At 37.8% G+C, this 121896-nt stretch overlaps 4 protein-coding genes and 1 long non-coding RNA gene across 14 annotated transcripts in view; 4 read left to right on the top strand and 1 right to left on the bottom strand.

Annotated features, from left to right (window-relative positions):
- Nucleotides 1–576, bottom strand: part of LOC121244532 — a 3706-nt gene extending 3130 nt beyond the window's left edge. The window contains exon 1 of the long non-coding RNA XR_005936447.1: nucleotides 382–576. This is a non-coding gene — a long non-coding RNA (uncharacterized LOC121244532). The remainder of the gene's footprint in view (nucleotides 1–381) is intronic.
- Nucleotides 577–25424: 24848 nt separating this feature from the next.
- LOC121244308 (class V chitinase-like) lies at nucleotides 25425–26145 on the top strand. Its single transcript, XM_041142317.1, has 2 exons — nucleotides 25425–25983; nucleotides 26075–26145. Exons 1-2 carry the CDS (start codon nucleotides 25425–25427, stop codon nucleotides 26143–26145), a joined length of 630 nt encoding a protein of 209 aa, XP_040998251.1.
- Nucleotides 26146–26167: 22 nt separating this feature from the next.
- Nucleotides 26168–29750, top strand: LOC121244335 (class V chitinase-like). Of its 3 annotated transcripts, none has more exons than XM_041142359.1 (4): nucleotides 26168–26520; nucleotides 28859–29002; nucleotides 29122–29303; nucleotides 29431–29750. In XM_041142359.1, the coding sequence occupies exons 1-3, from the start codon at nucleotides 26259–26261 to the stop codon at nucleotides 29211–29213; spliced, it is 498 nt and encodes a 165-aa protein (XP_040998293.1). In that variant the 5' UTR covers nucleotides 26168–26258; the 3' UTR covers nucleotides 29214–29303; nucleotides 29431–29750. The 3 variants fall into 3 exon arrangements, 2 of the variants coding, with proteins under 2 accessions (XP_040998293.1, XP_040998294.1); XM_041142360.1 differs by having other exon boundaries at nucleotides 26169–26520; nucleotides 28862–29002; nucleotides 29431–29749; XR_005936394.1 differs by lacking the exon at nucleotides 26168–26520 and adding an exon at nucleotides 28135–28617 and having other exon boundaries at nucleotides 29431–29736.
- A 14706-nt stretch (nucleotides 29751–44456) lies between these two features.
- Nucleotides 44457–99131, top strand: LOC121244332 (putative cysteine-rich receptor-like protein kinase 35). 8 transcript variants are annotated; one of them, XR_005936393.1, is made up of 8 exons: nucleotides 44457–45628; nucleotides 87959–88102; nucleotides 88223–88404; nucleotides 88529–88739; nucleotides 91983–92220; nucleotides 92304–92454; nucleotides 92532–92912; nucleotides 99003–99131. XR_005936393.1 is itself a non-coding variant. In XM_041142351.1 (7 exons), the coding sequence occupies exons 1-7, from the start codon at nucleotides 44533–44535 to the stop codon at nucleotides 92838–92840; spliced, it is 2331 nt and encodes a 776-aa protein (XP_040998285.1). In that variant the 5' UTR covers nucleotides 44457–44532; the 3' UTR covers nucleotides 92841–93001. The 8 variants fall into 8 exon arrangements, 7 of the variants coding, with proteins under 7 accessions (XP_040998285.1, XP_040998286.1, XP_040998287.1 ...); XM_041142351.1 differs by lacking the exons at nucleotides 87959–88102; nucleotides 99003–99131 and adding an exon at nucleotides 61068–61211 and having other exon boundaries at nucleotides 92532–93001; XM_041142352.1 differs by lacking the exons at nucleotides 87959–88102; nucleotides 99003–99131 and adding an exon at nucleotides 61071–61211 and having other exon boundaries at nucleotides 92532–93001.
- Nucleotides 99132–111060: 11929 nt separating this feature from the next.
- On the top strand, nucleotides 111061–121694 carry LOC121244309 (cysteine-rich receptor-like protein kinase 4). Its single transcript, XM_041142318.1, has 7 exons — nucleotides 111061–112295; nucleotides 119644–119787; nucleotides 119894–120075; nucleotides 120202–120412; nucleotides 120761–120998; nucleotides 121083–121233; nucleotides 121343–121694. The coding sequence occupies exons 1-7, from the start codon at nucleotides 111200–111202 to the stop codon at nucleotides 121649–121651; spliced, it is 2331 nt and encodes a 776-aa protein (XP_040998252.1). The 5' UTR covers nucleotides 111061–111199; the 3' UTR covers nucleotides 121652–121694.
- The last annotated feature ends 202 nt before the right edge of the window (nucleotides 121695–121896 follow it).

Raw genomic sequence — 121896 nt, forward strand, 5'->3', positions numbered from 1 at the left:
TTCTGGAAGAATTTGCAGACAGCATTGGGCACCAAGTTGAAATTTAGCAGTGCTTATCATCCTCAAACTGACGGTCAATCAGAGCACACTATTCAGACCCTTGAGGATATGTTGCGAGCTTGTGTTTTAGATTTTAAGGGAAGTTGAGAAAATCATCTGCCACTTATAGAGTTTGCTTATAATAACAGTTTTCGAGCGACTATTCAAATGGCCCCTTATAAAGCTCTTTATGGGAGGAAGTGTAGATCTCCCTTGTTTTGGGATGAAGTTGGCAAAGGGAACCTACTTGGACCGAAAATTGTTCAGGAGATGAGAAATCATGTTAAAGTTATAAGAGACAAGATGGCAGCTGCGCAGAGTCGTCAGAAAAGCTATTCGGACACGAGGAGAAGAGATCTATTATTTGAGGAAGGTGATTGGGTATACCTCAAAGTTTCTCCAATGAAAGGCTTTAAACGTTTTGGTAAGAAAGGGAAACTTAGCCCGAGGTATGTAGGTCCTTTTAAGATTCTAGAAAAGGTTGGACCTGTTGCTTACCGTATTGCCTTGCCAGAATATTTTGGAGAGATTCATGATGTTTTCCACATGTCGTCATTGAAGAAGAGTTTTGGACAACAAGAGCCATGCATCGTTGACCCAGGAAGCATTCAACTCTGGCCTGATCTCACGCATGAAGTTGTGCCGACTCAGATCATGTATAGAAAAGAGTAACAATTGAGATCCAAGACGATACCTTTAGTTATGGTATCATGGGGAGATCCTTTGGCTCAGGATTTCTTGTGGGAGAGAGAGTTAAGCATGAGGAAGTTTTACCCTTACTTGTTCGGGTAGTTTTGAATGTTTGTTTTCTTTCTCAAGCTTGTTTTGAGCTTTGTATTGTATCTTGTCTTGGAATCAATGAAGGAACTTGGCAATTTCGAGGACGAAATTTCTTTTAAGGGGGGAGGTTGTGAGATCTCTAATTTTACTTGTGATTATATTTCCGTATATTTTAAATGTGTTATTTATTTTAATTATGTTATTTGTGATATTTTATATATGTTGTTATTTTATTTTATAATTGTTGGTTGGGTTTGTGTGTAGTTGTGGTAATTTATTTTAATTGGGCTGTGTGTGTGTGTTTTAAAGATTTAGTCCAACCCTTATGAGTTTAACCCAACCCAATAACCCAGCCCGTGCATTTATTGAACCCAGCCCGTGTAGCATCTGAAGCCCAGCCTTGTGATTAGAGGGCCCAGTCCGTGCAGAAGTTAGGAACCCAGCTCCTTTTTGTCAAACGGCACCGTTTTGGAGGATGACCTCTAGGGCTTCATCACTTTTCTTCTTGCGCCTTGCAGCAGCTTTTCTTCTTCCTTCTTCTTTTCTTCCAACTTCTTTTCTACCTTCTGATTTTTTCTTCTCCTAGCATTCTGCCGAAGCCTTTTCCTCCTCCAATTAGATCATTCCCAAGTATTGCAACCCATGCCTTTGCCACCACCTCCTTTCCTCCACCTCATGGCAACTCTGTGTCGTTTGGTGGAGGCTCCGAAGCCTTGCTGTTGAGCTGCTGCTCCTCACGGCCACCACCACCTTCTACCTTTTCCGTGAGCAGCTCCGTGTTGACTGGTGGTGCACTCCGTGTTGCGCTGTCCAGCTGCCGTGCCACACGTCCGCGCCTTAGCCTTCCTCTCCTCCACGGCTTGTGTTGCCGTTTTTGCTCATCTTCTACCCGTGCGACACACAGCTCTTGAAGTCGCCACATTCGGTCTATTTATAGTCCACAGATTCCTCAATTTAATTCTTCCGAGTTCCTCTTCCTCCTTCACTTGTATAAGCTATTTTCATTTCAAAGCTTTTAGATTATTGTGTGGTGAATTTTGGTTGTTAATCCGTGTGCTTGTGAAGTTTTGCCGAGCACTGTTTGGTTCTAAAACTGTGAATTTCACTCGGTTCTTGGTTAAATTATTGGTCTGTAGTGAGTTAAGTTTTCTATCCACTTGTAATTTAGCCAACCCGTGAGTTGAGGGCTCTTTTTGGGCTCTGAACCGCCGTGTGCTGCCGTTGTGCCGCCACCTTGAGCAACGCCCCTTTCGCTTGATCTTCCAGATTTATTCCCTTTCCTTGTATGTAATTTTTCATCGCAACTCAAAGTGATTTAAATTGGCTTTATAACTGTTATTTAATTGTAAACTGTTGGTTTGTTTGAAATCGGGCCTTGGGCTTTTGAAGTGTTGGGTTGTGATTGCAGTTGGTTTTGGTGTTGGGCCTTGGGCCAGATTGGAGGACAGAATTACACGTGTTGTTGTGAAACTGTGTAGTTGTAAATGGAGGGCTATTTTATGTAAATGAGTTATTTAATATTTCATCCAATAAATTGTTGTCATGCACATTTATCGTCTTAAATAAATTATGCTTTGAGGTCACGTTGTCTGTTTTGGAAAATGAGACTGAATTATGTGGGTGCTTGTGTATCACGAACCCCAAGCCGAGATGGGGCATTATCTCAGTGGAGCTCCTCTGGTCACTCTGGAGGGTAACAGACTGACGTGACGTCCCCTGAGTTGTCGTAGGGTGACGACTGGAATGGACGAGACGGTAACGCTCTCGTAACGATTCCGTGACCTTTTAGGTGGCAAGGTTAGAGGATGCTTGGCCATGTACGCATTGGGCGCGGAACTGGGCATCGCTCGTTATGAAGTCTCATGCACGGACGTTACCCGTGATGTGACGATGAGAGCCAGGGTGTGCGGACGGTCCATAGGGGAGACTGTGGTGCATGCGTAATTTTGTAATAATGATTATGATTGGGCCAAAAATAAGATTTTTGGCGTGTGTACTAAAAGTGTATTTTTGGAAAAAAGAATGTGGTTTGTTTTTCTGCATATTTATCCGTATGGGGATGTGTGATTATATTAATATGTTTTAAATCTTTTGGATGTTGTTTTGATTAATTACTTGCTGAGATGTCATAATCTCATTGTGGTGTTTTACTCTACGGTTCCTTCTTATGGTGCCATAGAGTCTGATGCAGAGTCTGAGTATGAACCCGATGGATCAGCTCCGCCGGAGGTTTGAGTTGTTGATATGTTGATTAGCATTTTGAGATTAGTTTCCCTTATGTTTTTTCTTGTCTTTATTTTATCTGTCGGATGACTGTATAAATCTTGTAATAATATTTTACTGTTTTTGATCAATTCTGGTACTTAATAAAGGAAGACCCTTTTTATTTCTCCGCTACGAATATTATTTTGTACACGTATTGCATATTGTACCCACTCTGAGCATTGGTCGTTGTGGTGCATGATCCGTGTGGTCATCATTCCGGTGTCACGAACTCTACAAAAATAACACGTGGGGGTCGAAGGCGCCACACTCAGCCTGTGTTTGGCGTTCACCCAGCCCGTGGTCGACTTTCAACTAGCCTGGTGTTCACCCAAGTAAGTCCCTCTCTCTTGTCCTGATCCCCGTCGCCTATCTCTCCCTCTTCTCCCGTCGCCTCTTAACTCTCTCTCTCTCTCTTTCTTGTTTTGAAGTTTTATTTTCTCTGAAATGTTATAGGGTTTCGAAGCTACAAGGGTCTCTTGGAATCTTGAATTGTGTCCCCGTCACCTCTCTCTGTCTCTTGGAAGAGTTACTTTTTTTTTTTTTCAACTTATGCATTCTTTTGAATATTTTGACTAATCTATTGGTTGTGTTTATATGAATCTGATGATTGATCTAATTCGTATGGATCTAATGTGAATGGATCTGATTTGTACCCCTGAAACTGATCTATTTTTTCGGTTGTCTTGGGCAATGCTTATGTCATACTATTATTTATGAAGCTAATCTATTGTTTATGTCATGGAAAATCAATGGATGATCAATGGGCTCCCATTGAGTTGTGTTGTTTTGAAATCAATGGATTATCAATGGTTTTTCATGTCATTGAGTTGTGCTGGTTTGTTTGAACTTCAGTGAAGTAGTCACCCTTTCACATACAATTTAATTAATTGATTGTTATTTACTTTTTGAAGCTGGTTGTAATTTACAATCTGGTTGTTATTTACAATGTTTACAATTTGGTTGTTATTTACAATGTTTACAATCTGGTCGTTATTTTTTGTTAAGAAGAGGATGGTACTCTAAGTTTATTGATAGCCCTCACTTTTGACAGTAGAAAACTGTGTTTACAATCAGACACTTGGATGTTACAAATAAGCATACAGACCAAAAACCAAAAGACCCAACCACAATCTAAGAAAGCCAAAAAATTATAAACCAAATAGAAAGAAAAACCCTAATAAACCAACCTGCAAAAAAAGGAACAGATCACACATATAAGAAAATAACAAAGAAACGATCTAGTCGTTATTTACAATATGTGTGGTGCTAATTACTTTTGAATCTGGTTGTTATTTACAATTTGGGTGTTATTTAGTTTTGTTATATATATCTTGATTTGTCATTTTTTTATGCTAATTTCTTATATTTTAACATCTTAATGTAGAATTGACTACCAGTATGACGACTTTACTACATGAAGAAGATTGAGGTTTGAGGTGCATTTGTGCTTTGTAACCTGGTCATGAATCTATATAACTTACTAGCATGATGAAATGATGTGTAACTTACTAACATGATGAAATGATGAACTTTGTAATTTGGTCATGAATCTGTGTAACTTACTAGTTTAGTTTCAGAGTACAAAATGATGAATCTGTTCATACTGTTGTGTAACTTGTGTTTTTGAGGCTACGTTGTTGTGGTTTGGAGCTATTTTTCTTATTAATATGATGCAAAAGTTGGAGCTGTTTTGAATGATTAAACTTTGATTATAAAGTAAAGTTAGGGCTATTTTCCTTACTAATATGATGCAAAAGTTGGGGTTGTTTTTCCTTACTAATATTTTCATATTTTTTCAAGCACAACTTCAAAGTTTGGGACATTTAATTTATTTTGGTTTATTTGTTGGACATTTAGAAGTTTGTAATTTAATTTATTTTGGTGCATTTGAAAGTTTGTAATATGTTGTTGTTGGAAACATTTAATTTGGTTGGCACTTAGAAAATGTTGAGTTCCTTTTGTTGTCAAAATGGAAACTTAAAAAATGTTTGTTGTAGAATTTGTAAGTAAATACTATTATGATTGATGTGGATGATGGGTGTGGATGATGGATGGCGGTGTGGATGTTTATTGTAGTGATTAGTTGAATATGGATGATGGGAGTATTTGTAACAATAGGACTTTCTCTTTAATTTTTATTTTTATTTTTTGGAAGCATGTTAGTATGTTACTTGTTTTTATTTAGTTGTATTTTTTGTTATAATCAAAAGTGAATTATTTTGTTTAGATTGTAATTTTTGAAAAAATTGAGATATGAAAGCCACACAATTTTTTTTTTTTTTAAAGGGGCCAAATATGAAGTTATAAATGCCCAAAAGAAAGCATAAAATCCGACTCCACTCCGACAAGTTTGTGTCAGAGTTGGAGTTGGAGTCGGGTCGGAGGATGTAAATCTCAGAGTAGGAGTCAAACGCCAGATCAGAATAGAAGATTATTCTGACGGCTAGTTAAACAACGGAAGCTAGAGATTAAGATTGAGAAAAATCGCATACAGAGATAAACTTTGAGATTAAGGTTTTACTATAAAATAAATCAATCATCCCTCTGAAACCCACAAGCCGAGCTTAAATAGTTAACGAAAAAATGGAAAAACTATAATTAAGGCCAAACAATAGAATTCAAAATAATATAACTATGACTAAAATCTAGCGTAAGAATATGGAATAAAATCGTTATTAAAGATAAACATTACCATAAAATAAAATTAACCAAAAATGAAAGAGTTGACTAAAATTGATGCTTCGGAGGTAAAAATGGCTAATTTTGGGGTCGACAGGTGCCCACCAGGCAAAGCATGGTGACCATAATGTGCGTGCCGAAGAGATCTTTCCGTGTTGGGGTCATATGCACGACTTTGATATCTATAGTCAAAATTATAGTTAAAGGATGTCGCCATTTCTCCTCGCCTAACTCAGAGATAAGTCTCCTTGCCCAACTAAGGGATAAGTCTCCTCGCCCATCTGAGAGATGAGATTCATCGTCCAAATCTGCCGCTCCTAGCCTAAATCATTATTTCTTCCCGCCTACTTTGCACTGGTCTACCTTCTCTAAGTAGTCTAGTGCTTTTAATGTCGCATTTGTAAGCTGAGCCTCATCGGACTCAGATTCAGACTTGGATCCCTTGCATCAGAGTCGGATGAAGAAAATGTCAGAGTCAGAGTCGGAGGTTGGGCCCTCCGACTTCGACTTTGTCGGTTCTCAGCCCTACCTGGAGCTTTCTAGTTCTCTCATTCCCTCTAAATCTCAAAATGAAGCCTTTCTCTTCTCTATTGCCTCTCTCCCTTTTTGAGTCCTTTCTCATTGCTTTATGTCCTGTCTCCTCCCAATTTATATCCTCCATTCCTCACTTCTGTCCTAACATAATGGATTTCGGCTTAAGCTTTATACAAGCGCTCATTTTACCCCAATATCCCCAACCAAGAATGAAAATTATAATCCCAAACATGAAAGATAACAACATTTTGATATTTTACTAGATGAATAGATGAAGAGCAAGACATAAGCAGAAGCAGCAACAAATTATATACCTGCGGAAAGAGGGATTGTATAAGATAAAGAGGGGGGTAGATGACTCCGAGGACTTCTTCTTCAGCTTCTTCAACCTAGCGACGAGAGCTCCAACGAGAATATCTCCTCCAACAAATAGATCTCTGACTTCTATTGTGCAATGAGAAACGAGAGACTATGAGAGACTGTAAAATACTTATGTTATAGTGGACTTTCCCCTCCCCAAACACTCGTGGACGTTGGCGTTATCCCGAACTACGTAAATCTGTGTGTCTCAATCTCTTTATTTTCCTTGCATTTACTTCTTATTCACTACCATGGATGTATGTATAGATGTCAAACAGCGGATCAGACTATCGCCAGGTGCTCCAAACTACACCGATCGAGGTCCGAATCGTCAACAACAGGTCAATAATGACTATTTCTCCTATTCCGGCCTGTTGTGCAAATTTTTCGACGTTAACATAGTAAACAAATTTATGGCTTTTATTACCAAATAATTAATTATTTGAAAGAAAATAACTTTTCCTGATCCTCTATTAAAGATGATATAGTTCAATTGTATTTAACCGTCCATAATAACACAACACGTGTAAATTATAAGGACAACTATTAATCATGCAGAAAATCAGCACTAGAATTTGTAACTGCATCAGACACTTTAATTGGTTTTGATAAGCTAGATAAGGAAATCTGTACAGCTCATACTTTCCTACATTTACACATAAGTTGTTATATGTTAGCATAAGTTTAGGAGTAATTTAAGTTTTTCAAATATGCATTTATAACTCTTCTTCTAATGGAAAAGTATGGAATCATTTTCTTCATTCTTGTCCAAGACTCTATATGGTATCAGATTAAAGCCTCCAAACTCCAACGAGTATTTCCTATCTTTATTGCTTCCGCCATGGCCACTTCTTCCTCTAAAAGTGTTCCAATAGCCATCAATGCCACCTAGCAAATTATTGCACGTCTCACACCAACAAACATCCCTTCATGGCATGTTCAATTTGAGTCTCTCTTTCTCGGCTATAACCTCTTTTGTTATGTCGACAACACTCATACCTGCCCACCCCTATTGAAGTCGACTGATGCAGCTGCCACTGCAGCTCATCACCTTTGGTTCCATCAAGATAAACTTATCCTGAGTGTTATTCTGACTTCAGTGTCCCCAGTTGTGATACCATTCATAGCAACCTGGATCAAACTAACAAAACTTTGTGCTAGTCGATCTAGGACTCGCGTCATGCAACTCAAAGAGGATCTCACCCTCATGCAGTGTGGAACTCGCAGCATCACAGAGTACCTTCACTTTGTTAAAACCATTGCCGATGAGCTTGCCCTCATTGATGCACTGTTATCTCAAGATGACATCACACTGTATGTTCTCCATGGCCTAAGATCTAATTTTCGTGACATTGTTGCTCCTATTCGTGCCCGAGAGTATTCTCTCTCATTTGAATAAGTACATGATCTGCTACTTGGTCATGAGGCCTATCTCCGATGACTTGAATCCACTGCCCAATCCTTGGTCCTTATTGCCAAGATCACTCAATGCTAGGACTCACGCTCTTTGAAGAATCAGTCTTCACCAAATTATCAACCATAAAAAATTGACTCCAAATCAAGGCCTCGACATTCCAAACAATACAAGTACACTCCAAAGTGTCAATACTCTGATCAACAGGGTCACATTGCAAAATACTGCCCGAAATTGAAGCACTTTGAAGCCAATATGAACTGAACAATTGCCACTCCTAGTCTGGATAAATGCTGGCTCATTGATTCAACGGCTTCTTATGTTTCCAATTTACAATTTCATTCTGAATATGATGGTACTGTTGAGGTTATTATTGAAGATGGATCAGGTTTGCCCATTACTCATTCTGGTTCACTTCCTTGCCTACTGCTACTTTGATTGCTTTGTCCATGAATAAACATTAGTAGCTGGTTGGCATCAACGCCTTGGTCATCCATCATCCAAAGTTGTCACTCGTCTCATTAGTTCTTTTTCTCTTCCCACCAATTCATGTTCTTCTAGTTCTAATAATTGTCATTCGTGTGCTATCAATAAAGCTCATCAGTTACCCTTTCACAAACATGGTCTAACAAGCATGTCACCATTTGATTTAATTTATACTGGTGTATGGGGACCTTCTCCCACTCCTAGTCTCAATGGTCACAGATATTATGTTATTTTCGTTGATCACTTACAAAGTATGTGTGGTTCTTTCCCTTGCATCATAAATCAGATGTTAAAATAATATTTCCTCATTTCTACAAAATGATAGAAACTCGTTTTGACATAAAAATCAAAGGAGTATATTCTGACAATGGAGGTGAGTTTACTGTCCTTCGACCATTTTTCACCAACCATGGCATTAGTCACTATACGATTGCTCCTTATACACTCCAACAAAATGGAGTGTCTGAGTGTTGTCATAGACATATTGTGGAGACAAGTCAAACTCTTCTAAGTCATGCCTTCCTTCCATCAGAATATTGGACTTATGCATTTGCAACAGCCACATATATGATAAATCGACTTCCATCACCTGTTCTCAATCATAAATTACTTCTTCAAGTAGCAACCTTGATGTGAAAAACTACATTCCTTTGGATGTCTATGCTTTCCTTTGATGAAGCCGTATAACACCAACAAATTTCAAAAGAAATCTGTGTTTTTGTTGGCTACTCTACTAGCCAAAGTGCTTATCTATGTCTTCATAGTCAAAGTCAACGCCTATACATCTCCAAGCATGTCAGATTTGATGAGTCTGTATATCCCTCCAAGCAATCTCCTCCTGACTCATCCACACCAGAAAATTCTTCTCACTCTGGACCAACTTTACGGCTCGCTTCTAGGGAACTTCTAGAAAGCACAAGGTCTCAAGGAGATCTCCCTCTTGCTTCTTTGACTCCAACTGAAGATCCAACTCTTGTGGAACCTCCCGAGGCACCAACATCTATTTCAACTTAGGTACTTCCTACATCCTCTGCCCTTCTTTACTTACTTCTGTCACCCAACTATAAAATTCAATTCCATCCTCTCAAACACCACATCCAAGAACCATCATCACCCCCATGAACAACATTTTTCGGCCGAAACAACTTCACAACACCACCAAGCACCCATTACCTGAACCACCCGAACCCTCTTGTGTCAGTCAAGCCCTCAAAGACCCTCAATGGCGCAAAGCAATGTTAGAAGAAGTTACAACCCTCCTTCATCATGGGACGTGGGAACTGGTTCCTCCTACTCCAGGCCAGAACCTTGTTGGGTGTAAATTTGTGTTTTGGAAGAAATGAAATCCAGATGGCACAATCAATCGATATAAAGCTCGACTTGTCGCTAAAGGATTTCATCAATGGCTAGGTATTGGCTACTCTCAAATATTCATTCCCGTGGTAAAACTAGCAACAATTAGGCTTCTTTTAACCATTACGGTATGAATGGATGGTCCCTTCGTCAACTAGACGTCAATAATGCATTCTTGCATGGTACTCTTGAAGAAACTGTTTTTATGCATCAACCTCCAGGGTTTGAAGATCCATCTAAACCTGAGCATGTTTGCAAGCTCAAAAAGAGTATCTATGGTCTTAAACAAGCACCACGATAGTGGTACAAGGCCCTTCGGGATGCACTCCTCAGCTTTGGTTTTGTTCACTTAGCCACTGACACTTCTTTGTTCATTTATAAGTCTCATGCTATCTTGTGCTATTGCCTTGTTTATGTTGATGATATAATTGTCACAGGCAATACACTAAGCTTTGGTAATGAGATTATAAGAAAGCTTGGCTCTACATTCTTAGTCAAAGACATGGGCTCCTTGCTTTTTTTCTTGGGAATAGAAGTGATTCCAACTTTACAAGGGCTCTTTCTGTCTCAACATAAGTATATTCGGGATCTCCTTTCACGAACCTCGATGGAAAATGCAAAAGAAACACTCACTCCAATGTCCACCACAGCTAAGCTTATGATTCAAGCTAATTTAGAGCATGTCGACAGCGCTGAGTACTGCAAGACCATTGGAGCACTTCAATATTTGGGACTCACTCGCCCAGACATTGCGTCAACATATTATCCTAGTTCATGCAAAAGCCAACAACAAACCATTGGGCTGCAGTAAAAAGGCTCCTCAGGTATCTCAAACAGACAATGTTTCATGGCCTTCTACTACAAAAGCATGATCAATTCCAACTCTGGACATACATTGATGCAGATTGGGCATCAAATATGGACACTCAGGTTTCAACCACTGCCTTCATCACCTTCATTGGTCCTAATCCAATCTCATGGTCCCCAAACAAGCAAAGGGCAATCTCAAGATCATCAACAGAAGCAGAATTTTGGGCACTAGCAACTGCCACATTAGAAATAGTTTGGCTTCATTCCCTTATCAAGGAACTTGGTCTCAATCTCAGAGAAGCAACTCAAATGTTTTGTGATAATATTGGCGCCAATCACTTCAGTTTAAATCTAGTCCAACACACACAAATGAAACATATTGAAATCGATCTCCACTTTGTTCGAGATCTCGTCAAGAAGGGAACTATTCATGTGCATCACATCCATACCATAGATCAACAAGCTGATCTCCTTACAAAATCACTACCACATCAACATTTTCAAATATTAAGATCCAAGGTTGACGGTGCAGATAGCACCTCCATCTTGAGGGGCATATAAGGACATCTATTAATCATGCAGAAAATCAGCACCAGAATTTGTAACTGCATCAGACACTTTAATTGTTTTTGATAAGCTAGTTAATTAAGGAAATCTGTACCGCTCATACTTTCCTGCATCTACACATAAGTTGTTATACGTTAGCATAAGTTTAGGAGTATTTTAAGTTTTTCAAATTTGTATTTATAACTCTTCTTCTAATGGAAAAGTGTGGAATCATTTTCTTCATTCCTATCTAAGACTCTATATAAATAACCCAACTATATATATATATATATTAATTTGTAGTAATGTGTAATTGTACAGAAAACAAGACAAGTAATACACGATATTCAATGGCTTTGGCATCCCGGAAGAGTCTCCTCTCTGGTTCTCTCTAGAGAATAGAGGTGGTGTCCCGAGTTTGACGATCATGGAGAAAATCCATGAGATGTGGGAGAACTTTCAGTTGAATGAAGAGGAGGGCGAGGCCATAGACATTGAAGGGGAGGGTATTCCAGAAGTCCTACGTAAAGGAGATCGGAGTTTGATCAGTAAGATCTGGTCGGATAGGCAAATTGGGAAGAACATAGTTGAGTCTACTATAGCAAAAGTGTGGAGGCTGAGCAAGCCTGCTACTTTCACCGAAATGGGGAGAAACATTTTTGTTATTACTTTTGCTAATCATGCTGATAAGAATCGCGTGGAGAGGGGGAGGCCATGGTTTTTTGATGGCCATATGTTTGTGATGAAAGCTTTTGATCCCCACTAAATAGAATGTCCTTTGATGTTGCTGCCTATGGGTCCAGTTACACAATTTACCATTGATTGGTATGTCACGGGAGTGTGGAGAGAAGATGGGAAGGTCATTAGGAGTGGTGGAAGAGGTAGAAGTGGATGGGGATGATGTGGGATGGGGCATGTTCCTGCAAGTCAAGATTCTGTTGGATCTGAAAAAACCTTTGGCTAGGGGGCGTACTATCACGGTACAATGTGTGAAAACTTGGTTTCCCATCAAGTATGAGAAATTGCCGTGCTTCTGCATGCAGTGTGGAAGAATTATTCATGAGGAAGAAGGATGTCCAGTTTCTGCTTCCATGGAGACGAGCAACAGGCAGTTTGGAAGTTGGCTTTGTGCAGATTCTGGAGGTCGGAGATCTCGTGTTTCTAGTCAAACATGGAATAGTTCGGAGGCAAAGAGAAGCCCGACAGGAAAAGGGAAGGCCATGGAGAGGAAGGCGGTGCAGAGATTGTAGTTAATGAGATGCAGCGAAGAGAAGATTCTGATGATCATTTTGTTATGGGTAGCGGATTTCGTGGCATTAATGTAGGAGGAGATCAACAGAATCCTGTGCACGAGCCAGCAGAAGATCACTGCAATCAGTTGCAAGGATTATCCCAAAAAGATTTGGATCCGTTATTTAAGGAAGGTGATGAGCATGAAAATATAGTAACGGATAAATTGGAGGGAAGTGTTTTTAACGGTAATTCGAATAATAATGGAACCGTTAATTTCGGGGTGGGCCAGGAGAATGAGAGGGCCTCCTTAGCCCAGGAAGAAATGTTTACTGAAGCCCAGCAAAGGCATAAGATGATGACAAGAAGGTCCACTCGAAACACTTGGAAAAAACGTGCTCGACAGTTGGGCAGTTTAACTATAAATCAGATTATGTCGGCATGGAAGAAACGTTCTCTTGAGGAAGGAAGCTATGTGTCAATACCAAATGACGGAAGAAAGAGGAGTCGGTTGATGGTGTTGACCCAAGGAGAGTCTGCAAAGTGTCAAGAAGTTGAACATGATATTTCCATATCGGCAGAGGCTGTTGAACAACCCTGCCAAACCCAATGAGTCTCCTCAGTTGGAACTCCCGTCGGCTTGGGAACCCACGGGGAGTTCGAGTTCTGGCTGATCTAGTCAGAGCGGAAGCTCCCAAGGTCTTGTTTCTATGAGAGACCAAATTACATGGTAAAGTAATGGAAAGACTTAAATATAGACTGGGTTTTGAGAATTGTTTGGCAGTGGGTTGTGAGGGGAGAAGTGGTGGGATGGCCCTATACTGGGAAAAAGAGATTGATGTGGTTGTTAAGAACTTTTCACGAAGCCATATTCATGCCTCTATTCATGACACCAAGGATGCAGGGGAGACATGGTTTTTTACTGGGATATATGGGCAACCTGAGGCTCATAGGAGGCATGAAACTTGGGATCTCATTAGATCTTTGAAGATGCCAAGTGATCAAGGATGGCTTCTGATGGGTGATTTCAATGAGGTTTTGAGTAACCAAGAGAAAAGTGGGGGGTGGGATAGATCAGACAAGCAAATGCAAGATTTTCGAGCTGTAGTTGATGAGTGTGAGCTATTAGATCTGGGGTTCCAGGGTACTCCATTTACGTGGTGCAATAATAGAGAAACTGATCACAGTATCAGTGAGAGACTTGATAGATGCTTGGCTAATCTTAAGTGGAAGGCGTTATTTCCTATGGCTAAAGTCATTCATGGCAATGTAGCTTATTCAGATCATATTCCAATTAAGTTACAGTTGCAGTCTAATGAGTTTTTGAGGAAAGGAAGAAAACCATTTCGCTTTGAGGCAATGTGGGTGGAGGACAAGAATTGTCAAGAGATTATTAAGACTGCTTGGGTGGACAGTGCTGGAGAAAGAACAATGGAGGGGGTGATGAAACAGATTAGTAGGTGTGGTGAAAAGCTAGAGAGGTGGAACAAAAATAGTTTTGGGCATGTGCAGAAAAATCTAAGAAAGGCTAAGAAGAAACTCCAAATGGTACAAGATGCAGATCCTAAGGGCCTTAATCGTGAAGCTATCAAAGATGCAAGATCAGAGGTGCATAAGTGGTTGGAAAAGGGTGAAATCATGTGGAGACAGAGGTCGAGAGTGTTATGGTTAACTGAAGGGGATAGAAATACGAAATTTTTCCATCAGAAGGCTTCACAAAGAAAAGCAAAAAACATGATTAAGGGTGTTAGAGACTCTAATGGGACTTGGCATGTGGATGATGCAAGAGATGCAGTGATTTTGAATTATTTTCAAGGTCTGTTTACAACATCTACTGAGAGGGGTAGTGCTGATTTCTTGGAGAATCTATTTGGCAGGGTCACTGATGATCTGAGACAGAAGCTTGACAGGCCATTTGCAGCAGCAGAAGTGGGAGTTGCTCTTAAGGAAATGAATCCCACAAAGGCCCCTGGCCCTGATGGCATGGCCCCTCTATTTTATAAAAAATATTGGCATATTGTGGGTAGAGATGTTACTCATGCTGCGTTACATGCCCTCAATTCTGGTATTTTTCCTTCCATGTTGAACCATACTTTTGTCACTTTGATCCCAAAAAAGAATAAGGCTGAACTAGTTTCTGACTTTCGGCCTATTAGTCTTTGTAATGTCATATACAAGTTGGTATCAAAGGTGATTGCAAACAGACTGAAAGGAATTTTACCCAACCTGATTTCATCTTCACAGTGTGCTTTTGTCCCAGGGAGGTTAATCTCAGATAATGTTCTAATAGCTTATGAACTAGTCCATTTTATTCGAAGGAAGATGCAAGGAAAGAAGGGGTTCATGTCCATCAAACTTGATATGAATAAAGCTTATGACCATATAGAGTGGAGTTTCCTTGAACTAGTGATGCAGAAAATGGGTTTTGGAGCAAATTGGATTGGTTTGGTTATGCATTGTGTAAAGTCTGTTTCCTTCTCAATATTGGTAAATGGGGAGCCCAAAGGTCCAATTTATCCTACTAGAGGTGTAAGGCAAGGGGATCCTATCTCCCCTTACCTTTTCCTTTTGTGCACTGAAGGCCGTATTTCTATTCTAAAGCAAGCTGAGTTAAATGGGGCAGTAGAAGGGATTCGGATATGCAGGAATGCTCCTATTGTTAATCACTTAATGTTTGCAGATGACAGTGTATTGTTTTGCAGGGCTACTTTACAAACCAACTTGAACATAATGCACCTACTAAACATATATGAGAAGGCCTCTGGGTAGAAGGTGAATAAGGAGAAGACTGCCATGGTGTTCAGTAAAAATGTTATTCCTACTCAGCAAGCCGAGATCATGCAGGTGTGAGGAGTGCAGCAATGCCAAAACTATGACAAGTATCTAGGGCTCCCTTCCATGGTGGGGAGAGGGAAATACCAAGCTTTTTCTCAGCTTAAGCATAAAGTATGGCAAAAGCTTCAAGGGTGGAAGGAGAAGATTCTGTCTCAAGGGGGGAAAGAAGTACTTATCAAGGCTGTAGCTATGTCTATACCCACCTACACAATGAGTTGCTTTAAGCTTCCTTCATCTCTATGTACTGAATTGAAGAGTCTGATTGCTAAGTTCTGGTGGGGTCAAAAGGGAGAGGAGAATAAAATTAGGTGGGTTAGCTAGAGAAAAATGTGTGAATCAAAGGAAAATGGTGGTATGGGTTTTAAAGATTTAAAAATTTTCAATTTAGCACTCTTAGCAAAGCAGGGATGGAGGATTCTGAAAGAGGAGGATTCGCTACTTCATAGGCTTTTTAAGGCTAAGTACTTCCCCTCTTCAAAGTTTAAAGACTCTAAGCTAGGAGCAGATCCTTCTTATGTGTGGAGGGGTATTTGGGAAGCAAAGAGTTTGCTATTAAAAGGGTGCAGATGGAGAGTAGGAGATGGAAAGGCTATTAATATATGGTCTGATTATTGGTTGCCAAAGCACAAGTTAATCCCAGTTTTAGACTCTATTACTCCAACTTAGTTGAACTGGACAGTCTCAGATCTGATAAATGAACAGACAAGGTGGTGGGATTTGGGAAGGGTACGAAGACTCTTACCTCAAAGAGAAGCTCATGAGGTCCTAAACATCTTGCTACCTACTGATAACAGATCTAATAGTATGGTGTGGGACCATGAGTCTAATGGAATGTTTAGTGTCAGGAGTGCTTACAGACTATTCATGGACCTGGGTGAAGAAAGATAGCTTGGCGAGGTTTCATATAGGGAGGAGCAAAGGAGATGGTGGAGGAAGATTTGGAAGATGAGAGTTCCTAACAGAATAAAGATTTTTGCTTGGAGGGTGTGTAGGAATGGGCTACCAACTCTGAAAAATCTGCAAGCAAAAAAGGTAGTGGATGATGCCAAATGCAGATGGTGCAATGTGGAAGAGGAGGACATTAATCATGCTTTACTATATTGTTCTAGTTTCAAAGATGTTTTGCAAGCACAACTCAGTTTTTTGCAAGACTTTCAAGTTCAGACTAATTTTATGCAGATTTTGTCTCATTTGATTAGAAGGAATCAACAAGGTGAAGTTGAGAAACTATTCCTATGTGCGTGGGGTCTGTGGTATAGAAGAAATAAGCTAATTTATGAAAATAAAAGTTTAATTACAGAAGAAGCTTTGGACCATGCACTAACAGGTTTCAATGAATTCATATCTATTGCAGAGGAGAAGAGTAAAGGATGCAGACCTCAATATGGTTGGGAGCCCCCACCTTCGGGTGTTTTGAAGTTGAACACAGATAGTGCTATCTTCCATGATCATTGTAGATCAGGTGCTGGTATGGTCCTTCGAGATGAGGGTGGCAGGGTGATTTTTACAGCAAGCAAAGTTGAACATGAGGTCGATGATCCTATGGAGATTGAGTTACTGGCTGTGCTGAGGAGGCTTCAGATTTGTCTTCCTTTGGGTATTGCTGATCTTCAAGTTGAATGTGATTCCATGTTGGTAGTTCTAGAACTAAACAAAGAGCAAGAATCTGTCTTTGTGGGGGACTTTGATTCAGGAGATAAGGAGGATGGTTCTTAGATTTCCAAAAGTTACAATAATCCATAGAGGCCGAATGGCCAATAATCTAGCCCATTGTTTGGCAAGAAATTCATGGCATGTAGATGACCTAATGGTTTGGTGGGACTTCTTCCCAGATTTTGTTTTCCAAGCCATTTGGCATGATGCAATGATGTAATCTCTACTTGAGGAATAAAACAGTTAAGCTTTGTTTATCAAAAAAAAAAAAAAAAAGAAAATAAGAAAAATACACGATATTCAAACTTCTTCCTACAGTTTCTGTTTCCGTCTTCTCCGTTTTACATCCTCCTTTCAAGATGATGATATTTTCTTGATTTTAAGGGAATAAACGTACTAAAACCAACCTGTAAACATAAAAATAATAATAATGGTTCATTTTGTTGTTCTTTTTTAGATTGAGTAACAGCTAGGTATATACGTAAGACACTTTTGAAAGTTTCGTGGAAGTTTCAAAAATAGGTTGGTCGTATATGAATGAGTACTAGCGCCATCTGCATGCGCCGACTGTATTGAATTGTTATTTGACTCATGAATTAAATGGGCAAAAGATAGAAAGGTCATAGAGATCCAAAAAATCTGTATACGTACAAGACCTTTTGGTTCATGCATGCACCTGCCCCTCTAGCTATCAATGCCTTGCAGTAGTGTGGTCCGGTGTGCGACTACGTCAAATAACGTGTCATACATCAATTACTAATTTGGCATAACATCTCTGTTAAATATTGTAACATCAACATTAGTATTTGAATCTTTAATTTTTTTTATTATTCACGATAATAAATAATAGTAGTTAAAAAATGTATCTCCTCCATTACAGTTTAATAAATAATCTGACCTGATTATGAGAGAATGATTACCTTAACAATTTCACCTCCAAGTGTCTCCCGATTAGAAGTGTGGGACCAAACCATTAGCTATTGGTCTGGTTGGTCCATGTATATTTTTTTTCTTCTTTTCTTTTTTTTTGACAGAAAAATTAATACAAAAAATTAATTAAATTAGTAAAATTGATATTAAGTAATCTCTTTAACATTTTATATATGGTTAATAAATATTAAATAATTTCATTATATATATGGTCAATGGTGATCCCTTAGATAAAAATTACATAATTAACTTATATAACTATTATATAAAACAATATAAAAAATATTTATATATGTATATACATTCGTTCAGTCTCTGTCCAATCTCATTAAAAAAAAAAAAAAAACCATGCCTCGAGACTGACCAATAAAAATATCGGTCCAGTCCGAACCGATAGTCTTACACCCTTACTCCTGATGGCTAAATGCACAATTATGTTATAGATACCCTTAAACCCTCAGTGCTATTTATAGACTTTTGGCCATCATAAAATCTAAAGATATTCGTGTCCCACTATGATTAAATCTAGAGGTATTTGTGTCCCATTATGACTCATTAATTAAGTGATAATATTTGAACTAGTCTCAATCCATTAGGATATAGGTGTGTGAGACATAGAGTTTTAATAAAACTCTTACAATGTCACCACCAAGATTTTTTAATATAAGAAAAATAAACAAAAATAAATAATATTACATAATAAATAATACAAAATGATAAAATTCGGAGATAAATTATACGAGTAATAATAAATATAAGTTTCAAATAAACAAACTCACACACATTTATTGTAAAAAAATAAGGGGGTGTTTGGAAAAAATTTTCATCTCATTTCATCTAATTTCCTTTTCAAATATTACTTAAATACAAACATGACTTTCAAACTAATCATTACAATTTTTTCAAACTGATCATTACAACTTTCCCAAACTTTTAACTAAAACATAAAAAATAATTCAACATTTTCAAATCTCAAAACAAAAATAATATTTAGACCACTGTATATTTAGGCCCATGGATGTAAATCACGGCGCACCTTCTACATAATTTTCCTTCAAGCAAACTTGCCACCGCCTCAAAGCCCAAGGTCAGTAGTATCTCCACGCCTTCCACGTCCAACACCCAATAGGCACGTCCCTACGAGTCCAGAAAACATCACGCAACTTTCCACCACTTTGATTTTTGTTTCAGTGAAACAAATCTTCCACATTGTTACTAAGTGAAAACTGAAAACCATCTTAATGTTTATTTCTCCCTCATAAACCGCAGCCACTCATGCACCACCTTAAGGTAACCTCACCAAAGCCAAGCCTTTTTCACTGCCCAACCCACGACATGTTCATCCCTCATTCGCCATCTCAATTGACGAAGCCATTACACCACTTGAATCATCGTGCCCAAACCACTACTCAACCCTCGTCACCCCGAAGCCAAACAGAAACCAACCACCGCACCGTTGCCACCTTGCACCAAAGAACCACCGAGCAGCGCCAGCTTTTTGGCAAACTGTGAACCCATCCACCCCACATTGTCACTCCTGCACAACTAGCACACACATACGACCTCCACCTCACGGCACACCAGCCTGAGCAATGTGACGAGACCTCCCTCACAGGATAGAAATCGCCTTTCCACTACCTAACTCCATGCTTATGTCCCTCCATTGACAACCAAAATAGTTTGCTTAGCCACCGTATGCATCTTTGTTTTACTTTTAAAAAATAGAGCATCGTTGGAGGTCACCGTGGGCTTCCAATTAGCCACCTTACATTGCTAGCCTCCTCCATGTCATCGCCACCGTATTGCACTGCCGTCGCCTCAAGTCACTGCCCTCCCTCTCGGTAACATTTTTCCTTCACACCACGGTGCTCTCTCTTTCTCACCCTCCGTTCTCTCATCTCTCTCTCTCTCTCTCTCTCTCATCAAATCTCTCTCTCTCTCAGTTCTGTGCTGCCGTGCCTACCACCTTTCATCTCCGCCCACCTCATCAGTCGTCGCGACTCTCCCCCTCTCTTGGTGAGTTTGGACACCCCTCTGTCGCCTGGTTTTGGTCCGGTAGTTTTCATAATCTAAGATTCCTTTTGTTTCCATGCTTTTCCCAAAAGCCCATGCATGTTTATAAGTTATTTTCCAAAACACCCTTGTCATTAGGATGGTTCCATATTGGACATGATTTTAAGATGGGCTTCAAGATGATTACAGAAAATTTGTATGTTATTTTATGTGAGTTTCGGCTCACTTTATTTAGTCCAAAAGTTTGTTTGGCAGAAAATAGTTATGGTTTTTAAATGACAGTTGGTATTAAGGTCTAAAGAATTTAGAGTTTGTCTTCGTTGGAAATTGAATGAAAATCGATACATTCGAGATTTGATGATATTTTATGGTTTCGAGAAATTTAGATTTTTAGGAAAATAGGTTACTTAGCATTTCAAATTCAAGTATTGAAAAAGTGTTAATTTCGAATATTTATGGAAATTACGTAATTATTTTTATAGTTGATGATTGATTTTCATTTAGTACTGTTGTGGAGAAATTCTAAAAATGCTACAAGTCCAGGTAAGCGGGGTTCCTATACTAGAATTTACGCGAGTTGTCTACATTGAGGTTGACTTTATGAAAATTTTGCATGTTTTGTTATGAAATGAGAAATTAGAAAAATAACCTCGGTCGTTTCTTTGCATTACTCATAAAATCAATATGAAAAAGAGAAAATATTTCTGACATGCATTGTGTAGACATAAGTTATATTTAGTTATGCTGTCTCTGAAATCTGAAAAAGTGCAATATTGAAAATCTAAAAAATTGTGCAATGATTTAGAAAGATGCTCCGATTTTTGTTTTCAATGATTTAGAAAAATTGTGCAATGAAAAATTGTGAAAATGATATGAATATATTTCGATACATTGTTTTGTTTTGATATGGCATCTGAAAACCTTTGGCATGGTGTATTGATTTTGAATATGACTTTGTCTCTGCTATGCTCTGTTATACTCTGCTTAGCTCTGTTTGGGTTGGTACTAACTTCTCTGTCTCTGAGTGTACCCATTTTGGAAACAAAGTGATTTTATGTGGTATTTCCTGTGTCCACACTTCGGGCTCCGAGAAGAATAAGGGAAAGATTTCACCTCTATCTTTTCCTGGTTTGGCCACCAAGGTTAGCACAACCCTACCACGGGGGTGAAATATGGTCTCTGCTCTATACGATGCTCTGTTTTGATGTGATGATGATGCTCATGTTATGTTATGCCAAAGTACTATGGGTTTCATGTGACTTAAAATCCATCGTTTTGTTAGGTTTGAAAATATGTTTTGTTCTGTATGATAACTCTGGAAAATATTTTGTTCTGCATACTGTACTTTGTAAGTGCTCATGTTTGCATGTTAGCATATGTCCCAAGCTTACTGAGTTGTTGATAACTCACTTTTTATCTTCACAACATTTTTAAGATATTTTGGATACTTCAACGAAAATTCAAGAATATGAAACATGGGTAAGGGTATGTAAGCATAGTGTATTAAATACGGAGAGGGTAGGGGTGGGCAGCGGGGCCCCTCACCCCACTGCCCCTCCCAGTTCGCCCCGCCCCCGCCCATGCGGGCGGGGGTTCCTGCCATCTCGAGTAGGGTGCGGGGGCCCTGCCTGCTCCTTAGGAATACTACGGAGGCGGGGACGGAGGGGCAAAGCCTGCTCTGTTTTTCCCCCGCCCCGCTTAATATATATATATATATATATAAAAAATTAAAATTATATATATAGGAGTAATGAAAGAAGAGTCCAATATTAAGATCCTTACTGGAGAAGAGTTAATCTAGACTAGAAATTGGAATAAAAAAAATGGCAGATAGGAGTAGTGGGGGTCCAACGTTGAAGGGGTATACGAAGTATAATGCTGATGAGTGTAGAATGAAGTTAGCTCGTATGGTTATCATTGACGAGCTACCTTTTCAGTTTGTGGATGAGAGAGGGTTCCAAGAATTTGTCCAAGAATTGGAACCAAGATTTATGCTTCATTCTTTCCATACTGTGGCAAAGGATATTAAAAAGAAGTAATGGAAAGATAAAGATGTTTTGAGGGGCCAATTGGCGGGTTTGGTAGTTTGCTTCACTACCGATACTTGGACATCTGTCCAAAATTTCAACTATACGTCTTTGACTGTTCATTTCATTAATTCTAATTGAATTCTTCATAAAAATATTATTAAGTTTTGTCAAATAACTGATCACAAGAGTGAGACGATTGGGAAGGCCTTGGAGGCCTCAATAAAGGAGTGGGGGTTATCACAGGTTTTGACAGTTTCGGTTGACAATGCCTCGTCTAATGATGTCGCCTTGGGATATCTAAAAACTTATCTTAAAGAGGCAAATAAGATATTCTTGGGTGGTGAATATTTGCGTGTTAGATGTTCTGCACATATCTTGAAACTAATTGTGACTGAGGGGTTGAAAGATGTTGATGACTTGGTTGCACGAGTTAGACTAGCTGTGAAATTTGTGAGGTCTTCTCCTATTATTGGAGAAATTCAAGATTGCTACGAACACTGTGGACATAAAATCAAAGAAGGGTCTTTGTACTGATGTTCCTACTAAATGGACCTCATCCTTCTTGATGTTGGAGGCGGCTAAAAAATATAAGGTAGCCTTTCAATTATTGGGTGATGAAGACATTCAATATGTCAAATACTTTTATGAGCATGAGGGTTTAGGAAAGCCTAATGATGATAATTGAGAGGTAGTTTGTACTTTTGTTGATTTCCTCGGGCTTTTTTACGATGTCACATTGAAGTTATCTGATCTTTGCACCCTACATCCCATGAATTTTGTCAACAAATATGTAGGATGAAAGAAGAATTAGAAGACATGTGCAGGAGATCCAATCCAAGGATGAGGGGGATGACATTGACTATGAGGGTCAAATATGACAAATATTGAGGAGATTTGACTAGACTAAATATTTTGTTATATGTAGCTCTTATTCTTGATCCCCGTTTGAAAATTTCAGGCATGTTATATGGTTTGAGACTTGCACACGATCAGGCATGGACTGATCTTATTGATGAGATGGCCTGAGATACTATTTATAAATTATATGATGAGCTTAATTCAATTAAGGGTGGTACTGCATCTACTACACCTACACCTACCCCAACACGTCCTCCAAACACTGGGGTAACAAAGAAGCGTAGATTGGCATGTACTAAGACTCTCGCACATAATCCCACACTAGTCTGTCAATCTACAGAGGTGGTTTCAGAGTTGGACAATTATTTGTCAAGAGATCTTATTCAAGATGATAATGATTTTGACATATTAGGATGGTGGAAGACAGCATCAAAGAAATATCCTATCTTTTTTCAGATTGTTTGTTGTATGTTGGCCATTCCTATTAGCAACATTGCCTTGGAATCTGCCCTTAGTACTGGAGGTCATATATCGAATCCTTTCCATAATTTATTGTCTCCTACAACTATGGAGACGTTGATATGCACACAGAGTTGGACGATAGGAAATGATATTTATGTTCCGGATGTTTTAGATTTTAAAGAGATCGACGAAGAGGGTGGTGATCAGTTTGGGTCTGGACTATCTGATAATTATTATTTTTATTTTATTATTTTGATTTATCTATATTCATTTCAATTTCATCAGTATTAATTTTAGTATTAATTGTTGTAACAACATATGAGACAACTCAGACGATGTCTACCTCCACTGCAATATGAATCTGTGCTCAAACTTTAAAAGACTATCCATCCGGTTGCCCCAAATGTAACAGTCAAAGATCCAAACAACTCGGCTCTATTTTTAGATTCTTAATTTCTTATAATATTGAAATTTGAATCAGTTGTATGTATTATGTATTTGATTTGTAATTTTGTAATGTTGATACAATGTCTATTGGACATTTTTTCCTTTATAATTTTGTAATTGTTTAAACTTTCCATTTTATTTTTGTAAATTTGTAATAGCTTAGTTAGTATTATTATTTATTAGTTTATTAAGCAGTAGACTTGTTGTCTATAGTAGTACTTCATTAGAGTCTTAATTATATAAATTTGTGTTATGTATATATTATTTTTATTTATGTAACTTTTTTTCTTTTTTTAACTCTCTTTTTAAAAAGAAAAAAAAAACTCCTATTTTTATGGATCCAAAATGGCCCAGAAGCTGGCTATTTTAGGCCTATTTCAGTAGTTTCTAGGCCAGAAATCGCATCTGGGCCTTTGGGAAGGGGGGGCAGATGGATCACCCTCCACCCGCACCCCATCATTTGGGACGGGATCCCCCGTCCCAGCACTCTGGGGGCGGGGGACTGGGAAGAAACTTGCCCCCTGCCCATGCGGGGGCGAGTAGAACTCCTAAAAGAGGGTACTTGTTGTTGGAGAATTTTATTTAATAGCTTCGTTTTACTCTGTTGACTTAGTACTTTAGGAAAGTTGGCATTTTTTTTTGAGACTGTCGTATTCTTAGTTAATTATTTTGGAGTAAATTGTTTAAAATAATGATCTCTTTCTGGCACAAGTACTCCGATTGTCCTGCATATTATATTGTTAATGTTTATATTGATATTTTTAAGATTTAGAATATAATTTATATATATAATTTATTTATATAACCACTATCTCAAAACTGTACACTAAAATATACTATTACCAAAATATTCCGTTTCAATATCTTAACAGGAATGATCACATGAACTGAATTCAAAACTTTGATATTTAGTCCAACTTCGTCCAATTTGCTTAACCAATCATCACATATATGTCAAGTAAAAAAAACACACACTTTCAAGCCAACCGACTCCTTTTGAAAGGAGTCAGTTGCAGCCAAAAGTCATAATAGAGTATTGGTAGAGGTATTGCTTAGTCAAATTCAAAATTTTTCAAAATTAGTTGCATTGGTCTTTCCATATCATTTCAAGTTATGTTATGAGTTACAGTAAATAAAAACAAAAATGATATTTGGTAAGTTACTATTCATCAAATAAAAGAATATTTTATTAAAAATATTGTCTTTCTCTTCTTTTCTTCTCCTTTTCTCTTCCCTTCTTTTTTATATTAAATAATTTGTTTGGACAGTAAAAATTAAATTATTAATTAATATATAGAGTGCATTTGTAAAATATTAAAAAAATTAAAAAAATATTAAAACATATATATAATATTGTATTTGTACAATACAAAAAACATTAAACAATATTATTAAAATATATAATATTATATTATTATTTTGATTTTAAAATAACAAATTTAATGTAAATTAACCTCTTCAAAAATTTTAATTTTAGCGAAACCTCAAGTTTTAATCAAAATTTATACTTGATAATTGCCAATGCTGTTAAAAAAGAACAGTTCCGTATTTTGAAGCATAAAACTGAACAGTGCTATTAATCACATGCTTTGCTGTTTGCACTACTTTTCTTCTGCAGAATTCTGCTGGAACATCTCTTCTTTAAGTGCTGGATTTCCCTGCACATGCCTTTGTGTTATATGTGTTGACAACATTCTTCCATGACGTCCAAACTGGTTGCCCTCTTCGTCCTCATCCTCCTATATCTCGCTCTCCAATGCCACTGTTCAACCCCACAATCACGGGTCAAAGCCAGTTACTATTATATGGGTATCGGAAATGGCATTTCCGATATAAGTTCTAATCTTTTCACGCACCTTATATGCGCTTTCACTTATGTTAACTCCTCCAATTACCACCTCTCCATCAACTCCTCCACCGAACAACAATTCTCTACCTTCGCCCACACCGTAAAAACCAAGAACCCGTCCGTTACAACGCTTTTGTCGATATGGGTTGGCAGAGAGTCTTTGCTAAACTTCTTCTCAATGATAAACCAGTCCTCTTATAGAAATTCTTTCGTTCAGTCTTCCATAGAAACAGCTAGGCTTTATGGGTTTCAAGGTTTAGATCTTTGTGGGCTTGTGCCAACAGGAAGTAGCTCGGATATGGCCAATTTCGGTACCCTTTTGGACATGTGGCGAGTTGCTGTAAATTCTGAGGCAAAAAATTCAAGCAATCCAGAGTTACTCCTGGTCATGGCCGGCAATCGTCTGCCAGGTTTGGGTTCCGTGATTTATCCAATTGATTCCATGAGTAGGAACTTGGATTGGGTACATGTATCAGCGTACGATTACTATTTGCCTGATAGGGACAGAGTCACATACTTTCATGCAGCTCTGTATGGCCCTTCGAACATGGCTAATACGGATGATGGCATAAATGAGTGGAAGAGAAGAGGTTTTTCGCCGAAAAAGTTGGTCTTGGGGTTAGCTTACCACGGCTATGCGTGGAGAGTTTTGAGCCCCCAAAAGAATCCAATTGGTGCAGCCTCTATGGGTCCGGCTACCACCATCGACGGTTTCATGGGCTATAATTACTTTAAATGGTTCATTAGACACTATGTTCAGGAAGCAGTTTCCGGGCATAATGCTACTTCAGCGGTGAATTACTGCACGTTTGGGTTAACTTGGTATAATTACGACGATGTGGAGGCTATTAGAGCTAAAGTTTCTTATGTAAAGCAAAAGGGTCTGCTTGGTTACAACGCGTTTCATGTCGTCAATGACGACAACTGGGTGCTTTCTACAGCAGCAGGTTGGTACATATTATTTGTTAAGAAAATCTATTTATAAGTCTTATTTTTTACATAAGATGTATTGAATTCCACGTGATCTGTTTCTTTTATTCCTTTGGATTAATGAACTAAAACGAACATCGTCACAATCGGTCAATATTTTCTCAAATTATTATTGCAATGGCGCATCATTTTTTTTTTTACTTTTTATTACCAAGTAATTACCGGACAGAAAATAACTTTTCCTGACTTTGTGGGAATAAAAGTAAAACCAACCTGTAAATTCAGGTAGGACTCTTTTGACTTATCAAATAAAAGCTGGTAGGACTCTTTTTCAAAATTCAGGAATTTAGAATGAATGTGCAAAAGGTTTTGTGGAAGAGTTTTGCTATGTACAAATAAATTTGTATACCAATCTGTGTGTTAATGTTATTGTCTTCTGTATTCTAAATTCAAATTAGTATCATTTTTAATAAAATCTACTTTCTGACCAATCTTATTAAATGGGTGTGCATTTTAATGTACAGAATCACTTACAATTAAATTTTTCTTTTGAGATTTCAAAAATGGATTGGTTGGATATGAATGACTAGCGCCATCAGCATGCGCCGACAGTATTGAATTGATCTTTACTTTGGAATAAATAGGCAAGATAGACATGAGATAATAGAGAATCAGAGATCCAAAAGACCTTTAAATTCATGCAGCTGCCCCGCTTGCTATCAATGGCTTGTGGTAGTCTGGTCCATGCACAATGAACAAAAGGGTGGGACTACAATGCGCATACACCACTTCCATATCTGGTCTACTTTATAAACTTCAAATAACGTGTCATAAGTCAATTACTTTAGCATAACATTTCATCACCGCCAATAAATAAAATATCTTACACGGGATGTGGCTCTCATGATTCAGAGGCGTTGACCATATGTTGTACGTAACAGCGATTACCGCCGTGCAAATACAGTCATTGACATTGTCTGCACTTTCGGTTCACATGAGGTGGAAGGAAATTACTAACACCTAATCATTCCTGCTTTTGATCTTTTCCTTTGTCTGCACAGATGCATGCATATTTTCATGTTGTTTATGAGTCTGCTAATTTCATCTTCATTACACCTTGCTGGCTAATATCTGCTTCTGAATGACCCTTCCTCAATGCTTTCTAAAACTTTTATCGCCCTGTTCTGTGTTTTCCTATCTCTAGTAGCACTTCACCCTTCGGAAGCACAGACTTGGGTAAATGCCGGTTACTGGTTATCCAGCACAAATTTCCTGTTTTCTGACATAAACTCCGCACTGTTTACCCACCTTTGTTGTGCTTTTGCTGTTATTAACTCTTCAAGTTACGAGCTATCCATCCCGTCCGGTGATGAGAAAAACTTTCCCGTCTTTACGGACACTGTCAAACATCGAAACCCATCAATCACCACCCTGGATTTCAGGGCCGAGACCTGAACTGGATTTCTCCTTGCACAAGCTCCGATGTCACCAACATGGGCAACCTCTTTGAAGAGTGGCGAGTAGCTGCAGAGTCCGAGGCTAAAAATTCTAGCCAACAACTGCTCTTGACTGCTGCAGTTCATTAGTCGCCATATTTAGGATCAGTTTTTTTTTTCCCCCGTAGATTGAATTGGTTAAATATTATGGCTTATGACTACCATGCACCAAAGCGGGATAACGTCAGGCTGCTCATGCGGCTTTGTATGATCCAGCGAGCCAGCTCAATACACATTATGGTATCCGCACCTGGATCTCTAGGAGCTTATCTGCAGGCAAGTTGGTTTTGGGGTTGCCTTTCTATGGCTATGCGTGGAATCTTGTCGATTCCCAGGACAACGCCATAGGTGCACCAGCCACAGGTCCAACCAACACAACTGAAGCAGCTATGATCGATAAGCCAATCAAAGATCATATTTGGATGTATGGGGCTGCTGTAATGTACAATTCCACTTATGTGGAAAATTATTGCATTGCTGAATCATTTTCGATTGGTTTTGATGATGTGGAGGCTGTCAGAACTAAGGTTTCTTATGCCATGGAAATGACGTTGCTTAGTTGCTATGTCTAGCAAGTACCCAACCATGATGACAATTGGGTGCTTTCTCTAGCTGCAGGTAGGAATTAGAACATAGTAGTGTCTCTTCAGAATGTATTCCTGATACATAATTTGTAGATATCATTCTAGTTAAGTATGTAATTGGTGACATTAATTAAACCATTTATGTTTACCCTGGTTTAGTTGCTTTTGCTAATACATCACCAACGACTTTTACAAATGGTAAATGATAAGGTTCAAATTGATTAATTTTACGATATGCTTCTGCATCTCTGATTGTGAAATGATTTGACCATCAGCAGAGGAGCTTGATGATGAAAATCTGATCCAAAAGGGGGGATTGTTAGTGATTGTTTTGGTTTCGAGTAGTGCTACGATTGTTCTCCTCCTAGGCTCAATGTGGGTGATGTGTTATTTGAGGAAGAGAGAGATCAAATTTACAGGTAATTTCTTTTGTCCTAGTTGTAACTCGGAATTAAGATAATACTCCGCTTAATTCCACATATATTGAAAATTGATATCTTTAAATATTTTTTCGCTTATTTGTCCTTTTCGGTTACAGGGACTGTACTGAAGGCAAGGAAAGGACAAGAAGCCAAAGTAAATGGTATAGCAACTACTGATAACTTAAACACCAATGTTTCGGATCTTTAAGTCTATAGTTATGCTGATATTGAGATGGCTACGAATAAATTTCCATTTGAAAATAAGCTAGGAGAGGGTGGATATGGTCTTGTTTACAAGGTAAACTTTTTTTGTGCTTGGTAATCTATAATTAGACAATGCATAGTTATCAGATATTGGGCTGCTGCTTATATGCTATATGTTCTACCTTTATAACACTAACCATGGATTGGTGTGTATGTTATAGGGTGTACTAGCAAACAAACAGGAAATAGCAGTGAAAAAACTTTCAAAAGCTTCAACACAGGGGTTTGAGGAGTTCAAGAATGAGGTTACACTAACAGCAAAACTACAACATGTTAATCTTGTGAGAGTATTGGGATTTTGCATCGAAAGGAATGAACAAATGTTGATCTACGAGTACATGCCAAACAAAAGCTTGGACTTCTACCTCTTTGGTAGGAATCCTATCTGTTCATAATTAGCATAATGTAATTTGTTTTGCAATGTTTCTTAAATTTTTAGTGTTGAAAGTAGAAACAAATATTCATGCCCCACATGTTCCCTAGTTTAGCATATATGAAAGTGGTGGCAATTGTGCAGTATGAGCAAAGAAATATTTTGTATTCTTGGTGGCTGGTGCCATGCAGAGTTAAGCTTAAATATAAATCAAGGAGAACTTAACTTTATCTTAAGCTCTAGAGGGGTTTGACACTTAATTTTCTGGTTCTGAAAATACATGTGAACTCATTAGCATTTTGCTCCTTTGTTTAAGTCATTGCTCTGGAAACTGGTATTTCATTATTGAATTGATGCAGACAGTGCTAGGCGATTTTTTTGGATTGGAAAAAGCGTGTTCATATAATCGAGGGGATTACTCAAGGACTTCTATATCTCCAAGAATACTCCAGATTGACTATAATTCATCGAGACCTGAAAGCTAGCAACATTTTACTTGACAATGAAATGAAGCCTAAGATCTCAGATTTTGGTATGGCAAAGATTTTCAGTAAAGATGAACATGAAGCAAACACTGGCCGAATTGTGGGAACATAGTGAGTATTCTTTCTGTTAAAGTTGAATAATTTAAGCATTCTTTTCATCCAAGACTAATTGTTGTATACAATTTACCAATGCAGTGGTTATGTTTCGCCGGAATATGTTAAAAAAGGTTTATACTCTACTAAATCATTCTCTAATGTGGCATCAAATGATTGACAAATAAGTAAAAATAATTAGTTTTTCAATTATTTGATGATACATCTTGAGATGTAAATAACGTTACTATATTTACAGCTCTTTAGGCACTTTGGTGGGGGAGGAAAAACAACAGTTTTGGTCAGGACAAGCATAAACTTGAAGTAGAGTGGGGAGGATGAAGAGGATTTACAAGAGGTTTACGCCTTAACATAACCTTGATTTTGTAACAAAAGATCAAAACATGTCTTAAAATTTAATCCAAAGTCACGAGAGAGAGGAGCAAAGGTCATCAAAAACTAATCCTTCAAAATTATAAATTAGAAGAATAGATGATAGGATCGGAGGTCTAAATTCTAGCAGAGTCCAATCTTATATGTCTTCAGCCTATATATGCAGACTTATTTAAAACGATTGCACTATGAGGTACTATCATGAAAGAGATTTCAAAAATCAGACCAAAAAATGCATGCTTATTTTTTTTAATAAGCAAAATGAATGCCCACTGACTAATACTTTACACATCTTTGATTTTGCTGAGAAAATAAAAATTTTATTCATAAAAAGTATGTTAAGATATAAATTAATTAATAAAATCTATTTATTTTTCATAAGTTTAAACTTTTGGGATAAGTGATGACTTTACATGATATTTGAACAGAAGTCCTGAGTCTGAATCTTGACTCTACACTTTACCTCCATTTGATTAAATATTTCACATGTTGAACCCACTCATTGATGAGGAGTGTTAATATATAAATTAAATAATAAAATCTACTACTTCCTATAAGCCTAAACTTTTAGGATAAATGATGATTTCAAATGACAAAATTCCTGATTACTCCCTCCTACAAGTCTTTGGCTGTGTTTTTTTTGTTACTCTTCCTCCCCACGAACATACCAAAATTGAACCTTGTTCTTGGCTCTGTTGATTTCTTGGTTATAGCTTAACCCAAAAAGGTTAACACTGCTATGACCCCATAACCAAATGTTTGTGCGTCTCTCTCATGTAGAGTTTTGGTAACATAGACTCTTTACGAGCCTCTCCATATTCTCATCCTCTTCCTCCTCCTCACATTCACATATTTTCACTGACCTCTTAATTGCCTTATTTTCTGACTTCTTTGCAGAGACTACAAGCTCCTTAGACAGTCCTTACTATGGTTACTCTCCCTCCATCTACTGTGTCTGAAGGTCCTCCTGCACCAACACAGAGTCCTCTCAGCGACCTCCACTTCTTTGATCTAGTTGGGTAAATGTTCTTCCCTCTCATCTTCGGCATTATCATTGCTTTTTTGCTGTAGCTACCATTCATGAACCTCACAATTATCGCAAGGCTAGTACAGACCCCCTTTGGCGTAAAACTATGTCTAATGAATTAGATGCTCTCACCAAAATCCACACTTGGGACCTAGTGGACCTGCCTCCTGGCAAAACATCAATTGTTCGTAAGTGGATGTAACACCTCGTACCTGGAGGGTCAAGGCTTACTTCCTGTCACCTAATAATCATCTCTCACATTACATATATAATAAATGTGTATATATATATATATATATATATTCGAAAGACTCCATAAACATAAATTCATCTATTTCATACAAATATATGTATTCATCTACAAGGTCATCAATGCAATATTCCAAATAAATAAATCAACATCTCCACAAATGCTCAATAACAATGTCAATCTCTCAAAATACCCAATTAAATAACATAGGGCTACGCAGGAACTGTCCACCCCAGCCAGAAACTAATCAGACCTGCTGTCGGAGCACGGAACTGGCCGAAATCGGTGGAGAATCGATCGACATGCAGCAATAAATAGAGAAAATCCCTGAATCGGCTGATTAAAGAAAATATTATATATATATATTGTACTCAAAACGACACCCTTCTACTTAAGTTTAAGTAGAACAATGTCGTTTTAAGTCAGTAATTATGTTTTAAACACAACTGAAACGACATTGTTTGGTATAAATGTCGTCATTTTATTGATAACAATAAAAAAATTTAAGTAGAACAATGTTTCTAAATTAGATCGTCTCTTCCTTCCTTCCTTTCTTCTTCCTCGATTCACATCTCATTTCTCTCATCCTCTCTCTCTCTCTCTCTCTCTCTCTCTCTCTCCCCTCTACAGCACTCTCTCTCTTAGACGCCGCTAGGGGAACCATGAACCACTAGAGAACCGCCGGAGTCAATATGGCTGGTGTTTCTCCTTCCCATTGACCAGTTACACTCGGTAGCTACTCATTTTCTTCTCTCATCAGTTGGCGTCGGTTTTGCTCATAACCTGCGCTAAAGGGGTTGGTTTTTACCCCTAAAATAACATGACAATTCTACTAGTAAGGCTGTTCAATAATAAATACCCTTTTGTACTCAATCCTCTAAACTAAATTAAATCATGCATGTGTTTCTTATCCTTCATTCCCAGCCAAACTATCCAAATCATCTGAAAATATAGTGAAGATAAGGGGTGAATAATCAACAGCTCAATAAGTAGTGAACATAAACTAGTGTGTAAACATGATCCATTTACAGAGTAAAGAATGCAGAACAAAACATTTTTAGTTTCAGAATGCAAAACAAAACATGTTATCAAAATATCAAAGCGACAATTTCAGAAGCATTCATATGCAAAAGTCATTTGGCATAGCATAGTTGAATTTCATCATATCATAACAAAAACATAATATAAGATAGAGATTATGTTTAACCCTTGTTGTACGATTGTGCTACACCTGATGGCAAAACCGGGCAGAAACTGAAGTGAATCTTCCCCTTATGATTTTTAAAGCCCCGAGTGTGCATACATGAAAGACCACACAGTAAAACAACTTTGTTTCCAACGTGGGTGCACTCAAAAACAGAAACGCTTCTACCAACACAATAACAGAATCAGAACTATCAGACCAGAACTAGAAATATAATCAGAATGTCATGCCTAAAGTTTTCAGATGTCACATCATATCATAGAAGTTTTGAATATATTCATATCATTTTCATATATTCAAAACAGATACAGAGTATCTTCACATAACCATGCACAAATTTTCAAATTTCATACTTTGCTCTTTTTACACAGTTCAGAAACAGAATGCCAAACTCATGTCTACACTAGTCATGGAAAAAAATATATTTCTCTTTTCTTATTTAGACACAATGAGTAATGTAAAACAAAATGATCGACGTTGTTTCCAATGTTTCATAACAAAAGCATGCACGTTTTTCATAAAATCACCTTTGGTCCATTCTTTTTATGTAAAGTCTAGCATAAAAATTCCGCTTACATGACTCTTGCAGAGAGTTACCTAAGTTTTGAACTCGAGCTCTATCAATGTCACAACCTAACCAGAAAATATCCACAAAATTGTTAGTAACCCGAACAAGCGCAAAGGTAATTTTTCCAACAGACCTCAAACAAGTACAATACCTGTAACACCTGAGCCCAAGCCCTGGCCCAAGTTGTGGAAAATCCATCATGTTGAAGTAAACGACATTATTTTGGTAATGAGTCATTCCCCACTTAGTATCCCTCTCCACCCCGTCACTCTCCTCCCGATTCCCTCTCCCTCTCTGTTACTTTCTTTGCCAATTTTTTTCACTCACAAATTTTCTCAACCTCTACATCTGCTCTCTCTCTCTCTCTCTCTCTCTGTGTGACTCCTGTGACCAAACCCAAACACACATATCCCCACCCACATTCTCTGGTTTCCCTCTTTCTCGCCACATTATCTTCTATTTTCTCTTTCGGTGATGTGCCTTTCGTCGTTGCCGCCAACCACCACGTCGTTCACACCATTTCCATCCCTCAATCTCTACTCTTTTGCTGCTATCCTTCACGCCGTGAGTTTCATCCCCTATGATAGAACGCACAATAGCTCATCCACATCAATCCCAAAACTTTCTGTGGCCAAACACACACAACCCCACCCAGATTCTCTGGTTTCCCTCTCTCTCGCCACTTTCTCTTCTAGTTTCTCTTTCGATGATGTGCCTTTCGTCGCTGCCGCCAACCACCACATTGCTCACACCATTTCCATCCCTCAATCTCTACTCCTTTGTTGCCATCCTCCACATCGTGAGCTTCATCCTCCATGATAGAACCCACAATAGCTCCTTCACGTCAATCCCAAAATTGCAAGCCACTACACACATACACACACAAAAAGAGAGAGACCTATGCACTACGCTTAGCCGCCTTTAACCTACCCTAGCAACAACCACCATCATCGAAGCCCAAAGCCCCACTATGTGCCAACACCCCCATCTCATGAAAAAATGTAGCGGAAACATCACATGAGATGTGGAGCACAAGCAACCATTGCTCTTGCACAATGAAAGCCGCTAAGCCCCCAACCTCAAGCTGCTGCCTTACACCATCGTTATAATGCCCTGGTCTCGCAGGGATCGAAGAGTTACTCCCTGTAACTTAAAACTCACAATTTCTCAATACATTTACAGACTCCAAAAATATAAAGTCATCAGAATACTACAAAAATGTCCTAATAAAATCCACCGATTCTCAGAAGTCCTCTACGAGTAATCAACCATGCTTAAATAATCATCTCACCGATGCTCCATAATCTTGATCCTTAGCTGAACTATTCAAAATCATTTGAAAAATATATGGAGAGAAAGGGTAAGTTATCAACAACTCAGTAAGCAGAAGACATATAGTAGCGTGTAAACATGAGCGTTTTCACAAAGTTCAGAATGCGGAAACAAAACCTTTCAGTATCAACATGGAAATCTCAAAGATACATATTATCAGAAAATTAGGGCAACTTTTCAAACATTTTATATTCAGAAACCAACTTTTCATATTCAAAGACTCCTTTGGCACAACATGACTGAACATCTTCATCTTATCATATCATATCAGAGCATCATATCAGAACAGAGTCCATGTTTAACCCCTGTGGTAGGGTTGTGTATCTTGCGGAAAGCCAAGCAGAACATAAATCACCATGTTACCAAGGCAATTGCACTCAGAACAGAAAACTACTATTATATCTCGTGGCGGGCCAGAGGTCACTATTATCTCATGTGACAAGGCCAGAGGTCACTATTGTATCCCGTGACAGGGCCAGAGGTCACTATTGTATCCCGTGATAGGGCCAGAAGTAACTATTGTATCCCGTGACAGGGCCACATGTCAGAGCAAAACAAAATTAGAATCACCATATCAGAATCAGAGTCAAAACAGAATCAGAAAGTCATGCCAAGGGTTTTTCATATGCCACATCATTTCAAAACAGAGTACTGATATTCAGATCATTTTACATTTTCCAAAACAAATTCAGAACATCTTTACGTCACATGCAAAATTTATCAAATTTTCATATTCCCTCATTTTTCTCAGTTCAATAGCAGAATGTCAAAAATAAGCTTATATTTACACCAGTCATGACAGAAAATACTTTCTTCTTAAACAAAATCTCATGAGTAATGCAGAACAAATATCTGAGGTTGTTTTCAGATTTCTTTTCATAACAAAACATGCACATTTTTCAAAAAGGACCTCAGTTCATTTTATTTTAAGCAAAGTCTAGCATAGGAACCTCGCTTACCTGGACTTCTTAACCCTTTCAGAATTTTTCTGAAAAATGTCGAACAATTAACAATCGTCACCTATAAAATAATCAAGTAATTCCTGTAAATTTCCAATCAACCACTTATTTTGATATTTAAACCTAAATACTAAAAGAACCTATTTTAAATCCACAAAATCTAAAATCCTCATAACCTTAAGATACCATCACTTTCTAAGACCATCAATATCCACTTAATTGAATTCATATTGAAGAAGAAAATTTATCGAATAAGTATTATGATAATTATATAACTCAATAAAAATTAATATTCAAAATATCTAAAATACCAACAATATTTTAAAAATAAAAAGAATACATTGGTTACTAAAATTTCCATAAAATAAATCATGAAAAACTCATATCTTTAAAAAAATAGCTTTACTTCCTTTAGTTACAATATTATTAAAATATAATTAACACAAAAATAATATTTTATGAGTCTTAAGGCAAAACCCATTTAAAGATAAACCCCAAAAAGACCACTCATCCGAAATAATACATCTGAAACATACACCGGTAATAATACTTAAATATTAGGTTAACAATTTACATATATATATATATATATATATACACACTCTTAAGAGAAAACTAGTAGTGAAACGGAAACAAAAACATAGAAAATAACCGAGGTAGCGACGATAGGGACTTACACCAGGAGAAGTTAGGGCCGCGTGCGACGGTTGGGTTGGAATAACATGGTGGCGCGACTGTCGAGCTGGGAAGGGAGTGCGGTGGCGAAGCTGCCTACGCTGGGCGGCAAGAGCGAGAGAGGTAGAGAGAGATGAGCGGGAGGGAGAGCGAGTGAGGCAGAGAGAGAAATTATGGTGTGAGGTGGCGACGGGGTTGCGTGCAATGGCTTCCGTTGTGTAACATGACTAAAAACCGAGGGGCACGGGGAGAGTGAGAGGCCGGCAGAGGGAAACTTAGTGGAGGACTTGAGCAAGAACTTGCTCTATTTTTGGATGGATAAAATAGAGTATGGGGCTTGTGGGGTTGGTTGGAAGGTGGCGTCCAGTGGAGGTTGGGCTTTGGTGTTGCTCGTATACGGTGGAGAGAGGGGCTACGGTGCAACTGGGTGGTCTGGTTCAGTAGTGTCACGGAACGTGACAATGGTTTCCTTTTCGAGCTGTGGCTGGGGGCTGCATGGCTTTTCCACAGTAGTCCCATGGTTGCCACTAGGATAAGGGGAACAAGCAAGCGATGCTTGAGATGTGGTGGTCGGTATCCGTGAAGTGCTGCAGGTCTTGGTTGCCCACAGAGCAGCGGCGTGGAAAAAAAGGCTTGAGTGGAGGTTTGTGGCCATGCTATTGCTTGGTTGACACCGTTTATATATAGTGATGGGACAAACCCTAGGGAAACTAGAGAGACGTGTGTGCGGATGAAAGGCTGTGTCGTGTGTGTGCATGGAGTGGACGAAAGGATGACCTAGGGGGAAAAAGAAAAAAAAGACGGAAAGAAAAGAAAACAAAATAAAAGTTGTGGGAAAAATAAACGTGTGAAGAAAATATAATAAAATAAAATGAACTAAAAATAAATAAATAAATAAAAAATAGAGCTTGATTGGGTCCGAGTGTTACAATCGTAGAGCCACGTCCCCAACCACCGTAAACCGGCAACGATCAAGCCTTGTTTTAGACAACCCAAAACAGGGTAGCAAGCATGCACCACGGAAAACCACCCCTCCTCCACATGCATTGTGAGTTTCATCCTCCATGATAAATCTCCACGCCGCACCACCGTGCACCTAGTCCAACCGTGAACCACCGTAACCCTCACCTCTACGCTTTTCTCTCAGTAGCCACACGGTATGCCTCTCGATCTCCTCATTAACTCTCTCTCTCTCTCTCTCTCTCTCTCTCTCTCATGTTCTGCTGCCCTGGACATCCACTGTTGCTCACCCATGCCGAAAGTTTCTTGGTGAAGCCAAGACCCTAGTCTCGCGGTAAGGCTACCCACCCATTTACAATAGAAAAGAATACATGAAATTCATATAACAAGTGTCGTGTGTCTAAAGCGAGATTACAAATACCCATTTTTTAGGTCAGTATTGATCACAAAACAATTTAGTTTTTATGATGATTTCCTTTAATAAATCAAGAAAAATAGATGGTTGGGGTGGAGAATATTTGGGAGAGATGATTTTTAGGTTATGATTATAGGTAAATGAAGTCTAGGTTATTTAGGCATATCGGGTTTTAATTTGCAAGCGTGTGCTTAATTAAATAGTTACGTACAATTGGATATTTACGCAGGTTATATGATTATTTTATAGGTGACGATTGATATCCCTTTGGCACTGTTGTAAGAAAATTCAAAGAAATTTAGAAATTCAGGTAAGCGGGATTTCTATGCTAGAGTTTGCATAAAATGAATGGATTGAGGTTGACTCTATGAAAAATATGCATATTTTGTGATGAAAAGAAAACTTGAAACAACCCCAGTCATTTTATCTGCATCACTCATGGAATTTGTATAGGGGAAAAGTATTTTTGTCATGACTGGTGTAGACATGAGCTGATTGTGGCATTTTATTTCTGAACTGTGCAAAAGGAGTGAATAAAAAATTTGAGTGTTTTTGCATGATTAAGTGAAGATGCTTTGAATATATTTTTGATTATGTGAAAATAATATGAATCTGTTCAATACTCTGTTTTGATATGATGTGATATCTAAAAAAATCTTTGGCATGACTTTCTGATTCTGTATCTGATTTTGTTTATGATCTGTTTCGTTAAGGCCCTGCCATGGGTATAATAGTGGCATATGGCTTTGCCGCGGATTTAATAGTGATATACGACACTGTCACACGTATATTAATGCTATACGGCACTGCCACATGTATAATAGTGGTATATGTCCCTACCACGGGTATAATAGTGGTATACGGCCTAGCTACGGGTATAATAGTAGTATACAACCCTGCCATGGGTATAATGGTGGTATATAACCCCACCACGAGTATAATGGTGGTGTACAACCATACCACTGAGGTTAAACATGACATGTATACTGATGTGATGCTCCAATATAATATGAAGTTGATGTCTCAGATTATGATATGCAAAAGGACTTTTGAACAAGGATATTTCAGAAAGTTTTGCTTAGATATTTTGATAATATGTGTTGATTCTACATTATGAAAGTAAATGTTTTACTATATATTTTGAACTCTGTAAATACTCATGTTTACGTACTAGTATATGTTCTATGCTTACTAAGTCATTGATAACTCACAATGTAACGCCCTGTACCTGGAAGGGTCGGAGAATTACTACCTGTCACTTACAAACTTGTCTCTCCAGGCATTTAAATTTCCAGGGACTTCATAAATAGTACATAATCTCATATTTTCTAAAATAACCATAATACAAACTTCATAAGTTATCGTTACAGAATAACATAAACAAAACGGGGTTCGGAATCTCCCAATAATCTCAACGAAATAAAACGATACATCTTTAGGTCTCAATAGGTCCAAACAACATAAAGTACTTCAAATACTCAAGTTAAATCCTTTTACTAACAATGGTACTCTTAGGTACTCGACCTTCCATCCATATCTAGCCAATCTCAAATTTCTATTCCTTACCCCCAGCTGGGTAATCAATGTCATCTGAAAATATATGAAGATAAGAGGGTGAGTTATCTACAACTCAGTAAGCAAAGAACATATACTATTATGTAAACATGAGCCATTTTTAGAAAGTTTGGTATGCAGAAAGAAAACATTTCGTTTTCATATGCACATCTCAAAACATGTTATCAGAGAAATCAGAGTGACTTTTAAATCTTTTCATACTCATAAACCATTTTCATATTCAAAAACCGCTTTGGCATAACGTAACTGCACATCTTCTTCTTATTTTATCATATCATGTCATATACCATGTTTAACCCCCTGTAGTAGGGTTGTGCTATCTTCGGTGGCCAAACCAGGTAGTATCGTGTTGTGAAACTTTCCCTTTTTCAATCTCGGAGCCCCGAGTATGCACACAAGAAAGAACACGTAAAAGACCACTTTATTTCCAAAGTGGGTGCACTCATATCATATCATATCATGTTGGTACCAACCATATCACGTGAACCAGTATCATCATATCAGAACCATATTCAGAATCAGATTCAGAACATATAAGTATGCCAAAGGTTTATCATATCCATATCATATCAAAACACTTGCAAAACATATTCATATCATTTTCGCATAATCAATAACGATTTCAAAATATTTCATATTACATGTACAAAAATTCACAGATATTGTATTCGCTCTTTTGCACAATTCAGAAACATGTCAAATATTGCTCATGTCTACACATTCATATCAAAAACATTTATTTCCTCTTTCATACGTATCTCATGAGTGAATGCAAAACATATACTGAGGTTATTTTTCACCTTTTCTTTTTAAAACAACATGCACATTTTTACAAACCAAGCTCAGTTCATTTCTTTTTATGCAAATCTAGCATAGGAACACTGCTTACCTGGATGACTTAGTTTTTCCAGAATTTGTCTCAAAAATGTCGAGTGGACTTTAAATCGTCACCTATAAAAATAATCACGTAATTTCCGTAAGTTTCCAATCAATCACACATTTCGATATTTAAGCCTAAACTTCTAAAATGACCTATTTTAATTCCTCAAAACTTAAAACTCTTATAATCCCAAAATATATCATCACTTTCTAAAATCATCAATATCCACCGTAACCAACATCAAATTCAAAACACCATTATTTAAACCCGAAATCGCCAATAAATCTTACATCATAAACCAATCATACAAACAACTTCATCCTCCAATCCATCCGACCTCCGTACTCCTCGGACTGAGTCCGGCATAACCAACCAGTTCTCAGATAAAATAAGTTAGTGCAAAAATACATTTAAATCATAAAAGTTCTTTGGAAAAATACTTACAGTGCTATATAGTAATTTTCGAAAAATCACAGAGCTGCAAGAAGTGACAACATAGCTGCAGAACAGTGCAAAATGCACTGTGGCCGTGGGTCTCAAAAACTCACTTTTGAAGGGGACAAATCAAGACCCGAAATTGATAAGGTAGGGCTTAGGGATGTTGGTGAAGCCAATGGTGGTAGTGGATGGCCGTGGGTGGCGGCGTAGATGGCGGTTTAAGGCCAAAATGCCCAAAATAGAAAATGTTGATGGTGGAGCTTCACTGGTGGCAGATCGGAGCTGGGGATGGGTGGGTTAGGTTGCTAGGAGGTCGATGATGAAGTGGTGAAGAGATGGTGGCCGGAGGTGGCGTGACGGCAGTGCGCGAGCTCAAGATGTGCCGCGGCTATGAGGGGTTCGTGGGGGCAAACAGCGGCGCGAAAGGGGCTGATAATGGAGGGGGTGGTCGCCGGAGGGAGGGGAAAAAGGTGGGCTGGGCGGTGAGGTGCACGACGGAGCTACGGCAGCGGGCTGGGGAGAAGAAAAATCACACGGGGGAGAGAGGGAGAGCAGCGCGCAAGAGAGGAGAGAGAGAGAAGAAATGAAGAAGAAAGAAAAAAAAGGAAGGGAAAAGACAAGGAAAAGAAAAAATGGAGGGAAAGAAATGAGGTCCAATCCTCACATCTTGGGTCACAAAAATGATCCAACGAAAAAGATTTTAAAACAGCAAGTCAATTAAAATAATTTAAACGTAATGATAAAATGAAGATAAAATTATTAAATCCCACAATAAATTAATTTAAACAAAAATAAAGAACAATTTAAAAGCATAACAACAATTAATATTAAGGAAACATATCAAATTTAATTTTTCACAAATTAAAAATCATAAAAATAAACCCACTAAAAATCCGACAATTTTAAAACAAGAGAATAAATTTTTAAATTATTAAAAATAATCATTCAATAAAAATACACTAAAATACAGGGTGTTACACACCATTTCTTTCTACAATATCTTTATGATGTTTTGATGTTTTAGCTAAGGATCAAGAACAAGGAGCATGGGTGAGATGATTTAAGCATGGTGGGAAAATTTTATTTAGTAGATTTGTTTTGTTTTGTTTTGTTGACTTGGATTATTGGGGAGTTTTGAGACATTTTGGTATCTTAGATTGATTACACTAAAGTAATCAATCTAAAAACACCCCTGAATTCACACCCAACTTCCTTTGATGCTAAAAACATGGCCACCTACAAAAAAGCACAATCACCTCTCTCTCTCTCTCTCTCTCTCTCTCACTTAACTTTATCTCAAAAAAGAATTTTCTCTTTCTCTCTTAGCTTTCTGGAGCAACGAGAAATTTGAGACCCAAGCCCGTGAACAAGGCCCAGCCTTATTGGAGAACCAAACGATGTCGTTTGGTAAGCATCCCTTCTATCAGTTTTTCTTTCCCGATTTTTGCTCATGTTGGTTACTTCTTCCCCTGCTTTTCTCTCCCCATATACCTTATTCTTCACACGTTGTTTCAATTTTGACTTCATGTCTCTCTGCACTCTTAATCCCTTGCATATTATTGTGCCTCTCTCTATCTCTCTCTCTCTCTCTCTCTCTCTCTCGCACCCTTCTATTGTCCAATAATTGTTGGTGTTGCAATTTTGGGTAAAACAAAATTCAGACTTGGTGTTGCCGAGAGTCCCTTTTGTTGGTAAACTTTCTCTTTTCTCTTTCCCTCTTTAAGAATTCACATCTATCTTCCTCTCACTTCTTTCTTGCAAGTCTTGTTGGGTGCTGATTTAAATTTAGAAGTATTGGACAGTTTTGTGGAGTTGTGAACAGAGAAAAGTTGGATTTGTATTACGGTTTTCATGGAGTTGTTGGTGATTGTTTTGGGTTTATATATTGACTATTGAATTGATGTGGTTTCCTTGTGGGTTATAAATTGCAATCTGAGTTGTTATCAGCGGTCAAGACTGTTTTTATGGCTAGTTGCGTGTGACAAAGCTTGTTTGAAATTAGTTTGGTGGATGTATCGGTCATTATTGAAATTGGAATACGGTATTTTTGGATTGAAGTGTGAGCTGTCTGGTTTATTTTGTGGATGTTTTGAGTAGTGTTAATTTGTTGAAATGTGGTTTGGAATTATGAGTTTTAATTATTTGGATCGAAGTTGTGTCGTAGGTCTTTTAACACCTATTGCATGTTTTTTTTTTATAAATAGGTGACGAGGCTATTAGAGGTCAAATTCAAGCTTTAGATAATACGTTGTAGGAGTCAGGTAAGCGGGGTTCCTATGCTAGGCTTTACTCAAATTATTTAGATTGAGGTTGACTTTCTGAAAATTTTGCATATTTTATTATGAAATGAGAACTTGAGAAAAACAACTTCAGTTGCTTATTTGTATTACTCATGAAATCTATACGAAAGAGGGAAAATGTTTTCTAACATGCATTGTATAGACATGAACTTTATTTTATTATGCTATCTTTAAAATGTGGAAAAGAGCGATATCGAAAATCTGAAAAATTATGCATTGATCTAGAGAGATGCTGCGACTTTTGTTTTCAGTATGTGAAAATGATCTGAATATGTTTTAGTACTCTGTTTTGTTTTGATATGGCATCTGAAAACCTTTGGCTGGTGTACTGATTTTGTATATGACTTTGTCTCTGCTCTGCTCTGTTACGCTCTGTTCTGCTCGGTTTGGGTTGGTACCAACTTCTCTATCTCTGACTGCACCCACTTTGGAAATAAAGTGGTTTTATATGGTCTTTCTTGTGTGCACATTTGGTGCTCCGAGAAGAATAAGAGAAATATTTCACATCTATATCTGCCCGGTTTGGTCACTGGAGATAGCACAACCCTACCACGGGAGTGAAACATGCTCTCTGCTCTGTGAAATGCTTTATTTTGATGTGATGATGATGTTCAGGTTATGTTATGCCAAAGTACTCTGAGTTTTATGTGATTTAAAACCATCGCTCTGTTACGTTAATTTAATTACTATCAATGAGACCTTGAAATGTCTGTGAATTTGAACACCAGTACTTATTCCTCCTACTAACACTGTCAACTTTGGTGACTGGTGATGTCGACACCATATTGATCAGGAAAGACTTTTGCCATTCCTTATAGCAAAACGTAGAAGGACTTTATCACCATAAAATATCTAGAAATTTTTTTCTTATTAGTCACTATTCACACTCCATACCCTATGAAAAACACTCATATCCTATGAAAAATACCTCAACACTCAATGAAAAAATTATAAGTATGAGTGTGGAGTGTCTACCGTGGCTGATACGTAGAATTATTCAAATATCTATATATATCAATATCACAAAGAAAACCGATGACACGAGCGAGAAGTCGGAGTTTTTTTTTTTTAGATTCTAGAAAGAATATCATTTTCATATGAAAATCTAAGCCAAAAGTCATTGTAGAGTATTGGTGGAGGCATTGCTTAGAGCTGGACTAGCTAAATGTCAGTCAAATCCAAATTTTAATTAAATGTTTTCAAAATTAGTTGTATTGGTCTAGCCATATCACTTCAACTACTTTTCTTCTGCAGAATTCTGCTGGAACATCTCTTCTTCAAGTGCTGGATTTCCCTGCACATGCCTTTGTGTTATATGTGTTAACAACATTCTTCTATGTCGTCCAAACTGGTTGCCCTCTTCCTCCTCATCCTCCTATATCTCGATCTCAAATGCTACTGTTCAACCCCACAATCACGGGTCAAAGCCGGCTACTATTATATGGATGTCGGAAATCTCATTTCCGATATAAATTCTAAGCTTTTCTCTCACCTTATATGCGCTTTCACTTACGTTAACTCCTCCACCTACCACCTCTCCATCAACTCCTCCACCGAACAACAATTCTCTACCTTCGCCCACACCGTAAAAATCAAGAACCCGTCCGTTACAACGCTTTTGTCGATATGGGTTGGCAGAGAGCATTTGCCAAACTTCTTCTCAATGATAAACCAGTCCTCTTATAGAAATTCTTTCGTTCAGTCTTCCATAGAAACAGCTAGGCTTTATGGGTTTCAAGGTTTAGACCTTTGTGGCCTTGTGCCAACAGGAAGTAGCTCGGATATGGCCAACTTCGGTACCCTTTTGGACGAGTGGCGAGTTGCTGTAAATTCGGAGGCAAAAAATTCAAGCAAACCAGAGTTACTCCTGGTCATGGCCGGCAATCGTCTGCCAGCTCTGGGTTCAGTGATTTATCCAATTGATTCTATGAGGAGGAACTTGGATTGGGTACATGTAACAGCATACGATTACTATTTGCCTGGCAGGGACAGAGTCACATACTTTCATGCAGCTTTGTATGGCCCTTCGAACATGGCTAATACGGATGATGGCATAAATGAGTGGAAGAGAAGAGGTTTTTTGCCGAGCAAGTTGGTCTTGGGGTTACCTTTCCACGGCTATGCGTGGACACTTTTGAGCCCCCAAAAGAATCCGGTGGGTGCCACCTCTACGGGTCCGGTTGAGACAGGGGACGGTTCCATGAACTATTATTACTTCAAATGGTACATTAGAAAGTACGCTCATGAAGCAGTTTCCGGGTATAATGCTACGTCTGTGGTGAATTACTGGACGGCTGGGTTTATTTGGATTAATTACGACGATGTGGAGGCTGTTAGAGCTAAAGTTTCTTATGTAAAGCAAAAGGGTCTGCTTGGTTACAACATATTTCAAGTCCGCAACGACGACAACTGGGTGCTTTCTACAGCAGCAGGTTGGTTACATATTATTTTCTTAAGAAATCAATTTATAAGTCTCATTTCTTACATAAGATGTATTGAATTCCACGTGATCTGTTTCTTTTATTCCTTTGGATTGATGAACTAAAACGAACATCGTCACAATCGGTCAATATTTTCTCAAATTTTTATTGCAATGGCGCATCATTTTTTTTTTTTTTTAACTTTTATTACCAAGTAATTACCGGAAAGAAAATAACTTTTCCTGACTTTGTGGGAGTAAAAGTAAAACCAACCTGTAAATTCAGGTAGCACTCTTTTTCAAAATTCAGGAATTTAGAATGAATGTGCAAAATGTTTTGTGGAAGAGTTTTGCTATGTACAAATAAATTTGCATACCAATCTGTGTGTTAATGTTATTGTCTTCTGTATTCTAAATTCAAATTAGTATCATTTTTAATAAAATCTACTTTCTGACCAATCTTATTAAATGGGTGTGCATTTTAATGTACAGAATCACTTACAATTAAATTTTTCTTTTGAGATTTCAAAAATGGATTGGTTGGATATGAATGACTAGCGCCATCAGCATGCGCCGACAGTATTGAATTGATCTTTACTTTGGAATAAATAGGCAAGATAGACATGAGATAATAGAGAATCAGAGATCCAAAAGACCTTTAAATTCATGCAGCTGCCCCGCTTGCTATCAATGGCTTGTGGTAGTCTGGTCCATGCACAATGAACAAAAGGGTGGGACTACAATGCGCATACACCACTTCCATATCTGGTCTACTTTATAAACTTCAAATAACGTGTCATAAGTCAATTACTTTAGCATAACATTTCATCACCGCCAATAAATAAAATATCTTACACGGGATGTGGCTCTCATGATTCAGAGGCGTTGACCATATGTTGTACGTAACAGCGATTACCGCCGTGCAAATACAGTCATTGACATTGTCTGCACTTTCGGTTCACATGAGGTGGAAGGAAATTACTAACACCTAATCATTCCTGCTTTTGATCTTTTCCTTTGTCTGCACAGATGCATGCATATTTTCATGTTGTTTATGAGTCTGCTAATTTCATCTTCATTACACCTTGCTGGCTAATATCTGCTTCTGAATGACCCTTCCTCAATGCTTTCTAAAACTTTTATCGCCCTGTTCTGTGTTTTCCTATCTCTAGTAGCACTTCACCCTTCGGAAGCACAGACTTGGGTAAATGCCGGTTACTGGTTTTCCGGCACAAATTTCCCTGTTTCTAACATAAACTCCGCACTGTTTACCCACCTTTGTTGTGCTTTTGCTGTTATTAACTCTTCAAGTTACGAGCTATCCATCCCGTCCGATGATGAGAAAAACTTTCTCATCTTTACGGACATTGTCAAACATAGAAACTCGTCAATCACCACCCTGGATTTCAGGGCCGAGACCAGAACTGGATTTCTCCAAGCACAAGCTCTGATGTCACCAACATGGGCAACCTCTTTGAAGAGTGGCGAGTAGCTGCAGAGTCCGAGGCTAAAAATTCTAGCCAACAACAACTGCTCTTGATTGCTGCAGTTCATTAGTCGCCAAATTTAGGATCAGTTTTTTTTCCCAGTAGATTGAATTGGTTAAATATTATGGCTTATGACTAACATGCACCAAAGCGGGATAACGTCAGGCTGCTCATGCGGCTTTGTATGATCCAGCGAGCCAACTCAATACACATTATGGTATCCGCACTTGGATCTCTAGGAGCTTATTTGCAGGCAAGTTGGTTTTGGGGTTGCCTTTCTATGGCTATGCGTGGAATCTTGTCGATTCCCAGGACAACGCCATAGGTGCACCAGCCACAGGTCCAACCAACACAACCGAAGGAGGTATGACCGATAAGCCAATCAAAGATCATATTTGGATGTATGGAGCTGCTGTAATGTACAATTCCACTTAAGGGAAAATTATTGCATAGCTGAATCATTTTCGATTGGTTTTGATGATGTGGAGGCTGTCAGAACTAAGGTTTCTTATGCCATGGAAATGACGTTGCTTGGTTGCTATGTCTGGCAAGTACCCAACCATGATGACAATTGGGTGTTTTCTCTAGCTGCAGGTAGGAATTAGAACATAGTAGTGTCTCTTCAGAATGTATTCCTGATACATAATTTGTAGATATCATTCTAGTTAAGTATGTAATTGGTGACATTAATTAAACCATTTATGTTTACCCTGGTTTAGTTGCTTTTGCTAATACGTCAGCAACGACTTTTACAATTGGTAAATGATAAGGTTCAAATTGATTAATTTTACGATATGCTTCTGCATCTCTGATTGTGAAATGATTTGACCATCAGCAGAGGAGCTTGATGATGAAAATTTGATCCAAAAGGGGAGATTGTTAGTGATTGTTTTGGTTTCGAGTAGTGCTACAATTGTTCTTCTCCTAGGCTCAATGTGGGTGATGTGTTATATGAGGAATAGAAAGATCAAATCTACAGGTAATTTCTTTTGTCCTAGTTGTAACTTGTATTTCAGATAATACTCCGCTTAATTCCACATATATTGAAAATTGATATCTTTAAACATTTGTTCTCTTATTTGTCCTCTTCGGTTACAGGGACTGTATTGAAGGCAAGGAAAGGACAAGATGCCAAAGTAAATGGTTTAGCAACTACTGGTAACTTAAACACCAATGTTCCGGATCTTGAAGTCTATAGTTATGCTGATATTGAGATGGCTACGAATAAATTTTCATTTGAAAATAAGCTAGGAGAGGGTGGATATGGTCCTGTTTACAAGGTAAACTTTTTTCGTGCTTGGTAATCTATAATTAGACAATTCCTAGTTATCAGATATTGGGCTGCTGCTTATATGCTGTATGTTCTACCTTTATAACACTAACCACGGATGAGTGTGTATGTTACAGGGTGTACTAGCAAACAAACAGGAAATAGCAGTGAAAAAACTTTCAAAAGCTTCAACACAGGGGTTTGAGGAGTTCAAGAATGAGGTTACACTAACAGCAAAACTACAACATGTTAATCTTGCGAGAGTCTTGGGATTTTGCATCGAAAGGGATGAACAAATGCTGATCTATGAGTACATGCCAAACAAAAGCTTGGACTTCTACCTCTTTGGTAAGAATCCTATATGTTCATAATTAGCATAAGGTAATTTGTTTTGCAATGTTTCTTAAATTTTTAGTGTTGAAAGTAGAAACAAATATTCATGCCCCACATGTGCCCCAGTTCAGCATATATGAAAGTGGTGGCAGTTGTGCAGTATGAGCAAAGAAATATTTTGTATTCTTGGTGGTTGGTGCCGTGCAGAGTTAAGCTTAAATATAAATCAAGGTGAACTTAGCTTTATCTTAAGCTCTAGAGGGGTTTGACACTTAATTTTCTGGTTCTGAAAATACATGTGAACTCATTAGCATTTTACTCCTTTGTTTAAGTCATTGCTCTGGAAACTGGTATTTCATTATTGAATTGATGCAGACAGTGCCAGACGATTTCTTTTGGATTGGAAAAAGCGTGTTCATATAATCGAAGGGATTACTCAAGGACTTCTATATCTCCAAGAATACTCCAGATTAACTATAATTCATCGAGACCTGAAAGCTAGCAACATTTTACTTGACAATGAAATGAAGCCTAAGATCTCAGATTTTGGTATGGCAAAGATTTTCAGTAAAGATGAACATGAAGCAAACACTGGCCGAATTGTGGGAACATAGTGAGTATTCTTTCTGTTAAAGTTGAATAATTTAAGCATTCTTTTCATCCAAGACTAATTGTTGTATACAATTTACCAATGCAGTGGTTATGTTTCGCCGGAATATGTTAAAAAAGGTTTATACTCTACTAAATCCGATGTTTATAGCTTTGGAGTTCTAATCCTACAAATCATAAGTGGCAAGAAGAATGCTTGCTTTTATGGTCTAAATGAAAATTTGATCCTCCTTGAATATGTAAGTTGGTTCAACACTCTCTTCCATAATATATAAGTACGAACAAAAATCAAATTGAGCTTATCATGATGAGTAACATTAATGTATGGGAATTTTCTGTAATTTCAGGCATATGACTTGTGGAAGTCGGGAAAAGGCATGGAGTTTATGGATCCATCTCTAGATGATACAGTTTCATCATGTAAACTAATCAGATGTCTTCAAATAGGTCTTTTATGCGTTCAGGAAAATGCAACGGATAGGCCATCCATTTTGGAGGTTTCTTCAATGCTAAAAAGTGAGAGTGCTGCTCTTATAATCCCCAAAATTCCTGCTTTTTCTACAAAAACAAACGGAGATGAGGGATCTAAATCTCAATTCCAGCTAGAAAATTGTTCCATCAATGATACAACACTCTCCCAAATGGTAGCCCGGTAATTGAGCAAGGAGCCATTTCTCTTCTGAAATATAGTTTCGTAATTGGTGAGAAATCTCGGTATATTCTTAAGCGAGAGATATAAACATATATGTATATGTATGTACTTCTTTCATTGCAGAAAATCCACTTTAGATCCTTATCATAATGTGTTGTTGGAAGTTTTCACTGGAATAACATGGTCCCAATTTCATGATCAAACTTTAGTTGCTTCCTCTTGTATTTCTTGGTTAGATGTCCTATGCAGGTTGAATTTTTGTAAAACTTCTGTTTAGCTGAAGGCCATTCAGTAAATTCTTGTCAAGTAACTAGCTTGTAGATCTCTAGGCTTAATAACATCAAACATAGATGCATTGAGGTTAATTTGTTTGTTTGAAATATCTAAACAGACAAAAGATGGATAGCAGTCAATCTCTAATGTGGCATCTAATGATTGACAAATAAATTAAAATAATAAGTAGTTTCTCAATTATTTGATGATACATCTTGAGATGTAAATAACATTACTATATTTATTGCTCTTTAGGCACTTTGGTGGGGGAGGCAAAACAACAGTTTTGGTCAGGACAAGCATAAACTTGAAGCAGAGTGGGGAGAATGAAGAGGATTTACAAGAGGTGTACGCCTTAACATAAGCTTGATGTTGTAACAGAAGATTAGAACACGTCTTAAAATTTAATCCAATGTCACGAGAGAGAGGAGCAAAGGTCATAAAAAACTAATCCTTCAAAATTTTATATTAGAAGAATAGATGATAGGCTTGGAGGTCTAGATTCTAGCAGAGTCCAACCTTAAAAGTCTCCAACTATATGCAGACTTATTTAAAACGATTGCACTATGTGGTACTATCATGAAAGAGATTTAAAAAATCAGACCAAAAAATGCATGCTTATTTTTTTTTTTTAATAAGCAAAATGCATGCCCACTGACTAGTACTTTACGCATCTTTGATTTTGGTGAGAAAATAAAAATTTTATTCATAAAAAGTATGTTAAGATATAAATTAATTAATAAAATCTATTTTTTTTCATAAGTTTAAACTTTTGGGATAAGTGGTGACTTTACATGATATCTGAACAGAAGTTCTGAGTCTGAATCTTGACTCTACACTTTACCTCCATTTGATTAAATATTCCACATGTTGAGCCCACTCATTGATGAGGAGTGTTAAGATATAAATTAAATAATAAAATCTACTACTTCCTATAAGCCTAAACTTTTAGGATAAATGATGATTTCACATGACAAAATTCCTGATTACTCCCTCCTACAAGTCTTTGGCTGTGTTTTTTTTGTTACTCTTCCTCCCCACGAACATACCAAAATTGAACCTTGTTCTTAGCTATGTTGATTTCTTGGTTATAGCTTAACCCAAAAAAGTTAACACTGCTATGACCCCATAACCAAATGTTTGAGTCTCTCTCATGTAGAGTTTTGGGAACATAGACTCTTTACGAGCCTCTCCATATTCTCGTCCTCTTCCTCCTCTTCACATTCACATATTTTCACTGACCTCTTAATTGCCTTATTTTCTGACTTATTTGCAGAGACTACAAGCTCCTCAGACAGTCCTTACTATGGTTACTCTCCCTCCATCTACTGTGTTTGAAGGTCCTCCTGCACCAACACAGAGTCCTTTCAGCAACCTCCCCTTCTTTGATCTAGTCGGGTAAATGTTCTTCCCTTTCATCTTCGGCATTATCATTGCTTTTTTGCTCTAGCTACCATTCATGAACCTCACAATTATCGCAAGGCTAGTACAGACCCCTTTTGGCATAAAGCTATGTTTGATGAATTAGATGCTCTCACCAAAATCCACACTAGGGACCTAGCGGACTTGCCTCCCTGCAAAATATCAGTTGTGCGTAAGTGGATGTAACACCCCGTACCTGGAGGGTCAAGGGTTACTTCCTGTCACCTAATAATCATCTATCACATTACATATATAATAAATGTGTATATATATATATATATATATTCGAAAGACTCCATAAACATAAATTCATCTATTTCATACAAATATATATATTCATCTACGAGGTCATCAATGCAATATTCCAAATAAATAAATCAACATCTCCACAAATGCTCAATAACAATGTCAATCTCTCAAAATACCCAATTAAATAATATAGAGCTGTACAGGAACTGTCCAACCCAGCTGGAAACTGATCAGACCGGCTGCTGGAGCATGGAACTGGCCGAAACCGGTGGAGAATCGATCAGCATGCAGCAGTAAATTGAGAAAATCCTTGAATCGGCCTATTAAAGAAAATATTATGTATATTGTACTCAAAACGACACCCTTCTACTTAAGTTTAAGTGGAACAACGTCGTTTTAAGTCAGTAATTGTGTTTTAAACACAACTGAAACGACGTCGTTTGGTATAAACGTCATCGTTTTATTCATAACATATTAAAAAAATTTAAGTAGAACAACGTTTCTAAATTAGATCGTCTTCTTCCCTCCTTTCTTCTTCCACGATTCACATCTCATTTCTCTCTCTCTCTCTCTCCCCTCTACAACACTCTCTCTCTTTGACGAAGCTCGCCGCTAGGGGGACCATGAACCACCAGAGAACCGCTGGAGTCGATACGGCTGGTGTTTTTCCTTCCCATTGACCAGTTACTCTCGGTAGCTACTCCTTTTCTTCTCTCATCAGTTGGCGTCGGTTTTGCCCATAACCTGTGCTAAAGGGGTTGGTTTTTACCCCTAAAATAACATGACAATTCTACTAGTAAGGCTGTTCAATAATAAATACCCTTTTGTACTCAATCATCTAAACTAAATTAAATCATGCATGTGTTTCTTATCCTTGATTCCCAGCCGAACCATCCAAATCATCTGAAAATATAGTGGAGATAAGGGGTGAGTAATCAACAACTCAATAAGCAGTGAATATAAACTAGTATGTAAACATGAGCCATTTACAAAGTAAAGAATGCAGAACAAAACATTTTTAGTTTCAGAATGTAAAACAAAACATGTTATTAAAATATCAAAGCGACAATTTCATAAGCATTCATATGCAAAAGTCCTTTGGCATAGCATAGCTAAATTTCATCATATCATAACAAAAACATAATATAAGATAGAGATTATGTTTAACCCTTGTTGTACAATTGTGCTACCCCCGGTGGCAAAACCGAGCAGAAACTGAAGTGAATCTTCCCCTTATGATTTTCCGAGCCCCGAGTGTGCATACATGAAAGACCATACAGTAAAACAACTTTGTTTCCAACGTGGGTGCACTAAAAAACAGAAACGTTTCTATCAACACAATAACAAAATCAGAACTATCAGACCAGAACTAGAAATATAATCAGAATGTCATGCCAAAAGTTTTCAGATGTCACATCATATCATAAAAGAGCATTGAATATATTCATATCATTTTCATATATTCAAAACAGATTCAGAGTATCTTCACATAACTATGCACAAATTTTCAAATTTCATACTTTGCTCTTTTTGCACAGTTTAGAAACAGAATGCCAAACTCATGTCTACACTAGTCATGAAAAAAATATATTTCTCTTTTCTTATATGGACCCAATGAGTAATGTAAAACAAAATGATCGATGTTGTTTCCAATGTTTCATAACAAAAGCATGCACATTTTTCATAAAATCACCCTTGGTCCATTCTTTTTATGTAAAGTCTAGCATAAAAATTCTACTTACATGACTCTTGCAGAGAGTTACCTAAGTTTTGAACTTGAGCTCTATCAATGTCACAACCTAACCAGAAAATATCCACAAAATTGTTAGTAACTCGAACAAGCGCAAAGGTAATTTTTCTAACAAACTCAAACAAGTACAAAACCTGTAACACTCGAGGCCAAGCCCTGGCCCAAGTTGTGGAAAATCCATCCTGTTGAAGTAAACGACATTATTTTGGTAATGAGTCATTGCCCACTCAGTATCCTTTTACACCTCGTCAGTCTCCTCCCGATTCCCTCTCTCTCTGTTACTTTCTTTGCCAATTTTTTCCACTCACAAATTTTCTCAACCTCTACAATTGCTCTCTCTCTCTCTCTCTCTCTCTCTCTCTCTGTGACTTCTGTGACCAAACACACACAGCCCCACCCAGATTCTCTGGTTTCCCTCTCTCTCGCCACTTTCTCTTCTATTTTCTCTTTCGGTGATGTGCCTTTCGTCGTTGCCACCAACCACCACATCGTTCACACCATTTCCATCCTTCAATCTCTACTCTTTTGTTGCTATCCTTCATGCCGTGAGCTTTATCCTCCATGATAGAACCCACAATAGCTCATCCACATCAATCCCAAAACTTTCTGTGGCCAAACACACACAACGCCACCCAGATTCTCTGGTTTCCCTCTCTCTCGCCACTTTCTCTTCTAGTTTCTCTTTCGATGATGTGCCTTTCGTCGCTGCTGCCAACCACCACGTTGCTCACACCATTTCCATCCCTCAATCTACATCGTGAGCTTCATCCTCCATGATAGAACCCACAATAGCTCCTTCACGCCAATCCCAAAATTGCAAGCCACTACACACATACACACACAAAAAAGAGAGATACCTATGCACTACGCTTAGCCGCCCTTAACCTACCCTAGCAACAACCACCATCATCGAAGCCCAAAGCCCCACTATGCGCCAACACCCCAATCTCAAGAAAAAAATGTAGCGGAAACATCACATGAGATGTCGAGCACAAGCAACCATTGCTCTTGCACGATGAAAGCCGCCAAGGCCCTAGCCTTAAGCCACTGCCTTACACCATCGTAGACCCACGTCCCCAACCACCATAAACCGGCAATGATCAAGCCCTGTTTTAGACAACCCAAAACAGGGTAGCAAGCATGCACCACGGAAAACCACCCCTCCTCCACATGCACCGTGAGTTTCATCCTCCATGATAAAATCTCCACGCCGCACCACCGCGCACCTAGTGCAACCGTGAACCACCGTAACCCTCACCTCTACGATTTTCTCTCAGTAGCCACATGGTAAGCCTCTCGATCTCCTTATTAACTTTCTCTCTCTCTCTTTCTCTCTCTCTCTCTCTCTCTTTCTTGTTCTGCTGCCCTGGACATCCATTGTTGCTCACCCATGCTGAAAGTTTCATGGTGAACCCAAGACCCTAGTCTCACGGTAAGGCTACCCACCCATTTACAATAGAAAAGAATACGTGAAATTCATATAACAAGTGTCGTGTGTCTTAAGCGAGATTACAAATACCCATTTTTTAGGTCAGTATTGATCACAGAACAATTTAGTATTTATGATTATTTCCTTTAATAAATCAAGAAAAATAGATGGTTGGGGTGGATAATATTTAGGAGAGTGATGATTTTTAGGTTATGATTATAGGTAAATGAAGTCCAAGTTATTTAGGCATTTCAGGTTTTAATTTGCAAGCGTGTGCTTAATTAAATAGTTACGTACAATTGGATATTTACGCAGGTTATGTGATTATTTTATAGGTGACGATTGATATTCCTTTGGCACTGTTGTAAGAAAATTCAAAGAAATTTCGAAGTTTTGGTAAGCGGGGTTCCTATACTAGAGTTTGCATAAAATGAATGGATTGAGGTTGATTCTATGAAAAATATGCATATTTTGTTATAAAAGAAAACTTGAAACAATCCCAGTTATTTTATCTACATCACTCATGGAATTTGTATAGGGGAAAAGTATTTTTGTCATGACTGGTTTAGACATGAGCTGATTGTGGCATTTTATTTCTGAGCTGTGCAAAATGAGTGAATAAAAAATTTGAATGTTTTTGCATGATTAAGTGAAGATGTTCTGAATATATTTTTGATTATGTGAAAATTATATCAATCTGTCCAATACTCTGTTTTGATATGATGTGGCATCTAAAAAAACTTTTGGCATGACTTTCTGATTCTGTATCTGATTTTGTTTATGATCTGTTTCGTTAAGGCCCTGCCATGGGTATAATAGTGGTATACGGCCCTGCCGTGGATTTAATAGTGATATACGACACTGTCACATGTATATAATTGCTATACGGCCCTACCACATGTATAATAGTGGTATATGACCCTACCACGGGTATAATAGTGGCATACGGCCTAGCCACGGGTATAATAGTAGTATACAACCCTGTCACGGGTATAATGATGGTATATAATCCTATCACGAGTATAGTGGTGGTGTACAACCATACCACAGAGGTTAAATATGACCTGTGTACTGATGTGATGCTCCGATATGATATGAAGTTGATGTCTCAGATTATGATATGCAAAAGGACTTTTGAACAAGGATATTTCTGAAAGTTTTGCTTAGATATTTTGATAACATGTGTTGATTCTAAATTATGAAAGTAAATGTTTTACTATGTATTTTGAACTCTGTAAATGCTCATGTTTACGTATTAGTATATGTTCTATGCTTACTATGTCATTGATAACTCACCATTTCTTTCTACAATATTTTTCCAATGTTTTGATGTTTTAGGTAAGGATCAAGAACAAGGAGCATGGGTGAGATGATTTATGCATGGTGGGAAAATTTTATTTTGTAGATTTGTTATTTTTTTTTTGTTGACTTGGATTATTGGGGAGTTTTGAGACATTTTGGTATCTTAGATTGATTACACTAAAGTAGTCGATGTGAAACAATGAGTATATGTTGTATAGATGATTTTGAAGCATATATACTATGTGGTTGGAAGATAATTTGAGGTGACAGGAGGTAACTCTTTGGACTTTTGAGACCAGAGCGTTACAAAACCTATTTTACTAACGAAAATTCATAACCCGAACTTCAAATTTAGCATGCACACATCCATCCAAACCTACAAAGAATTTCACTATTTCTCGAAACTTAGATCATCTTCCTCGTATTTGCATAACCATTTATCACATGCTCACTACAATAAAATTTAGCAGTGTTTTCATTTCCATTATGTTCCAGCCTGAACAACTAAAATTTGCTATGCCGAAACAGTAACTGGCATGGCCTAGGTGAATGTTCCATAACGTTTGAAATTCTAGTTATTTTGGTGTGTTTCGGCCCATTCTAGTCAAATTCTAGTATTTCAGCCAAAATTAACATCCTGATCCGAAACATTGATAAAGAAAAGTCTGTAAAACAAAGAGAGATGGGGGGAAGAGGAAGAAGTACTCTTGTATGAAATCTCTAGAATCAAGATTAATAAAACATAAGGCATCCAAAACAAAAAACAAAAAACAATGATGAAGATTGGGTTTTTATATTTTTCAAGGGAAATTCTTACAGCTCCTCATAAAAACGGGATTACAAGACAAAAAGATATTGCAGAAGGATAGAAAGAGCTTAAACCCGTTGAAATATGAAGTTTTAGGAACCAACTCCATGTAAACAAACAAGAATTACAGACGAAAAGCATAACCATTAAAAAGTGAAACCCTATTGTGAAGAAATAATCAAAGATAAAGCAAGTTATCCCAGCTTTTACAATCTAAAAAAATCCCTGAATTCACACCCAACTTCCTTTGATGGTAAAAACATGGCCACCTACAAAAAAGCACAATCACTTCTCTCTCTCTCTCTCTCTCACTTAACTTTCTCTCAAAAAGAATTTTCTCTCTTAGCTTTCTGGAGCAACGAGAAATTTGAGACCCAAGCCTGTGAATAAGGCCCAGCCTTCTTGGAGAACCAAACGATGTCGTTTGGTAAGCATCCCTTCTATCAGTTTTTCTTTCTCGATTTTTCCTCCTGTTGGTTACATCTTCCCCTGCTTTTCTCTCCCCGTATACCTTATTCTTCACACGTTGTTTCAGTTTTGACTTCATGTCTCTCTACACTCTTAATTCCTTGCAGATTATTGTGCCTCTCTCTCTCTTTCGCGTGCGCGCACCCTTCTATTGTCGAATAATTGTTGGTGCTGCAATTTTGGGTAAAACAAAATTCAGACTTAGTGTTGCCGAGAGTCCCTTCTGTTGGTAAACTTTCTCTTTTCTCTTTCCCTCTTTAATAATTCACATCTCTCTTCCTCTCACATCTTTCTTGCAAGTCTTGTTGGGTGCTGATTTAAATTTAGAAGTATTGGACAGTTTTGTGGAGTTGTGAACAGATAAAAGTTGGATTTGTATTACGGTTTTGGTGGAGTTGTTGGTGATTGTTTTGGGTTTATATATTGACTATTGAATTTATGTGGTTTTGTTGTGGGTTATAAATTGCGATCTGAGTTGTTATCGGCGGTCAAGATTGTTTTTATGGCTAGTTGCGTGTGACAAAGCTTGTTTGAAATTAGTTTGGTGGATGTATTGATCATTATTGAAATTCAAATACATTATTTTTGGATTGAAGTGTGAGCTGTCTGGTTTATTTTGTGGCTGTTTTGAGTAGTGTTAATTTGCTGAAATGTGGTTTGGAATTATGATTTTTAATTATTTAGGTCGAAGTTGTGTCGTTTGTCTTTTAACACCTATTGTATGTTTTTTTTATTTTTTATTTTTATATAAATAGGTGACGAGGCTATCAGATGACACATCACATCAAAACAAAACACTGAAAAGCTTCAGATCATTTCACATGTTCGAGATAAACATAAACAAAATATTCTCATTTGTTCATAACAAAACTTTTAGAATTCCTTATTCGCTCTTTTACATAGTTCAGAAACAAAGTACACAAAACTAGCTCATGTCTACACCAGTCATGACAGAAAACACTTACTTTTATATTGAATTTATGCATATGCAGAATAAACATCTGAGGTTGTTTTCAGATCGTTTCTTTTCAAAAACAAACATGTTTATTTCCAAAGCCAACCTCATTTTATTTCTTTTATGCAAAACTAGTATATGAACCCCGCTTAGCTGGACTACTTAGCTTTTCAGAATTTTCCTCAAAAATGTCGAGTCGACTATAAATCGTCACCTATAAAAATAATCACACAATTTTCGTAAGTTTTCAATCAATCACGAATTTCCATATTTAAGCCTAAGCTTCTAAAATAATCTATCTTAATTTCTCAAAACTTAAAACCCTCATAATCCCAAAATATATCATCACTTCCTGAAAAAAATCACCAATATCCACCATGACCAACGTCAAACTCAAAACACCAATATTTAAATCTGAAACAGCCAACAAATTTCATAGCATAAACCAATTACACAAACAACTCCATCATCCAATCCAACCGACCCCCTTACTCTTCGGACTCAGTCCGGTACAACCAACAAATTCACAGTAAATATGAGTTAGTGCAAAAATACATTTAAATCTCAAAAGTTCTTCGAGAAAAAATACTTACAATGCTATAATATAATTTTTGAAAGATCACGGAGGTGCTAGAAGCGGCAACGCAGCAACAAAACAGTGCCAAATGCACTGTGGCCGTGGGTCTCAAAAATCCACTTTTGAACGGGTGCAAACGAAGACCCGAGATTGATAGGGTAGGGCTTAGGGATGTCGGTGAAGCTAACGGTGGTGGTGGTTGGCCGTGGGTGGCGGCGCAATAGGCGGTAGAAGACCAAAATACCCAAATCGGAAATGTTGATGAATGTGCTTCACCGGTGACGGATCGGAGGTGGGGTTGGGTCCAATGGGTTGCCAAGAGGTCGAGGATGATGTGGTGAGAAGATGGTGGCCGGAGGTGGCGCGACGGCAGCGCAGCGGCGCAAGGAATGCCGCGGCTTCAAAGGGCTCGTGGTGGCTAACGGCGGCGCGGCTGGGGCTGGAAATGGAGGGGTGGCATCGCCGGCGGCTGGGGAAGCTAGGGAGTCGGGCGGTGTCGGCCACCGCCGGCTCACGGCGGCGCTGGGGTGAGAAGGAGGATCGGACGGAGAGAGGGAGGGGGAGTTGCGTCGCGCGGGAAAGAAACCAGGGGAGAAGAAAAAAAAAGAAAGGAAAAAAAAGAAGAAAAAGGAAAAGGAAGAAAAGAAAAAGAGGAAAGAGAAAAATGTAGGGAAAGAAATGAGGTCCAATCCTCACATCTTGGGTCACAAAAATGATTCAACGGAAACGGTTTTAAAACAGCAAGTGAAATAAAATAATTCAAACGCAGTGATTAAAATGAAAATAAACAATTAAACCCAACAACAAGTTAATTTAATTCGAGAAGAAATTTAAACACATAACAATAATTAATTTAAAGAAAGCACTTCAAAAATAAATTTCACAAAATTAAAATCATAAAAATAAACCCACTAAAAGTCCAACAATTTTAAAACAAGAGAATAAATTTTTAAATTAATAACAAATAATCTTTCAATTAAAAAATACACTAAAATACGGAGTGTTACAGCTTGGTTACAACATATTTCATATCCGCAATGACGACAACTGGGTGCTTTCTAAAGCAGCAGGTTGGTTACATATTATTTGTGTAGAATTCCACGTGAACTGTTTCTTTTATTCCGTTGGATTGATGAACTAAAACGAACATCGTCACAATTGGTCAATATTTTCTCAAATTTTTATTTCAATGGCACATCATTTTCTTTATGGGAATAAAAGTAAAACCAACCTGAAAAAAAAAGGAAACAGGTAGGACTCTTTTGCAAAATTCAGGATTTTAGAATGAATGTGCAAAAGGTTTTGTGGAAATTTCAAAAATGGATTGGTCGGATATGAATGACTAGCTTCATCTGCATGCGCCGACTGTATTGAATTGATCTTGACTTATGTATAAATAGGCAAGATAGACATGAGATCATAGAGAATCAGAGATCCAAAAGACCTTTAAATTCATGCAGCTGCCCCGCTAGCTACCAATGGCTTGTAGTAGTCTGGTCCATGCACCATGAACAAAAGGGTGGGACTACAAGCTCCGATGTCACCAACATGGGCAACCTCTTTGAAGGGTGGCGAGTAGCTGCAGAGTCTAAGGCTAAAAATTCTAGCCAACAACAACTGCTCTTGACTGCTGCAGTTCATTGGTCGCCAGATTTAGGACAACAACTGCTCTTGACAAAATTTTTTAGATATCATTCTGGTTAAGTATGTAACTGGTGACATTAATTAAACCATTTATGTTTACCCTGGTTTAGTTGCTTTTGCTAATAACATTAACGACTTTTACAATGGGTAAATGATAAGATTTAAATTGATTAATTTTAGGATACGCTTCTGCATCTCTGATTGTGAAATGATTTGACCATCAGCAGAGGAGCTTGATGATAAAAATCTGAACCAAAAGGGGAGATTCTTAGTGATTGTTTTGGTTTCGAGTAGTGCTACGATTGTTCTCCTCCTAGGCTCAATGTGGGTGATGTGTTATTTGAGGAAGAGAAAGGTCAAATCTACAGGTAATTTCTTTTGTCCTAGTTGTAACTTAGACTCAGATAACACTACATTTAATTCCACATATATTGAAAATTGATATCTTTAAACACTTTTTTCTCTTATTTGTCCTCTTCGGTTACAAGGACCGTACTGAAGGCAAGGAAAGGACAAGAAGCCAAAGTAAATGGTATAGTAACTACTGGAAACTTAAACACCAATGTTCCGGATCTTGAAGTCTATAGTTATGCTGATATCGAGATGGCTATAAATAAATTTTCATTTGAAAATAAGCTAGGAGAGGGTGGATATGGTCCTGATTACAAGGTAAACTTTTTCATGCTTGGTAATCTATAATTAGACAATGCCTACTTATCAGATACCAGGCTGGTGCATATATGCTGCATGTTCTACCTTTACAACACTAACCATGGATGGGTGTGTACGTTGCAGGGTGTACTAGCAAACAAATAGGAAATAGCAGTGAAAAAACTTTCAAAAGCATCAACACAGGGGTTTGAGGAGTTCAAGAATGAGGTTACACTAACAGCAAAACTGCAACATGTTAATCTTGTGAGAGTTTTGGGATTTTGCATCGAAAGGGATGAACAAATACTGATCTACGAGTACATGGCAAACAAAAGCTTGGACTTCTACCTCTTTGGTAAGAATCCTATCTGTTCATAATTAGCATAACGTAATTTGTTTTGCAATGTTTCTTAAATTTTTAGTGTTGAAAGTAGAAACAAATATTCATGCCCCACATGTGCCCCAGTTCAACATATATGAAAGTGGTGGCAGTTGCAGTATGAGCAAAGAAAAATTTTGCATTCTTGATGGCTGGTGCCATCCAAAGTTGAGCTTAAATATAAGTCAAGGTGAACCTAGCTTTATCTTAAGCTGTAGAGGGGGTTGACAAATATTGTTTTGTTTCTGAAAATACTTGTGAACTCATTAGCATTTTGCCCCTTTGTTTAAGTCATTGGTCTGAAAATTGGTATTTCATTACCGAATTGAAGCAGACAGTACCAGGTGATTTCTTTTGGATTGGAAAAAGAGTGTTCATATAATCGAAGGGATTACTCAAGGACTTCTATATCTCCAAGAATACTCGAGATTGACAATAATTCATCGAGACCTGAAAGCTTGCAACATTTTACTTGACAATGGAATGAAGCCTAAAATATCAGATTTTGGTGTGACAAAGATTTTCAGTGAAGATGAACATGAAGCAAACACAGGCCGAATTGTGGGAACATAGTGAGTATTCTTTCTATTAAAGTTGAATAATTTAAGCATTCTTTTCATCCAAGACTAATTGTTGTATACAATTTACCAATGCAATGGTTATGTTTCGCCGGAATATGTTAAAAAAGGTTTATACTCTACTAAATCCGATGTTTACAGCTTTGGAGTTCTAATCCTACAAATCGTAAGTGGCAAGAAGAATGCCTGCTTTTATGGTCTAAATGAAGATTTGAACCTCTCGAATATGTAAGTTTGTTCAACACTCTCTTCCATAATATATAAGTACGAACAAAAATCAAATTTATGCTTATCATGGTCCGTAACATTAATGTATGGGAAATTTTTTGTAATTTCAGGCATATGACTTGTGGAAGTCGGGAAAAGGGATGGAATTTATGGATCTATCTCTAGATGATACAGTTTCATCATGTAAACTAATAAGATGTCTTCAAATAGGTCTTTTATGCGTTCATGAAAATGCAATTGATAGGCCATCCATTTTGGAGGTTTCTTCAATGCTAAAAAGTGAGAGTGCTGCTCTTACAATCCCCAAAATTCCTGCTTTTTCTACAAATGGAAACGGAGATGAGGGAACTAAATCTCAATTCCAGCTAGAAAACTGTTCCATCAATGATACAACGCTCTCCCAAATGGTAGCTCGGTAACTAAGCAAGGAGACCTTTATCTTTTGAAATATAGTTTCATAATTGATGAGAAATCTTTGCATATTCTTAAGAGAGAGATATATACATATATGTCTATGTATGTACTTCTTTCATTTGCAGAAGATCCTCTTTAGATTCTTATCATAATGTACTGCTTGAAGTTTTCATGAAAAAATATAGTTGCTTCCTCTTGACCTAATAGAAAGAAACACTCTATTTCTTGGTTAGATGTCCTGTATGGGTCAAACTTTTGTAAAACTTCTGTTTAGCTGATGGCCATTCAGTAAATTCTTGTTTAATAACATCAAACATAGATGCACTGAGGTTAATTTGTTTGTTTGAAATATCTGAACAGACAAAAGATGGATAGCAGTCATTCTCTAATGTGGCATCAAATGATTGACAAATAAGTAAAAATAATGAGTAGTTTTTCAATTATTTGGTGATACATCTTGAGATGTAAATAACCTTACTATATTTACAGCTCTTTAGGCACTTTGGTGGGGGAGGAAAAACAACAGTTTTGGTCAGGACAAGCATAAACTTGAAGCATAGTGGGGAGAATGAAGAGGATTTACAAGAGGTGTGCGCCTTAACATAACCTTGATTTTGTAACAAAAGATCAGAACATGTCTTAAAATTTAATCCAAAGTCACGAGAGAGAGGAGCAAAGGTCATCAAAAACTAATCCTTCAAAATTATATATTAGAAGAATAGATGATAGGCTCGGAGGTCTAAATTCTAGCAGGGTCCAACCTTATATGTCTCCAACCTATATATGCAGACTTCTTTAAAATGATTGCATTATGTGGTACTATCATGAAAGCAGATGCCAAAAATCATACCAAAAAATGCATGCTTATTTTATTTAATAAGCAAAATGCATGCCAACTGACTAATACTTAACACATCTTTGATTTTGCTGAGAAAATAAAAATTTTATTCGTAAAAAGTATATTAAGATATAAATTAAATAATAAAATTTATTCTTTTCATAAGTTTAAGTTTATGGGATAAGTGGTGACTTTATATGGTATCTCGACATAAGACTTGAGTTTGAATCTTGACTCTACACTTTACCCACATTTGATTAAATATTCCACATGTTGACTCCACTCATTGAGGAGGAGTGTCAAGATATAAATTAAATAATAAAATCTACTACTCTGTATAAGCTTAAGCTTTTGGGATAAGTGGTGATTTCACATGACAAAATTCTTGATTACTCCCTCCTACGAGTCTTTGGTTGTGTTTGTTTTGTTATTCTTCCTCCCCACGAACACACCAAATTTGAACCTCGTTCTCGACTATGTTGATTTATTGGTGCCAACACAATAACATAATTAGAACTATCGGATCAGAACCAGAAACATTATCATATACAGAATCAAAATATCATACCAAAGGTTTTTAGATGCCACATCATATCATAAAAGAGTATTGAACATATTCATATCATTTTCACATATTCAAAATAAATTTAGAGCATCTTCACATAACCATGCACAAATTTTTAAATTTCATACACGCTCTTTTTGCATAGTTTACAAATAGAATGCCAAACTCATGTCTATACTAGTCATGACAAAAATATCTTTCTCTTTTCTTATTCAGATACAATGAGTAATGCAAAACAAAATGATCGATGTTGTTTCTAATGTTCCTTAACAAAAGCATGCACTTTTTTTATAAAACCAACCTTAGTCCATTCTTTTTATGTAAAGTTTAGGATATGAACCCCGCTTACATGACTCTTGCAGAGAGTTACCTAAGCTTTGAACTCGAACTCTATCAATGTTAGAACCTAACTAAAAAATCTCCACTAAATTTTTAGTAACCCGAACAAGCGCAAAGCTAATTTTGCTAACAAACCTCAAACAAGCACGAAACCTGTAACACCCGAGCCCAAGCCCAGGCCCAAGCCATGGAAAATCCATCCCATTGAAGTAAACGACACCGTTTTGGTAAGGAGTCATTCCCCTCTCAATTTCCCTCTCTTCCCTGCCACTCTCCCTCCTGATTCCCTCTCCCTCTCCTTTACTTTCTCTACCCATTTTCCCCCCATTCACAAATTTTCTCAACCTCTACAACTGCTCTCTCTCTCTCTCTCTCTCTCTCTATGACTTCTGTGACCAAACTCACACAGCCCCACCCAAATTCTTTGGTTTCCATCTCTCTCGCTACTTCCTCTTTCGGTGATGTGCCTTTCGTCTTTGTTGCCAACCACAACACACCATTTCCAGCCCTTAATCTCTACTCCTTCACTGCCATCCTTCACGCCGTGAGCTTCATCCTCCATGATAGAACCCATAATAGCTCCTCCACGTCAACCCCAAAACTGCAAGCCACTACACACACACACACACACACCTATGCACGACGCTTAGCCTTCGTTAACCCACCTTAGCAACAACCACCATCATCAAAGCCCAAAGCCCCATTGTGCGCCACCACCCCCAACTCACGAACAATTACAATGGAAGCATCACGTGAGACGCTAAGCACAAGCAGCCACTGTTCCTACACGACAGAAGCTGACAGGCCCCCTGCCTTAAGCCGCTACCTTACACCACTGTAGACCCACGTCCCTAGCCTTCATAAATCACCAACAATCAAGCCCTGTTTTAAACAACCCAAAATAGAGTAGCAAGCATGGACCACAGAAAACCAACCCTCCTCTAAATGCACTGTGAGTTTCACCCTCCATGATACAATCTCCACGCTGCACCACTATGCACCCAGTCCAACCGTGAACCACTAAAATAGCTGTGGACCACTGTAACCCTCACCTCTACACTTTTCTCTTGGTAGCCACACGGTAAGCCTCTCTCTTTGTAACACCCCACCTATTTACCCTTATACATCAACACTAGAATTTAGAAGGCTAGCTTATTAGAGTAGTCCAAGACCCTAAGAGTTTTAGAAAGAGTTAAATTAAGTTTAGAATTTTGGTTAAGAGTATTGACCGATTAGTGATCTCGAAAACCATGTTTTAAGCTTGATTATTATTCTTATCATTTCTCATCATTTTGTTCTAAAATTTTCTTGTTTGGTCATCCATTTTCATTACTCTTGGATGATATTAGAATTTTAGATGAATCCATACTCATGTCATTTTGGGTAGTGACATGTCAAATCCTAAAACCATACCAATCGGCACCCATGTGTTCTTTTTTGTGCAACGAACTAATGTGCCTCTAGATTGACTTTTTTTTATACCATTTTTATTAAGGACATTTCAGTCATTGGCTCCTCTTTTATTCATGAAATTTTCTACCAAGCTTGATTTTAAGAACCCTAGCCCACCCTAAAATTTGAACCAATCTGAATGCACCATTGAGTATCTCGGCAACCACCATTAAATCACCTCATTTATTGGGCTGCCATTTCATCATCACTTCACCACCCAATCCTCATCATCTACCAACTATGTAGGGCACTTAAGAGGGGCACTTAAGAGTGCCTTTAAGCTAGGCATAACAACCTTAGAGATGTGCCCAAATGAATAAGAAAAAATAGTTGGCCTTCAGAATGCACCTTACCCGGCGGCATGATCGCTTGCCGTCATGCCATGCATTAATTACTTCTCCTCCCTTTATACACTTCACCACGGCAACTCTTCCTCGGCCCCTAGCCATTTCGGCCCTACATAGATGTAATGATGATGGAAAAACCAACCAACCACACACGACAAGAGGATTCTAGGTGACATTAGCACCCACCGCCCAAACTGACCAATGGCAAGCCTTCTTGGCCGCGCCTCACCACCCTTTGGAGCCCTATATAAACTCATCTCCCTTTCACTTGTTCCTCACTTCATTTCCTCAAGCCTTTTTTGAGTGTTCTTGGGAGCCTCTTTTCCTTTATTCTTTGAGTGTTTTTGAATTTCTAAGTGAGTTCTTGATCTTGTAAGTTTTAAGTGGGAAGCTTAGAAGGGCCACGAGATAATTGTAAGTTTTTCTCTCTAGATCTTAGTTTATGTAATTAAGTTGTGTCTTTGAGTGTTAGTATTAATCTTGGGCTAGTATAGCATGAGATACCGTGTTTAGCTAGAAGCTGAAATATTGGTAGAAAGGTTTAGTGTTTAAATTATTTTTGGTGAAGATATTAGTTATGGCATGTCTTGATAATTCATGATATAATACAAGTATGTCTTAGAATAATTTCTAAAAGTTTAGTTTGAGGTTAAAAACATGCCATAATAGGTTTTAATTTCTATCTTGTGTTGATCATCAAAGCATATATGGTTTGACTTTTAGTCATACTTCATTTGAGGAATTTAGCTTATTTTACTTAGACTTGAAATATAAGCATGCAGAAAGCTTTCTGATTGGGATAAGAAGAATGCATGATATAATTCTAGCATGTCATTGATAGAGAGGTCATATCATGCATCACTTGAGGTTTAGTTAGAGTTTAAGGATTTTACTAGGCATAACTAAGTGTTGGGATGAACTTGCTCAAGGTTAAGATTTTATTGAGGATTTCTAGCTATCATCGTTTTATTAGAGGAATTTGTCATGCATGCATTCATGAGGATCAATAGTCAAAATTTCATATAGGCATCAATTAGAGAGCATGCCACAAATTGAGGATGAAAAGGCTAAGATCCTTTTTATTTCTTAAGGTATAGACGATCTTAGAATGTGCAAGATATGAAGACTATGAATTCTAGTTAAATTTGGAGAGCATTTGCATTAGTAGCAGTATTTGGAAGTTAGAGGTATTTTTGTAATTTCCTTTTATGTAGAAGATTTTTTTTTTTTTTTTTTCTTTAAGATAGTGTAGATTCTAACTTAGTGCAATTTTTATAATAGCCACTACCTCACTTCCAACTTCAATAGTTTGTAAGTTGGCCTCTAACTTACACTTTGATGATTATTTATGATTTATTAATACATGTCACATTCATTTTATAACTATCATTTTGAGGATAAAATGTCATATCTTATGTTCCATTTTTGTCATTTTGCATACAACTATCATTTTTGAAATGTTCCACATTCATGCATATCATGAAAATCATTTTTTTATCATGACCCCACAGGTTAGGATGGGGAAGTATCCTAGTGGAACTCTTCTATCCACTTTAGAGTGATTAAATATGGAGTGGTAACCCATGGGTTGACGAAGAACAATCAACATGTTGGAGTGGAGTCATATGTTACGATACCTAATGCTGGTGGGTGTACATGTTATGTTATGTTATATTGCCAATGCATTGAAAACGAGTCTATAGACAACGTAGTTTTAACGTGAGTTGTACTATGGTCACCTTTAGGTTCTCACAGTTTATATGGGGAACTGTGATGATACCATATGTTACGTTAATTTCATATTGTTTTATGATGAAAGATTAAGTTTTTAATGACGGAAGTGAAATTATGTTCTTTGTAAGAAAATGTGCATCAACAGTATATTTTCTAGAGGAATCTGAGTGGGAGACAAATGCAGTTTTTCTGCATGGCATGCATTTCACGTTTATCATTCTTCATGCATAGTCTATCTTTGTACACGTTAGTTGTCTAACTTATTGAGATTTCAAGTAAATCTCACCATTTGTGGACCAACTATCATTTCGCTCAAAATGATAGAAGTTGTAGATGCAGATGGGCCCAATGGACCAGTGGATCAAGAGGATTGAGAAGGAACTAGATGTCGACAGGAGACTTGATCATATTTCGATATTTATAGGCCTAACACTTCATGCCATAGAGCGCATGAAGCAACTAGTTTAGATTTTTTTGGAAACTTGGTATTTTGTACGAAGGAGGTTGGCGGCGTCACACGCTCTCCACGTTAACTCTCTCTCTCTCTCTCTCTTGTTCTGCTACCCTGGACAACCACTGTTGCTCACCCACGCTTGACGTTTCATGGTCAAGCCAAAGCCATGGACTCATAGTAAGGCTACCCACCCTTTTACAACAAAAAACAATATGTGAAATTCATATAACAAGTGACATGTGTCTTAAGCGAGATTACAAATACCCTTCTTCTAGGTTAGTGTTGATCATAGAACAATTCAGTATTTATGATTATTTCCTTCAATAAATAAAGAAAACTAGATGGTTGGGGGTGCAGAATATTTTAGAGTTTACTTGACTAATAGGTGAAATTATGTGAAAATCATAGTATTTAGGAGAGTGATTATTTTTAGGTTATGATTATAGGCAAATGAAGTCTAGGTTATTTAGGCATTTTGGGTTTTAATTAGAAAGCGTGTGCTTAATTAAAAACTCACATACAATTGATATTTATGTATGTTATGTAATTATTTTATAGGTGACGATTGATATCCCTTTGGCATTGTTATAAGGAAATTTAGAGAAATTAAAAAACTTAGGTAAGCAAGGTTCTTACGCTAGAATTTGCATAAAACGAATGTACTGAGGTTGGTTCTATGAAAAATATGCATGTTTTGTTATGAAAAGAAAACTTGAAAACAACCCCGGTCATTTTATCTGCATCACTCATGGAATCCGTATAAGAGAAAAGTATTTTTGTCATGACTGGTATAGATATGAGTTGATTTTTGACATTTTGTTTCTGAATTGTGCAAAAGGAGCGAATAAGAAATCTAAATTTTTTTGCATGATTAAGTGAAGATGCTCTGAATCTATTTTTGAATATGTGAAAATGATATGAATCTATCCAGCACTCTGTTTAGATATGATGTGGCATCTGAAAAACCTTTGGCATGACTTTCTGGTTATGTTTTTGATCTGTTTCATTAAGGTTATGCCACAGGTATAATTGCGGTATACGGCCATGCCACGAGTTTAATTGTTGTATACGACCCTACCACGGGTTTAATAGTTGTATACGACCCTGCCACAAGTATAATAGCGGTATATGACCTACCATAGGTATAAGAGTGGTATGCGGCTCTACCACGGGTATCATGGTGGCATACAACCCTATCACGGAGGGTTAAACATGGCTTCTGTACTGATGTGATGCCTTGATATGATATGAAGATGATGTCTCAGATTATGATATGCCAAAAGACTTTTGAACAAAGATATTTCTGAAAGTTTCGGTCTAATATTTTGATGACATGTATTGATTCTGCATTCTGAAAGTAAATGTTTTGCTCCGCATTCTGGACTCTTTAAATGCTCATGTTTACTTACTAGTATATGTTCTCTGCTTGTTGAGTTGTTAATACTCTCCCCTTATCTCCACAATATTTCTCAGATGTTTTGGATGCTTCAGCTGAGGACCAAGAACAGGGAGGGAGGATGGGTGAGATGATTTAAGTATGGTGAGAAAATTTTATTCAGTAGATTTATTTTGTTTTGTTGACTTGGATTATTGGGGTGTTTTGAGACATTTTGGTATCTTAGATTGATTACATTGAAGTAGTTGATGTGAAACAATGAGTATATGTTGTATAGAAGATTTTGGAGTATGTATACTATGTGGTTGGAAGATGATTTTAGATGACTGGAGCTAACTTTCTGGACCTTTGGGATTAGAGTGTTACAAAACCTATTTTACTAATGAAAATTCATAACCCGAACTACAAATTTAGCATGCACAAATCCATCCCAACATACAAAGAATTTCACTATTTCCCTAAACTTAGCTCATCTTCCTTGTATTTGCTTAACCATTTCTCACATGCTCACTAGCAGTGTTTTCATTTCCATTTAATTTAGGCTGAAACGACCAGAATTTTTCGTGCCGTAACAGTAACCGTACGACTTAGGTGGATGTTCCATAACGGCTGAAATTTTGGTTATTTAGGCGTGTTTCAGCACATTTCGATTGAATTTCAGTATTTCGGCCGAAATTAACATTATGAAGAAAAGTCTATAAAACAAAGAGAGATGGGGGAAAGAGGAAGAAGTACTCTTGTACAAAATCTCTAGAATCAAGATTAACATAACAAAAGGCATCCAAAAATAAAAATAAAAAATAGTGATGAAGATTGGGTTTTTATATTTTGAAGAGAAATTCTTATAGCTCCTCATGAAGAACTGGATTACAAGACAAAAAGATATCATAGAAAGATAGAGAGGGCTCAAACCCATTGGAATATGAAGTTTTAGGAACTAACTCCATTTAAACAAACAAGAATAACAAACAAAAAGCATAAACATTAAAAAGTGAAATCCTATTGGTAAGAAATAATCAAAGATTAAAGAAGTATCCCATGCTTCTACAATCTAAAAACAGCCACAAATTCACACCCAACTTCCTCTGATGCTAAAGACATGGTCACCTACAAAAAAACACAATTACTTCTCTCTCTCTCTCTCTCTCAACTGTCTCTCAAAAAAGAATTTTCTCTTTCTCTCTTAGATTTCTGGAGCAATGAGAAAACTCTCTCTCCTAACTTTCTTTCTTTTGCTGAATAAAATCTCTTTCTATAGCAAGTACTCCTATTGTCCAGCATATAAAAATATTAAGTAGTCTCTCTTAACTTTCTCAAGCAATGTGTAGTGTGTACTAAATAATAAAAAACCTTCTATACAAATGAAAAACCCACTGACAATCTGTTAATCTCTTGGCCTTTTACAATGCTTCATTTTCAATAACTTTTCACTTTTTTTTTTATATATTTTTAATGTTTATATTGATATTTTTAAGATTTAGAATATAATTTATATATATAATTTATTTTTTGAAAAGACTATCCTAAAACGGTACACCAAAACCTACCGGTACCGAAATATTCTATTTCAGTACCTTAATCAGAATGATCGCCTGAATGGAATTCAAAACTTTTATACTTAGCCCAACCTCCTCCAATTTACTTAACTAATCATCACATACACGTCAAGAAAAAAAAAAGAAAAAAAAGAAAAGGAAAAACTACACTTTCAAGCCAACCGACTCACTCTCGACATGTCCCACAACCAACACTAACAAACCAGCTTATTAATCAATTCAATCAGCCCAAAACAACCACTACTCAACTCCGTACATCCACACACAATCACTCATCTTGAACCACAAAAGTATAAGTTCAATCACATCTACATCAACCAAAAACTTCCAAACCTGACATATCAAGTCATCATAGCCCCCAAATCGATATATCGAACTCCCAAACAACCCAAACGATAACATAACAACCAAAACTCCACGTATCAACCCAAACAGCCAACATGTCAACCACAAGAATCGACACAACTCACAGAATGTCCAACACAACCAACCCAACACACATCATCCCATCATTAACCATGGAACAACCCCAGGTAGCTATATAACTCAACCCACAATCGTGTAACTAATACCAACAACCAACATATTTAGATCCATTTCCAACACAAATTGGCACACGCATTAATTTTCAATTCAATCATGTGACTAGTGGTAGCACCATCCAACAAGTCATGCAATCACATAAGTGACAGTTAAGAGGCTAAAACTCGTGTGTACCTAACCTAGTCCCTAAGTGGTGATTGATTGGTTTCATGAGTAAACAACGCTACCTAGGATTAGATTACTATCCTGTGATAAGTAATCAACATCCCGATTAGAAATTAAACTTCAAAATTTGGGGAGATAATTGCACGGTAGAACGAGAACTAAGGATGTGATATAATCGGTCAGAGCATACCTTGAGGCGCTAGTAGACTCTGATATGCACGACAAGGCACGATGGCTAGAGCCAAAACAGGGAGGGGAAGTGGCTACCCACAGGATTTTTCTACAATATATACATGATGGCAGATTGTTACCAATTTGCAAACAGTGGATCAAAGGGGAGAGAGAGAGAAAGAGAGAGAGAGAGCGAGAGAGAGAGAGAGAGAGAGAGAGAGAGAGAGATTTGCAACAGAAACTCATTGAGAGAAAACTGTGTGTTGTAGATCTTAGGGTTGTCTAGGTGGTTTCAAATGAGATGGGAATGGGTACCTTGGACTCATGTGCACAGGCTCTTTCGGAGTTCAATGGCTCCGTAGCTATCTTGGTTTAATGGTACTTCGGCTTGGAACAACAACGGGACGTGGAGGCTCTTACAGCGGCTGAATGTTGGTGCAGGCTTATGATGCCGAGAATGATTTGTGTCCATGTGTGATGCAGGGATTGTTCATATGGTGATGCTTTGATTTGTTTATGATGGTTTGCAGAGGTATAAGTGATGTGGTTGTGTTGGTGGTGCACTAGCCGTGTGACACCAATCCCAAATTGCAAGGGAGAAATGAGAGAGAGATGAAGAGAGAATATATGGGGAGTGAGGCACGAAGAGAAAGATAGAGTTGTGGATGAATGGGGAGAGTATAATAGGGAGAAGAGAGTGACCAGAAGGAGAAGGAATCGGGAGAGAGAAAAATTATGGAAAGTGAGGAAACTATCGAGGGTTGGGGGTGAAAAAAGGGAAATAAGAAAAAAAACCCAATTACCAAAAACTATGTTGTTTTCCTCAGCTACTAGGCTTCTTTGTAGGTCTGGGTCAAGATTGGGTCTGGGTATTACTGTGGATATACAAAATCAAGACTCGAGCAAATGTATCAATTGAACCCTACAAAGCATGCCTTGTGGCCATGGGTTTCACCCAAGAATATGGTATTGACTATGAGGAAACCTTTTCTCTTCTTACACGACTTACTTCTATTAGATTTTTGCTTGCTGTGATTGTTGTCTGACATTGGCAACTATTTAAGATGGATGTTAAAAATGTGTTCCTCAATGGTGATCTTAATGAGGAAGTTTACATGCAGCTTCAGCTAGAAATGAACACCCTTTCCATGAAGTCTGTCATATTCGACAAGCTCTTCTTACCAAAGCTAATACTATCCTTGTTCTTTACGTTGAGGATATGATTATTACTGGTGATGAAATTGTTGGCATTCGAGATTTTCAAGCTTTTCTTAGTCCAATTTTGAAACGAAGGAGTAGGGACATCTTAATTACTTTATTGGTCTTGAGGTTACTTCCAATACAGATGACTATTATTTGACTTAGGCAAAATATGCTTCTTACTTACTCTCCAAACCTAGGTTGACAGATAGTAAAATAGTCAGTAGTCCTGTTGAGTATAATGCCAAGCCTTTAGCCATGGACAATACTCTACTTCCCAATGTCATATATCTCATTGTCACTCGACCTAATATCTCATATGCAATTCATTTGGTTCGCCAATTCATTATGCACCTCGCTCCACTCACTTTGCAGTCATTTTTCGTATTTTGCGTTTTATCTAAGGTACTTTATTCCCTGGTCTACACTTCTCCTCATATTCATCGCTTGAGGTTCGGGCTTACTTTGATGTTGATTGGGCTAATGATCCCATTGATTGTCGCTTTACCATAGGTTATTGTCTCTCCATTTAATTTGCCTCCCAAGTGTAAAAAGGTGTCTAGTTGTTTTCATGGGAAAGTCCCAAGGTCGATTTCAGAGGGACTATGGTGATCAAAGAAAATGGTTCCAATGCAAAACAATATGAAGAAACCCTTTTCTATTTTCCAGAAAAAAGTAGAAATTTAGCTGTGGAACTATAGGATGTAATCATCTAATCTAATTCTAAAAGAAGAACTTCAGAAGAATGTGTATGTCTCCAAAGTAATGGTTCATCCCGACAGAAACTTACTTTGCCAATTTTAGATTACTCGCTCAAATTTCTTAGAATTTTTAGGCTTCAAAACAACAACTATGTATGTAAATCAATCTATATGCAATTTTTTATGTCTAAGAAACAAATGATTGAACACCTAAGCTGCAGACTTCTTTTTGATGGGTTGGTTTCAAAATGGGTTCCAATTCCCCCAATTGCTTCAAACACAATTTCAATCGAGAAAAAGATGATTAGATGATTTGTAAATATCTTGCAGTTCCCAAGTGATACTAAAGCCTCTATTGAGTTAATAAACAATCTAATTGAAATGGATCTCATCAAAATTGGTTTTCTATACAATCCAAGCATCCACCGTGCCTTTTGTCAACAATGAATCAGAGATCAACAAGAAAAACCTAATTTAACCTCATGTAAAGATTGTTTGCAAATCCATAGATACGAAAATTCATACCAAACAGAAAATGAACCCATCAGAACATAGCCCAATCAAAATATTTCCAAGCTTAGGTTTGGAAAATTACTCGAGCATAATGTAGTGAAAAAGCATTTTCTATTGAAGCATAGAATTTGAAATCTAAAACTAAAATGGATGAACACAAAAAAATCAGCACTCTGTTTCCCCAATTTCTGGCCCAAAATTGATCTGCCCTTGCCTTCCTTTGATGCGTGTGTAAGCAACCTCACTGCCTAGACCACTGAATATTCCATTCCTTCCCTTGCAGTTGCTACTTCCTCACTCCACTCGTGGTCTACCTGTGATGGTGTAAGGGTATGCGGCAGAAGGAAGGAAATGAGTTAGACTTTAGAATAGAATCCTCCAGAGTTCTTATTCTATCACATGGGTGGGTAAGTTGTAATACGTCCATTCACTTAAACTAAATGTAAAGTCCCAATTTTTGCTAGACCATAATTTCAGTAGTCTTTTCTTCACATTAATGTATAAATAAACATGTAGCAAGTATTTTATTTATTATTTGCTCAATTAACATGCTTAATTTATACATTATGATCTCCTTATTAGTTATTGTTTCCTACTTAGCACTTCCTTGATTTCTTGATGTAGTAAGAAGCAGCTTGTTGTCTCCCCTTCCAGCTTCGAGGCTGAGTATCAAGCACTAGTAGACACAACATCTGACTTTTTATGGTTACAATGGCCTTTGACAAACATGGGTGCTCCCTAAATGATGAGTTCTCATGGAAATTGTGATAATAAAAGTGCCATGCATATAGCTCACAACGACGTGTTTCATGAACATACTAAACACATTGAAATTGATTGTCACTTTGTACGTCAATATCTTCAGCAAGGCTCCCTTCACTTACATTTTGTCTCCTCCAAAGATAATCTTGCTGGGTGATTTTGTTTTCAAACTCCAGCTGACTAAACTTAAAACTTACTGTAGGTAAAGATCTTTCTAAAAAAGGTTTGTTAGTTTTTTTTTGCCCTTTTGTGCTCTGCAAGGGCTTCCAAATTGAGAGGTGCGTCGAATGGCTGCCGCTCGGGGTCCTGGGCCAACGACGACCGTTGGGTAGCTACAGACGTTCGCCAACATGGTGGCAAATTCCCTGCAACCCTTACCTGAAGTTGAGATCCCTTTTCATCTGGCCAAGCTGATTGATGGTGAGTTATGTGTGATTTTCTCCAAAAAAGAGATTGAGAGATTGGCTGCTCCTTTTTTGCACTCCATGGTTTTGAAATTCCTCAAGTAGAGGCCTTCCCTTGATAACATCCATGCATTCATACGAAGTCGATGGGGTCTAGAAGTTCAACCTGTGGTCTCCGCTATGAGAAAGCCCTAGAACGTATTTGTTCGTTTTTCTCATGAAGCAGACTTTGTGAAGGCTCTTTCGAGGGAAGCTACAGATGTTGATGGAGCGCCTTACCGTAGCTTTCAATGGCATCCAGAATTTGATGAGGAAACCGAACCTCACTGGTGCCAGTTTGGATTTTTCTCCCAGGTTTGCCTACAAATTTTTACCATGAATCATTTTTTAAAATTATAACTGCTCCTCTTGGGTATTTTTTACGCCGTGACATTGCCACAAAATGTGCCACCAAAACTTATGAAGTAAGAGTATGTCTTGAAATGGATGCATCGATGGAAGCTGTCAAGGGGCTTTGAATCGGTACGCCCCATCATATTTCTAGCTTTTATGCTGAGGTTGAGTGTGAAACTCTTCTTGCCTTTTACTCTAGCTATCAAGCTCAAGGCCAAAAAGATGTACAAGGAAAGTGGGGCTAAGAAAGTTAGTGATCCGAAGTTGAAAGGCAGTGTGAAAACTGTGCAAGTTTGGAAACCTCAAAAACTAGAGAATGTGGTGGAAAACTCTAAGGAGGCAGAGTCGTTGCCACTAGTGGAGTCTGGCATGGTTGATTTTGTGGGGGCTGGTCCTAGTTTTTCAAAGGAGAATCACTTGGTAGATGAGCAAGGGCTAGGGGTAGTATTATGATAGATACTGAGGGGGAGCAACTTGATAACAACAGGGCTATTATGGCCTTTGAAACTGTGGTAAATGCCTTGATTTTGTTGTCAAAACAAAGAGATGAAGATCGCATTGTAATTGGGAATATGGACAAATCCGAAATGGAAGGGAATAGTTCTTTGATGTCGGCTCCTGTGGTGTTGGAGACAATGAACAATTTGAGTCAACAGAATCATGTCAATGTGGTGGAAAATCCTAATGAGGTTGTGCATGATCCAAATGCATCCTTGCCGAGATTGGAGTTTGGGCTGGGTAATTTAGGGGGGGCTGGTCCTAGTATCATGAAAGAAAATGAAGGGGATCAAGTTGATAAAATAGAGATTGAAGTAGATTTTTATTAGTTGCTAATTGGTTGGAGAAATGAAGATGCTTGATATGGTACCTGGAAGATTATTGGGACAAGATACAAACTATTCTATCTACATTGGAATTTAAGATCAGGCATATTTTTAGAGAAGGTAATGCAAGGGAATATGTTTTAGCTTGTTGGGCTTCGGATTAGAAATCAGCACATAGGCAACGTTCCAAGATGTTCCGCACAAGCTTAAAGGGATCCTCAGAGTTGACAACATGGGTCTTCATGCCTTCAAACTTTAGGGACTGTCTCATGATTTGTTGTTTTTGTCATTCGGTTTGGTTTTTTCTCTTTTGAATATTGTACACTTGGGTTTTGGGTTTCTTTCTTATCTTGTAACCCCAAGTGTTTTGTTGTTAACATGGTTTTCCTCTGTCATAAGTGAGGGTTTATTAATAAAATTGAGGAGGGGCCACTCTGGACATGTGGCTCTAACTCTTTATATATATATATATATATATATATATATATATATATATATAAACTCCAACCTCGAGTTTGAGGTTGATGTTAGTATATCTATGAAATTTTCTAGTATATCTCGAAATAGTTTAGTATATCTCAGAATATTTTAATGACTTGGTTTATATAAGAATATTGCCATATTATGGATTATTCTTAGGACTAAATATTTTGCCATAAGCCTTAATTGTATTTGTATTTATGTCCTTATTGTATTTCCTATTTACCACATGCCTATTCAACTATAAATAGACATTTCCTATACATTGAATAGAAAGCTCAAAGTCATATGTTGGGTTTGTGGCTTGAGCATAGGCAAGCTGAAAGTTCGCTCAACAGTTGGTTCGAATGAAGATCAGACAGAGAGTTCGCTTAACAATCACTTGTTAGTTGGCTCGAGCGAGGCTGAGGTAAAAAGTTAGCTTGACGCTCGCTCGAGTGAATAATCCAATAGTTGATTTATTTTGGGTTTCCACCATATATATATAAATATGATATTTTGTTGCTTGTACCGCCATGAGAAAAACAGAAAAACATAGGGAAAAAAAAAATTTGAGAGATAGAGTGTGCGTGAGAAAAAAAAATTGCATTGCTCCAAAGTGTATTCCCACTCTTTTCAGAATAAGATCATTTACAGTAGGCACATTGTTGAACCATATACACTCTATGTTGTGTGTAATTGATTTATATTTACTTTATTTTTCTCTTACCATTTTCACAACAACTAATATCAAGAGCAAAGGTTCAATTCTAAGGGAGAATGATGGCTGGACAAGAAGTGAAGGTGTCTGGAATCAAGAAATTTGACGGCACATCTTGATGCAAATCCAGGATTATCTCTATGGGAAGAGATAATCCTATAGGAAGAGACTCCATCTTCCTTTGATGGGGAATAAGCGGGAAAATAAGGAAGATGCTCATTGCACGTAACGTTATCAAGGAAAGGATCATGGCGGTTTCGTTAAGCATGTATGAAAAGTCGTTGGCGAATAACAAGGTGCATCTAATGAAGAAACTATTCAACCTGAAGATGTTAGAAGGTACGTTAGTTGCCCAACATCTAAATGAACTTAATACTATCACAAATTAATTTTCGTCAGTATAAATTGAGTTTGATGATATGATTCGGACTTTCATCCTATTGGCGTCATTGTCGAATAGTTGGAAGGCCATGAGAATGACCGTGAGTAATTCTACTGGAAAGATGAAGTTGAAATATGATGATATCCTAGATTTGATTCTTGATGAGGAGGTATGCAAGAGAGACTCTGGTGAGACCTCGGGTTCGGGTTCCTCATTGAATATTGATACTTGGGACAAAGGACATGACAGTAAGTCAAACAGGGGCAAATCAAAATCGAGGAATAGGGGCAAGAGCAAGTTAAGCTCTGGGTTGCAGAGCACTTGCTGGAATTGTGGCAAGGCTAGCCACTTTAAAAGGAACTGCAAAAATTCGAAGAAAACAAAGAATGATGCAGCAAACATGGTAACTAAAGAAATACATGATGTTCTACTTCTTGCAGTTCATAGTACGATTGACCATTGGTTCTCGGATTCAAGAGCTTTTTTTTCACACCACTTTAAACTTAGAAATCATGCAAAACTACGTTGCTGGTGACTTCGATAAGGCATATTTGGCTAACAAAGAAGTGCTGGATGTAGTGGGAGTGCGAAATGTGGATATTGTCCCAAGGAATGTGTGGACTTTGCAGAAAGTTAGACATATTCTTGAGCTAAAGAAAAACCTGATCTTTGTGGGATATCTTGATAATGATAGTCATTCGATAGTTTTCTAGAGCGACATATGGAAAATCACAAAAGGAGTGATGGTGTTGGCTCTTGGCCAGAAGATTGTATTTCTGTACACGACATTGGGATCGAGTGACATGATTGTTACTGTTGAAACTGAGAGTGCTATAGAGTTGTGGCACTGCATGCTTGGCTACATGAGTTGTAAAGGCATGAAGGAACTACTATAGAAGGGAAAAAGATCAGTTTCTTGAGGAGCGGTAAAGCATTGAGGTCAAGAAAGCTAGAACTTGTACACATGAATATTTGTCTGTGGGGAGCTTCCTAGGGATTATTTCTTGGAGGTTCTCAGTACTACCTCACTTTCATCGACGACTAAAACAGAAAGGTATGGGGCTATTTCTTGAAACCGAAAGGTTATGTGTTTGAAATATTCAAGAAATGGAAAGCCTTGCTTGAGACAGAAATAGACCTAAAGCAAAAATCCTTGAGGTCTGACAATGGTGTAGAGTAATATTGATTGAGGATTCAAGAAGTCCTACGCAGCGTATGGTATCAGAATGGAGAAGAACATTCTTGGGACCTCACAACAGAATGGTATCAGTGATCACATGAATAGGACCATCAATGAGTGTGCTAGGAGCGTGAGGTTGCACATTGGGTTACCACCAACATTCTGGGAAGATGCTGTTGACACTGCACTTTATCTGATCAATCAAGGGCCATCAATTCCGTTGGAGTACAAACTACTTGAGGAGGTTTGGAGTGGAAAAGAGGTGAAACTTTCTCATCTAAAAACTTTTGGTTGTGTTTACTATATTCACATTGACTCTGATGCTTGTAATAAGTTTGATGTCAAATCAAGAAAGGGTTACTTTATTGGCTATGTGGATGATTCATTTGGCTATCATCAGAGAAGCATTAGGAGCAGGAATGTGATCTTCATGTACAGGGAGTAAGAGCAGAAAGTCATGTACAAGGATAAGTCTAGCACAATAGCAGATGCAGTATCTCACGAGTATGAGTTTGTGAGCCTGGATGGGCTTCCTGAGATCATAGTGCAAAGCAAAGGTGTGTGTGACGGGGTGAGTGGGTCTAGTGCACCAATTCATATTGTTCCACAATCAGATCCAAAGTTGTTGACACCTACAATTGTTGTTCGTAGGTCTTCCAGGACTATAAGACCATTGTAGCGGTTCTCATCCACCCTAAGTAACATTCTGCTGACTGAAGGTTGTGAGCCACAAAGGTATGAGGAAACCTTGCAAGATCAGAATTCGAGTAAGTAAAAGTTAGCCATAAAGGATGAGATGAATTCTCTGTTAGGTAATCAAACATAAGAGCTAACTAAACTTACAACAGGGAAGAAAGTTTTGCACAAAAAGTGGGTATACCGATTGAAGACTGAGCACAACAGTAGCAAAAGGTATAAAGCTAGACTTGTGAAAGTTTGCAGCAGAAGAAAGGCATTGACTACTCTGGGATTTTCTCTCTAGCTATGAAAATCACAACTATCAGGTCAGTACTAAGAATGATGGCTAAAGAAGCTTTACATCTTGAGTAGTTAGATGTGAAAACAAAATTTCTCCATGGTGATTTAGAATAAGACATCTACATGCATTAATTTGAGAGGTTCGCAGTGGTACAAGAAATTTGACAACTTCATGTGCAATTCAGGGTAGACCAGATGTCAAGCAAACCATTATTGCTACGTTACGCACTTTGACTACTCTTATATCATTTTACTGCTGTGTATAGATGATATGCTCATTCTAGGGTCCAACATTGAGGAGCTCAACACTTGCTCTTCAGTTGGATTCTTAAGAAAACTCAACCAAGTACATATATCATCAACATGGGAAGTCTATTTGCTCTCTCATGACATTGCAATTGGCAAATTTGTATCTTCAGAAAAAGAAAAAAGTGACGAGCCACCTGCTAGAGGATTTGAATGTAGCGCCCCGTCCCCGAAGGGTCTGGAGAGTTAACTCATGTTACCAAAAAATCATTTTCCAACCACATACTACATACTCCAATTTTTCTCTATCGCAGAAAATACTAATTAATTCACATCAATTACTCCAGTATAATTATTCTAAGACAATACAAAATCTTAATATAAACATCAACCTCCCAACAAATCACATCATCAGAGCACAACAAGCTTATTGAATAAAAATCCTCAATACTCATATAAACATCAATTACAGAACAGAATTAGATCACGAAAACATCATTTATGACCAAAATTTCATATTCGCTCTTTTGCATAGTTCAGAAACAAAATACCAAAATAGCTCATGTCTACACCAGTCATGCCAAAAAATACTTTATTCTTAAACAGAATCTCATGAATAATGCAAAACAAATAACTGAGGTAGTTCAAATTTCTTTTCATAACAAAACATGCATACTTTTCAAAAATCAATCTCAGCCCATTTTATTTTTATGCAAAGTCTATCATATGAACCCTACTTACCTGAATTTCTTAACTTTTCAGAATTTTCCTACAACAATGCTGAAAGAATATTAACTGTCACCTATAAAATAGTCACATACTCCCATAAATTTCCAATCAAACACGTATATCAATACCTAGACCACATAAGCTAATTTTCCTTAAAAGAAACAATCTACAACTCTTACATCTCTAAAATATAATCACTTCCCAAATTACCTCGATATCAATTAACACTTCCGACTTATACATTAATATAATTATTAATTAGATCCAAAAAAATATAAATATCATTTAACAAAAAAAACCTTTATTTTAATGTAGTCCAATATAGAAATTGGTATCTCTGGAATATAATCCAATTAAACACAGTTTAATTAAAATAAAAATACCATTTGCACAAAATATAAATTTTTGAGACTTAAAATAAAGTCCATAAAAAATGTAACTCTCCCATGAATTTATACTAAGGATAAAAATGTAATTAAAAAACTCTTGGTAGTTTTATAATTGGAAAGGCAAAATTGTAAAAAACACTTAAAAGGAGTATGAGTTGTGCTACATATAAACTATAAACCATAAATAAAGCCTTGAAGGCATTCCCGTAACTACAAGGAGATCATGAGTTATTTGAAACAAGCTAATATTACGTAACAGGGGCCATGTATACCGAAAACTATGTGCAGCAATGGCTTGGTTGGAAGTCTACAGCGGCACGGTTGGGGGCCGCGTCAGGTCACGTGCGGGAAGAGAGGGAAGGTTAGAGAGAGAAACATGGTGAGAGCGAGAGAGAGACAGAGAGAGATCTCAGCGTGAGAGAGAACGGAAACTCACCGTGAGGTAGTGAGGCGTGCGGCAGTTTGGTTTGGGGTTGGGCATCGACTAGGGCAGCGTCCGAAGGTGGAGGCTCGTGGGTGCTAATGACGTGGCTCACGGTGGGAATGCTTCCCCTGTTCTAGCATGCAAAAATAGAGCCCTTCACGTCCAAAGCTTATTGGCGGCTGGGTATAGAGGTGCAGGGTAGAGCAGCGGCTACCACAATGGTTTTCACATTTGTCGTGGTTGTGGGCGGTTCCTACTACAGTGTTGCTTCCAGTGAAGATTTGCAATGGCGTGGGTCATGCACGATGGTGGTTGGCTACGGGTGAAACGTTGAACGAGTGCTAAGTCGACAACCTGGAGAGGCAGCGGTGCACAATTTGTTTTTCATGGTGGACGGTCAAGCAAGGCAGTGTGTATGGAAGGGATGGCTTCAAAGGAGTGCAGCTTAGGGTTTTCTTTTCATGCAAGGGTGAGCGTAAAATAAATAGGCAATTAAGAACTCAAAAGAAAACACCAGATAAAAAGAGACGTGCAAGGGAGTGGAAATGTACGAGGCGGCAAAATTGATCTTGATAGTTGGTTTTCATGGTTTAAAACAAATGGGTGTGGGCTTGGGTATTGGGCTTTTGCTTGAGTCATGGGTCTCAACTAAATTTTTAAAAATAATTCAACTTGTCCTAGAAAATTCTCGGCTCAATTCTCACATTGGCCCTTTAGAAAAATAACCTAATTATCAAGCCCAATAAATTCATAATCCGTCAAAACAAAGATTTTAAACCCGTAGTCTATTCCAAAATAAATACTCGAACACTTAATTGGATTTTTCATACGCATAAATTCAAAAATATTTAAAGAATCAAACCTGATTGGGTCGGGGTGTTACATTGAAAGTCCCAAAGATGGAACTTTGTGTACACGATAAGTTTGAAAACAGTGTTCTAGATTGGTTCGACCTTGACTGTGAGTAAGAGAAGGGAATATAAGACCCTTTGTGGATAGAGAAATCACAGGGATACAACTTTTACGATTATTAAAATAAACAATTCAGTGTAAAACTTTTGGTCAACTTCCAAAGTCTAGCACTTTGTCAAAGCAGCATCATAAGCTTTACTTCATGATCGATTGAAAATGTCTCCTTTAAAAGGGTAAAGTCATAAGTTATGATATTTATAGATGCGTTCTCTCTTTGCAGTATTAAATGGTGGGAGAAGTCGCAGAATTATAGGATCAACACTGTCAATGACCTTGAAATGTCTGTAAATTCGAACACCAGAACATTCTTCCTACTAATATTTCCAATATACCAGCCAACTTCGTCATACCTTCCTCTTGAAACTTTCTTTTTCTTTTTCTGGACAAATATGCCGAGTACGTCATATTTTTCTTTGGTAACTGGTGATGTCCAATGATACCGTATTGATCTGGAAGGAGTTTGCCATTCCTTATAGCAAAACGTGGAAGGACTTGGTCATAAAATATCTATATAAATATATATATATATATATGAATATCACAGAGTGCTATGAATATCACAGAGTGCTTGTATATATATAATTTATTCAAGTATAAATTATTCCGAAACGGTATACAAAACGGTACCGGTACCGGTACCGGTACCGAAACGGTATCGAGACCGAAATATTATCCCGAAACGGTACACGAAACGGTACCGGTACCGAAATATTTCGTTCCAGTGCCTTGACCGGTACGACTTCCGGTACGGTATTCAAAACTTTGGTTTGCACTACTTTTCTTCTGCAGAATTCTGCTGGAACATCCTTTAAGTGCTGGATTTCCTTGACCATGGCTTTGTGTTATACGTGTTGACAACATTCTCCTATGTCGTCCAAACTGGTTGCCCTCTTCCTCCTCCTCATCCTCCTATATCTCGCTCTCAGATGCCACTGTTCAACCCCACAATCACGGGTCAAAGCCGGCTACTATTATATGGGTATCGGAAATGTCATTTCCGATTTAAATTCTAACCTTTTCACGCACCTTATATGCGCTTTCACTTACGTTAACTCCTCCACCTACCACCTCTCCATCAACTCCTCCACCGAACAACAATTGTCTACCTTCGCCCACATTGTAAAAACCAAGAACCCGTCCGTTACAACGCTTTTGTCGATATGGGTTGGCAGAGAGCATTTGTTAAACTTCTTCTCAATGATAAACCAGTCCTCCTATAGAAATTCTTTCGTTCAATCTTCCATTGAAACAGCTAGGCTTTATGGGTTTCAAGGTTTAGACCTTTCTGGGCTTGTGCCAACAGGAAGTAGCTCGGATATGGCCAACTTCGGTACCCTTTTGGACGAGTGGCGAGTTGCTGTAAATTCTGAGGCAAAAAATTCAAGCAATCCAGAGTTACTCCTGGTCATGACCGGCAATCGTCTGCCCGCTTTGGGTTCAGTGATTTACCCAATTGATTCCATGAGGAGGAACTTGGATTGGGTACATGTAACAGCGTACGATTACTATTTGCCTGGTAGGGACAGAGTCACATACTTTCATGCAGCTTTGTATGGCCCTTCGAACATGGCTAATACGGATAATGGCATAAATGAGTGGAAGAGAAGAGGCTTTTTGCCGAGCAAGTTGGTCTTGGGGTTGTCTTACCATGGCTATGCGTGGACACTTTTGAGCCCCCAAAAGAATCCGGTGGGTGCAGCCTCTACGGGTCCGGCTGTCACAAAGGACGGTTTCATGGGCTATAAGCACTTCAAATGGTTCATTAGAAACTTTGTTCATGAAGCAGTATCCGGGTATAATGCTACTTCAGTGATGAATTACTGCACGTTTGCGTTCACTTGGATTAATTACGACGATGTGGAGGCTATTAGAGCAAAAGTTTCTTATATAAAGCAAAAGGGTCTGCTTGGTTACAACATATTTGAAGTCTGTAATGACGACAACTGGGTGCTTTCTAGAGCCGCAGGTTGGTTACATATTATTTCTTAAAAAAATCTATTTATAAGTCTTATTTTTTACACATGATGTGTTGAATTCCACGTGATCTGTTTCTTTTATTCCTTTGGATTGATGAACTAAAACGAACATCGTCACAATTGTTTAGCAAAAGAGAATCCATGTACTGGTTCGTTTCTTGTTTAAACCCACCAATGAGCCATCAACGAAGGTGCACAAATTTTTTTTTCTCAAATTTTTAATGCAACGGCGCATCATTTTCTTTACTTTTATGACCAAGTAATCACGGGAAAGAAAATAACTTCTCCTGACTTTAGGTAGTACTCTTTTGCAAAATTCAGGAATTTCGAATGAACGTGCAAAAGGTTTTGTGGAAATTTCGAAGATGGATTTCGGTCGGATATGAATGACTAGCGCCATCTGCGTGCGCCGACTGTATTGAATTGATCTTGACTTACGAATAAATAGGCAAGAAAGACAAGTGATCGTAGAGAATCAGAGATCCAAAATTCATGCAGCTGCCCCGCTAGCTATCAATGGCTTGTAGTAGTCTGGTCCATGCACCATGAACAAAATGGTGGGACTACAATGCGCATACACCACTTCCATCTCTGGTCTACTTTATAAACTTCAAATAACGTGTCATACGTCAATTACTTTAGCATAACATTTCAGCACGGCCAATAAATAAATATCTTACACGCGGGCGGGGGGGTGACTATATGTTGTACGTAACAGCGACATTGACATTGACATTGTCTGCACTTTCGGTTCACATGAGGTGGATGAAAATTACTAACACCTAATCATTCCTGCTTATGATCTTTTCCTTTGTCTGCACAGATGCATGCATATTTTCATGTTGTTTATGAGTCTGCTAATTCCATCTTCAGTACACCTTGCTGGCTAATCTCTGCTTCTGAACGACCCTTCCGCAATGCTTTCTAAAACTTTTATCGCTCTCTTCTGTGTTTTCCTATCTCTAGCATTTCACCCTTCGGAAGCACAGACTTGGGTAAAAGCCGGTTACTGGTTTTCCGACACAAATTTCCCGCTTTCTCACATAAACTCCGCACTGTTTACACACCTTTGTTGTACTTTTGCTGGTATTAACTCTTCAAGTTACGAGCTATCCATCCCGTCCGATGATGTGAAAAACACTCCCTCGTCTTCACGGACACTTACAAACATAGAAACCCATCAATCACCACCCTTCTTTCTATTGGAGGTGGAAAGGCAACCTAAGATCTTTTCACTGATGGTGAATAGTTTTGAGCATAGGAAGTCTTCCGTGGATTCCTCCATTAAAAGAGCAAGACTCTGGATTTCAGGGCCTAGACCTGAACTGGGATTTCTCCGAACACAAGCTCTGATGTCACCAACATGGGCAACCTCTTTGAAGAGTGGCGAGTAGCTGTAGAGTCCGAGGCTAAAAATTCTAGCCAGCTCAATACACATTATGGTATCCGCACCTGAATCTCTAGGAGCTTATCCGCAGGCAAGTTGGTTTTGGGGTTGCCTTTCTATGATGCGTGGAATCTTGTAGATTCCCAGGAAAATGCCATAGGTGCACCAGCCATAGGTCCAACCATCACAACCGAAGGACATATGGCCTTTAAGGCAATCAAAGATCATATTTGGATATAATGGGCTGCTGTAATGTACAATTCCACTTATGTGGAAAATTACTACATAGCTGAATCATTTCGAATTGTTTTTGATGATGTGGAGCTGTCAGAACTAAGGTTTCTTATGCCAATGAAATGAGGTTGCTTGATTACTATGTCTGGCAAGTACCCAACCATTGGGTGCTTTCTCTAGCCGCAGGTAGGAACTAGAACATAGTAGTGTCTTATCAGAATGTATTCATTCCTGATACATAATTTGTAGATATCATTCTAGTTAAGTATGTAACTGGTGACATTAATTAAACCATTTATGTTTACCATGGTTTAGTCCCTTTTGCTAATACATCATCAACGGCTTTTACAATTGGTAAATGATAAGGTTCAAATTGTATAATGTTACGATTTGCTTTTGCATCTCTGATTGTGAAATGGTTTGACCATCAGCAGGAGAGCTTGATGATGAAAATCAGAACCAAAAGGGGAGATTATCAATTATTGTTTTGGTTTCGAGTAGTGCTACGATTGTTCTCCTCCTAGGCTTAGTGTGGGTAATGTGTTATTTGAGGAAGAGAAAGGTCAAATCTACAGGTAATTTCTTTTGTCCTAGTTATAACTCGGACTTCAGATAATACTATGCTTGATTCCACATATGTTGTAAATTGATATCTTTAAACATTTTTTTCTCTTATTTGTCCTCTTCGGTTATAGGGATTGTACTGAAGGCAAGGAAAGGACAAGAAGCCAAAGTAAATGGTATAGCAACTTCTGGAAACTTAAACACCAATGTTCCGGATCTTGTAGTCTATAGTTATGCTGATATCGAGATGGCTACGAATAAATTTTCATTTGAAAATAAGCTAGGAGAGGGTGGATATGGTCCTGTTTACAAGGTAAACTTTTTTAGTGTCGGTAATCTATAATTAGACTGCCAAGTTATCAGATACCATGCTGCTGCATATATACTGCATGTTCTACCTTTGTAACACTAACCATGGATGGGTGTGTATGTTGCAGGGTGTACTATCAAACAAACAGGAAATAGCAGTGAAAAAACTTTCAAAAGCTTCAACACAAGGGTTTGAGGAGTTCAAGAATGAGGTTACACTAACAGCAAAACTGCAACATGTTAATCTTGTGAGAGTTTTGGGATTTTGCATTGAAAGGGATGAACAAATGCTGATCTACGAGTACATGCCAAACAAAAGCTTGGACTTCTACCTCTTTGGTAAGAATCCTATATGTTCATAAGTAGAATAATGTAATTTGTTTTGCAATGTTTCTTAAGTTTTTAGTGTTGAAAGTAGAAACAAATATTCATGCCCCACATGTGCCCCAGTTTAGCGTATATGAAAGTGGTGGCAGGTAGTATGAGCAAAGAAAAATTTTGTATTCTTGGTGGCTGGTGCCATCCAAAGTTAAGCTTAAATATAAATCAAGGTGAACTTAGCTTTATCTTAAGCTCTAGAGGGGTTTGACACTTAATTTTCTTGTAACGTCCCGATCTCGAAAGTCTGAAGATTTAGCTCTTAATACTAATGTCAACTTCAATAACACAACTATAAAAAAAACCAGAAAACTCCATAAAATGTTAATCTATTTAATCAATCCAAGTATCTAAGTTCCTCCATAGGGCAACAAAGAAATTCTCAAAAAAATAAATTAGAAATTCTCCGAAAATTCAAAAATATCCTTAACTCATCAAATCAAAATACCCGAAAAATAAATCAGTTTACTAACTACGACTCTCAAATAAGCACTTGTACTCTCAAACACTTATTCCACTACAATCATCACACCTTGCTTAAACTTCCTACTCTTGTTTTCCAGCTGAATCATCAAAATTATCTAAAAAATATATGCAGATAAAGGGTGAGTTATCAACAACTCAGTAAGCAGAGGACATATACTAATGTGTAAACATGAGCATTTACAGAGTTCAGAATGCAGAACAAAATATTTCTTTCAGAATGTAGAATTAGAATAACATTTTCAAAATACAGCATCAGAACGTGTTATTAAAAAATATCAAAGCGAAAATTCAAAAATATTCATAATCAAAATCATTTTGGCATAGCATAAACTGAAACATCACATCTTATCTTATCATATCAGAACAAATACCATGTTTAACCCCCGTGGTAGGGTTGTGCAAATCCCGGTAGCTAACCGAGCAGAAACAGAATGTGAATCTTCCCCCTATTCATTCTCAGAGCCCCAAGTGTGCACATAAAAAAGACCACGCAGAAAACCATTTTGTTTCCAAAGTGGGTGCATCAGAAATAGAAAAGTTAGTACCAACCCGAACAGAGGCCACGGTTTTACACCCGTGGTAAGGTCAGAATGGAACAGAAACAGAATGCTATGCTAGAGGCTTTTAGAAATCACATAATATCATATCAGAGTATAGAAAATCTTCAGAACAGAACAAATCATATCACAAAACATAATTTATACACAAAATTTCATATTCGCTCTCTTTTCAAATTTCAGAAATAGAATGTCAAAAATAAGCTCATGTCTACACCAGTCATGATAGAAAATATTTTCTTCTTAAACAGAATCTCATGAGTAATGCAGAACAAATAACTGAGATAGTTCAAATTTATTTTCATAACCAAATACATATATTTTCCAGAAATCAATCTCAGCTCATTTTATTTTAATGCAAAGTCTAGCATAAAAGCCCCGCTTACCTGGACTTCTTAGCTTTTTTAGAATATTTCTCAAAAATGTCGAACAATAATTAATCGCCACCTATAACATAATAACGCAATTTCATAAATTTCCAATTGAATACATATTTCAATATTTAAGCCTAAAATGCTAAAATGACCTATTTTATTTTTCCTCAAAACCTAAAATTCTCATAATTTTCAAAATACCATCATTTCCCAAAACCATCAATATCCACTTAATCGAATTCGTACCGAATAAGAATTTAATCGAGTAAGTATTAAGATAATTATAGAAGTCAATAAAAAGTAATATTCAAAATATATAAAATACCAACAACATTTTATAAATAAATAGAATACATTGGCTACTAAAATTTCCATAAAATAAGTCATGAAAAACTCATCTCTTAAGAAAAATAGGTTTACTTCCTTTAATTAACAATATTATCAAAATACAATATAATATTTAATGAGACTCAAAGCAAAACCCATTTAAATATAAACCCAAAAAAAAAACTTCTCACCCGAAAACATTAGGTTAAAACTAGGAACCTTCCATATATATATATATATATATATATATATATATAAATACACCTTATGAGGAAAAACTACCGATGAACATACACATGAATAATAGAAGTGCAGCGACGGCAGGAACTCACCGAGAAGGTAATGTGCGACAGCACAGTGTGTGATGGGAGGTGGTGAAGTTGGCAGAGCACTGAGAGAAAGAGAGAGCAATACGGTGAGGGAAACAGATAGTGAGGGAGAGACGGAGAACGAGAGAATGAAAACTCACCGTGAATGGAGGAGCTGCGTAAGATGCGGAGATGAAGATAACTGTCCCGGCAAGGTCGAACGTGCGGGAAGGAGTTGTGCAAAGAGCTGGGAGATGGACAGTGGCAACTTCGGCGGCTGGGTGGTAAAGCTGCAACTCACGGTGGCCAAAACGAAGTGCTCTGTTTTGATAAGCAAAAGTAGAGGTCTTCGGTTCTCAATGCAGGTGGCTGCCGATCTCGCGTGGGCTGGGCACGGAGGTGAAGGGTGGAGGTTTAAACGGCTGATGGTTTAGTGGGTCACGGTGGCTTATGGAGGCATAGACCAGGTTCGTCGGCAAGGCGGCTGCGATGGCTTCACTCGGCTTGCAACGCTGTGCACGTTACGTGGAGTAGGAAGGCAGAGGCTTCCTGTAGGTTGGCGGGGTGTTTTAAGAGTGGATGAGGACCGGGCTGGGCTGTTTACAAAGAGGAGTTGCTGCGCGTGGAGTGGTTGTGCTAGCAAGTAACGGGAGGGAGCGGCAGCATGGAGGTTGGGGAGGGTGGCGGCTTCAGCGCGCGAGAGAGATGGGGAAGGAGACGGCAACACTTTTCTTCAATTTTCTTCTTGCACGAAGGGTTAAATATAGGCCAACAAAAAAACAACACAAACCCTAGAGAAGTGAGGGAGACGTGCGTGTGCATGGAGTGGATAAAATACCATAAAGACGTGCGGGTGAGAAACTGCTCATGAACCGATAGTTTTTCCAAGATTTAAACAAACGGCCAAGATATCCAAATGAAAAAATAAAAAATCACTACTCGATCCATAACATAAAAACCAAGAAAAAGAAATCTAAAATACCAAGCTTAAAAAAATAAATAAATAAAAAATTTCGTAGTATCAACCATACAAATTCTAGGTCCGGGTGTTACATTTCTGGTTCTAAAAATACCTGTGAACTCATTAGCATTTTGCTCCTTTGTTTAAGTCATTGCTTTGGAAACTAGTATTTCTTTATCGAATTCATGCAGACAGTGCCAGACGATTTCTTTTGGATTGGAAAAAGTGTGTTCATATAATTGAAGGGATTACTCAAGGACTTTTATATCTCCAAGAATACTCAAGATTGACTATAATTCATCGAGACCTGAAAGCTAGCAACATTTTACTTGACAATGAAATGAAGCCTAAGATCTCAGATTTTGGTATGGCAAAGATTTTCAGTAACGATGAACATGAAGCAAACACCGGCCGAATTGTGGGAACATAGTGAGTATTCTTCCTATTAAAGTTTAATAATTTAAGCATTTTTTCATCCCAGACTAATTGTTGTATACAATTTACCAATGCAGTGGTTATGTTTCACCGGAATATGTTAAAAAAGGTTTATACTCTACTAAATCCGATGTTTACAGCTTTGGAGTTCTAATCCTACAAATCATAAGTGGCAAGAAGAATGCCTGCTTTTATGGTCTAAATGAAAATTTGATCCTCCTCGAATATGTAAGTACGAACAAAAATCAAATTTAGCTTATCATGGTCAGTAGCATTAATGTATGAGGAATTTTTTGTAATTTCAGGCATATGACTTGTGGAAGTTGGGAAAAGGCATGGAGTTTATGGATCCATCTCTAGATGATACAGTTTCATCATGTAAACTACTCAGATGTCTTCAAATAGGTCTTTTATGCGTTCAGGAAAATGCAACTGATAGGCCATCCATTTTGGAAGTTTTTTCAATGCTAAAAAGTGAGAGTGCTGCTCTTCCAATCCCCAAAATTCCTGCCTTTTCTACAAAAAGAAACAGAGATGATGGAACTAAATCTCAATTCCATCTACAAAATTGTTCCATCAATGGTACAACACTCTCCCAAATGGTAGCTCGGTAACTAAGCAACGAGCCCTTTCTCTTCTGAAATATAGTTTCATAATTGGAGAGAAATTTCTGCATATTCTTAAGAGTGATATATATACATAAAACTATATGTACGTACTTCTTTCATTATACCAATTTTTTAAATCATTGCAGAAAATCCATTTTAGATTCTTTCATTGAAGTTTTCATTGGAATAACATGGTCCAAGTTTCACGAACAAACTTTATTTGCTTCCTTGAGACCTAACAGAAAGAAACACTCTATTTCTTGGTTAGATGTCATTCAGTAAAGCCCGGGTACTAAGCACTTTGGTAGAGAATGTCGAGGAGCATTTACAAGAAGTGTACGCCTTTACAGGAGCAAAGCTCACCTTGATTTTGTAACGGAAGATCAGAACACATCTTAAAATCCAATCCAAAGTCATGAGACAGAGGAGCAAAGGTCATCAAAAACTAATACTTCAAAATTCTATATTAGAAGAATAGATGATAGGCTCGGAGTTCTAAATTCTAGCACAGTCCAACCTTAAATGTCTCTAGCCTATATATGCAGACTTATCTAAAACGATTGCACTATGTGGTACTATCATGGAAGCAGATGCGAAAAATCAGACCAAAAAATGCATGCTTATTTTTTTAATAAGCAAAATGCATGCCCACTAAAATACTTTACACATCTTTGATTTTGCTGAGCAAATAATAATTTTATTCATAAAAAAGTAAGATAAGATATAAATTAAATAATAAAATCTACTCTTTTCATAAGCTTAAGCGATAAGTGGTGACTTTACATGGTATATGGATAGAAGACTTGAGTTTGAATCTTGACTCTACAGCTTATCTCCATTTAATTAAATATTCCACATGTTGAATCCCCTCATTAAGGAGGAGTGCCAAGATATAAATTAAATAATAAAATCTACTACTCTGTATAAACCTACGCTTTTGGGATAAGTGGTGATTTGACATGACAAAATTCTTGATTACTCCCTCTTACTAGTCTTTGGTCGTGTTTGTTTTGTTATTCTTCCTCCCCACGAACATACCAAACTTGAACCTCGTTCTCGGCTATGTTGATTTATTGGTACCAACATAGTAACATAATCAGAACTATCGGATCAGAACTAGAAACATGATCATATACGAAATCAAATGTCATACCAAAGGTTTTTAGATGCCACATCATATCATAAAGGAGAATTGAACATATTCATATCATTTTGACATATTCAAAACAAATTCAGAGCATCTTCACCTAACCATGCAAAAATTTTCAAATTTCATACACGCTTTTTTTACATAGTTTAGAAACATAATGCCAAACTCATGTCTACACTAGTCATGATAAAAATATCTTTCTCTTTTCTTATTTAGATACAATGAGTAATGCAAAAGAAAATGATCGATGTTGTTTCTAATGTTCCATAACAAAAGCATGCACATTTTTTACAAAATCAACCTCAGTCTATTCTTTTTATATAAAGTCTAGCATAGAACCCCGCTTACATGAATCTTGAAGAGAGTTACCTAAGCTTTGAACTCGAACTCTATAAATGTCACAACCTAACCAGAAAATATCCACTAAATTGTTTGTAACCCGAACAAGCGCAAAGCTAATTTTGCTAACAAACCTCAAACAAGCACGAAACCTGTAACACCCGAGCCCAAGCCCAGGCCCAGGTCGTGGCAAATCCATCCCATTGAAGTAAACAACACCGTTTTGGTAAGGTCATTCCCTCTCAATTCCCCTCTCTTCCCTATCACTATCCATCATGATTCCCTCTCCCTCTTCTTTACTTTCTCTGCCCATTTTCCCCCCATTCACAAATTTTCTCAACATCTGCAACTACTCTCTCTCTCTCTTTCTCTCTCTCTCCCCTATCTGTGACTTCTGTGACGAAACTCACATAGCCCCACCCAGATTCTTTGGTTTCCCTCTCTCTCGCCACTTCCTCTTCTATTTTCTCTTTTGGTGATGTGCCTTTCGTCGTTGCTACCAACCACCACACACCATTTCCAGCCCTCAATTTCTACTCCTCCGCTGCCATCCTTCATGCCGTGAGCTTCATCCTCCATGATAGAACCCACAATAGCTCCCCCATGTCAACCCCAAAACTGCAAGCCACTACACACACACACACACACACACACACACACACACACACACACACACACATACACACACATATAGAGAGACCTATGCACTACGCTTAGCCTTCGTTAACCCACCTCAGCAACAACCACCATCATTAAAAGCCAAAGCCCCACCATGCACCACCACCCCCAACTCACGAACAATTACAGCGGAAGCATCATGTGAGACGTTGAGCACAAGCAGCCACTGTTCCTACACGATGGAAGATGACAGGCCCCCTGCCTCAAGCCGCTGCCTTACACCACTATAGATCCACGTCCCTAGCCTCCTTAAACCGCCAACGATCAAGCCCTGTTTTAGACAACCCAAAATAGAGTAGCAAGCATGGACCACGGACAACCAACCCTCCTCTAAATGCATTGTGAGTTTCACCCTCCACGATAGAATCTCCACACTGCAACACTATGCACACAATCCAACTATGAACCACCAGAATATTCGTGAACCACTGTAGCCCTCACCTCTACACTTTTCTCTCGGTAGCCACATGGTAAGCCTATCTCTCTGTAACACCCCACCTATTTACTCTTATAGATCAAAACTAGAATTTAGAAGGCTAACTCATTAGAGTAGTCCATGACCCTAAGAGTTTTAGAAAGAATTAAATTAAGTTTAGAATTTTAGTTAAGAACATTGATCGATCACCACACGATTAGTGATCTTGAAAACCATGTTTTAAGCTTGATTATTATTCTTATCATTTCTCATCCTTTTGTTCTAAAATTTTCTTGTTTGGTCATCCATTTTCATTACTCTTGGATTATATTAGAAGTTTAGATGAATCCATACTCATGTCATTTTGGGTAGTGACATGTCAAACCCTAAAACCATACCAATCGGCACCCACGCATACTTTTGTGTGCTACGGACTAATGTGCCTCTAGATCAAATTTTTTTATACCATTTTTTATTAACGAAATTTCAGTCATTGGCTCCTCTTTTATTCATGAAAGTTTCTACCAAACTTGATTTTGAGAACCCTAGCCCACCCTTAAATTTGAACCAATCCGAATGCACCTTTGAGTATCTCAGCAACCACCATTAGATCACCTTATTTCTTGAGCTGTCATTTCATCATCACTTCACCACCGAATCCTCACTATCTACCGCCTATGTAGGGCACTTAAGAGGGGCACTTAAGAGTGCCATAAAACTAGGCATAACAGCCATAGAGATGTGTCCAAATGAATAAGACAAAATAGTTGGCCTTCGGAATGCAGCTTACCCGACGGCATGATGGCTTGCCTTCATGCCATGCATTAATTACTTCTCCTCCCTTTATACACTTCCCCATGGCAACTCTTCCTCTTCCCCTAGCCATTTCGGCCCTACATAGATAAAATGATGATGGAAAACCAGCCAACCACACACGGTAAATGAAGTCTAGGCAGTATCATCACCCACCGCCCAAACCGACCAAAGGCAATCCTTCTTGGCTACGCCTCACTACCCTTTGGAGCCCTAATATAAACTCATCTCCCTTTCACTTGTTCCTTACTTCATTTCCTCAAGCCTTCTTTGTGTATTCTTGAGAGCCTCTCTTCCCTTATTATTTGAGTGTTTTTGAAGTTCTAAGTGAGTTCTTGAGTTTGTGAGTTTTGAGTGGGAAGCTTAGAAGGGCCACGAGATAATTGTAAGTTTTTTTCTCTAGATCTTAGTTTATGTATTAAGTTATATCTTTGAGTGTTAGTATTAATCTTGGGTGAATATAGTACGAGATACCATGTTTAGCTAGAAGCCGAAATATTGGTAGAAAGGTTTAGTGTTTAAATTATTTTTTGTGAAGAGATTAGTTATGGCATGTCTTGATAATTCATGATATAATACAAGTATGTCTTAGAATAATTTCTAAAGGTTTAGTTTGAGGTTAGAAACATGCCATAATAGGTTTTAATTTCTATCTTGTGTTGATCATCAAAGCATGTATGGTTTGACTTTTACTCACGCTTCATTTAAGGAATTTAGCTTATTTTACTTAGACTTGAAATATAAGCATGTAGAAAGCCTTCTGATTGGGATAAGAAGAATGCATGATTTAATTCTAGCATGTCATTGATAGAGAGGTCATATCATGCATCACTTGAGGTTTAATTGGAGTTTAAGGATTTTATTAGGCATTACTAAGTGTTGGGAGGAACTTGCTCAAGGTTAAGATTTTATTGAGGATTTCTAGCAATCATCTTTTTATTGAAGGAATTTGTCATGCATGCATTCACGAGGACCAATAGTCAAAATTTCATATAGGCATCAACTAGAGAGCATGCCACAAATTGAGGAAGAATAGGCTAAGATCCTTTTGATTTCTTAAGGCATAGACGATCTTAGAATGTGCAAGATATGAGGACTATAAATTATAGTTAAGTTTGGAGAGCATTTGCATTAGTAGCAGTATTTGGAAGTTAGAGGTATTTTTGTAATTTCCTTTTATCTAGAAGATTTTATTTTTCGTTAAGATAGTGTAGATTCTAACTTAGTGCAATTTTTATAATAGCCACTACCTCACTTCCAACCTCAATAGTTTGTAAGTTGGTCTCTAACTTACACTTTAATGATTATTTATGATTTATTAATAAATGTCACATTCATTTTATAACTGTCATTTTGAGCATAAAATGCCATATCTTATATTCCATTTTTGTCATTTTGCATACAACTATCATTTTGAAATGTGCCACATCATGCATATCATGACAATCATTTTTTTTATCATAACCCCAAAGGTTAGGATGGGGAAGTATCTTGGTGGAACTCTTTTATCCACTTTGGAGTGATTAAATAGGGAGTAGTAACCCCTGGGCTGTTGAAAAACAGTCAACAGACTCTGAATTGGTTCTTTTTAAAGAATGCCGGAGTGGAGTTATATGTTACGACACCTAATGCTGATTGGTGTACATGTTATGTTATATTGTCAATGCATTGAGAACGAGTCTATAGACAAAGTAGTTTCAATGTGAGTTGTACTATGGTCACCTGCAGGTTCTCACAATTTATATAGGGAACTGTAATGATACCATACGTTACGTTAATTCCATATTACGTTATGATGAAAGATTAAGTTTTTAATGACGGAAGTGAAATTATGTTCTCTGTAAGAAAATGTGCATCAACAGTCTATTTTCTAGAGGAATCTGAATGAGAGACAAATACAATTTTTCTGTATTGAATGCATTTCACATTTAGCATTCTTCATGGATTGTCTATCTTTGTGCACGTTAGTTGTCTAACTTATTGAGATTTCAAGTAAATCTCACACTTTGTGGACCAACTATCATTTCGCTCGAAATGATAGAAGTTGTAGATGCAGATGGACCCAATGGACCAGTGGAACAAGAGGATTGAAGAGGAACTAGACATCAATAGGAGACTTGATCATATTTCAATATTTCTAGGTCTAATGCTTCGTGCCATAGAGCGCATGAAGCAGCTAGTTTAGATTTTTTTGGAAACTTGGTATTTTGTACTAAGATTAAATTACTTTATGTTTTGAAACTTATGGTTTAATCAATATTATGGGATGATTTAGTTATTCTGGCTTAAGTTCATTTTTACCCTTACTTTCCACTGCGATTATCGCATATTGCAAGCTACATTTCTAGCATGCATTGTATACTAACTATCATATACAGGGGTATGTAACCTTGTCTTGCATGTCCCGACACTCTAAATCTCCTTTACATCCCAAGCGGAGGTTGGGGCGTCACACGCTCTCCACGTTAAATCTCTCTCTCTCTCTCTTTCTCGGTCTGCTACCCTGGACAACCATTGTTGCTCACCCACGCATGAAGTTTCATGGTCAAGCCAAAGCCATGGACTCACAGTAAGGCTATCCACCCTTTTACAATAGAAAACAGTACATGAAATTAATATAACAAGTGACGTGTGTCTTAAGCGAGATTACAAATATCCTTTTTCTAGGTCAGTGTTGATCATAGTACAATTTAGTATTTATGATTTCCTTCAATAAATAAAGTAAACTAGATGGTTGGGGTGGAGAATATTTTAGAGTTTAATCGACTAATAGGTGAAATTATGTGAAAATCATAGTATTTGGGAGTGTCTATTTTTAGGTTATGATTATAGGTAAATGAAGTCTAGGTTATTTAGGCATTTCGAGTTTTAATTAGAAAGCGTGTGCTTAATTAAATAGTTACATACAATTGGATATTTTCACAGGTTATGTGATTATTTTATAGGTGACGATTGATATCCCTTTGGCACTGTTGTAAGAAAATTCAGGAAAATTAAAAAGTTCAGGTGAGCGAGGTTCCTATGCTAGAATTTGCATAAAACAAATGTACTGAGGTTGATTCTATGAAAAATATGCATGTTTTGTTATGAAAAGAAAACTTGAAAACAACCCAGTCATTTTATCTGCATCACTCATGGAATCCGTATAAGAGAAAAGTATTTTTGTCATGACTAGTGTAGACATGAGCTGATTTTTGGTATTTTGTTTATGAACTGTGCAAAAGGAGCGAATAAAAAATCTAAATATTTTTGCATGATTAAGTGAAGATGCTCTGAATCTGTTTTTGATTATGTGAAAATGATATGAATTTATCCAACACTATGTTTCGATATGATGTGGCATTTGAAAAACATTTGGCATGACTTTCTGATTCTGTTTTTGATCTGTTTCATTAAGGTTCTGCCACAGGTATGATAGTGGTATACGGCCATGCCATGGGTTTAATAGTGGTATACAACTCTACCACAGGTTTAATAGTGGTATATGGCCCTGCCACGGGAATCATGGTGGTATACAACCCTAACACGGAGGGTTAAACATGGCTTTTGTGCTGATGTGATGCCCTGATATGATATGAAGATGATATCTCAGATTATGATATGCCAAAGGACTTTTGAACAAGGATATTTCTGAAAGTTTCGGTCTAATATTTTGATGACATGTATTGATTCTGCATTATGTACATTTTGAACTCTTTAAATGCTCATGTTTACATACTAGTATATGTTCTCTGCTTATTGAGTTGTTGATAACTCAACCCTTATCTCCACAATATTTTTTCAGATATTTTGGATACTTTAGCTGAGGATCAAGAATAGGGAGCATGGGTGAGATGATTTAAGTATGGTGGGAAAATTTTGTTCAATGGACTTATTTTGTTTTGTTGACTTGGATTATTGGGGTGTGTTGAAACATTTTGGTATCTTAGATTGATTACACTGAAGTAGTTGATGTGAAACAATGAGTATATGTTGTATAGAAGATTTTGGAGTACATATACTGTGGTTGGAAGATGATTTTAGGTGACAGGAACTAATTCTCTGGACCTCTACAACTGGAGTGTTACAAAACCTATTTTACTAATGAAAATTCATAACCTAGACTACAAATTTAGCATGCACAAATCCATCCCAACATACAAAGAATTTCACTATTTCCCTAAACTTAGCTTATCTTCCTCGTATTTTCTTAGAGACAGATGGGGGGAAGAGGAAGAAGTACTCTTGTACAAAATCTCTAGAATCAAGATTAACAAAACATAAGGCATCCAAAATTAAAAACAAAAAACAGTGATGAAGATTGGGTTTTTATATTTTGAAGAGAAATTCTTACAGCTCCTCATGAAGAACTGGATTACAAGACAAAAAGATATCATAGAAAGATAAAGAGGGCTCAAACCCATTGAAATATGAAGTTTTAGGAACTAACTCCATATAAACAAACAAGAATTGCAAACAAAAAGCATAACCATTAAAATGTGAAATCCTATTGGGAAGAAATAATCAAAGATTAAAGAAGTATCCCTAGCTTCTACAATCTAAAAACAACCACAAATTCACACCCAACTTCCTCCGATGCTAAAAACATGGTCACCTACAAAAAAGCACATTCATTTCTCCCTCTCTCTCTCTCTCTCGCTCTCTCTCAATTGTCTCTCAAAAAAGAATTTTCTCTTTCTCTCTTAGATTTCTGGAGCAATGAGAAAACTCTCTCCTAACTTTCTTTCTTTTGCTGAATAAACTCTCTTTCTAGAACAAGTACTTCTATTGTCCTTAAACGGTACACCAAAACCTACCGGTTCTGAAATATTCTATTCCAATACCTTAATCAAAATGATCGCCTGAATGGAATTCAAAACTTTAATACTTAGCCGAACCTCCTCCAATTTACTTAACTAATCATCACATACACGTCAAGCAAAAAAAAATTACACTTTCAAGCCAACCGACTCACTCTCAACATGTCCCACAACGAACATTCACAAACCAGCTTATTAATCAATTCAAACAGCCTAAAACAGCCACTACTCAACCTCGAACAGCCACACACAATCACTGATCTTGAACCACAAAAGTATAAGTTCAATCACATCTACATCAACTAAAAACTTCCAAACCTGACATATCAAGTCATCACATGCCCCAATCTATATATCGAACTCCCAAACAACCCAAACAGTAACATAACAACCCGAACTCCACATATCAACCCAAATAGCCAACATGTCAACCACAAGAATTGACACAACTCATAGAATGTCCAACACAACCAACCCAACACACATCATCCCATCAATAGCCATAAAAAAACCCCAGGTAGCTATATAACTCAAACCCACAATCATGTAACTAATACCAACAACCAACATATTCAGATCCATTTCCAACACAAACTGCCACACACATTAATTTTCAAGTCAATCATGTGACTAGTGGTAGTACCATCAAACAAGTCATACAATCACATAAGTGACAGTTAAGAGGCTAAAACTCATGTGTACCTTACCTAGTCTCTAAGTGGTGATTGATTGGTTTCATGAGTAAACAATGCTACCTAGGATTAGATTACTATCCTGTGATAAGTAATCAACAACCCAATTAGAAATTAAACTTCAAAATTTGGGGAGATAATCGCACGGTAGAACGAGAACTAAGGATGTGATATAGTTGGTCAGATCATACCTTGAGGCACCCATAGACTATAATATGCACAACAGGGCACGATGGCTAGAGACAAAACAAGGAGGGGAAGTGGCTACCCATAAGATTTTTCTATAGTATCTACATGATGGCAGATTGTTACCAATTTGCAAACAGTGGATCAAAGGGAAGAGAGAGAGAGAGAGAGAGAGAGATTTGCGATGGAAACTCATTGAGAGAAAATTGTGTGTTGCAGATCTTAGGGTTGTCTGGCAGCGGCTTGTTGTGGGAATGTTGGTGCAGGCTTATGATGTCGAGAATGATTTGTGTGCATGTGTGATGCAGGGATTGTTCATATGGTGATGCTTTGATTTGTTTATGGTGGTTTGCACAGGTATAGAGTTGCAGTTGTGTTGGTGGTGCACTGGCCGTGTGACACCAATCCCAAATTGCAAGGGGGAAATGAGAGAGAGATGAAGAGAGAATATGTGGGGAGTGAGGCACGAAGAGAGAGATAGAGATGTGGATGAATGGGGAGAGTAAAATAGGGAGAAGAGAGTGATGAGAAGGAGAGGGAATTGGGAGGGAGAAAAATTCTGGAAAGTGAGGAAACTGTCGAGGGTTGGGGGTGAAAAAAGGGAATAAGAAAAAAAACCCAATTACCAAAAACAATGCCATTTTCCTCAGCTACTAGGCTTCTCTGTAGGTTTGGGTCAAGATTGGGTCTAGGTGTTATTGTGGATATATAAAATCAAGACTCGAGCAAATGTATCGATTGAACCCTACAAGGCATGCCTTGTGGCCAAGAGTTTCACCTAAGAATATGGTATTGACTATGAGGAAACTTTTGCTCTTGTTGCATGACTTACCTCTGTTAGATCTTTGCTTGTAGTGGCTGTTGTCCGACATTGGCAACTATTTAAGATGGATGTTAAAAATGCGTTCCTCAATGGTGATCCTACTGAGGAAGTTTACATGCAGTTTCACCTAGAAATGAGCACCCTTTCCACGAAGTCTGTCATATTTGACAAGCTCTTCTTACCGAAGCTAATACTATCCTTGTTCTTTATGTTGACAATATGATTATTACTAGTGATGAAATTGTTGACATTCGAGATTTTCATGCTTTACTTAGTCAAGATTTTCAAGTAGAGGCCTTCCCTTGATAACATTCGTGTATTCATATGAAGTCGATGGGGCCTGGAAGTTCAACCTGTGGTCTCTGCTATGAGAAAGCCCCGAAAAGTATTTGTGTTGTTTTCTAATGAAGCAGATTTTGTGAAGGCTCTTTCGAGGGAAGCTATAGATGACAATGGAATGCCTTATCGTGGCTTTCATTGGCATCTAGAATTTGATGAGGAAACCGAACCTTTGTTGGTGCCGGTTTGGGTTTTTCTCCCAAGTTTGCCTCCAAATTTTTACCATGAATCGTTTTTGAAAATTATAACCTCTTGGGCATTTTTTAAGCCATGACAATGCCACAAAATGTGCCACCAGAACTGATGGAGTAAGAGTTTGTCTTGAAATGGATGCATCGATGGAACCTGTCAGGGGGCTTTGGATCGGTACGCCCCATCATATTTCTAGTTTTTATGTTGAGGTTGAGTGTGAAACTCTTCTTGCCTTTTGCTCTAGCTGTCGGGTTCAAGGCCATAGTTTTAAAAGACGTACAAAGAAATAGGGTGCTAAGAAATTAGTGATCAGAAGTTGAAAGGCAATGTGAAACTGTGCAAGTTTTGAAACCTCAAAAACTAGAGCATGTGGTGGAAAACTCTAAGGAGGCAGAGTCGTTGCCATGAGTGGAGTCTGGCGTGGTTGATTTTGTAGGGGCTAGTCCTAGTTGTTCAAAGGAGAATCACTTGGTAGACAAGCAAGGGCCTGGGGGTAGACAAGCAAGGGCCTGGAGGGGAATTGTTCTTTGATGTCGTCTCCTGTGGTGTTGGAGACAATGAACAATTCGAGTCAATAGAATCATGTCAGTGTGGTGGAAAATCCTAATGAGGTTGTGCATGATCCAAATGCATCCTTATCGAGATTGGAGTCTAGGCTGGGTAATTTAGCGCGGGGGGGGGGGGGGGGGGGGGGGGGGGGGTGGTCCTAGTATCATGAAAGAAATTGAGGGAGAGCAAGTTGATAAAAATAGAGATTGAAGTAGATTCTTTATTAGTTGCTAATTGGTTGGAGAAAGGAAGATGTAGCATATGGTACCTGGAAGATTATTGGGAGAGGATACAAACTATCTACATTGGAATTTAAGATTAGGCATATCTTTAAAGGAGGTAATGCAAGGGCGGATTTTTTAGCTCATTGGGCTTTGGATCAGAAATCAGACACATGGGCGACGTTCCAGGATGTTTCGCAGAAGCTTAAAGGGATTCTCAAAGTTGACAAAATGGGTCTTCATGCCTTCAGACTTTAAGGACTGTCTCGTGATGGGGAATAAGCTGGACAGGAAGAAAGATGCTCATTGGAACCTGCTAGATCGACAAGTCCTGGGGTTATTCAATTGACCCTATCAAGATTAGTTGCACATAAGATTATCAAGGAAAGGATCATGGTGGCTTTATTTGGCATGTATGAAAAGTTGTCGGCGAATAACAAGGTGCATTTAATGAAGAAACTATTCAACCTGAAGATGTTAGAAGGTACATCATTTGCCTAACATCTGAATGAACTTAATACTATCACAAATTAATTATCGTCAATAGAAATTGAGTTTGATGATATGATTCAGGCTTTGATCCTATTGTCATCATTGTCGAATAGTTGGGAGGCCATGCGAATGGTTCTGAGTAATTCTATTGGGAATATGAAATTGAAATATGATGATATCCTAGATTTGATTCTTGATGAGGAGGTGTGCAAGAGAGACTCTAGTGGGACCTCGGGTTCGAGTTCCTCACTGAATATTGATACTTGGGACATAGGACATGATAGGAACTCAAACAGGGGTAAATCAAAATCAAGGAATAGGGGCAAGAGCTAGTTAAGCTCTAGGCAGCAGAGCACTTGCTGGAATTGTAGTAAGGCTGGCCACTTTAAAAGGAACTATAAAAATTCGAAGAAAACAGAGAATGATGCTACAAACATGGTAACTAAGGAAATACATGATGTTCTACTTCTTGCAGTTTATAGTATGGTTGACCATTGGGTCTTGGATTCAAGAGCTTTTTTTTTTTCACACCACTTCAGACCAAGAAATCTTGCAGAACTACGTTGTTGGTGACTTCGTTAAGGTGTACTTGGCTAACAGAGAAGGGAGTGGAAAATGTGGATATTGTACTCCCAAGGAATGCGTGGACTTTGAAGAAAGTCAGACATATTCTTGAGCTAAAGAAAAACCTGATCTTTGTGAGATATCTTGATAATGATAGTCATTCGATAGTTTTCTCGAGTGGCATATGGAAAATCACAAAAGGAGTGATGGTGTTGGCTTGTGGTCAGAAGACTGTATTTCTATACATGACATCGGGATTGAGCGACATGATTGCTATTGCTGAAACTGAGAGTACTATAGAGTTGTGGCATTGCATGCTTGGCTACATGAGTTGTAAAGGCATGAAGGAACTACTGTAGAAGGGAAAACTACTAGAGTTGAAGTCAGTTGATTTGAACATGTATGAGAGCTACATTATGGGGAAGAAGAAAAATGTCAATTTCTTGAGGAGTAGTAAAGCATTGAGGTCAAGAAAGTTGGAACTTGGACACACGAATCAGTGTCTGCGGGGAACTTCCTAGGAATTATCTCTTGGAGGTTCTCAATACTACCTCACTTTCATCAACGACTACAACAAAAAGGTATGGGGCTATTTCTTGAAACTGAAAGCTGATGTGTTTGAAATATTCAAGAAATGGAAAGCCTTGCTTGAGATAGAAATAGACCTGAAGCTAAAATCTTTGAGGTCTGACAATGGTGTCGAGTAATATTGATTGAGGATTCAAGGAGTCCTACGCAGTGTATGGTATCAGAATGGAGAAGACCATTCTTGGGACCCCACAACAGAATTGTATCACTGATCGCATGTATAGGACCATCAATGAGTGTGTTAGGAGCGTGAGGTTGCACGTTGGGTTACCACCAACATTCTAGGATGATACTATTAACACTACACTTTATTTGATCAATCGAGGGCCATCAATTCCGTTGGAGTACAAACTACTTGAGGAGGTTTGGAGTGGAAAATAGGTGTAACTTTCTCATCTAAAAACTTTTGGTTGTGTTTACTATATTCACATTGACTTTAATGCTTGTAAAATGTTTGATGTCAAATCAAGAAAGGGTTACTTTATTGGTTATGGGGATGATTCATTAGGCTATTGTCAGAGAAGCATTAGGAGCAAGAATGTGATCTTCATGTACAGGGTGTAGGAGGAGAAAGTCATGTACAAGGATTGTCTAGTACAGTAGTAGATGAAGTATCTCACAAGTCTAAGTTTGTGAGCCTGGATGGGCTTCCTGAGATCACAATGCAGAGCAGAGGTGTGTGTGACAGGGTGAGTGGGTCTAGTGCACCAATTCCTATTGTTCCACAATTAGATCCAAAGTCATCGACACCTATAGTTGTTGTTCGTAGGTCTTCCAAGACTATACGTAACACCCGGGTCCAGCATGAAGCTCACATAAAAATTTTTTATTTTTATTTTCATTTTTATTTTTTTCCGTAGGATCTCAACCACCTAATTAGGCATCATCTCATGCACGTAGAATCTCCCTCAACTAGGGTTACTGTTGTCATCAGTTTTCCCCGCGACATGCACGTTCCTATCCCCACTATACTCACGGGAACAACGAGATTTACATTCATGATTATGCAGTTTTTTCTCCTTCTCTTTTCCTCTAGAATTTTTCTTTTAATCACCTATAAATATGCATGTTTTCCTCCCAAGCACTGGAGAAACCACCACTGCTATAAACCACAGACCCACCTTGCCGTGACCTAAAGCCTCCTGCTGCTCCATTTGGATGGACCGAGAGAAAAGGGAGCAAAGCCACGGTTCACTACATGCGGTAGTCCACTGCCCAGCCCCACAAAGGAACTGCAACCACCACATTATCTCAGTTTCCACCCACTGCCAGCCTCCATCTTGTGTAACCACCCTCTCCCCACCGCGAACCACTCTAGCGCATAGGTTCTCCTCCCACAGTTCCTATGAACCAAACACTCTCCACGCATGTTCAATGACTTTTAGCCACCATGTCACAGCCTCCTCCCTCTGATCAGCCACCGTGCAATGAAAAAATCCTCCACAAAGTTACCCACGTCTCCGTGCACAGCCACCAAAAGAAAAATATGGACTGTTGTGCTCTGTTTTTGCACGCCCAAAACAAAGGAAGTTTCCTCCCACCTTGAACCACTGCACCCACCCTCCTCCGAGAGCTCCATCACATTGAGGCCGCACAAAAATCACCGCCGCCGCTCCTTCCACCTCAACCCAACTCCGCCGTGACCTCTTTCCCCCACGGTGCCGCTGCCTCTTAGTTTTTCTTAGGTAAGTGATGCTGCCGCACTCACGACTTGGTCCTCTGTTTTTGTGGTAGTTTACTTAAAAAGGAAATATTTTTCTATCTCAGTTAACCTAATAGATGAGATGTACGATTACCATTTTGCCCTTAGTATGATGTTTCCAGATATATTGTTTCGGATGTTTAGGTTAATGGATTTATATTTTAATGAGTTGATTATGTATATTGGGCTTGAAATCATTGTTTTATATCACGTGCAATAACATTTTTATTTGGATGTAGATGTATGGACTTATAGTACTAAGTTAGTATCCTGATGCTTTTAACAGAGTAATTATAAGTTGATCATGTTTTAGTTTTTATATATTAAACTCATTTTGTATGAGTTTTGTTTTAAATACAGATTAAATAAATATTTGAAATATATTATTTGTATTAATATATTTTCCTTAGAAGTACGTGGTAGTGCAAGATTTTTCATTTTGAACTCTTTAAAGGGAAACTAATTTGTCTATTTTTTGTTAAATAAAATATTTGCTCTCCTACTTTAATCACTTTTGTTTTAACGAGTCTTTAAACTATAAATGTATTTTATGGCATAATTGTATTTATTATTAGTATTATTATACAATTTTAGAAATATTTTGAGTTTAATAGGTATGTGGATATTGAGGAATTTAGGAAGTAATGGTATTTTAGAATTAAGAGAAATTTTAGGTTTTTGAGGAATTAAAATAAGTACTTCAGGTGTAATATGAGATTATCTGTTCATTGGAGATTTATTTGAGTTACATGAATTTTTATAGGTAACGATTGACAATTGTTCAGTACTGTTGTAAAGAATTTCTAAAAAGCTAAGAAGCTCAAGTAAGCGGGGTTCATATACTAGTTTTGCATAAAATAAATGAAATGAGGTTGACTTTGAAAATAAGCATGTTTGTTTTTTTTTTTAAATCTGAAAACGACCCCAGATGTTTATTCTGCATATGCATAAATTCTATATAAGAGAAAGTATTTTCTGTCATGACTTATGTAGACATGAGCTAATTTTGTGCATTCTGTTTTCTAAACTTTGCAAAAAGAGCTAATATGGAAATCTAAAAGTTTTTGCTATGAATAAATGAAGATGTTTTAATTCTGTTTATTTCGAACATGTGAAATGATCTGAAGCTATTCAGTATTCGGTTTTGATATGATGTGGCATCTGAAAACTTTGGCATGAATTTTTTATTCTATATCTAAATATGATCTGGTTCTGATGTTGTTCTGTTCTGTTTCTGTTAAGGCACAGCCACGGGTATAATGATGATTTAGAATCCTACCACGAGGGTGAAACATGGTATACGGTCCAGTCACCGGTATAATAGTGGTTTATAACCCTACCACGGGGATGAAACATGGTATACGGCCCAGCCACGGGTATAATGGTGGTTTCCTACCACGGGGGTTTAACATGATATTTGTCCCTATACAATGCTCCGATATGATATGAAGATGATGTCTCAGTTTATGATATACCAAAGGATTTTTGAATAAGAAAGTTTTAGGATTTTTGAATAAGAAAGTTTTTTGAAAGTTTCGCTCTGATGTTTTGTAACAAGTTTTGTTTATACATTTTGAAAGTAAATATGTTGTTTATGCATTCTGAAAGTAAATGTTTTGTTCTGCATACTGAACTTTATAAGTGCTCATGTTTACATGTTAGTATAAGTTCTCTGCTTACTGAGTTATTGATAACTTACCTCTTATCTCCACAATATTTTTCGGATATTTTGATGGTTCAGCTGAGGATTAAGATTATGAGGCATTGGGTGAGATGATTTAAGTATAGTGGATTAAGCATAGAAAATTTTTATGAGTATTAGCGATTTTTATTAAGAAATTTTATTATGTTATGATGACTTGATATTTTGAAAAAATGGTTGTATTGCGGAAATTAGGTTAAATCGAAATTTCTATATGATATTGGGAATTTGGAATCTATATTTATATTGTTGAAATGTTAAGTGATAGGAAGTAACTCTCCGACCCGTGCGGGACCGAGGCGTTACACTATAAGACCACCGCAGCTGTTCTCATCCACCCTAAGTTACATTCTGCTGACTGACAGTTGTGAGCCACAAAGGTATGAGGAAACCTTACAAGATCAGAATTCGAGTAAGTAAGAATTAGCCATGAAGGATGAGATGAATTCTTTGTTAGGGAATCAAACATGGGAGTTGAATGAACTTACAACATGGAACAAAGTTTTGCACAAAAAGTAGGTATACCGATTGAAGACTGAGCACAACGGAAACAAAAGGTATAAGGCTAGACTTGTTGTGAAAGTTTTCAGCAGAAGAAAGGCATTGACAACTCTGAGGTTTTATCTCTAGTTGTGAAAATCACAAATATCAAGTTAGTACTAAGAATGGTGGCTAAAGAAGCTTTACATCATATGAGTAGTTAGATATAAAAACAACATTTCTTCACGGCAATTTAGAAGAAAACATCTACATGCATCATCCTGAGAGGTTTGCAATACAAGGGAAGGAGAGTCTAGTTGGCAAACTGAAGAAGAGCTTGTATAGCCTAAAACAAGCTCCCAAGTAGTGGTATAGGAAATTTGACAACTTCATGTTCAGTTCAGGGTAGACTAGATGTCAAGCAAACCATTATTGCTACGTTACGTACTTTGACAACTCTTATATCATTTTACTTCTGTGTATAGATGATATACTCATTGTAGGGTCCAACATTGAGGAGCTCAGCACTCGCTCTTCAATTGGATTCTTCAGAAAATTCAACCAAGTACATATATCATCAAATTGGGAAGTCTATTTGCTCTCTCATGACATCCCAATTGGCAAATTTGTATCTTCAGAAAAAGAAAAAAGTGACGACCCACCTGCTTGGGGATTTGAAAGTCCCAAAGATGGAACTTTGTGTACATGATAAGTTTGAAAATAGTGTTCTAATTTGGTTCGACCTTGACTGTGAGTAAGAGAATGGAATATAAGACCCTTTGTGGATAGAGAAATCACAGGGATACAACTTTTACGATTATTAAAATAAACAATTCAATGTAAAACTTTTGGTCAACTTGCATAGTCTAGCACTTTGTCAAAGCAGCATCATAAGCTTTACTTCATGATCGATTGAAAATGTCTCCTTTAAAAGAGTAAAGTCATAAGTTATGATATTTATAGATGCGTTCTCTCTTTGCAGTATTAAATGGTGGGAGAAGTCGCAGAATTATAGGATCAACACTGTCAATGACCTTGAAATGTCTGTAAATTAGAACACCAGTACATTCTTCCTACTAATATTTCCAATATACCAGCCAACTTGGTCATACCTTCCTCTTGAAACATTCTTTTTCTTTTTCTTTTTCTTTTTCTGGATAAATATGCTGAGAACGTCATATTTTTCTTTGGTAACTGGTGATGTCCAATGACACCATATTGATCTGGAAGGACTTTGCCATTCCTTAGAGCAAAACGTGGAGGGACTTGGCCATAAAATATATATATATATATATATATATATATATGTATGTATCAATATCACAGAGAAAACCGATGGCACATGCTTGTACCGACACGTCGCGAGCGAGAATTCTGACTTTTTTGTTTTTAGATTCCGTAAAGAATATCATTTTCATACGAAAATCTAAGCCGAAAGTCATTGTAAAGTATTGGTGGAGGCGTTGCTTAAAAACTGAACAGTTCCGTATTCTGAAGCATAAAAACTGGAGTGCTATTAATCCCCTGCTTCGCAGTTTGCACTACTTTTCTTCTGCAGAATTCTGCTGGAACATCTCTTCCTTTAAGTGCTGGATTTCCCTGAACATGCCTTTGTGTTATACGTGTTGACAACATTCTTCTATGTCGTCCAAACTGGTTGCCCTCTTCCTCCTCATCCTCCTATATCTCGCTATCAAATGCCACTGTTCAACCCCACAATCACCGGTCAAAGCCGGCTACTATTATATGGGTATCGGAAATGTCATTTCCGATTTAAATTCTAAGCTTTTCACGCACCTTATATGCGCTTTCACTTTCGTTAACTCCTCCACCTACCACATCTCCATCAACTCCTCCACCGAACAACAATTCTCTACCTTCGCCCACATTGTAAAAACCAAGAACCCGTCCGTTACAACGCTTTTGTCGATATGGGTTGGCAGAGAGCATTTGTTAAACTTCTTCTCAATGATAAACCAGTCCTCTTATAGAAATTCTTTCGTTCAGTCTTCCATAGAAACAGCTAGGCTTTATGGGTTTCAAGGTTTAGACCTTGCTGGGCTTGTGCCAACAGGAAGTAGCTCTGATATGGCCAACTTCGGTACCCTTATGGACGAGTGGCGAGTTGCTGTAAATTTTGAGGCAAAAAATTCAAGCAATCCAGAGTTACTCCTGGTCATGTCCGGCAATCGTCTGCCAGCTTTGGGTTCAGTGATTTACCCAATTGATTCCATGAGGAGGAACTTGGATTGGGTACATGTAACAGCGTACGATTACTATTTGCCTGGTAGGGACAGAGTCACATACTTTCATGCAGCTTTGTATGGCCCTTCGAACACGGCTAATACGGATAGTGGCATAAATGAGTGGAAGAGAAGAGGTTTTTTGCCGCGCAAGTTGGTCTTGGGCTTGCCTTACCATGGCTATGCGTGGACACTTTTGAGTCCCCAAAAGAATCCGGTGGGTGCAGTCTCTACGGGTCCGGCGTTCACAAAGGACGGTTCCATGGGCTATAAGTACTTCAAATGGTACATTAGAAACTATGCTCATGAAGCAGTTTCCGGGTATAATGCTACTTCAGTGGTTAATTACTGCACGTTTGGGTTAACTTGGATTAATTACGACGATGTGGAGGCCATTAGGGCTAAAGTTTCTTATGTAAAGCAAAAGGGTCTGCTTGGTTACAACATGTTTCAAGTTCGCAATGACGACAACTGGGTGCTTTCTAGAGCAGCAGGTTGGTTACATATTATTTCCTAAGAAAATCTTATTTTTTACATGATCTGTTTCTTTTATTCCTTTGGATTGATGAACTAAAACGAACATAGTCACAATTGGTCAATATTTTTAGCAAAAGAGAATCAATGTACTGGTTTCGTTTCTTGTTTAAACCCGCCAATGAGCCATCAACCAAGGAGTTACAAATAAATAAAAAAACCATCTCCGTCTAATGTATGTCGTGCCCATTTTATCCAATCTATACAAGTCTCTCAAAGAACGTGGAAGTTGAGAAACATCTGTGAACAAATTATCCTCCCCCAACAGACCACACCTAGTCAAAGCATGCGCCACTTTATTTCTTTCTCTACATAAGTACTTGATAGAGAAGTCAGAACCTTCCAACAAGCCCATCAATTGGTCCCAATAATCCCAAAGATACCACACTATACAGTCTCTATCCACAAGCCATGAAACTACCACCAAATAATCACACTCTGTATTAATTAAAAAATGACCCAACTGCCGACAAATCTTTATTCCATCTATAATCGCCCGAAGCTCAGCTTCATTATTGGAACATGTACAAAAATGATGAGAAAAAGCAAAGACAAGATTCCCTACATGATCCCGTAAAATACCCCTTCCTCCTCCAGGCCCTGGATTGCCAAGAATGCTACCTTCCAGATTCAAGTTTAACCTCCTTGGGCTTGGTTTCAATCAACGGACAGCTTGCATCTTTATAGTTCTCTGTTCCACAACTGAAACCTCCATATTTTGAAGCACACGTAAGTCCCCTTGTGAAAGCCTTTTTACCTTGGAAATTCTGCTTGCAAGAACCTACACCCAGTGCTTGATCGAGTTCCAAACCTCCAACAGGTTTTCGTCTCGGCCTTCCATCCTCACTGTACAGCCTCTAAGCCAAAGTTTCCATACAACAATGCAAGGAATCAAACCCATTAATATCCCAAGTTGTAGCTGCCTAGATGCCCTGTTAAACCAAACCTGGATCCTCTCTCGCCAACTTTGTTAAGCTACAAACGAGATCCCCACCTCTCCCGAAACCTTCTTCCAGGCAGCCATGGCAAACTCTCCTTTACAAAGCTCATGCTCCAAGTCTTCCACATACCCTGCCTTACAACAATTACAACAAGATACTAAAGGAATCACCAACTTACATACCTGCTCATCCACGCTTAAGTAATTAAAAGCCACTTTCCACATGCATATAGAGATCTTTTTCGAGAACAGATTATTTCATACCCATTTTGTGCAAGCAAACCTCAGCATCTTAATTCTAATAAAATCCCATGCCGATTTTTTCGAGAAGTTCCTGTTCTTCTCCAGTAACTAGATTAATACGTACTTCGCATCTCTCAATGCAACAACCTTAGCCACCACATCGCTAGCCTTCTGTGCCCCCAATAGCAACTGTAGTCTCTCAACATCCCACCGATCATTAACAACGAGCTCTTGAAGTCTAATGTTTGGTTCTTCAATCACTTTCACCCCTTCACATAGAGGGCCATGGTCCAGAAAGTTATCAAACCATAGCGAAATGTGATCCTCTCGAACCTTCCATCTTGAATTTTGCAATAGCTCAGGTAAGCCCTCAATAATTTTCTTCCAAAACGCCAAACCTGTATTGCCATCAACACTTAAAGAGATATGTCCATGTTTAATATATTTTGCCCAGAAGAACCTTGCCCATAATGAATTCTGCACGAATAACTGCCACCCAAACTTTAAAAACAAAGATCTACGCACTTTCACAAGGTCTCGCACCCCAATTCCCCCTTCCTCCACTGGAACACACATCTTCTTCCATGATCTCCATTTCCTCTTACTTCTACCGTTTTGCTCTCCCCAGAAAAAATTGGCAAACAACCCATTTAATTTTTTAATCACAGCCTTAGGGACCCGAAGCGCAGACAATAAATAAGCTTGAAAGCACACCCCTCAACAAAATTAATCTATTGCCTTGCAATAGCAAATGACTCTTCCAACCTGACAACTTTTTCCCAACTCGTTCAAGCAATGGCTCAATGTGTCTAATCTTCAACCTACCATTAACAATCAGAACACCCAAATATGTAAATGGGAATTGACCCTCTTTGAAACTTGTGTCCAACAACATCTCCTTAGTTCTACTATAAGCCAAATTTTTAGAGAAAAAAATGGCCGACTTATCATGGTTCACTTATTGGCCTGTCCAACTCTCATATTCCCTCAAGACCTCCATTAAACACCGAATCGAGCCTTTACTCGCATTAGCAAAAACCACCACATCATCAGCATATAACAAATGAGAAACTCTGGGAGCATTTATAGGATGAGAAAATGGCAAAATCCACCCCTTTGACATTTTGTTATTTATCATCCTTGACAACACTTCTTCCATAATTATAAATAAATACGGCGACAATGGATCACCTTGTCATAGACCCCCTTTAGGCTTAAAAAACCTCTATACGTACCATTCATCATAATAGAAAACCACAGTGTTGAGACACAATTGTTAATCAGTTTACAGAAACAATCAGAAAATCCAAGAAACGTCAATCCACCCTATCGTACACCTTACTCATATCAATTTTCAGCATAATATTACCACCCCTAGCCTTTCCATACAACATCTTCGACATCTCTCGAGTAAGAGAAATATTCTCAAATATATTTCTACCATTCACAAAAGCTCTCTACTTAGGCAAAATAATATTTCCAAGTAGTAAAGATAGTCTAGATGCCAAAAGTTTGGAGAACACCTTATAAAAAAATGTTTCAAAACTTTGTGAATTCTTCACCTTTGGAATAAGAACAATGAATGAGGACAAATAAAATTAGGGAAGATCATTACCTTTAAAGAACTCCTTCACTGCCTCCATCACACCATCTTAAACAATATGCTAGTTAACTAAATAAAAAGTTGACCCAAAACCATCTAGCCTCGAGCTACTGTCCACTGCAATAGAAGAAAATGCCACAAGCACTTCCTTCGGTAAAGGCTCCTCCATCAAACTCCTAACTTCACTATCTGAAACAACATGCTAAAATAAATTATCCAGATTTAGCAACGAACCCATCCCTTCTTGAGAAAGAAACCCGTCAAAATACTGCACAACCTCGTCATGCACCCTTTCGGGAGAATCCAGTGCCGAGCCATCAGATAATCTCATCTCTTTCACACATGAACTCCTTCTCCACTACACAATAACAGCATGAAAAAATTTGGAGTTCTAGTCACCCTCCAACAACCATTTATTTTTTTTCTTGTTGCACCAACCTCGTTTCTTCCCTTTTTACCCAAATTTCAAGCTTTGCCTTGCTAACCAATAAATCCTCCTCCACAGCCTCAAAAAAGCTAGCTTGCAACGCTGCCTCCAAGAGCTCTAAAAGCACCTCCAACTCCCGAATAATCCTATCCACTCGACCGAAAACTTCCTTGCTCCAAGTGTGCAGCTTATGCGTTAACCTCTCTCGTTTACCAGCCAATCTAAATAACCCACTACTGCACTCAATCAGCTCCCTCCACGAGCTTTCTACCACTTTCAGAAAATCCACTTGCAAAGTCCACATATTCTGAAAACGGAATGGAGCCAGCCCATATATCTCAAAACTCGAAGAAAGCTGCAATAAGACTTGTGAATGATCTAATGTTCTCCTACTTAACAGCTAAGCAGTAGCATCACCAAACTTAGAAAAAAATGCATTATTCACTAGCACTCAGTCTAGTTTTGCCTAACTTCTGGCCATACTATGCTGACCATTACACCATGAAAATTACAGCACTTCCAGTCAAAAATCAACAAGTCCATACCTGTCAATGCAATCATTAAAATCCTCCATAGTAGTAAGAGGCCTTGGTCTTCCACCTACACGTTCCTCATCCGACCGGATAATAGTAAAATCCCCCATCACCACCCATGAAACACCCACATTCGAAATACTAAACAAATGTCCCCATAGCTCTCTACGTTCAATCTGAGAACATTTTGCATAAACAAAAGTCCCTAAAAACGAGCCACCCAAATCTGAGAAAAGCCCAATGAAAGACTGATTAGTAACCCCAACAATATCCATCTCGACATCCTCTTTCCAACACACCTATATTTTACCACCAGCCCATATTTTAGAGCTGAACTTTGAAAATTTAAGACTAAGAGCCCATCTTTGCATCTTTTCTACAGCTTGAAATGGCTCCAAGACCACCAACTTCCTCAACCTCATTTTCGACGTCCCCAAACTCCTAATATTCCACACCACTATTTTGTCTATTATAAATTCAATTTTTGAGGTTGGCCTTTTGCCCTGCGAGACTTCCTCACAACTAAATCTTTAGCACCCCCAACCTTGAATCACACAACAACTTTTGAGAGCCAGGGTTCAAATGGTAATCCTTCTGAGAATCAGATACAACATCACCATCCCCTTCTGATAAAACCTCAAACCTATTAAACCCTTCAACTCCCTCAGATGGCCTGTCATTAACACACTCCTCCTCCAATATTGGCATCTATCCTTCCCCACCTTCCATTATCACACACTGCAACTCTATATCCTGCAAACCACTATCCTTCACCACACACCTATCGCTCTCCCCCACCATTACACCCACCTTTATAACCTTCCCCACCTCAACATCCTCCCCTTCCTGAGCCTTCTCAACCACTCCCCTCTCTACCTCCTCCTCACTAATTTGCACTACCTCATCTAGTTTATCTACTACTGGGTTTCCCTATATCTCCCCTTGCTTATCCTTCAACTTCAATTGAGTCCCAACATCATCAACATGCATCACTAAGCTCTGCTGATTTTCTTTACGACCAACTTCCTTCCAAACTTGTTCCACTGCTTCCTTCCTTTACATTCTCAGCCCCACCTTCCTTAACAGTTTTGTCTTAGCCCTATCACCAGACTTGCATATCACCGTTGTATGACCCTGTCGACAATATTTGTTACAATAAAAATCTCTCTTCTCATAAACTATTTCCTGCCACAAATGGTTCTTTTGTCCTATCACGAGTGGAAAACTAGAAATTGGCTCATCTTGAAGATCAACCTCCATGCACAACCTCACCCCCGTTGCCCTCGCTCTATACAACGTAGCATTATCAGTGCCTAGAAACTTGCCAAACCGAGATGTGAGAATTTGCAAGCAATCCAACCTGTACAGATGCAATGGCAACCCAAGATGCAAGAATTTGCAAGCAATCCAACCTATACAGATGCACTGGCAAAAAAATCCCTTGTGGTGCAATGGACGGCTCCTTCTACACGTCAAAATCCATAGACCAATTAAACAACCGAAATTGGCACCTTGCCACCACACTACCCTCTCTCGCCCATGCTTGCAAATAATCCTTCTCATTAGCCAGATGAAGCAACACATGGAATTCATCCATAAAGCTAATCATTGGGACCTCAGCGAAACCCCAGGTCTTAATTATTTGTAGCTGCAACACATCGATTGACGTCCTCGACGATGAAAACTTCAACACTAAAGTGTATTTGAGGTCTTCTGCCACCCTATCCATCCCAACGTTAGAAAACACAAAACCCAACTCTCCATTAATCTGTTATGGTTTCTTCAAAGGTAGCTGAAACTTGGCTACAAGCAAAGGCCTTTGAAGCGCTTGAACGAACGTACGTCAATCACCCCCTAATCCATTCACCGTTCAAGTCGCCTCTCTTTCAACCCTCTCTTCACCATTTTTGCCCATCGAAACTCCTGCACCATCCTTCAAAGAACCTTTGACGGAACCCAACCCAATCCCGCCGGCAATGTAGGCCACTGGAGGGTCTCCCAGCATGGGCATAGGCCGAACCCTAGCACAAGCGAAAAAACTCACACAAACCCTAACTGAGAGAAAAATCACCTTGCCTCGTCAACACACACTCTTTAAGATGGTAGTGTTAGTATGATGATCTATTCCTTTGTCTGCACATATGCATGCATATTTCCATGTTGTTTATGTCTCTGCTAGTCCCATCTTCAGTACACCTTGCAAGCTAATCTACACTTCTAAGTTCCAAACGACCCTTCCTCAATGCTTTCTAAAACTTTTATTGCCCTCTTTTTTTCTTATCTCTAGCATTTCACCCTTCGGAAGCACAGACTTGGGTAAAAGCTGGTTGCTAGTTTTCTGGCAAATATTTCTCGCTTTCAGACATAAATTACGCACTGTTTACCCACCTTTGTTGTGCTTTTGCTAGATTAACTCTTCAAGTTATAAGCAATCCATCTCGTTCAATGATGAGAAAAACTTCCTCGTATTCACGAACACTGTCAAACATAGAAACCCATCAATCACCACCCTTCTTTCTATTAGAGGTGGAAAGGCAAGCTGAGATTTTTTCACTAATGGTGAATAGTTCTGTGCATAGAAAGTCTTTCGTGGATTCTTCCATTAAAATAGCAAGAGTACTCTGGATTTCAGGGTCTAGACCTGAACTAGGTTTCTCCGAGCACAAGCTCTGATGTCACCAACATGGGCAACCTCTTTGAAGAGTGGTGAGTAACTGCCAAGTACAAGGCTAAAAATTCTAGCCAACAGCTACTACTCATGACTGCTGTAGTTCATTAGCCACCAGATTTAGGATTAGTTTTTTTTCCCAATAGATTCAATGAAGAGTAACTTGAATTGGTTAAATATTATTGCTTATGACTATCATGCACCTAAGCGGGATAATGTCAGGCTGCTCATGTGGCTTTGTATGATCCAGCAAACCAGCTCAATACACATTATGGTATCCGCACCTAGATCTCTAGGGGCTTAACGGCAGGCTAGTTGGTTTTGGGGTTGCCTTTCAATGGCTATGCATGGAATCATGTAGACTCCCAGGACAATGCCATTGGTACACCAGCACAGGTCCAACCATCACAATTGAAGGAGATTGAGCATTAGGCCAATCAAAGATCATATTTGGATATATGGGGCTGTTGTAATGAACAATTCCACTTACGCAAAAAATTATTGCATAGCTAAATCATTATGGATGGGTTTTGATGATGTGACGGTTGTCAGAACTAAGGTTTCTTATACCAAGGAAATGAGGTTGCTTGGTTTCGATGTTTGGCAAGTACCCAACCATGATGACAATTGGGTCCTTTCTCTAGCTGTAGGTCGAAATTAGAATATAGTAGTGTCTATTCAAAATGTATTCATTCATGATACATAATTTGTAGATATCCTTCTAGTAAGTATGTAACTGATGACATTAATTAAACCATTTATGTTTACCCTGGTTTAGTTCCTTTTGCTAATATATCATCAATGACTTTTACAATTGGTATATGATAAGGTTCAAATTGGTTAATTTTACGACATGGTTTTACATCTCTGATTGTGAAATGATTTGACCATCAGCAGAGGAGCTCGATGATGAAAATCAGAACCAAAATGGGAGATTGTTAGTGATTGTTTTGGTTTCAAGTAGTGCTACAATTGTTCTCCTTCTAGGGTTAGTGTGGGTGATGTGTTATTTGAGGAAGAGAAAGGTCAAATCTACAGGTAATTTCTTTTGTCCTAGTTGTAATAACACTCTGCTAAATTCAACATATATTGTAAATTGATATCTTTAAACATTTTTTCTCTTATTTGTACTCTTCGGTTTCAGGGACTGTACTGAAGGCAAGGAAAGGACAAGAAGCCAAAGTAAATGGTATAGCAACTAGTGGAAACTTAAACACCAATATTCTGGATCTTGAAGTCTATAGTTATGCTGATATCGAGATGGCTATAAATAAATTTTCATTTGAAAATAAGCTAGGAGAGGGTGGATATGGTCCTGATTACAAGGTAAACTTTTTCATGCTTGGTAATCTATAATTAGACAATGCCTACTTATCAGATATTGGGCTGCTGCTTATATGCTGCATGTTCTACCTTTATAACACTAACCATAGATGGGTGTGTATGTTGCAGGGTGTACTAGCAAACAAACTGGAAATAGCAGTGAAAAAACTTTCAAAAGCTTCAACACAAGGGTTTGAGGAGTTCAAGAATGAGGTTACACTAACAGCAAAACTACAACATGTTAATCTTGCGAGAGTCTTGGGATTTTGCATCGAAAGGGATGAACAAATGCTGATCTATGAGTACATGCCAAAGAAAAGCTTGGACTTCTACCTCTTTGGTAAGAATCCTATCTGTTCATAATTAGCATAATGTAATTTGTGTTGCAATTTTTTCAAATTTTTTAAAAGTAGAAACTAATATTAATGCCCCACATGTGCCCCAGTTCAGCGTATATGAAAGTGCTCAGGCAGTGTGAGTAAAGACAAATTTTGTATTCTTGGTGGTTGGTGCCATCCAGAGTTAAGCTTAAATATAAATCAAAGTGAACTTAGCTTTAGCTTAAGCTCTAGAGAGGGCTGACACAAATTGTTCTAGTTCTGAAAATACTTGTGAACTCAATAGCATTTTGGTCCTTTGTTCAAGTCATTACTCCGAAAACTGGTATTTCATTATCAAATTGATGCAGACAGTGCTAGACGAATTCTTTTGGATTGGACAAAGCGTGTTCATATAATCGAAGGGATTACTCAAGGACTTCTATATCTCCAAGAATACTCAAGATTGACAATAATTCATCGAGACCTGAAAGCTAGCAACATTTTACTTGACAATGAAATGAAGCCTAAGATCTCAGATTTTGGTATGGCAAAGACTTTCAGTAAAAATGAACATGAAGCAAACACCGACAGGATTGTGGGAACATAGTGAGTATTCTTCCTATTAAAGTTTAATAATTTAAGCATTCTTTTCATCCGAGACTAATTGTTGTATACAATTTACCAATGCAGTGGTTATGTTCCACCGGAATATGTTAAAAAAGGTTTATACTCTATTAAATCCGATGTTTACAGCTTTGGAGTTCTAATCCTACAAATCATAAGTGGCAAGAAGAATGCCTGCTTTTATGGTCTAAATGAAGATTTGAACCTCCTCGAATATGTATGTTGGTTCAGCACTCTCTTCCATAATATATAAGTACGAACAAAAATCAAATTTAACTTATCATGGTCAGTAACATTAATGTATGGGGAATTTTCTGTAATTTCAGGCATATGAATTGTGGAAGTCAGGAAAAGGCATGGAGTTTATGGATCCATCTCTAGATGATACAGTTTCATCATGTAAACTAATCAGATGTCTTCAAATAGGTCTTTTATGCGTTCAGGAAAATGCAACTGATAGGCCATCCATTTTGGAGGTTTCTCCAATGCCAAAAAGTGAGAGTGTTGCTCTTACAATCCCCAAAATTCCTGCTTTTTCTACAAAAAGAAACGGAGATGAGGGAACTAATTCTCAATTCCAGCTAGAAAATTGTTCCGTCAATGATACAACACTCTCCCAAATGGTAGCCCGGTAACTAAGCAAGGAGCCCTTTCTCTTCGGAAAATAGTTTCATAATTGGTGAGAAATTTCTGCATATTCTTAAGAGAGAGATATATATATACATATATGTATATGTATGTACTTCTTTCATTGTACCAATTTTTAAATCATTGCAGAAGATCCATTTAGGGTGAAAAATGCTATATATCGTTCTTTTATCATTCTCTAATGTGGCATCAAATGACTGACAAATAAGTAAGAATAATAAGTAGTTTTTCA

This window comes from Juglans microcarpa x Juglans regia, chromosome 8S (assembly GCF_004785595.1).
Source record: "Juglans microcarpa x Juglans regia isolate MS1-56 chromosome 8S, Jm3101_v1.0, whole genome shotgun sequence".
In the NCBI taxonomy this organism is placed as follows: domain Eukaryota; kingdom Viridiplantae; phylum Streptophyta; class Magnoliopsida; order Fagales; family Juglandaceae; genus Juglans; species Juglans microcarpa x Juglans regia.

Coding starts and splice junctions, on each gene's coding strand:
- LOC121244308 (XM_041142317.1), top strand. CDS start 25,425: ATGACGTCCAAACTGGTTGCCCTCTTCGTCCTCATCCTCCTATATCTC. Junction 25,984..26,074: donor GGCCGGCAATCGTCTGCCAG/GTTTGGGTTCCG, acceptor TTTGCCTGATAG/GGACAGAGTCACATACTTTC.
- LOC121244335 (XM_041142359.1), top strand. CDS start 26,259: ATGGGTCCGGCTACCACCATCGACGGTTTCATGGGCTATAATTACTTT. Junction 26,521..28,858: donor GGTGCTTTCTACAGCAGCAG/GTTGGTACATAT, acceptor TTTGACCATCAG/CAGAGGAGCTTGATGATGAA. Junction 29,003..29,121: donor GAGAGAGATCAAATTTACAG/GTAATTTCTTTT, acceptor TTTCGGTTACAG/GGACTGTACTGAAGGCAAGG.
- LOC121244332 (XM_041142351.1), top strand. CDS start 44,533: ATGTCGTCCAAACTGGTTGCCCTCTTCCTCCTCATCCTCCTATATCTC. Junction 45,629..61,067: donor GGTGCTTTCTACAGCAGCAG/GTTGGTTACATA, acceptor TTTGACCATCAG/CAGAGGAGCTTGATGATAAA. Junction 88,405..88,528: donor GATATGGTCCTGTTTACAAG/GTAAACTTTTTT, acceptor TGTATGTTGCAG/GGTGTACTATCAAACAAACA.
- LOC121244309 (XM_041142318.1), top strand. CDS start 111,200: ATGTCGTCCAAACTGGTTGCCCTCTTCCTCCTCATCCTCCTATATCTC. Junction 119,788..119,893: donor GAGAAAGGTCAAATCTACAG/GTAATTTCTTTT, acceptor CTTCGGTTTCAG/GGACTGTACTGAAGGCAAGG. Junction 120,076..120,201: donor GATATGGTCCTGATTACAAG/GTAAACTTTTTC, acceptor TGTATGTTGCAG/GGTGTACTAGCAAACAAACT.